General features: G+C 25.1%; 7 protein-coding genes across 8 annotated transcripts in view; 4 read left to right on the plus strand and 3 right to left on the minus strand.

Annotated features, from left to right (window-relative positions):
- LOC145832621 (putative charged multivesicular body protein 4B-like protein CHMP4BP1) overlaps positions 1-6540 on the plus strand; it is a 7496-nt gene extending 956 nt beyond the window's left edge. The window contains exons 2-6 of the mRNA XM_082939924.1: positions 2854-3031; positions 3450-3561; positions 4431-4517; positions 5404-5482; positions 6470-6540. Of these exons, the coding sequence (XP_082796050.1) occupies positions 2854-3031; positions 3450-3561; positions 4431-4517; positions 5404-5482; positions 6470-6540 (527 nt within the window). The remainder of the gene's footprint in view (positions 1-2853; positions 3032-3449; positions 3562-4430; positions 4518-5403; positions 5483-6469) is intronic.
- A 23598-nt stretch (positions 6541-30138) lies between these two features.
- Positions 30139-33378, plus strand: LOC145831666 (H/ACA ribonucleoprotein complex subunit 2-like protein). The gene is made up of 3 exons (XM_082938977.1): positions 30139-30333; positions 31725-31890; positions 33177-33378. The coding sequence occupies exons 1-3, from the start codon at positions 30165-30167 to the stop codon at positions 33307-33309; spliced, it is 468 nt and encodes a 155-aa protein (XP_082795103.1). The 5' UTR covers positions 30139-30164; the 3' UTR covers positions 33310-33378.
- A 20531-nt stretch (positions 33379-53909) lies between these two features.
- Positions 53910-66396, minus strand: LOC145831587 (protein FAM47E-like). The gene is made up of 12 exons (XM_082938888.1): positions 66260-66396; positions 64879-65038; positions 63373-63458; positions 62475-62631; positions 61222-61328; positions 60048-60089; positions 59065-59266; positions 57737-57841; positions 56409-56531; positions 55958-56085; positions 54790-54873; positions 53910-54089 (listed from the first exon to the last, which is right to left on the minus strand). The coding sequence occupies exons 1-12, from the start codon at positions 66331-66333 to the stop codon at positions 53990-53992; spliced, it is 1368 nt and encodes a 455-aa protein (XP_082795014.1). The 5' UTR covers positions 66334-66396; the 3' UTR covers positions 53910-53989.
- Positions 66397-73803: 7407 nt separating this feature from the next.
- On the plus strand, positions 73804-93421 carry LOC145831285 (ubiquitin-conjugating enzyme E2 W-like). 2 transcript variants are annotated; one of them, XM_082938474.1, is made up of 6 exons: positions 73804-73873; positions 79712-79834; positions 81434-81529; positions 84817-84972; positions 87676-87751; positions 93220-93421. In XM_082938474.1, the coding sequence occupies exons 1-6, from the start codon at positions 73850-73852 to the stop codon at positions 93228-93230; spliced, it is 486 nt and encodes a 161-aa protein (XP_082794600.1). In that variant the 5' UTR covers positions 73804-73849; the 3' UTR covers positions 93231-93421. The 2 variants fall into 2 exon arrangements, with proteins under 2 accessions (XP_082794600.1, XP_082794601.1); XM_082938475.1 differs by lacking the exon at positions 73804-73873 and adding an exon at positions 78379-78443.
- A 4139-nt stretch (positions 93422-97560) lies between these two features.
- Positions 97561-98807, minus strand: LOC145832622 (leukocyte elastase inhibitor-like). The gene is made up of 2 exons (XM_082939925.1): positions 98746-98807; positions 97561-98665 (listed from the first exon to the last, which is right to left on the minus strand). Exons 1-2 carry the CDS (start codon positions 98805-98807, stop codon positions 97561-97563), a joined length of 1167 nt encoding a protein of 388 aa, XP_082796051.1.
- A 3543-nt stretch (positions 98808-102350) lies between these two features.
- LOC145832623 (leukocyte elastase inhibitor-like) lies at positions 102351-103591 on the plus strand. The gene is made up of 2 exons (XM_082939926.1): positions 102351-103293; positions 103365-103591. Exons 1-2 carry the CDS (start codon positions 102351-102353, stop codon positions 103589-103591), a joined length of 1170 nt encoding a protein of 389 aa, XP_082796052.1.
- A 1985-nt stretch (positions 103592-105576) lies between these two features.
- LOC145831882 (chymotrypsinogen A-like) lies at positions 105577-113797 on the minus strand. Its single transcript, XM_082939233.1, has 11 exons — positions 113667-113797; positions 110718-110832; positions 110253-110326; positions 109473-109553; positions 108999-109088; positions 108592-108739; positions 107874-108009; positions 107318-107429; positions 106643-106797; positions 106094-106210; positions 105577-105712 (listed from the first exon to the last, which is right to left on the minus strand). The coding sequence occupies exons 1-11, from the start codon at positions 113692-113694 to the stop codon at positions 105668-105670; spliced, it is 1101 nt and encodes a 366-aa protein (XP_082795359.1). The 5' UTR covers positions 113695-113797; the 3' UTR covers positions 105577-105667.
- Between the last annotated feature and the right edge of the window lie 3227 nt (positions 113798-117024).

Genomic DNA, 117024 nt, shown 5'->3' on the forward strand with positions numbered 1-117024 from the left:
ATTTTCTAGCATTATTGTTTCTACAGGTAATATCTAAGTGTGTACAAACGCATTTAAATTAATATATATGACATAAAATAAAAAAGTTTTTGATAGACTTACTTTTTGATTTTTCAAACTATGTTTTTTGGCAAAATAAGAAAATTTTTATGCGTTGCATACTTATATAAAGAGTTGCTGTTTTTAAACTACCTATTTAATACAAACTAGATTAAGAAATGGTAATTTATTAAGTTTCTACATTTTTATAAAAATAGTTCAAATTCGATCAAAAATACAAATAAAAATTGCCACACACTCAGGCTATGACTATTTGAAGACTTCAAATTTCAGGCCAACTTAGTCATTTTTCAGTTTTTGGCTTGAATTGCTTTTTGTATGCTTAAATATCAGGCTAGTTTTTGTCACTCGGACTGACTTTTTTGCTTTAAAGAGTGGTTATTAAATTTATGATGTATGTTTTGTTCAATGCACAGTGTTGGTTTAAATTAATATATATCTTAAATTTTAAGTTATTCAGCTGATATAATTTGAACTATTATTTATACTAATTGTGTACATATAAGTTTGAACAATTAGTGTTGCCAAAAAATCCCGGAAAAGCTTGAAATTTTACAATTTATACTTAAAAAATCTGAAAAAGCCTTTGAGATTTATGAAAAAAACTGGAATTAAAAAACAAATTACATGTAAAGTAATGAAATTTCGATTTGACACAAAAATCTAACATATGAATATTTTTTATTAAAAATCACGTTTAAAGTATCTTAACATTTTTATAACTTTTAAATTTTTCTATATTACTTAAGACAATTTTATTTTACCTTTAACTTATTATATACTAAAAATAGAAGCAAAAAGTTGTACTTTAAAAAACTTTATATTGGAGCATTGCACATTTGCTTATAAAATGTCTTTACCTATTGTTGTGCTTTGTATTGGAATTCAACCTAGAAATTCTTCTAAAATTTTAAAATTAGTAAAACCACCTGAAATAAAAATTCTAAAATTAGCAATATCTGTTGTATCAGTTCTCGCATCTTAACAGATTGATTTAAATCCTAATTTAGTTTATGCGGCTTTATAATTTCCAGACATTTCCTAAACACGACTTTTTGTTGATATTGAAGAAATAAACAAAAATATTTTACTAACGCAAACACAAATTATTTAAATGAGTTTTCAACTCTCAACGGTGTCTTTTTTTAGTAATTACTTTTGCTACTTTATAACTTGCCTAAACAGTTTTTTTTCTGATCAGTCTGTAGTTACTGAAAATAATTATGTGCGTCGTTAAAACTGACTTAAGAGACTTGTTTTTTTTTCGTTTCCGCAATTAATCCAAACTAAGGTAACATAGTTCTTTTAGCTCGTCTTATTATTCACATTTAATCTTTTTAAATGCAGTATTTTATTGCAGGTATAGAATTGCTACAGTGCTCAAAAAAAAAGTTCTTATAATTCATTAATAGCTTAATAAATTTTTATAGATTTGTTAAAAATGTTTAAAAATTTAATTGTCTATTCAAGCTAAATTACAACAATTTATTTAGTTATATAACTAATTCAATGTTAATAAACTTCGGTATTTCTTTATTTGTGAACTTTATTTTGAACAGGGTTGCCAAACAAACAGGCTAGTTTGATATTTTTTTTAATTTAGGTGTATCTGAAACTTTTATTTCAAATATTTTGAATAAATCTTCAAACTCTCAGAATAGTTTTTATGACCGTAGTGTAGTCTCCTAGTTGTATTTTTTTGTCTATTTACATACTGTGCTTTTTTATAATAATGTTATTTTAGTTAGTATTTAAGCTTGATTAACAGAAAGTTTTCAGATATTTTAATTTTTTGTAAACGTTTGATATAATTTAGACATTTTTGTTTTTAAAGTGGCAACCTTGTTAAGGCTAATTAATTACTAATAAGGTATTTTATAAAGTATTCCAGCACTAATTATGCTAAAAAAAATTGATTTAGCTTATCTACAGTATAAATACGTTTTAATTTTATTTAATTAACTAATTACTGAATTTTCTAAAGAGTGCAAACTATTTATAACGCAAAAACTATTTTTTAAAGTCAAAATTTTTTAAAACATGAAAAAGTGGTTCATAATATAAAAAATGTATAAAGGTGACCAATAAATGTTTTTCAAGTTCGGTTTTTATAGAGAGTTAGGTTGTAAGTAAAATAATAAAAGTATTTTATTAAGTTAACTTATTAAGTATTTAAGAAAATACATATTTCATAAAGACTTTAGTATATTAAACAATGTAAATTCTATCACAATAAATATTTATGTATTAAATAGGCATTCTAAGTGTAGCTAAAAGTCATTTAAAGTAATTATTTGAATAAAAGTTAAACTATCTCTGGTGTGACCAAAACTAAAACCAAAAGGTTATTTAAATATCACCAAAACTAAAACTGTGGCCCGCGAAGATTTTGAAAACTTGAAATTTGGCCCGCGAGCACCAACTGCCTGCCGACCCCTGGTTTAATCAAACTACGTAAGCTAAATAAACAGTTTTTTGAACACTTATTGAAGTTATAAATGCTGAGAAAAATTTTTACAATAAACAGTGTCATCTAAAGTTTAGGAGAAACAATTTTAAATGTCACTAGTTTGTTTAGTAGTTTGCACTTTTTGTAATGATTATAATGAATAAATGCTTTTATAAAGCTGCTAATAAGAAAATAATAAATTTTCAAAAATTTTATTATGTTTTTTAAACTGGAGATAAAAAATAATAACCTAAATTTTAAAATAATTTTTAGGTAAATATGCAAAGTTCTTAAAACAGTTTTTTAATCGTTATCAACTTTTATACTGTTTTTATCATTTCCAGGGGCACAGTATGCATTGAAACGAAAAAAACGTTTCAAAAAGAATCTAACAGCAACCAGGGCTCAAAAAGACACGATAATTAACCAAATGGACGCAATAAGAGAAGCAACTAGTCAGCAAGAGCAACTTAAAGCGGAACAAATAGGAATGGCTCAACTGAAGAAACAACAGAAACTTTTGTTAGTGTTTAATGATTTTTAAAATTAATTTTAAGCTTACTTTTTTATGGTAAACGCTCGTAAACAACTTTTCAACATTTTTTTTTTAATTTAACTTTTTAAGTTTAAAAAGATGAAATTTAGAATACTGCTATCAAATTTTCAAGGTTTACTCTCTATTAAAAAAAAATCTTTTATAATACATTAATGTTAAGATTTAATTTTCTGATAATTCTTTATATGTTATTTAGCTAGTCTAGTACGAGTTTGTTTTATCACTATATTTATTTTAAATTTGTATTTTTTATCAGTTTTTGTTTTTAAAGTAAGTTTCAAAGTTTCAGCAACAGCAGCTTCTTTTAAATAAGCATTTTTAATGAATCTTGTTAAAAAAGAGCGTAATTAAAAACTTAAAGTTGTTTATTTTTATAACTTCAAGAGATGTGGATGAAATATACGAATTGAAAGACGAAATAAATGAACAAATATACAAAGCAGAAGAGATTCAAAATGCTCTTTCCAAAGAAATTGGAGAGCCTACACCCGATGAAGTTTGTTTTATGTAAAATACTGTACTTAATATTTGTTTGATATTTTTTGTCCAAATTAAAAATATTTTATTGTAAGAAAGATTTTCAAGTATACAAAAAAAAAGGAAAAGTTAGTTTTAGTAATAAAATAAAGTATCTTGAAACTTTTTTTACTGCACAATCTAGCAAAAACGAATGGTTAAATTCTTTTTTAAATAGTTCATTTGGCAAAATTTAAGTTAAACATAAAACAATTTTATCAAAAAATAAAGTGTTACATTAAATTGAAGATAAAAATGTATGCTTACTGTTTAAATTTAAAACTTATTTTTCTTACAAAAATTTTTTTAACCTTAATCTAATTTTTTTTTTTACACTTACTATAAAAATTTTAAACTTTTCTACATAAATACGATTCATAAAACATACTAAAATAACACTTTTTTCTTTTCTTTAAACTAGTTATATCTTAACAAGTATGCTAGTACTTAAAAATATATGTTTATTTTTCATCTTTTTAACTTTAAGATTTTAACTTATCCCTATTAACTTACTAAAACTACTTATAAATGTATATTGCAGTACCATAATTTTTATAAAATTCACAAATATCACAAGTCAATTTTTTTGATGTTGTTTATGTTCACTAACAAAGTTTAAAACAGTCTTTATTACAGAGTATTTTAAGAGCAATAAAAAAAACTTTTGTTAAAAACTAGTAAACCCACAGTATTAAGTTGCGATAAAAAGCAAATATTTATCAAGTGTTTCTAATTTAATTGCTTATTTGAAATCTAATTTTTACTTAAATTACACTATTTTCAACCCAACCCGTTTTTGAAAAGTACCTTAAAACTAAGATTTTTAATTAAATTGATTTGTTATTATAGGACGAATTGGAAGAATACTTGAAAGAAAGTTTGAAAGATAAACAACCAACACAAACTGCTCGTTCAACTAATGTTAAAGTTGAGAAAGTATGAATTTTATTCATAAAAATGTTTTAAACTATACTTTTCTGCTTATTTATGTAGTAAAATTAACAAACTTTAAAAATATAAAATGAAAGGTAGCTTTTACATTCATTGTTTTAATATAAAATAAGGAATATATAAAAAAATACATACTAATTTGTTTTACTTTTGTACAGTTTTAATGCAAAGCTTATTCTTAAAACATATTGAATTATAATACTATACTGTACAGTATAAGACTATTTGTTTAACATTTTAAAATTGTTTATTTAACCAATTAGATGTAGACTTTTTTTTAATTAGTTTTAAACGATGTAAAATATAAAAGTGAGAACACAACAGTTTCCATGAACTATACTACAAGTTTATAAACAAAGTTTTTAAAGTTTAAGTATTTTCAACAGCTTGATAAAAAGAATGATAAAATTGTAAGCATAAATATTTGTTTTTAAAACCTAACAAATCTTTTCAAGAACACATTTTTCAGAAAATATTACTTTTATATTTAGAAATTACGTTTATTCAAAATAAAAATTGCTGGTTTGAAAACTAAAAAGTTATGATTAAACGGTTCCAAACTTGAATGTGTTTGTATTTAAATGTGTCTGTATCTATCCATTTATAAAGTTGATAAAAGCTTTTGACAGTTTAGTGCTTAGTATTAAGCAAGCTACTTTTTGTTTTAATTTTTAATTAGAACCTTTTTAAAGCTAAACAAATTTAACTTTTTCAATTGTTTAAAACCATTTCTTTGCTTTATTTTAAAATTTTATTTTATTATAAATTGAAATATCTTTCTTAGTCTTTTTAATGTTCGGAAAAAATTCCAGTATTGGTTTAACTTTAAACTATAAAATATATAACACAATTAAAGGTGTTGTTTGAACAGGATGAACTAGAAGAATATATGGCAAATTTGGAAAATGAACAACCTGTTTTACCAAATCTACCAAACACTCCAATACCAAGTACATGTACAAACTTTTTATAGCTTTGAAAATATTATTAAACGAAAAACAAAAAGTATTCTGAAAAAGTTTTAAAAGTTCGATCTAATTGATCAAAATCTTTTAAAAATTGTAAAAAATCACAACAAAATGTAACAAAACAGCTAGTATATTAAACTATAATTAACTTTAAAAAATTTATTAAACTATTTTTGATTTTAGTTTTTAGTACAGTAATTTTTGTATAAAACAATTAAAAAAGCTTTTAAAAAGTTTGGTCTAAGGACCTAGTGTACGAAAAACCCTTTCTGTTATCAAGTCTTGCACCATAAGCTTTAATAATTTCTTACGAGCTAAAACGTTAAATATTTTTTATCTGAACTTTTTAACCTGAAAAGATATAACAATCAATAATAACTTTTTTTATACAAATGATATTTAATAAGTTTTAAAGATTCTTAAAAAACTGTTATAAACTAAGATAAAAGAAATTTGATTAGATTTAGAAAATTTCATATGAATTTGTACGTCTTTGCAGGCGTCAGAGGCTTTACTTTATACATACTGTTTATTTAAAAACTAAAAAGCTTCCAAAAAGTTTGGTCTGAGGACCTGGTGTACGAAAAACCCTTTCTGTTATCAAGTCTTACACGACAAGCTTTAATAATTTCTTACGAGCTACAATAACAATGATCTTTATAATCTAACCTTTTAAACCTTAACAATTACAAAAATCAAATAAATGAAAGTAAATAAATTAAAATTAACTAAGTTATGCGTTTACTATACATAGATTTATATTCATAATGAACTCAAAAACTTGATTAACAGCATAGAAGTTAAAGTACAGTAAATGTGCATTGTGCAGTTTGCTGAATATAAGCCTAACAGTTTTTGTGTACAAAACACCACAAGTCTGTTTTGTAAAAACTTAATCACTTTTTTCTTAGTTTTTTTTTCACTTAACTAGCTTATTATATTACTGTTTTTAGTCAATTGTTTTTACAGGTTCTAGTAAGAATAAAGTAGCGAACAGAGATGATGCTAATTTGCAAGAACTACAAGCGTGGGCGAACTAATAAATAAAATAAATAAAATTCTTACATAACCGCTAAAGTTTCTGTTTGACAACACGCTTACAATCACTTATAATCCATTGATGTATAGATTGTAATAATATTTTTTTTTTAAGAAATAAAGTTTTTTTTTTGCTATTTTTTGAACTGTTGTTCAACCTTTTTTTTCTATGATTTAACTATATCCCGTGTATGTAATGTGAAAGCACTTTAAAGTTCAACGTTTTAGTTTAACAAATTAATTTTTTTCTTGGTTTTAGTTACATGAATAAGAATACGCTAAATTTCACTATAAAACTTTTTTATTGGTTATTTTATGTTACCATAAAGGTTTAGACACAAAAATAGTGATACTTAATATGGTCTTTGTGTCGTATCAAATGTTTACATTTAATTTAAAAAGAATACAATAAACTAAATATTTGACTAAAATAACTATGTAAAAGTCTTAAACAACATTTAGTTAAATTCACAAAGCTTTTTGGTAATAAAAAGTTCTATAGCACTTTAAAAATTAGCTTTATAATAAATAATTTTAGTACATATTTGTTTTACTACTTTAGAAGTTGTTTACTTTTCTCTTTGGCGTAATAACAATAATCAAGTTATTTTGCCCAAGTATTTGTTTTTGTGCTCTATAAACAATTTATTACCTCTAGCCTTTAAACATCGTCTAAAATTTTTTATCAGTTTATAAAAAGTTTAGTCTTTTTCAGTCATTTATTTAAGAAAAACAATAAGTTATCAAAAGTATTTTCAAACCTGTAATTGATTTTTTTATGCTAATTTGTGCTAGATAAACAAACAACATTTAAATTTATGATTTAGTTTAATATTTTTTTAACTTTTTTTTAACATGTGCTACAAAACAGAAACGCATGTGTCAATAAAAATTTATACTGATTTTTGCTTTAAATTTGTTTTTCTGTATACTTTTCCATTATTAATTTTAAATAAAACTCTGTTATTTCAAAGCAACAAGTTAAGTGCAATTCTTTATTTAAATATCCACTTGTCATAAATATCGTGTTATTATTTGATAAACTTGGTTTTTTTAAGTTTTATTTCCATTTAAAACAATCACACTTTTGGCTTTTAGACTACCTTTAAAATATTTTCCACTAAAACATGTCTTATTTTATTGTCAAAAAACAAGTAATAACCTTTATTTCTCGTAAACTTGTTTTGAAAACGTTTTCAAAATCATATCACAACTCAGCAAAAATCTAAAAACTTCATAAAATAAAATCTTTGTGTTTTGACGCATAAAATTTTCGCTTAACCTATAAAGTATTTTAACAAAAATAAACTTATCAGTCCAAAAACTTTTCCACTATACTTTTGTCATACACCTCACAAAGACTAGACTGTTATTTAACAACTATTTAAAATTTTCAATACAAGTTTAAAATAACCATTTAAACATCAAATCAAAACTATGCTTGTTTTATTACACTGTTCACACTCAAAAACTTTTTAGTATTCCTTATCTTCACTTTCGACTTCCTCCTACCCCCGTGGTTGCCATGGCAACAGCAGCATAGCAACGACCTAACCCCCCTCCCCCTCCGGTACTCGTCACTAGGGGGCACATTCCTCCGGTAGTCAAGCAGTTCGCACACCCAATCCTCGTTGTCTTCGAAATACTCGTTTATCTGAAAGTTAAACGAAACTCTCGTTTTAGGGGTTTCCCTTTTTTGAGGGTTTATCGAGTGGTCGCTGACGTAGGAGCTGTCGTTTAGTTTTATTTTCGGTATTCGGAGATCGTTGGAGTTTTTCGACTCGATGCTGTTTGACTTTATGGTCTTTTTACTTTTTCTTGGGTTTTTGTTCTCTTTGTTGGTAATTTTATCATCTTTTTTAAATTCCTTCTTCGAGTTTGTACTTTCGACTTTTTTTAGTTCAGTATCATTATTTTCGAAGTCATTATTGTCGTTTGAGTCGGTAATGTTTATTTTTATAAAGCTTTTAACTTTTTTTGGTTCTTTTGAAACATTGTTTTCTGGTGTTTCTTTTAGTTTTTCTTGAGAGTTTTTGTTATTAGAGTCATCAACTTTCATTCCACATTTATTATAATTTGTAAACAAATACAATTTCACTTACAGATATATTCTCAACAACATGACTTGTACAAAAAACAAGTTTTGGTCTGTGTTTAAGCCATTTTCTACAAAAATTGAGTTCATATTTGTAGTAATTTCAAAATAATTGTTTCCATAGCAACTTTTTACCAATTAAATTTAGCTACTAAAATGACATATAACATCAAAGTATCTAAGAAAACAAATTGTATTATTAACCTCACCATACCAAAAGACTTTTGAATATTTAAATAAGCCGGATTTAAGTAATATTTTATCGGCTTTAGTTATCTTTGAAAAATAATGCAGTTGTTATAGTAACATAGAAAGAATAACCACAACACTCTGCCGGCGAGCATGTTAATCTGGCCAATAAAAATTATATCTTTAGTTGATTATTTTTTTGGTTGTGTTTTTTGACTAATTCCATTTTATGTCCATGGTAAAAAGTATTCGACTTACTTTACAGCTTTAACTTAAAAAGTTAAAAAAAACAGATTGTCTATTTATGAGTATATCTTCACAGTAGAAATATCAGGGTTTTTTTTCTACATCTTTAAATTAAAGTTAAAACTGTGAAATACTGTTCTATTTTGGGTTCTTCTTGGATTTGTAAGTTATTAAATTAATACCTATCGAATAATTATTATTTATTGCACATTTTAGTAGTTCCCAATGTAAACTAAACGTTTATAAAGTTAGTTCCAATCACATTAAAAATTTCGTTAAACAATTAATTTATGTGAAAATTTTAACCAATTTTATTTTCATTTGCATCTGATAATCGACTTTAAAGAAACATTTAAAACACCATAAAAATATTGCTAAGGTAAAATATTGTGTTGAAAAGAACACGTTTTCACCTCTTTTTAAATGTTTGAGCACAGAAAGTTGTTTTGTTTTCACCCAACATTTAGTTTAGCAACATTTATTAAATTAATTAAATGTTGCTAAGTGTTTTACTACCTTTTGAAGTAGTTTTATTTTTGGTTCTTTTTATACTAGGTTGTCAAGTACTAAGGTCAGTTTAACAAATTTAAAGAACTAGAATACTTTAACATATTTTTTGATTATTTTTGAAGTCTAGCCTAAAACTTTTATAATGCAATTGTAAAGCTTGTTTAGATAAATTCCTAATTTCTTAAAAGTTTTAGTTAGTTTCTAAAAGCCTTTTTAAAAGTTTTATAAGTTGTAATACCTTCTAGCCAAGTAGTTAAGAATTAATGTAAACACAATAATATTGTATTGGTATTAGTACTTGATTAGCATTATTCATTTCGATTATCCTTTATGATTTTCTTTTATTTTTAAAGTGTTCATGTTAGATTACTTAGGCTAACTGTCGTGTCTCAAAATGTTGCCTTGTATGAAAAATAAACAGCTTACTGAAAAGTAAAAACGTAAATTTTTGAAGTTAGCCTATTTTTTTTATAATACATGTATATATATTCATTATTTTTCTATCGTAGTTTATTAATTTAAAAGATTAAAATCTTATCAGATATTGAATGTTATTAAACATTAAGTAGGAAAGGATTATGTTCAAGTAATAAAAATTCTTATTAAAAAAAGAGTGATAAGGAAAATTACTTTTAAAATTACTTTTTAAGCTCGTTTGTTTCGGTGCTAGGTGATAGTTAAGTACTTAATTTATTAAGCATAAAAATATTAATTTATTAGACAGATAGTGAGTTTCTTAAGACAAAAATCGCAATTTTACCTTTTAATAATAAGCTACATATATATATTTATACTCAGACTGACTCATGTATCAGACTGGTTAAAATTAAAACTAAATAGTTTTAAATATGTGATTAAAAGTATTACTGAGGCCCGCAAAGATGCTTCAAATTCAAAATTTGGCCCGCGAGTACTTCAATCCTGCCGACCCCTGGTATGTAATTTCATAAAAGTAATACTTTTTAATGTTTAACTACTAAAAAAACTGCTTATATAAATGTAATTAGCACTTTAAAGCACTAACATCAATGGTTTTTGATTTATATCTTTCTAATTTTTAAGTAAAATTACAGTCCAATATAAATTTGGCTCAGTTGTTTTATCTAAGGAACAGTCATAAAAAGATATCCGCTATATAGCAAAGCTTGCATTTATTAAGTTATTACAAATATTCAATAGCTTAATGATTATTTTAACTCTAAATTTTTCGAGATAGTTAACTTGAGAAAAATTAAGACTTTTGCTCACAACAGAATTTTTAACATTGAAACAAATTCCTAAACAAAAAAAATTAAATACATATTTTAACTTTTAGTTTATCATTTATATAACTAAAAAAGTTAAAACAAAATAAATTATAAGCTTTTTTTTACACTTGCATTAAAAGCTACGAAAACAAAGCACACACTTTGGTCAATTAAGTTTAACTGTTTACGATCCGAACTATTTTACTAATAATGTTTCATAAATAGAGCGTGTGTGCTCATTAGTATAGTATGCAGAAAATAAAGTTAATTTCAAAAAAAAAATCTATCATAAATAAAGCTCAGCCATAATAACAGCTTTTTCAGTAACAATTATTTAAAACCTTTTTTGTGTTTAGATTTTCGTTTTCTTTGTATGGTTATTAAAAGTTCATGTACCATTGTTTTGTTTTAAAATTATGATAGTTTGAGTTTTAAAAAAACATCATAAGTGTTCATTCGCGCACAGATTTATAAACTATAAAACTATTTCATCAAATATGTTTCATAAATAAAGCATGTGTGCTCATTAGTATAGTATGCAGAAAAGAAAATTAATTTCAAAAAAAAATCTATCATAAATAAAGCTCTACCATAATGACAGCTTTTTCAGTAACAATTATTTAAAACCTTTTTTGTGTTTAGATTTTCGTTTTCTTTGTATGGTTATTAAAAGTTCATGTACCATTGTTTTGTTTCAAAATTATGATAGTTTGAGTTTTTAAAAAACATCATAAGTGTTCATTTGCGCACAGATTTATAAACTATAAAAACTACTTAACTATATATGAACAAGAAAAAGTTTCAACAAGTGTTTATTTAGATAAAATATCTAAACAAAAAAAATTCAAAAAATCTGCTTTGTAGTTTTTATATTTTTTACCAAATTATACTTTTATTAACTTTACCTATATTGATTTATTACTTTTAACTTTCTTATTAAAAAATAATATTTTTTATTTTAAATCTTATAACTTTAATTAACCAATGATCAATAAAGATTACTGAACTAAAACAAACTGTTAAAAAAATATCCATTAAAACTGAAATAGGTTTAAAGGTGAGTAAATAATATGTATGCTTATATAATAATAAATCTAGAAGGTCTTAAAACAGTTTTTAGCTTCTTAGTCGTTTAAAATAAATTCAAAAAGAACTAGTTTAGAGTCATGTTAATAATTAATCTTCACTTGTTAAAAACACTCGAATGAATATTTTTCATTAGTAATGATTGCTGTTAACTTCGCGAATTTCAGTACATTTGACATATAAGTAGTATTTTTTTAGGAAAATTTTGGTACATGAAATTTGAAAAATACTAATTATATACTAAAAATTGTTTAAACTTTTTTTCGATTAATAACATTGACACAACATATTTTTATATTCAATAACATATACAAATAAAGTTTTTGAAGCTTGTGTGTTTGCAAATTAATTTTCACTTGCAGTAAACAGCTTTCGTTGATTTTAATTTATGGTTTAAAAAAATGTAAATTAATCTTTGTTTAATCTTAAGCATAAACAAAACAAAGTCAAAACTCGAGTGTTAAGTTACAAATAACTCAAATATTTGTTTAAATATTTCAAAGGGTTCTGTTCCACACATAAAAGTAAAAAACAATTGTCATTTATCATTCTTTCAATTTACAAAAGCTTTACTTTTACTGAAACACTAAAAAACCGGTGTGAAAAAAAAAACACTTGTTTTAAAATTTTATCAATTTTGTCTTCTCACGACTTCTAATGATACTACCAACTGTTAATTTCTTCTTACAGTTTAATTAATCAACAACTTTAAACCTGAAAATAGAAACCATTTGCGTAGTTAACCTTTGAAAACTAGCTTTTATTAATTAGAACATAGATAATCAAGTTTTAAATTTTTATTTTTATTTTCAACGAACAAATTTGCATAGAAAAAAAACGATGAATCACAAACGAAAAAGATACTAGAGAACAGGCAGTTTTAAAATAATAAATAAATTAAAAAACATGAACTCTTAAACTGGGTAATTTTATTTACAGACTGGTTGATTCATTAAACCAATTGATTAGCTTATAAAACCTAATCAAGAATCAATGAAATAACTATTATGCTTTTTTTTGTGATAAACTGTTTTACGTCATTAAAACATATGCTTGAGAAATTTTACTTGTTCAATTTGGAAAATCAACAACAGATTATATAAAAATAGATATAAGATAAATTAAACAAGTCTATGAGAAACTGATAATTTTACATTAAAGTTAATGCAAACTTAAAAATAATGTTTTATTTAGGGCTAAAAAGCGATAATTTACAGAATTATAAGCTTTTTTTCAACTTGCAAGCATAAATAAAGCATGAGTAATAATATTTCAAAGACACGAAGAAAAACAAAATTCAGAGTTATTGAAATTTTAAAACAAAGTGTTATAAGTATAAATTTGCAAAAAAAATTAATTTTTTAACTTTTTCTTTAATTATAAGTATTTATTGAAAACCAAAGCTAGATGTTTTTTTGTAAAAATTCTAATTTACGTATTTAAAATCAATTAAAAGCATTTTAAAGAAAAAAATATAAGTTTAATTAAAGGTACAGAAACCTCAAATATTCAAACTGTAGTAAACAAGCTTTTTAGAATAAATTAAGTTGCTTTTTAAAACAAAAACAATAAATGAAAATTTTTGAATTTAAAAATTATTGATAATGTGAAAGAAAACCATAATAACACAATATAGTTTTTTTTAAGAAAACCGTAAATTTTTATTTCAATTATTTTTTGTTTTTAATACATGTCGCCGTGGAAGCTATTTTCCGGGTAATCCCCTACTCTGATCCTGATGGGGAGGAAGCGGAAGCTCCTCAGGTTTCCATGGGAGCGGCACCCTTTCCTCCCACCTAGCGACAAGTAGCACTTTCGTTTGAGGGGATTTTTCCTGATTGCGGAGAACAAGGAGTAACTTCCGTTTATTTCCTCCCTGAATTTTCCCATCACGGAGGGTGTTTTCTGTAAAAAAAAATTAATTACAAGATATTACTTATTTTTTAAATTTTAAAATTAAGCTATTAATTTTCTAATAACTTTACTAGTTTTATATATAACTTAACAATTTACAACAAAGTAGTTTATACTTTAGTCGACATAAATGCTAATTTATTCATAAATTGTAATTAATAACAAAAAATTAAATATATTTATTAACCTTTCCCCTCAGTCTTCCTCGGTTGTCCATGACAATAAACAGTCCGCTGTTCACCCCCCGAAAGTACAAACCTTTTGCTGTTGATATCACTTCGAGGATTGCTGTGAAAATAAAAAATATTTCAGTATGAGTTAAACAGCTTTCTTTTATCAATTACTAAAGCAACTAAAGTAGAAAACTGTAGTTTTTTGTCTGAATTTATTTTCTACTAAGTAAGATTTTGACAACTATATGTTTGAATACTAACTTTTTTACAACAAAACTTGAAAAAATAAACTTATAAGTTAAAATACCATTTTTTTATGGATTCTATGAATTATTTTTGAAAACAAATAAAAATAACTAACTGTCCATGTCACCCCTATCCCTGGTGCTGCCGACCCTCCCGTCTTTACTGACTCTCAAAAGAGTTCCGTCCCTCAAGCTCAACACTTTCCACTGGGGGGCGCCGCTCATGAACGGGTGCATTGTGACGTCGTCATTCGCTTTTCTTCTGTTTCGTGTTATGACGTCATCGTCATCAACGCTTCTCCTGTGTCTTTGCAGTTGGGGCGAGGTCGTTTTAGGGGTCAGAATGTTTTTCTGGGGCCCAAGGAGTTTTTGAAGGAAGAGAAAGAAGAAAAGAGTTGCTTGGCTCTGGTTTCCAGTAGCAACCAAGGGCGTTTCGTTGTCAGGCAGAAATGTTTGCTCGTTGCTAAGTGAGTTTGTAGGTGCCATTTGAAATGTTGATTTGTTTATACTTCTAGGATAAATTAAGGGTTATAAAGTATTGATGTTAAATGAGGAATAACGTTTTTAGTTTTTTCATTCATTAAACATTTTGTACACAGTTACTAACAACGTTTTGAGATTTGATAAATTTATTGACAAAAGGTTTTTAAACAAATTATTATAAACTAATAAAGACGGTATTGTTGCAAAATAAATCCTAAATAACTTTAAGTTTACATTAAAAACTTGGCAAGAATTTTTTTCAAACAAAAACACTGAAACTCAAAAAACTTTTTAAACGTAATATTTATTTTAAGTTTGAAACAATTTTAACAGTATTTAAGAACAGTTATGAAGTATTTTTTAAATACTAAGCAAATTACCTTGTTTTAAAGTAAGCTCGTTAAATTATAAACTAGTGCAAACTGTACTAAAAATGTTCAACAAATAATTGCTTAAGTGAAAAAAATTAATTAACTTTAAAGTATTATATCTCCTAGCTCAAATATTTTTTTAAGTAAAGTCTCATCAAAACAAACTTAATTTCAAGAGCAACAAATAATAAAACACTTTTACAGCCCAGGTTTTTAATTTAGATATATAAAATACATGAAAAACTAGTTTAAATTTTGAACATTTTTAACATATGTAAATGTTTAAAACTATATAAATTGTAAATTTTTAGGTCAAAAACAACAAACAAACGAAGTTATTCTGAAAAAGAATAAGAAAAAATATTTCTATTATGATCGTCTGCCAAAAAACTACAAATAAAAAAGTTAATTGTTTTTATAGCTAATAGCTTCAAAAACGTTAAAAAAGGACACTTAAGTCTTAAAAATAGTTATAAAATACTTGTGCATTTTATATTTACCCTAAAACTTCCAAACTTATCGATTAAAATTTCTAACTACAATGGCTTTTAAGCAATAAAACATTTCATTTTTGTAGGATGTTGACTAAATAACAACAAAACGATGCACAAACATATGCAATTTTTGAATGTTTTATACAAGCAAACCTCAGCAAAAACTAACGCTTCTTGTAAAGAAAATAAGTATTAAAGTACAGCAAAATGTTCAGTAATTAAATATTCTTAAAACTAAACTTTCCAGCGCTAATTGCACAAATGACTGTGAAAAATATCAGCAAAAAGCACCGAAATTAACGAAAAAAAGGCAACTCAATGAACCACACGCACCCACTAAGAGAAGAAAAGTTACAAACCCGACACTTCAAAGACCACATCGTGAGATAATCCCCTTTCACCACCTTCAAACAACAAACAACGTGCGAGGGGGGTTGTGGGTCTAAACCCCGTGAATTAACGGTTGAGTGAGCACAGCGCGCTATGATTCAGCTGCGTTGCTATGTGACGTAAGAAAAGTTGTAAGAGCGTAAAATAATCTGCTAATTAAAATTTTCAAGGGTATTTATTGTTTAATAGAAAAGTTTTATTTTTAAAAAAGAATCTGTTTCATTGCTAGCATAAATACTAAGTTAGAGCAGGGCTTTTTGAACTCGTTTTCATAATCAATAGAACTTTGGGAAATAATATTTTCCTTTTTTATATATTGCCCCTTTAATATTTAATTACTTTCTTGTCCCATTGCTGTCGCCCTGATAACCAAAATCGCCCAATTAAGGAACTTCATCCACTTCGGGAAACCCTGAATTAGATGAAGAAGTTAATTTGAATACTAGCTTATGACGTCATGATGCGTAACAGGTAAGCCGCTTACATATTGGAGGGAAAAGCGTTGAAATTTTATACCGCTTACCGAGGCACTAGTCACAAATTTTGCTTAAATCTCTTGTTTGAAACTTAAATGAAATAATTTTTGTAGTCAGTTTCTTCAAATCATGCAAACGAGTCATTGCCTGTTTATACTTATTAATTACAGCATCGATCAAAAACTGTCTGTTAATCTTAATAAACATCTTATTATGTTTTATTTTTAAGCTATATCTAATATTTGGTTTCATGCAGCTCTTCAACAGAAGCAATGTTTTTTTGACTTTTAGGAAATTTTTTTAGATTTTTAACTCATTCTTCTTTCCTTTTATGTACAATTTCCCAACTAAAACAGCTTCAGTTGTACTAGATTTGTTTTTATAAACCCGCGAATAGTTTGCTTATAACAGCGGTATTTATCGACAAAATTCAGGTTAAAAATTAAGCTAACTTAAAACTTTCGTTTTCGATTTTTGAGTAGAAATTGAAACTTCGAAACTACTTAGTTTCAAAAGTTCTCTAAAGACTACGAAAAGTTAACTAATAAACTCATCACAACACTAACATCTGAGCATGTTTTTAATTCGTGTGTAATTAGTCAAAAACGCGACAGAAGCCTAAAAATTTAAAATCAAAACAAACTGTTAAACTAGAAAAAGCTTTAGTTTCGCTCAACCTTAAATCTCAACTTTTCACCTTTTTGTATAATTCCCAAATCTTCTCAGACAAACTATGAACAAACTGACGAAACTCGCTTCTCTAATAACTGTCTTTTCAGGTGTATTAAACTCGCTTAAGGCCCGACAGACCTACAACGACTTCTAACAAACTTTCTCCGAGACCAACCTTTCTGATACTTCTCGTTCCCAGCTAATCTTGTTCGTGATCTGCAAGTGATCTCCGTGCAGCTGTATCCAAATCCCAGCTTTTAATATCCGCTCAAAACTTTTTTCTTTTCTCTTCTATAGCGCCAGCTAGCGACGAAAAGATTGTGTGTTGAGAAAATTAGTTAATTGTTTGTATGTAAGTGGTATCTGTTTTACATATGGTTTTAATGTAATGATACACAAATAGTTTTACAAGTTCTTGTAGTTTGTACCAGTTCTATATGCTGTTTTATTGTAGTACTTATTTTTTATATCTTTCTCCTAGTTTATAGCTTTAAACTCAATTTCAAACCGTTAAAAAGATAACTTTAATATAAATTTATACTAAAACTTAAAAGTATTATACTTTAGACGAAATTTTAATCATTTTAGTTTATATCAAGTTTATCTGATGAATGCTTTAAAAAAATATTTTTATTAAACTTTCTATATTTTTAAAGTTAGTTATTTAAATTTAATTTTTTAGTAAAAATTAGTACCAATACAAAGTTTTACAGTACTATTTTTTCAGAAATTCATATTTATAAAAATTATTTGTTGTAAACTATTTAAAGTGAAATTTAAATAGTGTTTGTAAATAAACTTAAACGTGTCCTGATGGTTTTAATTTGAAAATTATTTGATTTTCAAAAACTTGTGACGGAAACTAAGAACTTTTAATAAATCAATAAACACATATTTGTATAACAGTTTTAAATAAAACTTTGAAATTAAAACTTCTTTTTAAAACAGATAAATCAAAATTTACATACACTTTTAAATCGTTAAATTTTGATGAAACTAGAAGTTAACAAAAAACATGATAATTTTTATTAACTGAGACAATTAAAGGCCGAACATCAAAACCGATATAAGTGTTGCTAAAAAAAAGAAAATAGTCATTATTTTTGTGGTAAAATAAACAAATAGTAATCAATAATTAATAATTGAATAGACAATTTTGAGATAAAATAGAGCCTTTTAAATCAAGTGAAAAACGTAACGTCTAAAATAAAGTTTTCTATAGATAGTATTTGATTAAAAAACATAAAAACTTCAAATAAAGACCAATAGTAATTTATCAAAACTGGTTGCTTTTTATAAACTTGCCTTCAAAAACGATTTGAAAGTTTACGTACGCTTTTTAAATGTTCAAACAGATAATGGTTTCATTAAAATGCTGCTCATCAATCTTTAATTCAAAAGCACTTATTTTTTGATGTTACCAAAAACTTCTATAAATGTCATTTAAATAACAAGCACTTTAACTCAAGTAACGGTTAGTTTATTACCAAATAAAAGACCAATAAACAGTTTTAACGTAGAAACTGATATGTAACGCATTCACTTCCAATAGTGTGTAAAACGTTTACTATAAATAAAATGTGACAAAACAACGTGAAAACATCAAATAAAAAATTGTTAAAAGTGTTTCAATATCAACAAATGATTTAGGGATTTAAATTTATCGCATTATTTGATTTCCTTTAACTTTCGGTAATCGGTCTGTTAACAGTGACCAATAATAGAATTAAACAAACAAAAACAAAGTTTTTACTTTTTTTTTTCTATTCATCAAAACATTACGGCCAATTAAACCTCTTTATTACGTCACGGGGGCTCATAATTGTTTGCGGCACGTCCGATCGTTGCAGTGACGTAACAATCATCGCGTTTTTACGTCACGACAAAGTTTTGCCGGTCGGCTATGGGCACGTATGTTGTTTGAAGTTTTTATTTTTGGCAACATTGCTCTTTTGTGAGTCGAAAGTTTACGGAAAGTTGTTTTGTATGTTTAAATTTTTCAAACAAGTATTACAAAAATATTTCAAGATGAATGTGCAAAGTTTTTGTGTAATACGTAAAACGATTAGCAAAGAAAAAATTTTAAAGCGCAAGTTACAAAAAAGAATGCCTTAACCGTAAAAACATCTTTTTTTGGCTTAAAATTTAGTAATTTCTCCAAAATATTTGGATTTTTTTCTGTAATCATACTTGGTCGTTATTGAGAACTTTTCAACAACTTAAATTTAAATACGTTTTCTCAGGCACGCAATTATAAAACAATTACTTTAGGAAATTTGCTGCAGATAATTTTAAAGATTTTATAACGACTTGTTATTAGGAAACTACTAACGAATTAAAATAAACAGTTGAAAACATTTTCAGAATTTTTGTTGAATAAAACTTTATTATTTATATTTTGCAATACTTTAAATGCAAAACTAATAACAATTTAGTGAAACACTTTTATTAAAACTATTACATTTTCTGTAAAAGTAAATTTATAAATGATTTAAAGAAATGTACAGCATTTCTTACAGGACTTTAGATTATAGTCAAAAAGTTTTTTTTTCAAATACGTTTGTAAACTTGTTTAAAATCATTATTATTTTTAATGTTTTGCAGTTTTAAATGACATAAAGTGATACATTTAAATTTTGATATAAAACCTGAATAAAACATGTTTCATTTACACAAACACATTGAATTTATTAAAGTGTCAATATTTTGCCTATTACTGTTTACATTTTTAAAACTGAAGCTTCTTTGTTTCATTTCACACTAAATTGTTCTTTACTGAATAAAAATTAATTATTCAAAAATAAGAGTTTTTAAACAGTTATAACTGTTAAAGTTGCTCAACGCAATTTTTGTTGTAGTCATTTTATACTTAGGTAGAGCAAAACGTCAATGATAAATTTTTTTATTTGATTTTTTTAAATAAAATGAACTGCTTATGCACATACTATTAATTTAAAGCAATAGTCGACAGCTTTAAAATAAAAACAGGTCTACTGAAGAAATTATTTACCGTTCAAGTTAAAAGGAAAAATGCTTACGCGGACTACTAATATTTTAAAAATACTAATCTAAAACAAAACATTATATATGTTATTAAATTTCCAATAAATAGAAAATTAACTAAGTTCTATAGTTTACTTAGAAGCAAAAAAAAAGGTTCATTTTAAAATTTTCTAGTATAAACAGCTTAAACTTTTATTTACTGCATTAGTTTACTTTTGCTTAAAAATTTTCTTAACCAAAGACTTTTGCCTTTGATCTCTGGTTTAAACGGTGAACAATGAACAAGTTATTACTATTTTAACTACAAGTCTTAAACTTTAGCTGCAACAAATAAAACATTTTAGTTATTATCAATTAAATACAGATAATTACAACTTCAGTGTTAGAATTCTTATAACTTTCCTGTTTTGAGTTTTGACCGTCTTAAACTTTTTAGTGTTTATTTAGATTATTAAACGACATAAGAAACGCTTAGAAACAGCTTGGTCCAGGCACCAAACCTTTCGGCTATCGATTCATACACTACTTGGATACAGTTTAACAGCTTGTCCAGAAAAAAAGTTTACTAAACGTATTGTCGTATATATATCTATTGTAAAACATATTTAAAAAAATATAGATTAAACTATACTAGCTTTAATATACTTATAGATAAATGTTTTGCTATTCATGTTCTATATTTTTACTACAAAACCCAATCAGTATGCGTAGATTATTCAATTCAGTATGTGGTAACAAATCCTGAGAATAATAAATTTTGTGATTTGAAATAATAAGGTTTAATGTTTTTTATTGAAACCAATTGTTAAGAAACTTTAGATGTTTGCTAGTTAAAGAACCTTTTCATTTTTATTAGGGTTTCTCTTGTTTAAAAGGTTGTATAATTATCAGTTTGTTTTGTTCTATTAAAGCTACTTTTTGACCTATTTTTGCTTTATTTATTACAAAAATAGATAGTAAACCGACTTTACAATTTTTTTTACGTAATTTATATCAATAAACCATTGATAGCACGTACAACCACTTTATTGTGACGTAATAAGGAAATGGAGACGTAACAAGACAGGGGAAAAGTTTTATTTTACCGGCGAAGTTATCACGTTTGTTGTTATAAAGTTTATTTTTAGGACAAAGTTTTGTAACATTGTGCTTTTTACAGTTAACTTTTTGATTTAAAAGTTGTGTAAATAAATTTAATACTATTTTAAGAATACTTTTTCAGATTTCTTTTTTTTTCCTGCTTTTCATACAGTAATAAACACAAATCTAGATGCTTACAATTCTTTTAAATAGTTTTTCACTTCAGTCATATTTAAGAAAATAGTAAAGTTAAAATGTTTTTAAACTAAGTTTATTACGGTTAAAACTACAAAATTAATCGAACTGTTTGTTCGAAAAGGAAACTCATACAGTTTTGTGCTGGTTTACTCCGTGTACAATCTGATTGTTTTAAAATAATCATTCATAACTTGATAAAATTTACTTGGATAAACACTGGCCTGTGACTTTTTACTTTTTTCAAGGCTATATTACTTTTCCAATTATCCAATTAATGTAAATAATTTGCTTTATGTTTTAAAAACTTTTAAAGCGCAATAAAATATTTCAAAAAGCTAAGAAAATTCTGTACTTGAACTATTAAACCTAAATTGTCTTGTTAACACGTCAAGTTTAAATTATTTTACATGTAATATTAAAGGCGGCTTACGTCAACAAAGTTAAACAGTATATTAAATTTTTCTAAATTTTCTGCCCAAGGTGAAATATATTTCAGTATTAATTACTAAACATACTTAATAAAATGAAGACGTTGGCGCAAGTAATTTTAAAAATCAGTTCATTTAAAGTAGTCAGTGTTATTTTTAAATTTATAAAAATTAAGTATCCATGCTTTATTGCGTTTTAGTTTTATTTTAATGTAACTAGTTAGTATAGTTTAATATTTTATTTTCATAAATAATTTATGTTTAAAATTATTCACAGTTTGGCAGCCTCTTGTAAGTAAAAGGTCAAAATTTTTGAAAAGTGTGCATGCGGGCCGCATTTTGTATTTTTCTTTATTAATGTTCAAACTATCAGCCTAACTGTAAATTTATATCAAAAAAACTTTTTTTGTTAAATTCAGCTGAAACGCTTGTTGCAGGCCTCAGTTTGTCGACATCTGTTATGTTTTTTTTTATTATTGTTATTTATAACTTCTTTATGATGTAACTAGTTTAAAAAGACGCCACATAAAAACTGTTTTTTATTTTTTAGCACGTTTGTATGTATAAATTTTATATTTAGAAAGTTTTAAGTCTTTGTAACTGTGTTTTTCGTAAAACATTTATGTATTTTATGTTTTAATGCGTAAAGTTTAAACACTTTGAAGCTTGATCTCCAAAAATTAGTAAGGAATTTTTCGACAGCAAAGACGTAGGTCCATTTCTTCTAAAATGTTCGTTTGTCTTAAAAAGAGAAACTTCTTAATGATTTTAAACCAAAAAAAATTGTATCGACTTTTTTTTATAAAATTAAAATAGGTCAAAAGTTGTACAAGTTGCTTTTATTTATAGCTTTTTAATCAATTACTCCTAAAAATTTTATTACTACGGCTTTGTTATATCTTTACTATATGTTATAAAGTTAGTATTAATTGGATACTTTACCTTTTAGCTGGTATCAAATCTTATTATATATTTTAAAAGTATATCTGAATCGCAAGATATTTACGTTATTTTTATACTTCTAATAGTTTGAAACTCAAAAGGTTTTTCATTAATAATTTGATTTAAATTAAATGCAACAGTCGTTTTTAAGTAAGCAAACGACTTAACTATTTATAAATATTCAAATTTAATAACATAGAAAAGGTATACTCTATTTGCTTTGTTATTCTGATATTTGTTAGACTGATTTTGATAAGTTCAAAAGCTGCGTAAAATTACATTTGCAAGGGAATATCTGTTAACAAAAATTTACAAACTTTTTGATGTAGTAAAAGAGTGGGTAAATTTTTTAGTCGAAGTTTTAGAAGAAAAACTCTTTTGTGGGTCAGACTTGTTAAAAAAAACTTTTGGTGGCTTATGAAAACTATGCTACAAAACTTTACAAAACTCATTGAAAAAAAATATATTGAAGTAATTGTTTAATAGACATCTAAAAGTACTTAAAACCACAGTTAAAACTGTTTATTATAAAAAACCTCAATTTTTTTATTTTTGCTGAAGAATTTTGATAAAGGTAAACAAAAAGTTCGTGTACCAGACAGTGGCGTAACGTGGTATTTTTCTTAGGGGGTGAACTTTTGTTTTTATTGTCTTAACTCATAACTTTTGTAATTTATTACTTGAAAGTTCAATTTCTGACAATTTAAAATATTTTATAACTTCTAAGGGGTTACATTTGTATAAACTTATTAATATTTTAAGACATTCAAAATATTCATGTAAGTCTAAATCAGGGGTCGGCAACCTTATGTAACTCGCGGGCCAATTTTCTTAGGAAAAATTGCTCGCGGGCCGCACTATTTAAAAAAAACCATTAAGGGTCGTATTTATTTAAAAAAAGTTATAGTAACCAGTAGAAAAAAAAATTATTTAAGATCAAAAGTGTAATAAATTAACCAATATTAGGGCACTAATAAAAATTATTCATTGAATTAAGAGCCTAACTGTTTTTATTACAAAATCCTTAATCTTTATTGTTTTTAAAATGTATTGTGTTAATTGTGGTTTTAAGTACTTTTAGATGTCTATTAATTGTATAAAAAGGAGCTCGCGGGCCGCAGATTTTGACTTAAAGGGCCGCATTTGGCCTGAGGGCAGCAGTTTTCCGACCCTTGGTCTAACTCATTTTCATAATAATAACTATTTTTTTGTAAAATAAAAGTAACCATTTCCTGATATTTTGCATAGGTTGCTTAAAAATGAAGAAGACTGATTTTTAGTAAGCTTTTAAAACTTCTGCGAAAACTACAAAATAAATTTCTTTTAATAAACCTGTCTGAAATACAGCTTTTAAATAAGTATGTCAATATCTGTTTTTTTTAATAATAAAATGTAAACATTATCCCTTATAACTCAACCCACAGTATAGTTATATTTATAAAGCAAATTTAGTACAACTAATTCATGATTTTTTCTAAATAAAGAAGTTAGCAAATCAAATTACAAAATAAATAGTCAACTAATTATAAAAAATTATTTATTTAAACATTCTTCTCTACGCAATTTCTATATAATGTTCAATATCTATTTTATATCAGTAAAGTAGAATTGTATTAAACACAAAATAAATTATACTTTTAGAATATCGCAGCTTTATTTTCATCTTTATTGCAATTTTTTTAACCAAAAATGTAACATATATAGTATGGAATGCAATGCATATACACCATATATTAAAATTGAAATTTTTAAAAAGCTTTTAGAAAAAATCTAAAAAGCTAGTTCTTTTTTTTGGTAAAAAATTATACTTTTAGCTATATTACTTTTGAAATTAGTTTTAACAAATAAAGAAAATCTAAAATGTAAACAATATTGAAAATATAAATTTCATACCATTTAAACTGCAGTATTGATAATAGAAACATCTGGTGTTGGTAAGGGTAAATAATATACTTACTAAGTATAGTTTATTAAAAGGCAAAAAAAAGACGATCAAAATGTTCGGTCCTAGGACCTGGTGCACGAGGAACCTTTCGGTTATCTATCGCACGATACTTTTAAATATATTGTCAAGGACAGCAAAGGTAAGAGGTAACAATGATAGAAAAAAAAAGAATTATAGCTTAAAAAAAAAATAAAGCTACCAACAAAAGGTAAGTGTTAGGGGTATCTGTGCAAAAGTGTCTTCGTACAATTTAGTCCCATAATTCAATTTTGTCCGCCTAATGCAAATTTGACACCTACCCAAGAAGAATATAATGGTGACAAGAATGTTTTTTTTTCTTAAAAATGTAATTCATAATAACATAGAACGATTAGAACTTTAAATATAACATCAGAAATTTTCATAATCTGAAGTGTATATATCTAGCTTTATTAAACGTAAGATTACAACTAAAGTAAATATTGTGTGTAAAGTAGTTTTTTTAATTTTTTTTTCTTATTTTAATTGTAAGTTATAACAACAACTAACTAAAAATACAAAACATAGTATGTAAAAACTATTTTAATTAAAATATAAAATTTTACAACAAATAAATGTATATATTTAGTTTAAAGCATTTTAAGCTTAGAGTTTTCTTATTTTTCACTTTTATGCAAAAAAAATGTGATATAAATTAATCGGCTGCTGACCAGCCACAAATTTTTTTTTGTTTCTTTAAAGTCTTATTTACTGAAATTAAATGATGAGGTGCTTGATTTACAACCTTGTAAGTCATTGCAGACTCACACACAGTTGTCGGTGAACATTCTCTTTGTCATAAGGTTTGTTTTATCTTAATATTTGAAACATTTTCTATTGTTATAATGCCTTTGCACCTATATTTAAACAATTTTGTACAATAGCTCTTTGATTTGAGTTGTTCTTGATCTCAGCAAGCATACACTTGTTAGTTTTAAACTTAATCTCACTATACAAAATAATTAATAGAACTAATTGTTTATTGAGCGATAAAAACAAGCGCTTAAAAAATTTGCACACCAGGTGTTTGTCTAATTTTCGAGAGAAAAAAAAGTTACAAAATTTAAAAAGATAGCTCTATGTATTTTTGTTTCAGTCATAATCCTAACTATATAAATTATTATTATGTCTAACTTTAAAACTATTTTGATTTATTTTGTTTCAATATTTTGATTTTGTCACATGTTGTGTGAAATGTTTTTTTTTGTGTTTTTAGTTTACAAACAGTTTATATTATAGAAAAATTATTAATTGACTTGTGATATTATTAAGCTATTATACTAGTTTTATACAGAAAACTTTATTTATGTAGTAAACTTTTTATTTTTAAATAAGTTGTAGTAGAATATTTAGTATGGCTAATGCACATATGCGTCAAACCCCATAGGTCGGATCCAGCTGTTGTAGATTTCAAAAGTTTTTTTTTCACTTCGAAAAGAACAAACTTATAAAATTTGATAATATTATTTATGATGCATTTTCCCTTTTTTGACTAAAATCATTAAGATTACGAACATTGAAGTTTGCGCAAAGTTTAGAAAAGCCTTATTCGTAGCTCTAACCCAGTCCTGCCATTATACAAACATGTAAATTTGATTGTCTGTAATTCCAATTTGAACACATCAGAGAATTTGGAAGGTAACAAAAGTAACAAAAGTAAAAATTTTAAATATAAATTTTCTTGTATGCATAATTTTAATTAAAGAATATTATAGTTGTAAATAAAAGCTACATTAGTCTAAAGTGAGGCATTAGTTATTATTTTTTATTATATTGGACATAAGATTGTTTTTGAATTACAATTAAAATTTATTGAGCCAGTTATTACCTTGTACATGTTTTTTATCAGTTCACCAAAAATTCAGCATTAAAATAGCTACCAAGAACCTAAAATTTAGCATCAAAATTTACATAAATTACAAAAAATTAAAATTTTATGACTACTTAGACTGATTTCAAAAAATAAAATAATTTATCATGTTGTACCAGTTATTATTTTATAAACCTCAATGGGAAGTTTTTATTGAGTGATTTATCAAGTCTAAACTGAAATAAATTCAATCACTTGTAAATTTACATATAGTGTTGATTATAAATGTTTTATTTGAAGAAAAAGTTAATTTTTGATGCTTAGATTCTCCTGGTTTGCTTCTTTATAAGTAGTTGGAACTCTTTTTATATTAATAAAATGTTTTTGTAGTTATTATTAAAAAAATAAATATTAGTGCTAAATTTTAACTGATTTAAAGATTACTACCTAGTCTTTTTTAATCTTAAGAATCTCCATTATGGTTGCCTTTAAGCTTGGCTGGCCCTATAGTTAAATCAATTTATCAATTTTTAAGTTTTATTCATTAAACCTTAAATTAATATTTTGTTCTCCTAGGGTTCCACTACCACTAGTTAGAGAAAGTTTATAGCAACTTACAAGTTTACCTTTGACATAAATCAAATTCATGTCTTATTAACTAATAGTTTTTTATAAGTTGATAATATTTTATAGTTTTTAATTATTAAATAAAATCAGAAAATTTTGGTAAATGAAATGAAAGTTAAAAGGTTAATAGACTCATGTAGTTTGGATGTATATAAGCATAATGTGTTTTGGTAAAACTCTATTTTAAAGATTCAAGTAATACATTTTAAATATTTTTTCAAGGTTTTAGGGATTCCTACTTTTTTATATATGATAATAAAAGTGACTGTTGTTGTTAGCTCTGCAATAGAAAGTTTTCAAGTTGCTTGCATTGAGTTTAAATAATTTTCTACCATAGAAATATAGTCAACTTTATAAGTTTTTTACTCTATAAGCTTCCCATTAACTTTTTTAGTATTTTAAAAAATTGACTAAATTAATATTCTTTTTTGATTTTTAAAGCCAGGGATTAAAAATTGGACGATAATTTTTTAAAATATCTTAAAACAATTTCTCAACTCATTTAGTGAAATAAATAAGAATAAAAACTTAATTATTAAAAAACATAATGATGCATCACTCATGCTATTGAACAGGGGTGGTCATGTCTAATATGGAACAATTTTAATACATCAGGTTTGCCACCAAACCTTGAACCCTAGCACAACCTGGATTTTAACAATTTAGGCTAAAAAACCTGGATTTTGATATATTTTTCAAAAAGACCTAGAAAAACCCAAATATCACTAAAAACATGTAAAAACCAGGAATTTCAACAAATCAAATTTGTTCATGTTGAGTTGTAAGATTTTGATTTGTTGAAAAAATATATCATATAGATAAAAATATTATGATATTATTATTTTTTTTAACAACAGATTTTAAGTAGTCCCACAGCATCTTTTCAATGTTGTTGTACTTTTTAGCTTAGATTTTAGCCTTAAACTTAATTTTAAATTAGAAATAAACCCAAAAATGTGTACTTTGAAAAATTGGGAAGAAAATCAGAAAACCTGGAAGAAGTTTTAAAAAACCTGTTACATTGATAATCCTAGTTAAAACTTATGTGTGTGGCCATGGGCTTGCTGACCTCTGTTGTAAGTTTTTCTTAAAGTATAGTTTTTTCTTGTTTTAATTTTTGCCCTAATAAAGGAATGTTTTAAAATCTCCAATTTAGACCACTTATAACTCAAAATAACTTAAGTTAAGAAAGTTAAAAGGTTGAATATCTACAATATAAGACAAATATGTAAAAATATTTTTCACCTTGGTTTTTAAATCATATTTGGTTTTACAGTTCTATTGTTAATTAGTCCAGTGAAACAAACTTATTTTTTGCTTTATTTTTTATTTAAACTTAAATAGCTCAATATTTAATATGGTAGTATCTGGATCAAAAAGTGATTATAAAAAATAAATAAAGATAAGATTGTATTATTTTTTAACATCAAAATTTTGGATATTTTCAGGATAAATCCTGAAATTTTGAAAACTTTTAAAATCTCATAATGACTCTGGAAAGCTCTTTTTTTAAACTCATTATGACTCAAGCCAGTTTGTTTTCTATAAATAGCTATAGAAATTTTCAAGAATTTTTGAAAATCCCAGTCCAGTTTTTTTTCTAATTCTTGGATGAGACTTAATTGTTTCAGTATCAATATTTAATATTGATTGATATTGATCTTGAAAAGTTTAAGATATACTAAAGTGCCTCAAAGGGTCAACCTTGTTTTTATCACCATTCTATATTATTTGTTAGTTAAAATTTAAAATACCTTTGAGATATCTAAGTCAGTGAGTTAGATAGATTCCTACTAAGTAGAAAAAGAACAATTCACTAAAATTTTATTTTGTTCTCCATTTTTAAAGTATTAATATTTGCAAAATATAACAGAGAAAATTTGAGCTCTCATAATTATAAATTTTCAAATTCTGTAATATATATTTTTTTTAGTCTTAAAAATGTTGTTTTTTTATTTTTCTTAACTTTGTTTTTAAATTTTGAATTCTTCAAACCATAAAAATATTATACACTATAAGGAGTGTTTGCTGAAAATTTAAGGTCTCCAACTTAATACATTAGGTAGATAGTTTAAATAAAATATTATATTGTTGAGAAGTTGTGAAAAAACTTGGGTTCAATTATTTTTATTAGTAACTTTTTTCAAAAATGATAATATCTCAAATTAAAATAGAAATTATTTAAATTTTAAAAACTAAATTGTTTATACTAAAGCTTTTATGTAAGAACAAATTTAGCTTGAAAAAGCTGTTACACTTATGTCCTTTATATAATTTATTCTTTCTCTAAGCTTCCACAATTTTTATGTAAAAGTTAAAATCCTACTCCCGTATTAAAATTAGCATATGAAAATATGACCAAATTGTAAAAAACAAAAAGGACCCACTTATGACTTAAACATCTCACATATATTTGATATATAGAACAAAGTTGTAGAAAACAAAGATGAAAAAGAAAACTTGAATTTTAACATGGTAAAAAAATAAATCATAATGAAAATTTGTTCCAGGTAAAAATTTTATTTCCAGATAAGGTGTAAAGTATAATTTTAAAAATAAAGCTTGCTTAAATTTTGAAATTGGTATCAAATATGGTGCAAATTTATTATAAGAGTTTATAAGAAGTTTTTTAGACTCTTCATTAATTAATTGTAATTTTATTGGGTTATAAATCTTATTTGAAAAGGATGTGATTTTTTAATACTTAATTATTTCTAGTTGTCTACTTTTTTAAAACTTAGGTTATATCAAGTAAATGAAAATAATAGACCATAAATAAAGTTTTTGCATATTTACATTTCTTTTTTTAAATATTTTTATTTCTTGTATGCATTTGAGTAATTCTATATGAAAAATCTATAGATATTATTAATAGCCAATTGGAAATTTGCATATTAAAACTTAACACAAAAAAAAAATTTGTGAAAGAAAATAACCTAAGAAATCATTGCAGAAATATTTTAAGTAAATTTCAATCACACAAAATGGCTAAGGATATGAATCAGTCTGTAATGAGCACCACATCAGAAGCAGAACTCGAAGATGGTGGCAAATCATACAAGGAATTATTAAAGTTTGCCAACAAGATCTCTAAGCCCATGGCTGGCAAGAAGTTGACCTCTAGGATATACAAGTGTCTTAAGAAAGCAGCAGGTTTGTATTGTTATAAAGTGTTTGGTAGATGAAATTTTGTCATGTTAAATAACCTTTTCTTTTTGCTAAAATTATTTGTAAGTTATTTTAAAATGTTTTGTACATAAATAACTCTTTAAACGTAAAAATAGTTACATGTAATTGTTTATTTAATTAGCTTTTAGTTATATATGTGTGAAAAATACAGTGTTGTATTTAAAAGAAGTTAATGTTGTAATTTTTTTAAAGTTTATCTACAATTAGCATAGAATATGCAATGTTTAACAACTTTTTTTGAATTTATTTGTTAACAATTTTTTACAATGATAGCTTACAAAGCTTTATTTTATGAAATTAAAAAATTAAAAAAAAGTTGCACGCTTGTAAATACTGATGTTTCATATACTTCATTGTCTTTTATTATTTAAAAAATCATTGATAATAAAATGATAGCTTTTTTATTTCACTTCAAGTATTTGAAGTTTTGCTTTAATTAAATAAATTTTTATTATTCTATATAGTCATATCAATAATTTAGGTTGTTTAATTGAGTTGAGTCTTAATCAATTGCGAATTTTTATTAAAGGTTTATATTTTTTTATTAACTGCTAATAAATTAGTTTTTATTAAACCCTTTCTAAGTTTGTAATTTTTTGAAAATATCATTAAGAAGAATTGTATTTTTTTTACATGCTCTTTTAATGAAAAAATGCGTAGAAAAAAAGCTTATAGTAAATTTTATAAGATGCGGGATTTACCCTTAATATAAATGTATTACGCAATATTGATCATGGCAACGTTTTACGCGTCACTTGCGACTCCTAACGGATAAATTTTTATTAAAATTCAAACGCCAGAACTTAGCTGACGCAAGGGCCGCTTATTTATGAGAAACACGCGCATTTAGTATAGTGTAACATCTAAATGCTCTTTATTTTCTCTTCGTGATATTTACGCGCAATTATACCAACAATAACTTGTGTTAAACCAAGTTTAAACTCGCGTAGAGAGATAGTATGAGAGATTGTTCTACAGTTTAAATTAAAAGCTTTTTCAAATAAAATTTTTATTTTGAAGGGTTTCTCAGCTAAAGAGCTAGCCAAAGAGATAAATAGTACATGTAGTTTACTTGAATATTTTAGTTATAAGTAAAATACATGATAAGAAACGCTTTCAGCTCAAAACTTATATTCTGCTGTTGTAACTTTCTGCTGATGTACTTATTTTGAAAAAGAGCATGCATTGGATGTACTGTACTATTATATAATAACCATAAAAAATAATTAAAGTTTTATTTTTCTCGTAAATTTAAATTAATATTATAATAGCCGTCAAAGCATGGTCGGTTGAAAAATAGCTGAGATGTTATGTATTTGTTTCACACATAAATGAAATATGTAATATTCACACAGCTGACAAAAAAGTTGCCAGAGGAGTGAAGGAGGTCACCAAGAAATTGAAGAAGAACGGAAAAGGAATCGTAATCTTCGCCGGGGACGTGCAACCGATCGAAGTCATGTGTCATCTTCCCATCATGTGCGAAGACAGGAACATCCAATACTGCTATGTTCCTTCTAGGTGAGTGAATTTGAAATACCTCGCAGTGAAAAATTATCTCTGTTATGAGTTTAAATTCTTAAAGAACTACCTAACTAGTTATAATGGTTATAGTTTAGCTTGTACCATACTTTATTTACCAAGTAGTAATAAATTAAAAAAGTAAAAATGTTAAAACAATTAAATTATTTCAATTTTAATAAAAAATCTTTTGTCTTTAAACTATATAGAAAATAAGAGTGTTGTATAATACACTCTTATTTTCTATACAGTTTAAAGACAAAATATTTTTTATTAAAATTGAAATAATTTAATTGTTTTAACATTTTTACTTTTTTAATTTATTACTACTTGGTAAATAAAGTATGGTACTAGAATATAGAATTACACTTTCACTTCCGTCAGATAAAAAAAAAATAACTTAAATGACCATGGGTATAAGAAATAATTATAAATATTACCTTTTTATAAATTATTTTATTGATCTTTTAAACAGCACAGACATTTGAATTAAATTGTGTAATTGTTGTGTCTAGATTTATTTTTGTTTCTATTTTAGCATGGTAATGAATAGGTAAGATATAAACAATTTGTCCCTTTATTCAAATCATTTTAATATAAAGTTAATTTTCATGATTTATAATATTTCCTCATTTTGTTAGGTAGTAACAAATAAAATTTATGAATACTGTGTTCTGCCAAGCTGACCACAAAAATTTAAATATAAGGGTGTATTTTTTTAAACAGTTGACTATAAACTACTTAAGAGGCTTTAGATGGTTGTAAAACATTTATTACGTAATCTATTAAATACCGAAAACATGAAAGTTTAAGCGCAAGAAAGCGAGGCTGTTGCAACCGCTAGATTTAAAAAAACTCTAACCATAGCAAGTTATGGCAACCATGCTTTAAGCTACCTTATTTTAATATTTCAATAAAATTGTTTTTGATTGTAGTCATCTTTTGATTTGTTTACAGTTCAAGCCGCCATTGTAATATGGTTTTAAGTTTATAACTTTACCTTATTTTTATCCTTTTAACCTTTAATTTTATCTTGCTTATAGACCCTAGATTTAAATACATTTTACATGTGTTTTTTCTTTTTACTTTATAGCAGTGGGGATGTGTGATGAAGACATTGGGGGTTGTCACTATTTGAAAAAAATTGAGGCTAAACAAATTGTTGTATGATGCCTTAACTTCATACTTAGTTTTTTCACATTTATTTTTACCAAATTTGAGTATCAACTTGTATTACTACTAGTAAATATATAACTAGTTGTTAAACTACATATTTATTCAACCAGGTTAAAGTTGGGAGGAGCGATTGGATCTTCCAAACCCACATGCACGATCTTCATTGATGAGAGCGCTGACAAAAAATCTTACGACCGCGTAGTAGAAGGAATTAAGGAGCTACCGTCACCTTTCACTAAATGAATACTAATTGCCTGTGGTGTTTAGATGTTTGAACTAGTATATTTCGGATCGCCATTTTTAGTTGTACAAAATTACCATTTAGAAAATAAACTTAGAATGCATTACATTGGTTTTATTTTGCTAATTGTAAAAATTTATGTATCATGAGTACAAAGTGCTATACTTTTATTTTATACTGTATATTCAGCTTTTATAAAGCTTTCAGCTAATAGTTGTCATATTTCCCTTCTTAACATATACCATTAAATTTATAAGTTAGTCCAGGTTAATATAAGACACACAATAATTTCTATACACCATTTACAAACCCAGTTTTTTCACAGTACATTTGATAAAAGACTAGTAGGTTGTAAATGGCACATTTTCAAGTATAGAAATTACTTGTGTCTGAAGGTATTAAAGAAACCCTTATGTAACTTTAAATGTTAGGATAGTTCTAAAAATTGCATTTAGGTACAGCTTTATATTAAATTAATAGTTTTTTTTCAAAAATTACATGTAGGTGATAAAGTTAAAAGAATAAAAATACATATTAGTGAAAATTTTAATCATAGCAAAAGTATTTAAAATACTATTTGCAAATTAGATATTAAAGATTTAAAAAATTTCCTCTATGTATTACTTAGGAAATCGCTTCTACCCAAACTTGATAACAGACTACAAAGATATTACTTAAATATTACAAATTAATATTGTAATATTCATGTTGTCTGAGATAAATACCAACTAAGAATAGCGTAGTATTAGTTCAGTGGTTGGCGAAACTCCGGCCCCCGAGTTATTTTTCAGCTCCAAACATGCTTTTACAAAAGCAATAATAATATTTTTTGAGGTAACACCTTGAAATAAATCAGGCTATAAATTTAATAAACACTCGTTTGTTAATGCTATAATTTTCACATTTAAAGCTAATATAGTTTTTTTATGTTGATTACTAAACATATTTTGACATAATGCGGCCCGCGAGTATTTTTAATATAGGCCTATGACTTGAAAAAGTCTGGCTCTTACTGCACTAGTTGAAGTTTATTTTATAGTAGTTCACATTTTTAACTGATATTTTCTAAATTCACAAACCGACCTTTATTTTTTGATTAAGACTAGTGAAATTGATAATAGTTTTTATTCTTAATGGTATTATTTTGGCTAGTAATAAAAATTAAACGAATTAAGTATACTCTCAATCATGAATTGCTATCACAATTTGAACCATGCCAATAATAATGTCTCAAGTTTGGCCAGACTCAAGCTCTGTAATATATATTTTCAATGCAGAAATTAATTTGCCTAATTAAACGCAACGAAGAAAATTTTGCATGATAACTAGTCTGAGATCCTTTAAACTGAAAAAAAAAACAACAAGCTAAGTGTACATACATAGGCTTATTAACCTAAGTCTCTCAAAGCATTACAGACGCTTTGCTTTACTGATAAAAGCAGCACTTTTTAGGCGCATTGTTCTTGTTATGTACCTTTGTAAGGAGAACTTTTCAACTGAACCTGACTGGAAATATTTTGAACCAATAGTTGTGTTAAGACAACGATAGAACATATATGTTCTAAGGTTGCAGATATAAGGAAAACTACTGCTAAAAAGTATTAATTTTGTATTTTTTTTATAAGAGCGTTTTGCATTTAAAAAAACAGATATGAAAACTTTTGGATTGTCTCTAGTTTTTAAAACAAATACAAACCTAAAACCTTAACTATGTTAAAGTTGAAACTAACTCCATTAAACTAAGAAAAAAACGGCGGGTAGTTACAGTTTTTAAGGCCAGTATGTTAAAGCTTTTAAGCCTTTTACAAGACGGTTCAACTGGTTTAATAACCTAAAAGTTTTACTTAAAAATGAATATTTTGAAAAAAATAATTTAAGGCATTGTAACTTAATATATTTTGTTAGAACCTCTAGATAATGGTTTTGCATATATTAATTATCAAAAAACAAATTACTTCTTACCCAACCGTGATCAGATAGCAAAACTTGGTCTAGTTTAATTCGGAGGGAAAATAAGTTCAATTTAAAGCAATCTAAACGCATAACATCTGATACTTAGCAATGATTTTTCTATATAAGGATAAGTTTAAAAAGATTAATTAATAAAAACTTTTGCTAATAAAAAAACTTTTAAAGTTTAAATTATTAATGAATAAATTAAATATAATTGCAGTTGTTTTATTAAAAGCCACACCATTGAAGTTATACTAGTTTTTAAAACTTTGTTTATTCGCTTCTGTACACGTGATTTATAACAAAAATGTGATAGAAAACGAAAATTTAGTGCTTGAAATATATACTAAACAACATAAAACGAAAGCTTAATATACTTATCTGTTTTCAACTGGAAAAAAGTATACCTATAAGCTGGTAAAACAAAACTTGTAAATAATTTTCGTGTTCATTGTTTCCTAAACCAAAGAAGAAATGTAAGATACAGAAATATCCTAGCTGAAAAACTTACCTTTGTTTTTAATTTTAAAATTTAATTTTTCAAACCAAATTAGCTAGGATTTATTAACCAAATGAAAAAAAAATAATTAAAAACAAAGGTAAGGGTTTCAGGTAGGAAAAGTATCTTCATTGGTTTCATTAATATTAAATCCCTTAATGAAGTAGTAAGATATTAATAAAGTTTAAAAAACGATTTTTTTAATCACCCACTTTTATGTATTAAATGTTAGCTTTTTTCGATTGAAGAAATTTGCTTAATCTGTAATTTTTATATCTGAAAACAGATTGATTATTCGGTTTCAATGGTAATGCTAAGTTAAAAGCTGTTTAAATCTTCCAAATATTTAATACAACTTGTTTAAAAAACTTGTTTGTTCAAAAAATCCTTACTACCAGACAGCTTTTCATAATTAACAACAAAGTATATTTTGTAGTAAACGGTAAACTTTGTCTTGAAATAAACAACTTATAAAAGCTACTATACAGTTCTGGACAAGACGTTGAAAGGTATCCGTGGCGTACAACTCGATAACCGAAAGGTTTTTCGTGCACCAGGTCCTAGGACAAAATATTTTGAGCATTTTTTTGTTAAATGTAGTAATATAATAATAAAAAAAACTGCTACTTTAAGTTTTGTTACTTAAAACATTAATACTAGGTTAATACAGTATACTAGGGTAAAGTAGTAAAGTTTATTATTATTTAAATTTAAGTTAATAAATCTAATTTTTTTCTAAGCACTGTTACTACTATGTTTATCCATCGATTTATGATTAACTGTCTCTTTAATAGAAATATAAACTAGAAAGTTAAAGACAAGTTTATAACTTTAAGAGTATTTAGAAAAACAATCTTAAACAAATTTTAGACTAGCTGATCACTTTGTTAATCCTTCTACGCCAAAGGTTTGAAGCTTTCATAGTTTAGGCTGTTTACTGCATATGGTTTAGTTAAATCGAACGAGCTTTATTGTAACAAGTTTCAATTTCATATTTAATATTTTGAACAACTTACATAAAAAATTAAACTAGTTTTTTTTTAATAGTTGAACATTTTATACTGTATCAATTCTCATAGAAAAGAAGAAAAAATAGCATACTGAGAGTAGAACTATACTTTCTAATACTTGTGAGTTTTGACTAATCTAACTAGTAAAATATTAATCACCTCGTTAGTAAGGTATACATTTAGTAACTAGGATCAGTCAAAACATTTTTATAAGTAACCTGTAAATTGTCTAAATCAAGTCAATCTTTAAAATAGTTTACTAAAACCTCTACAATCTTCTACTTTGTACTAAAATTGAAAGCTAGTATGACTTTAGCTCATTATCGTTAAGGATAAAATTACAGAGACTAAATATCTTTATTAAATTTCTATTTATCTAAAGCTTTAGACCGAAAACTAAATGTTTGTTTTTAACTTTAATTTAAGCTTTAGCCCAACTTATGCTAAAAACTTTCGAATTAATCTCTAAAAAAGTATTTTGGTTTTTGTTGTGTTATATTTTTTTATTAAAACCACTTCAGCTCCTAACTAACTTTTGAATAAAAAGTAAAGTAATGTAATTTTGTCAATTTTTTTACTAGAGACTAAAAATGAGTTTCACTTGTTAACTTTTTGAGTCCGAATAGGATAAATTACAAAGTAAAACGGTCTGCAAAGTACAATTGTTTACTAAAGAAGTTCTTAACTTAACGTCACATGAAACTTAGTAAAAAAATAATAACTTTTTAATTAATTTTTGAAGCAATATAGCCCAAGAAATAAAGATCAAAGTCTTTTCTACTAAGGTGGCAACTTTAATAACACATCAAATAAATGTTAAGCTTTGAAAACTGAACTTGATAAAAAAAAACAAATACGTACTTAAGTTTTAAAGTGGCAAGGTAGTGTATATAAACTTAACTATTTTTAGTTCTTTAAATTTTATAAGTGCCACAACAGCTTAATATTAAAAGTGATTTGGTAGTAACTGTTTAAAATGTGCAAACAATTAAGAAAATTGTCGTTGAGAAAGCAATACTTTTTGTAAGGAACGATTTGTTGAAAAAATATCCCTTCAATGTTGTTAAAAATATCATGAAAAACATGTATATAAGAGCAAGTGTGTAGTAAAATAAGCATAAAGTAGGTAAAACATACAAACTAAGAGCATGTTACTTAAACTTACACTTTCTTTTTAGCTAAAGTTTCTGGCTATTTTAGTTTCTGTCTTTTTGCACAAAACAGTTATTTTTGTTGCAATTTTTATCAATTAGTTTAGGTCCAAAATAATTTTTTTATTTTAATTTATTTGTGACCACGTGATACGTCATAGATTTAAGCAAGAAAAATCATTTAAAGCCTTGGCCGAATAAATTTTTACTAATTTTCCGTTTTGTCCGTAAACTGTCTGTCTGTTCGTACCCACAAAAAAATCAAAATGCCTCAGCAAAACAACAACCAACCCATTGAGGAAAACCAATACTTCCAAGCATTCGTCAGAAACGCCAACCAGATGAGAACTGGTAAGATTTGAATTTTTAAATTACTTTAACTATATTTGATTTTTAGTTTAGCCGTTTTAAAACAAAATTTTTATATTGAATTTTTGCTTAAAAACCAAACAGATTAAAAATACAAGTAGTAGAAACTTAAAAAGAAGCTAAAAAAAAACTAAAACCCACAAAAAAAATCAACTCAATTATTTTTTCAGCGCTCAACCAAGTGATAAGCCCGTTCACGCAAGCAGTCAACCCCCCTCCTCCGAGGCCGGAGCCGGTGAGACAGGAGCCGCTACAGCAGGTCGTCGAAAGAAGGGCCGAGGTAGCGGTGTGGTTTCTGGCAATCGTGACAGCGGTTGGTCTGGTAGCCTACCAGGTCAAGACTGGACAGTTTGGACAATAGAAGAAGTAGAAGAAAGAACTTAAATTAAATATAGATTTAAATAATAAACTTATGTGCTGATTGAACATTTGTCTTGTTTGTTTTATTTTACTTTTAAAATTTAAACGTAAGATCTTTTTATTGTATATAAAAAGTCTGATTGTTACTTTTAACGGATACCACTAAACTTTATTAATTTTATATTAGTTTGTTTTATTTTAATTATCTAGCGTTGAGTTGAAAAATTATTTTCCAGGTGTGTTTGTGCTTTGAAAGTCACTGTCATTGACCATATACAACTATAACTCATACTCTTTAAACTTAATTAGAATAGTCTTTAACAAAAAGATAAATTTTTTAAACAAGTAAAATATAGTTTAAACTGGTTTAGAATATGTGCTTATTTTTTATTTGCAAAAGTTTGCAGTTTTCATAGTATTTCATTATTGAGTACAAACTAAATAAGATTAAGAAGTTTCTTCAGAAAAATGTTTGTTGCTGCTAGTGTTTTATTACAATCTTGTAAAAAAAAAACTTTTTTTTCTGTATTTATATAAGATAGTACAAAAGTTGCTTGTTAAATTTTTTTAAAATGACTATGTTAGGCATTTAAAGATGCATGTACAAATAATGTAGTATAAACTTAAACAACTTATTTTTGAAAATTTTCACTTTATAAAAGTATTTTGAAGTATTTTTGCACTAAAATACTGAAGATGTTGTAATTTTTTATTTTGGATGCTTGAAATTTTCTACAAAAGTTTATAAAATTATTTATTATGTCATAGTTTTTGTATTATAATATATTTTTACCCTATATAAACCTTTTTTTTAATTTTTTTTAGTTAAGTTTATGTTCGTTTGTGTTTTTGTACCCAATTCAAAAGATATACAATCAAAATGAGTGGAGCTGTTTTTCAAGTTTTCAATAAAGTCATAATGGGTAATTAAGCTTTAAAACTGTTTTTAATGAGTTTCTAAATAAGTTTAAAATCCCGTGAGAAAATAAATAACCAACTTATACTTGAAGTTTATAACATTCAAATTATTTTTACTTAAATAAGTAAGCATATAAAATGAAGTATTAAAAAAATAAAGTGAAATAATAAGTTGGAAAGTATGTAAATTATAAAAAAAAATTGATTTAGTCTAAATGTTTTGTTTTGACTATTAAATAATGTGTTAACAAATTAGCTATTTAACAAACTAGTAAGATTATTAATTCAGCTGTAAATCTTTAACTTAATTAACTACTTGTTATTTTTTTCCAGCTCTCAACAACATAGCCAGTCCGTTCGTGAACGCAGCTAACCCACCAAACCGTAACCAACAACAGCCACCCCAGGGAAACCCCCGAGAAAGATACGACCCGCAAACACACCCCCCGCCCCAAGCCACCAAATGGAAGACGTACGTCGCGTACGTGGCTCTGGTCCTAGCCTGCGGGTCGATATGCGGGGTGATTCACTACCAGGTCCAAACGGGAGAGTTCAGTTTAAGCCCGAGCTAGGCCCAGTACCAGACTTTCGGTCAATAGGGGACGTGAAAGACTGGTTTGTCCAGAAAAAGCAGGAGAAATCAACTTGATACAACATGATATAATTTTACAGCAATAAACTTGAATATGAACTGTTTTTTTTTTGTGTTTTGATGTAAAATTTTATTCTTTAAAACTTTTTTAACACGCAGAAATATATCTATTTTGGTATAACTATTTTCCATTATTGTTAAAAACTTTATTATAGTTCCATTATTAAAAACCAACAAAAGTTCTAACACAACAACTTTTTCAGCGCTCAACCAAGTGATAAGCCGTCCGAGAAGACCGGAGCCAGTCAGACAGGAACCGCTACAGCAGGTCGTCGACAGAAGGGCCGAGATGACGGTGTGGTTTGTGGCAATCGTGACAGCGGTTGGTCTGGTAGCCTACCAGGTCAAGACTGGACAGTTTGGGACAATAGAAGAAGTAGAAAGGATAACTTTGAATAGTTGAAAAATTGAGCAATGAATTTATGCATTGATTGAATTTTTGTCTTGTTTATTTAGTTTACTGTTAAAGTTTAAATGCTTATTGTTTATAAAAAGTCTGATTGTAACTTTTATGGATACATGAAACTGACTATGTTAGACATTTAAAGATGTATGTACTAAAAAGTTAAAACAACTCATTTTCAAACTTTTCATTTCTCAAAAGTATTTTAGAGTATTTTTGCACAAAAATACTGAAGATATTGTAATTTTTTATCTTGGAAGCTTAAAAATTTTTACAAAAGTTTATTAAATTATTTATTATGTCATAATCTTTGTCTTGTAATAAATTTTTAGTCTAAATAAAGAATTTTAATTTATTTATTTTAGTTAAGTTTATGTTCGTTTGTATTTTTATACCCAATCCAAAAGATATAAAATCAAAATGAATGGAGAATACTTAGGAGCAGTTTTTCAAGTTTTCAATAAAGTGACAATGGGTAAATTGAACTTTAAAACAGTTTTTAATGAGTTCCCAAATAAGTTTATAACTTGGTAAAAAAATAAATATTCCATTCATGCTTTAAAGTTTATAGAATTTCATTACTATTTTTTCTTAAGTAGTAGTAAGTATATAAAGTGAATTATTGTAAATATAAAGTAATAAGTCGCATTTACGTAAATTAACAATACAAATTAATTTAGTCCAAATGTTTTTTTTTAGAATTTTAAATGATGTGTTAACAAATTAGCTATTTAACAAACTAGTGATATTATTTATTTAACTGAAAATCTTCGACTTAACTCAAACTAACTACTTATACTTCATTCCAGCACTCAACAACATAGCCAGTCCATTCGTGAACGCAGCCAACCCACCAAACAGTCAACAACAACAGCCGCCCCAGGGAAATCCCCGCGAAAGATACGACCCGCAAACACACCCCCCGCCCCAAGCCACCAAATTGGAGACGTACATTGCGTACGTGGCCGTGGTCATAGCCTGCGGGGTGGTTTTCTACCAGGTCCAAACGGGACAGTTCAGTTTCACCCCGAGCCAGGCCCAGTACCAGACTTTCGGTCAATAGTGAAAAAACCGTGAAAGACTAATTTGTTTAAAAAAACAGAAAAAATCAGTTTGATATAATTTTACAGCAATAAACTTGAATATGAACTATTTTGTTGTCTTTTAATATGAAATTTTGATTTTTAAAAACTTTTTTAACACACAGAAGTATACCTATTTTGGTATAGTTATTACATTATGCACACAAACATAAGTTTTGAACTAGACTTTTTATAGTCTTGTTGTATGCAATAAACTTGATTATGAACTATTTTTATGTTTTTCATTATAAAGACTTGAATCTAGACACCTTATATATTCAGCATGCTTTAATTTAAGTGTTCTTTTTTCAAGTGTAATAGCAGTAAAAGCTAATTTTGATACTGAAATTTGTATCTGTTGATAATGTGGCACTTTATTATCTATACAAAGCTTAATTTATATTAAAATTGAAAGTTTGAAAACATGGTAGAAAGTTAAAAAAGACTCTTTATTCAATATTAGAAAGAGTTTTATTTCAAAACAGGAAAAGTATACTCAAGGTATAAATTACAAAGTATGAGTGTTAAAAGTATGGTACAATGGTATGAACTCAAGAAAGTTAGAAAAGTGTTAAGTATTTGATAGAAATGACTAAGGTTTTATAAAGCTGATTATTGAGTATAGACTAATTTGCAGCATAAAAAAAGATAAGTTATCTTTAAAACTTAATTAACTCACAAGTCTGATTTTAAATAAAATTAAGATTAAGTTTTTATTTAATAACCTTTGAACTAATTAAGAAAAACCAACTTATTTATTCAAAAAATCTAATACAGGGTCGGCAGCTTTTTATAAGTAATAGGCCAGCTTTTCAAAAACCTGGCCTTTTGCTTTCGGACCGCAGTTACTTAAAATAACAGTACTAATAAACATAAAACACTATAATAAACAGAAATGCTATGGTAAGCAATGACAAAGCACTAATATTACTAGTTATGAAATTAAGAGCTTAGTTGTAATATTTTACGACAAAGACTTTTTTAATGTTAAAAAAAGTATGTTTTTAGCTCAAAAGTATTTCGTGGTCCAAAGTTTGCCACCCCTGATATAACCAAACGTGTATTTTTTGCCACAATCTATAAAGACACTTTTTATTTTTAACTGCTTCAATTTGATAAAAAGTGTTAAAAATAGTATTATTTCTTTTTATATTACGTCATCTAATGTAAATTAATGGAAATTATCACTAAAAAGTTTGAGTATCTTTACTGCTTTTCGTATGTCTGTTTTGTGTTCAACTGAAAGTCAAAAAATATGGAAAAAATTTTCGAAGGCTATGCTCATGCTTTTAACAAACTTTGCGATGGTAAGTTGACTTTAAGTTGATCAGAGCTTTCTATAAAACTAAAACAATTTTAATAGACTAAAGTTTATAAAACTAATTAAACTAAGTTTATATCAGATACCCTAAGAGTAAGACTTTACCATTTTTTCGTACAGTTAGCTAAATGTTTTTTTTTCATAGGTGTCTCCAAGGTTTTAGGAGTTCATAAGAAAAAGAGCAAGAAAATTGTCAAGAACGTAGTCTTTTTATCACTCATAGTATTTGTTGGTTACCAAATTAAGATTGGAAATATTGACATAAACAGTCTAACAGCTGTGGCTGGCGTTCCAATAAAAGTAGCGTAAACAGCAGTCGAAAAAATGGTGTTTTTTGTAAGGAAATAACTGAAGAAATAAACAAAAAAATCTTACGAACAAGAGCTGTAGACGACTAAATATTTTTCTCTTAAGAGCTGGATAAATATATCTAACATCAATAAATTGTTTTATTTTGATCTGTTTCTTTTTGTTTCGTTTATGAAATTAGCACTTTCATTTTTATTTTTATGAGCAACTTTTGAATATTATTATATAGTGTTTGCTAAAGTAATCTAGTAAAACTATATCTAATCACTTACAGTTTTTTTAGTTATTAGTTTCATACTGCACTAAAAAAGTTGCATACTTTTGTTTAAGTTATCATTGTTATACATACTATATAAAAAACAAATTAAAGTTTCTGCTTAAGCTATATGAATTACAAAAGTAAACTATTTAATCTATTTTTTCTATTTCAAAGCTTTGAAAAATCTCACTAAATGAAAAATGTTTGAAAAAAATTACATAAAGTAAACTCTTTTTTATCTTTTTAACACCTACTTGTATTTGTACCTCAAATAAGTAACTCTGTATCAAGTTTATATTGTGTTTTTGAAACCTTTTGAATTCTACGAATTATACTAACAAATAAGTACTTTGTATTTTTCTTTACAAGTTGAACAGCTATGAACATTAGTTTTCTTGTAAGTAAATAAATAAACTAGACATATCCATATGAACTCTTTTAAAACCTGTTAAGGTCCCAATTTCAGTAAGAAACTGTTGATTAAAACTAATAGCTTGGCTGATTATCAAAAGTATGTAATCAGAAATATAATTCTAAATACAGCTTCAATGTTTAATATTTTTTTTGTCTATACAACTATCTATTTATAGAATCTAGAACTCTAACTTTTTAAAAAGTGGTTGAAAAGTTTATTCCACTTTCTTGATATTTGGACATTAGACATTGTATTACTTAGATAACTAACTTTATTTGAAATTTTTTATTCATTAGAAATGTTTATGCTTTACTTGTATCAAACAAATAAATAAAAATTACTTAAATTAAAAATATATTTAAAACTTTCATTGTCTGACCAATTTCAGTTGATTTACTCTATTCATTAATCATTTGATTTTAATCTGTACTAAAAGAAAAGATTAATAAAACAAAACTTATAATGTTTTGAATTAATTATTTTCAAAATATATAAAGTTTAGCTAAACTTCTATTTGTTTAACAGTTTTATAACTTATAACTACATGATTTTTGTATATATCAGTCGTGGCTTAAAAAATTCTATAAATTAAGTACTAAATAACCCATTGAAGGACATTTAAATTTTAATTTTGTCTTAACTTTTTAAAGGTCTTTAACCAAATCTTTGATTTATAACAATTAATAATCTTATACTATTTTACGCTTGTAAAAATGTAAGTACGCAAATCAAATCAACTAATCAAATCTTATTCAAGTCAAACAAACTCAAATAATACTATAAAACTTCTTTGCTTTATTTTAGTACAAGGCTTCATTATATCTACAATAACTGTCTAAACAGCAAAATCTTAATATTACGTCATAATCCATTTACGCTCAAAACTTAGTTCAATTACATTGCCATACAAACTAGTGTTCATTTACTGTTTGTCTTTGTTAAATTTAGTGTTTGTTTGTTTTGTGTTTGTCTTAAAAGAAAATCCAATCAAAATGGAAGCGATGTTCAATGCCCTACGAACTTCTTTCTACACACTTGCCGACGGTTAGCTAAACTTTTAAAGCTATGAAATACAGTAAAGTATTAACTATCTTACTTTTATCTATATTTAAATACAACTAATGTCTAAGTTTTGTTTTAAGTAAACTTTTTATAGCTTATTTAAATTTTATCTTTTGAAAATTTGTTTTTTAGATAAGCTGTTTTACTTGCAACTGAAACTAAAAAGGCATAAAAACTTATTTTCAAGTTAATAAAACTAGAAAATGTTCGAGCAAAAATATTTCTATAAGTAAAGTTTGAACACATAGTGTTCTACAATAACTGTAATACTTATTTTGTCAGATAACCAAATATTAATTTGTTAACACAAAGTGTGATTTCAAAGCAAATTTTAACATATACTTCTACTGTTTATAAGCTTTTCAATATTCTAGTAAGCAATTATAAAATAACTGTTTAAGTAATTCTTTAATGCATTCAACTTATGACCACAAATGTATAACTTTTTTGCTCTATAACTTGAACAAAAGCTCTTCATTTAAACTGAAGTAAGTACTTAAATATAGAAGGTTTAATTAAATGTATAAAAAGTTTTATAAGAATCTGTTTAGTCTTTCAGTAGTTTACAACTTCTTACACAGTCAAAAGATAAAAATACTAAAGCATTTGATAAAATGTCATAAACTGAATAAAACAAATTCAATTTAATCTAACTTAACTTCTTCTTTAATAAGGTTTCTATTTATCCTAAAATATCTGCACCAAAATAACTTTAAAACTATTTGTTTATATTAAAACAAGTTTAATTTATATTTTCCTCACAGGGATCTCCAGAATGGTAGGATTGTTTGTTCCCTTCAACCCTCACGACAACGCTGAGGTAAGGAACCAGAAAATCAAGTTTGCCGTGGGCATAGTGGCCTTCATAGTGGCCCTGGGTCTCGTAGGCTACCAGTACTACGACGGACAGTTTGATGGCTACATGGCAAGTTTTCCGAATGTCTACTATTAAGAGCTGTAAATGACAGGAGTGTTAACAGCTGTCCAGGCTACTGGTAGAGAACACTTGGAAAGAAGTAGATAAATTTGGGCTTTTTCCTCAACAAAGAGTATACGGATGTGTCTCTTTAGAAGGAATTGTTTACTACTAAGAGCTGTAAACGACAAAAATGTTTACAATAAGAGCTGTAAACGACAAAAATGTTTACAATAAGAGCTGTAAACGACTAACTTGTTTATTTTTAAGAGCTGAATAAACGTACATAACAGCAAAAAAATTGTCATGTTTTTAATAGTTTCTAAGTATAAGTTATATTATTTTTTAAACTACAAATGATAAGGCTATCAAAAAAATATTGTTTAAGTATCCTGTATTATCACAGATGTTCTTGTGCTAAAACTTTATTCCGACTAACGGCGTTTCACTAATAAAAAAGTGGAAGATTCGGAATAAAGTTTTAGCACAAGAACATCTGTGATATACATTCCGATAAGCTTAGCTTATCAGGATCTCCAGGATTTAACGCCTTATAACGTTACATCTTATGTATCCTGTATTATCACTTTAATGATATTTGTGTAATCTAAGGTCAAGTTTTTTTTATTATTTATGTCATCCAACACAAAATATACTACTTATTTAAACGTTTTTATGTTTAGTGCATGGTTCTGTTATAAACTAACAAAAGTTTTAGATTAAGATAGAAAATAGGTTCTTTAATTTAAATTAATTAAGAAAAAATCTATTAGTAGATCAAAATAACTTTTATAAGATAAGAAATACTACTTTTATTATTTGTAATCAGTGGCGACGTTCATTAAAATAAAAAGCAAAATCTAAATTACAATTATACTTGATTGGTTTAATTTTTTAAGAGACCTCGCAAGCAACTTTTTAATTTTCAAATAAATCTTATACTAACTAAAAAGTTTAAACATATCTCACTCATTTTCGAAAAAAGTTTATTAATTAATTTCGTTTAGCTCTCCTCAGAATAATATTGCTAAAAATTATTAATATTATAGAGTAATTTTAGTTATATACAGTGAATTTGAAAAGTCTAGCTGAACGTAACTATTTTTAGCTAGACATTTCAAATTCACTGTATATAACTAAAATTACTCTATAATATTAATAGTTTTTAGCAATATTGTTCTGAGGAGAGCTAGACGAAATTAATACAGTGATTAATAATTAATAAACTTTTATTGAAAATGAGTGAGATATGTTTAAACTTTTTAGTTAAAATCAGTACCAATACCAAACTATTCAAAATCTTATATTATGACTGCATAAAACTTTTATTGTAACTTTCAAGTTTTAACCACAATTAGCTTTCGACGAAAGTCTTAAAGAATGTAAGGTAATTTTAAAGAAAATAGCTCAATATCAGATCATTTATAAATATCAGATCAGTCTTTTCTAATATCTAATTAACAACTGAAGACTTCAAAAATACATAATGAAAAATTGTTTTCTTTATAAGTTTTTTTTACTACTTGCAATTAAAATTGTTATACATATAGGCCATACAGGGCCAATATTTAATCAATTACCATAGGCTTTTATATGTTAGCTTAAAATATTAGCTATAAATAGTTTTGTTTAAAATATAACAAAGTACCAAACAACATTTGTGATAGTTAAGTTTTCTAAACAGTTACCAATACAAACGCAAGGACCTCGACTATTCCTTTTATTTTCTTACAAAATAAAATTTTACTGAATTTTTCTACTTTTGTTTTTAAACTAGAGACTCAGAGAGTACTTCGCAAAATTTGTATGATAGCTTAGACAAAGTTCTACGAGATTGCCAGTTTGTGAAAAAAAAGTGGACCCCCTAAGACTTTAACATTTTATTTTTAAAAACTAGATAAATGTTTAAAAAAAATCCAACCATAATTGAACAACACTTTGACATTACATTTTCATAAACTCTATTAAGCTTAGCTAAAATCTTTCAAGTTTGTAGTTTGTATGGTTTGTAATTAGCTAACCTTTCTGTATATCTACAGTTTTTATATAAAACTAGACTCTAAAATTACACAAATAATAGGACGTTATGAGATATTTATCATTAGTTTAAGTTTAGTATCCTGCACAACAGTCAATTTTATCTTTTGTTAATGCAATGTTTTTATTTAAGCTAATTTATGTAAAACTATCTTATCGGTATACTTATAGATATACAAAAAATCTTAATTGAAATAAAACAGTCTTATAAAGCTTCTTTGCTTTACTTTGGTACAAAGAGTTCATATCTCTACAAAAACTGACTGAACAGCAAAATCTTTATATTACGTCATAATACATATACGCTCAAAACTTAGTTCAATTACATTGCCATACAAATTAGTGTACATTTAGTGTTTGTCTTTGTTAGTTTAGTGTTTGTTTGTTTTGTGTTTGTTCTTAAATAAAAAGCCAATAAAAATGGAAGGAATTTTTGATGTTACTTTCCATACTTTCAACAGACTTAACTCAAGTAAGCTAAACTTATAATTAATATTTTATACAGCTAATGATTTAATATTATTTAATTTAACTTTAATGTTGTGCATCTATTTTGTTAAAAATAAGTAACAAACTCTACAAAACTTAAAGTATCTTTAAGTCTTAAGTAAAGTGTTGTAGTTTTTTTAAATATATGCAATTTCTAAGTTGTATTAATAAATTATAACTTTAAAAAACAACATTTAAAGCATGCTTAAGATTCATCTTTTTAATAAACTATAATTAGTTCTTTCATATTTTACAGTCTTATTCATTTCCAAATGCTTTTATTTTTGAATTTAATCTAAATGTTATTAAGAAAATAATAACAAGGATAGGTAAACGTAGTTAAGTAATTATTGTTTACATGGTTATATATTAAAATATACCAGTTTTTGCTCTGTAATTAAAGTATAAATATGTTAATAAAACACTATACAATAATCAAGTGGAAATAAAAAGCCTCTCAAATGTAAAAGTATATAAAATAATCTTAAGAATAAACATGAAGTAAAAAATATAATAACATCTAGCTTGTTTTCAACTTAAAGTTTTTAAAACGTTTAAACTTTTCAACCTTGTTATATAGTTTTTGTATTTTAATTTTTTATACTAACTAATATTTCATTACCTTTTAAAACAGAAAGGTATACGATTAGTTTACTAACTTTTATTTGTCATCAGGTTTTCTTGCTATAACAGTTAGTAAATTATAGAAAACCTTATCCAATAAAGCCTATCCAAATTCGAATAAATCTCAGTATGATTATTCTTGTAGTTAAATCTTGGGACAAATAGAAGACACTAATTTATGCTAGTGAAAGTTTTTTAATCACTTCAAACTTTTTTATTTAACGAAAACAAACTAAATGAATCTCTTTACACTAGTATTTTATCTTAGCCAGTTTCAAATATAGTTTAAAAATTTCAATAGCTTAACTTAAATTAAGATTTTTGATAAATAGGTAAAAACTATAACTACTCCAAATTTTCCCAATAAAGTAATTGTTTTTTAAAGAATACTTTTCTAAATTAAAGTTTGTTTTTTCAGGGCTCAACGCGCTATTTGTCACTGAAAACCCGAGGGAATCCCAGCAGGAAACCAGAAACAACACCTATTTCGTCGCGCAAATTGTGGCCCTGCTTGGAGCGGTGGCTGTTGTTGGGTACCACGTCGCTAAGGGAGTAGACAGTACCCTCTGGGACGACCTTGCACAAGCTGGCTGGGTTTGAATTTTTCGATAGAGGGCGTTGAAGTCAGGAGCAGTTGAAGTTGGCATTTAAAAAGAGTGTACAGAAGTTACTCTTTGGAAGAAATTGTTTACTATTAAGAGCTGTAAACGACAAAAATGTTTACAATAAGAGCTGTAAACGACTTACTTGTTTATTTTTAAGAGCTGAATAAACGTACATAACAGCAATAAGTCGTATTATTTTACTTAATAAACTCTTAAGCTATGATTTGGGAAAATAAGAAAAATATTATAATTTAAGTTTTTTGCGTTGTATTATATATGATTATTTTTGTAGTCCGTTTAAAAAACCTTACTTATTATTATTATACTTAACTATGCCTTATGCATCATTTTATGTGTTTCAACTTTAATTTTCATTGGTAAAGAAATTGTTAAAGATGAAAACTTTCATTTTAGTTGAAGTTTTTGGCTGTTTAAATTTTTTCTAAAACTTTCAACCAAGTAATAATTAAATCAAACTTAATTTTTTTAATCAGTTTGTAGTTTATTTTTTTTTAAACTATGGTTTTTAGAATAACTCTTAAATCTAAGCTAACACTACAACTATAAACTAAGTTTTCTTGAACTTATTTCACTAATGGTTTTGTAGTAACTAAGTAAAATAATTAAGAAAATGTTGGCTCATAGAAAAAGTTTTAAGTAAATTAATTTAATAAACCCATCGCTAACTGTTTTCCATAGATTTTGCTAATGTGTGCAGTGAACAGTAATACAGTTATTTATCTATTCAAAGATAATGAAAAGTAGATATAGATTTAATAGAATATTAAAAACAGTAGGTGTTTTTATTTTTCTAAAGTTTTTTAAAGATTTCTACTTTTTAATATTTTTTATAGGTATTTGTATTGTAAACCATAACAACAGTGAATTTTATTTAAATGACAAATACTTTTTATAATTAAAGTTTAACAGAGTTTTTTAAAGTCTGATTGCAAGTGTCCTAAAGCACAACAATAAAGTATAAACTTCTCACCACATATGTACTGTATAAATATTTTGAAATTTATAGGTTTGAAACAATATTTAAAAAATAGTAATAGACATAATGTACCAATTTTAGTTAAGTGATTTTAAAACTTCATGTAAACGGTGCAGCCCATGTCATTAAACGAAAAGTATTGTGCAGACTAGATATTGGACATGTATTTTCTCATTAAAAAACTTCTGTTATAATGAAACTCTTGTTTGAATAAGTTTTACTTATTTTATTGCTGAATTCTGATACTATATATATTGTTTATTAAACGAAAGCGCTCAAAAAGTTTGGTCTAAGGACCTGGAGTACAAAGGAACCTTTCGGTTATCGAGTCGTACATCATCATGCTTATAAAATTTCTTACGAGGGAAAACATATAACTTTTTTTATCATTTAAGTATTTAAATCTTTAGTAATAAATCAATCAATTAAATGAAAAGAAAGAAAAGAAAACTAGTACATATACTAGTACAAAACTATTTCAAAAGCACAGTTTAATTTAGTTGAATAAAAACTTATAAAATTAAATAAATTGTATGTTCACAATAAGACTTTTAATGACCACACTATTAATAGTGCTTTCATTAACTATAAGATATAGCTTGAAGTGGTTCATACCAAGAGTAAAAGGTTTAAAACTAAATTGATTAACTTTATTTCATTTATAAAGTTTTTAATAGTAAAACAACAAGTACTTTAAAGTGATAGTTTAAGCTATTAGTTTTGAGATACTGGCTGCTATGATTGACATTTACAACTTTAAGAAGCATTAGAGTTTCAAATAAAATATAGACTTGTGTATTTAATTGCAACTAATACTTGACTGTTTACTATTTTCTAAATGTTTTCAGACTATGTAAAACTTGTAACAGTATTTTTTATTTTAAACTTTCTATTATATTAGTTACTATAAAAATTTTGCTTAAACATCGCAAGGAGCTAATCTTTTATAAACTTCATAAGCTTATATGCTAGCATTAAAGGTCAATTAGTTTACATAACTTACAGTTTGGACTTTAAATATTATCAAAAATTGTAAGATTCTAAATATTAGTTTTAAGAAACTTTGGTCATAACTGAAATTGCCAAAACAAAAATAATTTATTTATAAGTTGTAGCTGCAAAAGGTAAAATAAAAAATGCTCAAAATTTTGTAACTTTCCGTAGAGTTATATTTCAAAAAAAAATATACATATTAAGAGAGGCTCATTTTGATTGTAGTATAAGTATTTAATTTTGTCAAAAAATGCAGCTGTGAATACCCATTTTTAAATATTTTAGAATTATCAAAAATAACAACTTTTTTAAGTACATAGCTTTTACCTTTATAAATGTAAAACTACCTATATCTTTTTAATTTAAAAGACTCTAAGTTTCCTAGAATATAGTTCAAGACTTGTTTCTTTTTAATCCAAAATGCAAATGTTCATTATAAGTTTTATAAATTCAGCAGAAGATTATAAAATTTGTAAAGTAAAAGCAACTTTAGTTAGTTATCTACTTTAGGATTGGTTGAAAACTAGATGTATCTTATAAAAAAATACTTGTAACGAATTTACTATTTAAGTTTGTTAAACACCTACAGTAGGTGAAGTATCTAAATGATAGTATCTTAGATAGTATGTTGTAGATTGAGTAGCTTTGTCTAATATGTATTTTTACTGGCCATATTCAATGATGTTGCGGCCTTATTTACAAAATGCTGCAAAAACATGTTTGTATTAAACAAACATGTCTTAAAAGATTTAAGTTTAATAAAAAGAAAGCCAAATCAATAAACTAAAAATCCTTCTTTTTTTCTTTAAGGATGAATACAAGTACTAAAATAGTTAAATTTGTAAAAGATAATGATCAATTAAACTTTTTTATTTGAGTATTAAAACACTTAGGTTTTTTATTTTTGAACAGGCTTATTTATTCCAACTGCTGTAATAAAGTTGTAAACTTTTTTTTTTCAAAATTCAGTAGCTTTTATTCATAATAAAAACACAATTTATCAATCAAATAGTGTACCATGTATATTTTATTTAATAAACTTTTAACGTACACTTTTAATACATAATGTTATATATAACAAGTAGCAACTAGTATTTAAAGTAAGTATTAAAAAAGAAATCAACTAGTTAATAAGAATCTACTTATAAATTTTGTTGTAGTTTAGACCAAAAACTTAAAGTTTATATAGACTTAAACCACATTAAGTAGTTAATATAAGAGATCATAAAAAAATCACTACATGATTTATGGAAAAGACGTTAAACTGTATCCAAAAGGTGTACGACTTGATAATCAAAACGCTTTTTTTTGTACAATAGGTTCTAGGACCAAACACTTTGAGCGCTTTTTTTGTCGTTCAATAATAATTAAGTAAAAAATCATAAAACAGATTATTAACTAGATAATTATGTCCAAAGAATAGCTCTAGACCAGTTTTTCGGATGTTGGTACCGAAAATACTTTATAACTGAGTAATATAAAAAAAGCAAAGTTTAAATGTATCTTAATTAAAATTACTCAATTTTTTTCATGGAGTTGATCTAAATTTTAAGCCAACAAACCATGTTACAGTATTTTAAACTTTCTAAAATGTAAAATTTCTACAGTTTCATAGTTAGTTTTCCTTTAATTTACTAAACTTCTTATTATTTTAAACCTTATTAACTAATTCTGCTAAAATATATCTATAAATGTTTACCTAAATTGAAAAGCTAGGGTTAAGTTTTTAGTGTTAGCAAAACGAGAATATTATAAATTTTACACAACAAATCCATAACATACGCTTTTTATCTTACAACTAGATTACTTTAAACACATTAAGGTTAAAATTTTCATCAAAGTTTTAAAATTTTACACATTAGTTTCCTTATATATTACATTAATATTTTGTATGTACAATACTTTTTCACAGTAAGCGATAAAAAAATCACATTAAAAACTTACTTAAATTCATTTCAATGCTTCTTATTTATAAAGAATCTTATTTAACTTGGTAAGTAGCTTTTTAGACAATAACATGTAATAAAAATTAAAAACTTATGTTAAATCATTGATTAAAAAGAAATTTTTACACAGTATTTTAAGTCACAGTAAGAAATAAAAAGTACATTTAGTACAACAAGTACAAAAACCCAAATATTAATGTAATCTTTTAACGACATAAATAACTATGTATAAGACACAAACAGTTTTGGTTAAAAAATGACAGTATGCAATAATCACAGTAGTTATATATTCACAGTATTGAAATAAATAATTTATTTTTTCATGGATTTGTTTTTTTCGTCAGTATCTTGTATTTGGGCCACTTTGTTCATAAATTCTGGCATTCTTTTGCCCTTCTTTTCCAGAAAGTTTCTAAAATATTAGACACTTAATAATCTAGAACAAAAAAGTTAACAAATAATTTTTATGTATGTACTACTTTTTCTAAGTAAAATAGACATTTGAGAAATAACACTTTTTGTTAAACAAATTAAAGCAAATATCATTAAAGTTATTGATTACATAATTCAACAACTAAGTTAATAACTTTAAAAAAAAAATTAGAACTTATAAGGAATAGTTAAAAAATTTTAATCACATTTGTCAACAAAATAAAGAATTTTCGTACAAAATATTACTAATGCTTACTTAAAATCTTTATCATTAAAAGTAGCAAAAAACATTTAGAACTGTGGTTTAACTTGTTAAGTGAAAACAAACTATAATATATTTCCCATATTGAAAACTTAAGTATCTTATGACAAAAATTTCATCACAGATTTTATCAAAAAAAAACAAACTATTGTACTTTATGTATGAAGGTTTTAAATAAAACAATCATGTTATTATTAAAAGAATGTTAATAGCTACATATTTTACTTTTGTTAATTTCCTAACCAGTATTTTAATTCAGTGATTAAGTAACAAAAGTAGTAATATAAAAAACTACTTTAAGTCTTTAAATTTCATATAATCGTTTACTGCAGTATATTGGTTAATAGCAAGTAAGTGTATTATGTTAAATAAATGTATTATATTGTAAGGTGAATTATTTTAATAAATATATAATAACCTGAAAGCCCTGCTTCCATGGATACCAGCCAATTGTTGGTCCATTTCTCCACTCCTTTTCCAACCTTCGCTCTTTTCACGCCTCCTATTACGTCATATTGTCAAAGTGTTTAAATATAACAATAAACAAATTGGCTAATAATAAACTGAAAACTCATACTCCAGGTATAAACCTCCTTATAAATATCAACAACTCTTTATAACGATTGAGTATTAAACTTGAGGCAATAGGGAGCCCAAATTTTTTTTTAAGAAACTAACATTGGATCTTATATGAATGCATTAAGTATAAACTACAAAACATTTTTATAGATAAAAAAAACTATTTAACTTTTCAGATATTGCAATTTTATTAAAAAAGTTTCCGATATAAACGCATGGAATGCAAATCTATCTCCTTCATTTTTTGAGACCTAAAACTTTCAAGAAACATTCCTTTTATAATTCAAAAGACTTTGAATGATGGAATTTAAAAAATATTTCTTTAATTGAACATTTAGATAATAATAATGGACTTAATGTAAAGTTTCGAAGAAGATAAGTTGAAAAATAAAGGAGAAGATAGATTTATAGTGAAACAATTTTTTTTGTGTGTTTAGTTTGCTTCTTCTATTAGTAACACATTGAGCTCGCCGACTTTGATCTCAAAATATATCTCAAAAGTTACTTTGAGTTTTTTTAAGCTGTTAAAATTATCTGATAGCTAAAACAAAACTCTACAAAACAATATCAACTTGCAAAAACCAAGGTAAACATCCCGTGGTCTTAAATTGATTTTTTACTAAACTTTGTTGCTATTGTAAAAATGAAAGTCTAAGTTCTTGTACAACATCTCAGATCATAAAGTATAATTTTACTTTTAGTAAAACCCCCTTATTAAAACCAAACTAACAGCGACAGGGTCTTCATGGTTTTGGTGTTTCAATATCAACATATAATAACGCATTTATAAATTTTAACATGTATATATTAACTATTTTCCAACCTAACAGCGACGGGTCTTCCAACTGTTGGTTGGGTTTCAGAAATTTATTTTTTGCTAAACTTTGTTGCTCAAAACTTATTGTATATTAGAAAGTCAAAGCTGTTATAATACATCTAAAAAAAAAAAGTTAAAAAAGTACGATAAAAAGTTTTACTTTAGGTAAAACCCCCCTTGTTAAACCAACCTAACAGCGACAGGGTCTTCCAACTGTTGGTTGGGTTTCAGAGGCTTCCACTGGTTAACTTTCAGGTACCACTTTCCGTAGTTGATCCTTTGCTTTTTGTTGGAATCACCTTCAGTTGTTGGTTTGTTCTGGAAAGATCAAGTGGTTTGTTAGCCGAATTTAAACACTGAACCATAATCACCAGGTTTAGTATCTTTTAAAACCAAAAAAAAAATCTAGTATAACTTATATTATAACATTACAAAAATACATTTAAATAGTTTATCAAAACACATTTAAATTTGTCTAAAAAAATTAAATTTGTACTGATATATTTTTTGAATAAGTTGTGCATCGGAAAGAGTTGTTCAAAAATACATTTAAATAATTTTTTTATCTAAAAGCTTTCTTGAATAAACACAGATTAATTATTTATTCAAAATAAAACAATTAAACTAATGTATGTTCTCACATTATCGTTTCTGGTAGTAGCTGAAGATTGTCTCGACTTGAAGTTTGTCATTCCCGCGCTTTCTCTGAGTTCCATGGGTATGTAAGAAAGTTCTACTACGTGGATTGGAACTGACAATGCTGGCTAAAATTTATTGTTTTAATTTTAACTATTAAACATTTATAAAAAAGTTCAACTATGTTTGATACTACGGGTAAGATTAATTGAGTTGTGGTAGTATAATTTTAGTTATAGTATAAATATTTAAAATACAATTTATATTTAATAGAACGTTTAATCTCAAGTATTGATGAAAATTTTTTTTAAGAAACCAGTCAAAAATAAACTTAATTCACAAACAATAAAAACATATTTTAAAAATTTACTGATAGTTTTCTTTATTCTGTTTATATAAAAAATCTTATACTTACTTTTAAGCTTTAATATAGTAGTTAAATTTTTAAACATTATTGCATTTTTGTACAAAAATTCATTTAACTTAAACTGTATTACAAGTATCTATTTAGATATTACAACTTATCTACAAGCTTTCAAGTATTAAATCATGCAAAAACTAAACCAGGTATTCAAAAAAAAACTAAAAATATAAATAAACAAAAGTATGAAGCTAAATAACTGTAATACAACCTTAATTATACATACACACATTAAATTGAAGAAAAATAATTATTTACAGTATATCAAGTTTAAACAGTAAAATAAAATTCAAATGTTTTATTAGTCTAGCTCTTTTACATTTTAAAAATTTCAAAGAAAAATAATTGTTCCTTAAAATTTTTTACAGCAAATTTTTCTTCTTATAAGTAGAAAGAAGATTATATATGCTTTGTGTGCTGTTGAATAAACAAGTAAGATTATGCACTTATTGGTCTAGACATGCGAATTTAGTTTGCCATGTACCGCCTTTATATGAAACTAGTTTAAAAATTACTAGACTAGAGCATGCAGTAAAATATTCGTTTTTAGAACAACCTAAAATGTGTATAGTAAAAACATATCTATAGTCTTAATCAGACAAAACGTAACTTCATTATATCTACTTGAAAATTAAATAACATTAAAACTTTAAACTATTGCAAACTTATAAACTGTATGTACAGATTTTTAACATGTGTAAAATTTAACTATGATTTATTACACTACATGCTAAAGTAAAAAGTTATATCACAAATACCCGCTTAATCGACAGAAAAATTGCTATTTAATGCTAAATACAAAGCTTCATGCAAATACATTTTTATATCATGCACAATTACAACTTTATAAACACAGAAGAACAAGCAAGAAAATATGATTTTCATGCACCATTTCACTCATTCACAACCAACTTTAGTTTCGTAACCGGATGCGAACAAACTCATCATGGTCGACTCCTCAATGTTATTGTCTTCTCCCCCTAATTTTTCTACCCAATCACAAAACTGCCTTGTCACCTTTTAATTAGGTGACACGGTTATAAAATTACAATGTGACGTATTTTCATTTCTTCTTTTTTGTTTTTGTTCAAAAATGTCACTCTTTAAAGCGAAAATTTCAGCCTGGGTTACCCACAACTACCCTCTGTTCTTATAACCTGAGCAGCCCTGAGTTAATGGGTAATTAAAATTGCACTTTCTTTTCATCATACTTATATGAAAACTGCATCAAATTATAATTATAGATTAATTTTTTACAGGTATTTATAATTACTTTCTTATTTTATAATTGTGAATGAATACAAAACACTGTCATTCTAATTTGTGACAAATTTACTTTCTGAAATAAAATGTTTTTTAAATGTGAAATTCACAAAGTTAGTGGACTAAACAAATGCAGCTGTAAAGAATACCTACAATTTTTTCAATAGCAGAATTACTGACTTAAACAAAAAAAAAGATACTCATCCTTCTTTTTTAACTAAAAAACATTTCAGATGGCTAAAATTAGCACGAATTAGCTATATTCCTCATTACAATTTATAAAAATTGTAAAAAACGTTTAATAAATACCATTAATTGACAGAAAAGTGTTAAAAATAAGCTGATTAACTGTTGAAACTATCTTAACTAAATGATTTAAGTAACTTCTTAAAGTATTTATAATTTAAAATTAGCCTAAGTGTTTATAATTTTTCAAACTAGCCTAGTTTACCTGAAAGAGTGACAATAATGTAATTTTCGAAATAAAAACATACAATATCTGAAGATTTTTATTAAAACTTCTTCGAACTATAAAATTAGTTATCCTAAAACCATACTTTTTACAACTTAAATATGATTTCAATATTGTATAAAAAATACTTTATTTTAGAAAGACTTAGATTTTCATAAAATACAGACTTGTATATATTATTTTATAATGGTAAATACTTTAAAATATACAGTTATATACCTTAGACATTCATTTAAATTATACTGTTGACATATCTAAAAAACATAAAGAACTAACATAAAGTGTTTTAATATATTTTTCTTGACAATGTTGTTAAAACCTTTTGTTATAATAACTTCTATTATGCTGTTAAAAAAAAATTATAAACAAAAAGTACATTTTTTTTATATGTTTATACTGATGTAATGATTAACTAACTAATACAATAAGAATACTCTTGTAATAAGAAAATAGTAAAAATAACTAAATTCAACCTTTAAAAAAAAAAACTTTTAAAAATAAAAACCATTTTAATATGTTCTTCTTGGCGGGGTGGCGTGGTCGGCTGCTTTTTCTTCTTCATCTTTCCGGTCACCTCGTCTTCTTCGAACTCCACCATCCACTTGAACGGGTTGCTGCTGCTGTGGTGCCCGCCGCTGAAGTCGCCGTTCGATTCCATGTTCGAGCAGAATGTCGTCGTTTCGTCGCTCTGAGATATCAGGTATCCGCTTGAAGGCAGTAGAAAGTTGTAAGTTTCAATGTTAGGGATTTTATGATATTTTAAAGTATATAATGTACGTCATAAGTGCATAAAATTATAGTTTATTTTAATTGATAATAAGTAGAGTTTTTGGTTAAAAAATATTTTCTTGATTAGATTTTTCAAATAAATAAATGAAAATAAATTAATATATACGTTAAATGTTTTATACTTGAGTAATTTAAAAAACAAAAATATCTAAAACTGTTCTTTTACTACTATTTAAAACTATTTTTCGTTTAAAATATTAATAAAAAATTTTGAAAAGCATTAAATGTATGTAAGAAAAACAAAGATTCTTCATATTTTAAAATAAAACCTTACTCTGAACTAAGAACTAAAGCTAATACATTAACTAGTTACAGGTTTAAATTTAAATGATTTAGAAATGTAGCTATAGTTATGTTTTGTTTACGAAGATTATTTATAAAAGACATCAAAAAAATTAGTTTGCAGTAAATTGTTTAAAATTAAACTTTAAATACAGTTGTTTTATGTTTCTTTATTTTCAAAATAGTTGTTTATGACTAATGGCTAATTAAGTAAAATTTATGAGGACTGCTTTAGAATAATTAAGATTAAGTTTAATTTGATTTTAAAATTTATTTAAATAATGATAAAACTATCATAAATGTTGTTTAAATATAATAAAGTTATTAATACAAAATCTACCTGAAACGTATATAACTTTAAAGATATAAATGTTATATATAAGTTTTTACTTAAATTTTCTGATATAGAAAAAAAACCTGTATTTTTCTGTAGTACCTTCAGTTCCAATTGGTACCTCGCTGTAAAAATATTTAAAACATAATAAAATTAGTAAAAAAATCAAGTTAAGTAATATCAAAACATAATAAGTACACGAAAAATCAAAATAACTTAAAAAAAAAATTATAATTGCATGAGAAACAAAAAATAGCAAAAATTGTGAAAACCCAACTACATGAACAAATTTTTACAAATAAAGCTCTATATGCCGTAACTCAAATATTTTTATACCAAATCAATTATAAACAAGAACACAGTCCAGAATTCACAAAAGTTAAAACAAATCTGTTTAAAAACTTCGAGTTGAACAATTAAAAGAAGTCATGTAAATAAAACTTATTGAACAACACCTCATAAAAAACCACATTGTTTTTCTTATCAAAAGGTGATTTATAAGTAATTGTTTAAATATGAACAATAAGACAGTTTTATTATATTTTGGCTCAGTGTATTTGAACTTTCTTTCTTGTTTTACCTTTTGTTAATTTTTTTAACCAGCTTTATTGATTGCTATACTACTTTTAGTAACAAACTTTAGAGTTTTGTTTTCATAATATTTTAATCTAGTATTATAAACCTTTAGCTTTTATTTTCTTACTTGCTACTTTAACTTTTCTAATATGATTAACATAAAAAACTTTTTATGCGCAAAAAATGACTTTAACAATTTAAATCAAAATATATAAAGTTAAAAGAAATAGCTGATTGAGAATAAATGAACCGTGTTTTAAATAATGAACTATAATTTAATTAATGTTTTTGTTTGCGCCTCCCATAAGGATCCTACTGTAGTTTCGACCGCTATATCTCAAAAATTATTTTGAGTTTTAAAAATCTGTATAAAGCAACTTTTAGGTTAGTTAAAACTTAATAAAATATGACTAATTTCTAAAAAAAAGACCTACTACCCCCTGCCCCCTATGCCCTTATCTAAACTTTTGTTTAGTTTCGTGTTTACTGATGTTACTGATGCAACCTCTGTTTATGTATCTATTATCTATCTCTAAGTACACTACAATAGCAACGCACTAAAATTCATCATCAACACAAATGTATTATATCAATATAACTTTCATAGAGGTTGCTCGTTTTTAGTAACACTTCAATTAGTACTAAAATCAATATCTTTAATTAACATGTAACACAAACTACTTGTTAGAAGCAGAATCAGAATTTTCAGTTTCCGTTTCGTCTTCGGAATAATCTTCATCAATTGGATTTATATCCGGATCCAAAATTTCAACTAACTCGTCGAATAGCTGTTTTATATTAACTAGATAATAAAGCTGATTACATTTAACATAATATAGAAAACTAAAAACAAATCTTTTATTTTAGTTCACAAAATAAAATTGTTTCAAATACATAAAATTTAAAGTTTATAATTTTTAAATTAACATTTAAGTAACTTATCATTAAACTTTATTTTATAAAACAACAGTAAAAGCAAAAGTTTAATAACAATGAAGAATTCATATCTGAAATTGTTGAAACTTTAGATACCTTCAAGTCTAAAAAATACCTTATTTTTAGTTTAAAAATCAAAAATAAGATTTATATAAAACTAATAACATAATATAATACAAGTTTATAAATATCTTTAGTCTTCATAGGAGCAATTTAAGATATTAACTTGGTGAAACTTCATTTCATTATCAAAAAAGGTAAACATCTATAAAAAGGTAGCTAAATTTTAAAACTTTACTTTTAAACCTAATTTAAACAGTTCTTACGGCTGTTTCTATTATTTGATAATCACATACAACCGTTGTTTCCTTATTAAAAGCCAATTATAATTGTTTTTTTCTATTTTTCAATAAGAACTTTTTTCTAAGAGTAAAAATAAAGTATTTAGTTGGTATAAGAGAACAAGAAAAACAAAATATTGTACAAAAATACATAATACAGCCTTCATAATTCTAAAGAATAAAATTATTGGACCAACTCAGTAAGATTGCGAGACTCATAACTTTTAGAATTGTGTATTAAAGTTATTAAAAATAGGAAGTCAAGTATTTAGAGTAGTTTAAATGTTGTATATATATTCCAACACTTTTTAATATTTAATAATCAATTCATTATAAACCTTAATGTTAATAATCAAATATCAGTAATACACAATGGTTTTTCAGAATTAATTATTTCTAAAACGCCTCTGAAGGCATACCTTCCTCAAGGTAGGGATGCAATGCAAACAGGATGTAAAAGATAAATAACAAACGTATGAAGTTTACTTGAAAATTGTAATAAAACATTATGAAATACTTTTCACTAACTTCAGGTGGTATACCCTCTTCGAAGTGTGGATACAAAGCATGTTGATGACTATTTAAAATTACTAGAATAAATTTGTGCATCTCATACATATACAAATTAGTTAAAATATTGAATTAGTTTCCACTAACCTCAGGCGGCATTCCTTCTTCAAGATGTGGATAGAGCGCGAGTGGATGCTTCTTCAGTTGATTTTCAACGTCTTCAATGTGATCTTGTTGCATTTTAACCATCGGTAGCTTCAGGTCTGTTGTCATTTGCTCCTTTGATAAGAACGGGTGTTGTTTGCTGCACATGAAAAATATTTATTATAAATATTTTCATGAGTTTAAAATATAATTGTTTTAGCTAATACTTTAATAGTTAAAAATACTTAAATGTGTTGTAATGTTTTCCTTACTCAAAGGTATTGAAATGAAAGATTATTTAAAAACAATTCGGTGTTTGTTGTGTAAAAATAGGGAACAAATTAAAATTGCACGGGTGCCACTATTGAAAAAAAGCAGATAAAGTTTAGAAGCCCAAGGTCAAGGTAAGATAACAAAGTTATTGATTATACTTACTGTTTAAAGATTGAAAAGTCAGGCTAACAATTAGATTACATCGGTCATCAGTTAGATATTAATGTCTAAAAGTAGTAAAAAAATGGCCAAAACAATAGTTCAAAAGTTTAATATTTAAGGTTTAAGTATATAGTTTCTAAGACTTAAGATATAAATTGAAAATTAACGTAAATTTAGCATTTTACGTTTGAATTTAGAAATATATGAGCAAAAATTAAAACAAGTAGTTTTAAGTTGAATATATTTTATAAAATAAACTACTTTTGTATCAGATTTGCTTAAAAAATAGTTTCAATAATTTGATATTTTTCTGTGATTATTTAGTTTAAAGTAGTTTAATATTAATAAAAACTTAACATTATATGCTATTCAAAAAAGAAAAAGGTTATGTTTTTATGATCAAAAACTACACAATTTTAACGGAAAAACTTTTAAAGGTATCTAAATTAAAAAAAAAACAACTAACTTATTTTTGATGTTCTTGTCTTTCATTCTTTGTTTGAAGCTGTCTTTAGGTTTGTACAATAACGCAGGTGATAATCCTTTTCCGCCCTAGGATAAAAATTTTCACTAAAATTTTAGTAAATTATAATCATTACAAGTTAGTAGTAGGGTTTTATTTTAGGGCTTCAACTTACAATAATTTGAACTAGTACTTCAAAGAATTTAAATAAGTACACCTTTAATATTGTTGTTTAGTTTAAAAAGAGATTACTTTAAAGTTTGTGCATTTATTGATCACAAATAGATTTTTAAAACATTTAATTTTTATTGAACAACAATTTTTACATTTTTTATGCAATAACAGCATTTTTTGCTACACTTACTCTTATAATTCGATATTTTTTATGCAAATAAGGTTTCAGCAAGGTTTAACTTGTTAAATTTTAAACTAGAGACCAAGTTTTTAGACATTTTCATAGTTCAAAATAATTTTAATTAAAATCTAACACTAATAATAACAATTAGTCATCTACTTACAAGAGAGCTTATAAGATAAAGCAGCACTAATAAATATAGCACAAATTATTGTTATTTTTTAATAAAAATAGTTTTTGACTACATTACTGAAGTAAACTAGTTTAAATTATTAAGTTTTATCTCACATATATTTTATATAAGGAATTTATTAAAAAAAATTAACAACAGATCTTTTTAAAGTTTAGTCATCAAACCCGTGTTTTTTGAATTTTACAATTAATAAACCATTTATTGAAAATTTGGTGTCCATAAAGAAAAAAAGCTAGGGTAAATACATTGAAAAAAGTTGAAAATTAGTTATACAAGAATAACTAAACAAAAAAATGTAAGGTTTGTAAAATTGTAATTGTAAAGAATTGTAAAGAAAAAATTGTCAAGAATTGTAAAAAAATTGTTGAAAAAATTGTAAAGATAAAATCTTTTGATAAAAAGATGTTTTACTTTTTATCAAAAGTTTAAAAAATTTTTTAGCAAACAAAAAGCTAAAAATAATTTGAAAAAAGTATTGGACCCAAGTATAACAATTTATCAATTATTTAAACAACATTATTTAATTAAAATTTTGAACAAAAAATATCAAAATTAAAATAAGTTAGTAGTCTGGGTTAAGCTCAATTAAGGTAAACAAATATAAATAAGTTTACAGAAGTTCTTAGTTTCATAAACAAAAAAAAGTAAAAAAAGGCCTTACTTGTGAAAATATTTTTTTGTTTTAAAAGTTGTTTAAAGTTTTCATAATTTGAAGTGGTAAAAGATAAAGCTTAAGTAGGATAAGGTAATAAATCAAAGCATTACTACAAGCCAGTACTATAATATTCTTTTGTTTTAGCAGTATGTTTTCCAGAAACTAGGTAAAACACTTAGATCGAATTCAAAATTAGTATATTATTTATCAATATTGTTTTAAATTTTTCTAGTTTTGAATCAAACATAATATTAAAGTTTTTTCTGGATTATTTTATTATTAAAACATCTACTAATCATAACTTACAGAAAGGAAGTATACCCCATCAAAATCTGGTGGATACCCGTCTCTGAAATCGTCCATTTTGGGCCTTAAAAGCACCCAGTTTCTGGTGTTCAGGGACTTCTGAGCGGGTTCCCCTTTCTTGGTCTTCTTCAGATATTTCAGCTTTAGTCTTTCTCTGTACCTGAAAAAAGCAGTAATGTTAAACGAGAGTACTCCTGTAAATTATGAAATAGGTTCATTTATATCTGTGGTATAAGTATATTAACATAAAGTTTAGAAATGAATGAAAAGTTATTTGTAATTAATTAATATAAACAAGTCTTAAATGAGTGAATTTTTTTTTATGTATTTACTAATATCAATTAATTTAAGTTTTTTATAATTTATTTTATCTTAATTAAATTTTAAATTAGTACTTGCTCAAAAGAATACTAAAAAAAATACTAAATTTTGTTTGAAAATACCTAATTTGTCAGATACCTATATGTAAACTTAAAGAAAGTAAATTTTGTGAAAATTTGCTATGAAATACTTTTAGACAAATTTATTTGAAATTTAAAAATTGATATATTTCAATTTTTGTCTGAATTTTTGTTAACTAAGTTTACATAAAACATAAATATTTTAAATGACTAAAACTTATAAAACATTGAAAACAAAAGAAATACTTTAATAAAAAGAAAAAATTTCAACTTCTTAATTCCTTATACATACTAACATTTAATGTCAATACATATTTAAAAATATCAATACGAAGTAAAAACAAAGAATAAAAGTTAACATTAAACTGTTCAACGTGATACAAGAAAAAAACTAGAAGTTAAGGTGGACATGATGAGAAAATTTTTCCACTCTTTAGAAGTATTAACAAATTATTTAATGATAAACTCAATATATACACACAGGATCAATCACAAAATAAAATCTGTGGTGTACAAGCAAAAACTACAACTGTTAATGTGTAGAATTGTAAAAATATATATTATTTTAAAGTGAAATTCTAATATAATACTTTATTATCAAATTTTGTAAAGATTTCAAAACTAAAATATATATTTTTTTTTAATGTAAAATTTGTTATAAGTTTATTTTAACCAGGTATTAAGTATAATCAATAGTTCTCAAAACTTGAAAGTATAAATTAAAACTTTTGTAAAAATTAAAGTATTAACTTTTAAATTAAAAAACTTAAACTTTGCTGAGTAGTTGCATTTAAATAATTTTATTCAAAAAGTAAACTTTATGTTTATCAATTTACTGGTGGTCAAAAACATAAAAATGTGTTTTATAAAACCAACATTAAATGTGAATTATAGAAATAAAAAAATCTATTAACAAATTAGAGTTGATCTATTTTCGAATAACTATTATTTTTACATTTATGTTTATTAAAAAAATTTACCATGGTTGTTGTTTAATTTTCTTATGTTCTTCATATTTTGTTTCAGATGCCAAAGATTTTGATTCAGTAGCCATTGGTGAAGTTTGAATGGTGAAATTTAGTTAAGTTTTATACTACATTTAAGTTTCTTGCAAGCTGTAAAATTGTATTTGTTTATATTCAGTTTTTTCTAAGCTATGAATTCTTAAAATTTAATAACAAGAATGACATAAAAGTTTGTATAAAAACTGCAAACTAAATGATTGTTACAGACTCTAAAACAATTAAAAAAATGAGATCAAATATATAGTTTTTGTTGTTAATGCATATAAATCTTTTTGTTTTAACTTGTTCTAAAAAATCTTTATCATATTAAGCTTAAAAAAATTGTACTCAAATACATTACTTTGTTTTATTCTTTTTTAAATGATTAATAACTAATTTAACTTTTGTTGCTTAGTTTGTATATAAGCTTTTTTGGTATATAAAAATTAACAAAGTTTGTTAAAAAGCTTTTACTAACAAAATGACATTAACTTAACTTTTATTTAATTATTAATTTCAATAGAGACAACTTATGCAAACAAGAAAATGATGTTTAATTATAAAAAACAAAAGTTTTACTCATTAAATTAACTTTTCCATCCTCAAGTTATTTGTAAACTTATCATTCAGATAAAAAAATGGTTTTGAATTTTTATGTTTGTAGTTCTGCACAATATAAATACTTTCACTATTAAAAAGTTATATATAAAAAGAAAAACTAAATGCTTTAAGTTTTCTTGACTTTGTAAATCTAACTATGTCAAAAAAGAAACCCCATATTTTTAACTTAAGTTTTTAAAACTTGGTTAAAAGTGAAAATGGAAAACTATTAAAATACTTATTTTACAAAGCATATCAAATGACTAATTAACAAAAAAAGAAATGTTTACAAAAATTTTCAAGTTGTGTAACAATAAAATTAAAACAATTTGATCATAAATTGGTCTTTGTGCTTATATAAAACATCATGCTAACACTATTATAATATCACTATTTTAAGGGTAAATTACTTATATATGGTAACTTTCACTGTTCTTTAAAAAAATATTTTATTAAGCCAAAGTTTTATGAAATATTGGCGAAACATAGTTTAAACTTTTTTGTTACTAGAATAAATCAGAAAAGTTCTATAGGAGAAAGTAGATAAATTATAGCTTTTTATAATTTTGTGTAAACTTGTTGAAGACTCAAGTTTAAAGTTTTCTTTAAACTTAAAAGAAAGCTTTGTTATCTTCTGAATTGAAAGTTAAATTCCTGAAAAGACTTTACGAATAAAAATGTGTTTTATGAAACACCACAAATATTTTATTCAAAATTAGTTGTTAAATTGTCTAAAATTACAACTTATAAAGCAATTTTGATTATAAATTATAACATTTGATCATATATTATAATATACATGTTATTAGAAATTCAGAACATTTTCACTGTCAAGCTATTTTTTTTATTGAATTCTACCTTTGTTTTAAATGTTATGTTAAATCATTTTGACAATCTACTTAATTTTTTTTTATACTTTTGTCAAAAAAAAATTATAGACAAACTAATCTCTTTTTCTAACTTAAAAGTTAATGCAACAGTTATAGTAGATTCTCCTCTTTTCTAACACATAAAGAGTTTTGGAAATTGTTTTTTATTAACTTTGCATTAACCTATAACTTTGACAATAAATCACACAACTAGTTTAATTATTAAACTTTGCGGGTTTTTCAACTTTTTTAGTTTTAAAATGACAAGTCTAAGTGAATGTTTGCTAAAAACATGCCAGTTAATCTAATCAAATTATTTTTTCAAATAAACAGGGTTGCTAAAGGTTTTCTGTAAATTTATTCCAGGTGTCTTAACTTCCTCAAGGATTTAAAAAATTAAGTTGTTTTTTGTTTATCTTAGTATAAAACTATAGCTAATTAAAATAAACTGACTTAAATATTATAAGAAAAATGAATAGATACTGTAGAACTACTTAAAATGTGATTTTAATGAAAAAAATTAAATGACTGAAAAATATTTTTATCCTTATGATTCTTTATTCTTTATAATAGATTCTTTGTATCTATTCAAAATTTTGTTGTTTCACATGTAAAAACAGTTAAATCGCCTAGTTTTTTTAATGATATCTGTTTGAAGTTCCTTTTTGTTTTCTTTTCAAATTCCATGTTATTTTGCCTAAACTGTCAAATTCCAGGTTTTTTTAGTTTTACAAGATTCCAGATTTTTTGACATAACATAAATTATGAATTTGAAATGGCAAAATAAAATTTAGAGTAAACTTTCAGAGTTGACACACACAGAAAAAAGTAAAAGTTGTAAGATTTACATTGTGGAAAACATCAGTACAAATACTTTCCTACCTTATAAAACACTGAAAAACATACGGAGGGTTGATCTAGTTTTCTACTAAACAGTATTAAAAAATTAAAGATACTTTAGATTTTTTTAATTGTGGTAAAAATATCAAAGTAACTTTTGGACACTTTCACAATTTCAGCATCTTTTAGTCTATTTTTCTATTGTCTTCAAAAAAGTAAAACTAGGAGTAAGAAAACAAAGAATTTACTACCAAATTTCTGAAGGCAAAAAAACATTAGTCTAAAAATTGTTTTCTTTATTTTTTTAATGGTGGAAGTTGAGTGCCTTATACCATGTGTTTTACAAGCTAATTTTGAAAAATGAATTCAAAAACTAATAAAAATCATGATTTTTTATTTTATTTTTCTGTTTTTTTCTACACTATGTACTTAAAAAATATCAAACAAGCAATTAATTTCGAAAAGTTGTTCAAAAAGTTTATTTAATTTATTTTTGTATTTGTAAGTAACCATGAGGCTTTTGAAAAAATGCTCACAAAAGTTCTAGTGGATATAATTTACTTGAACAGAATTTAGTGAGAAAAATCATTTTTACGATTTACAAAAATATCACTTAGAAAATAAATTTAAAGAAAAGAAAATGTCAAATTTATCAAAAGTATAAAAACAAAAAATAATATTTACACGTATAAAATAATGTTTTCAGTTGATCAACAACAAAGTATTCAGAAGAAAAATTGCTACGTTTTGAACTAAGGTAAACAATTTTTAAAACTGTCTAATTCTTATTTTGCTTAAAAAACTAAAAACATATCTGTCGTAACCTTTCTGCTCTTTAAAAAATTCATACTTTGTTAATACAAAAATCAACATTTTCTGTATCTTTTTAAAGTTTTTTAGTAAGTAGTTTAGTAAAAGACAGTTTAAATACTTTTGATAAGTTTATTTATTCTTTTGTTAACAAATTTAACAAATAGAAATATTTCGTAGTTAGTTAGAATTTTAATCAAAAATAGTTTTTATGTTGTAAATAACACCTAGTTTTGTACCTAAAATATGGTTTAGTAAGTGAGTAAGTTTATAACACGAGAAAATCAAAGTTTAAAAAATAACCTAATGGTAGAAAAAGAGTTTTTGGAATTAGGACATAAATAAGATAGAATAAAAATAATTATAAAACAACAGTTTGAGACAAAATATAACACAACAATAATGAGTTCTAAAAAATCCCTAATTTATTTCAAAAACTTGTAGATACAAAATAGTACAAACAAAAAGATATAATGCACTTGCAATACAACGGTTTTGGTCTAAAAATTAAAAAACTGCATGAAACCTAAGTAAGATCGTTTAATAAGTTACTACATACTTCAAAATATTTTTTTACAGTTGTAGTAGAGTAAATAATATTTCTTTGATTTTCAAATCATTAAAAAAACTAATTATTGCGAAACATTGAAAAACGAAAAATTAAAAGTTTACCGCAAAGAGTTTTTGCCAAAGACTGTATTTAAGATTTTAAAGGTAACAAAATGTTAAGGCACTCTTAAATTAGGGAATGTTTTTTGGTCATAAAACAAACTTTTAAAGCAACAAAACTACAAATTAATAAAAACTTTAAAGTAGTCATGAACTCATAATCATACAAAGACAGGATTTTAACTTAATATAAGATTATTTTACACAAGATAGTGATCAGAAACTTAAATTCTATCGCTTCAGAAATTTATTTCACCTTTTTTGATTTTTTCTTTTACAGAAAATTATAATAACACAATTATTTAAATCAAATAGCTGGAAATTTTCTCTAATGCACTGTTGCTGTCACGTGTTTTTATTTACTATTAATATGCTTTTTGAAAGTTAACAATTTAAAAAAAAATTAATATTGTTTGCAGCTTATTTATTAGTGTTTTAATTTTAATATCAAAACTGAATAACATATTTATTATACTTGATTACTAACAAGAGACTGTTTTGAGGTTAAGCTTTAGATAAACGTTATCTTGAGGTTGTTGTCAATAAAATGTTAATGTAATTAGGTTGCTGTTAAAATATATATAAGCCTAGTTTAATTTTTGTCATATTTACATATTCTTACTTTTAAAATGTATCTCTTTATCATCAACTGTAGCAACTTTTAATTATTCGTTTTTAACAAATATTACAACTTAAAAAAAAGACCTTTTGAATTTGTTTTTATTGCTTAAAAAAAGCTATTTTTGTCTGAGCAAGGGTTTCTCAAAATAGGCTAGACAATGCAAAACAAAATAAGTTGATAAAACATGTTAGATATAAACTATTATCTTTTATTTAGTAATACTACTTACAAGTACAAATAGTTGTAATGTTTATAAAAAATAGCTTGTAACTAATCATTATAAAGTGAATAAACAGCTAAGGGTTTATTTTTGAAGTAGTAGCGTAATATAAAAGCAAAGTTTTATGATTTTAGTTTTCAGTTTGAATGTATTCTAATGTGTTAAGCATTTTCATCACAATAAGCAATAAAAACCTAATCACTATAAGCGTTTTAATTCTCATTCAAATTAAAAGCTTACATTAATTAGTTGCCTATCGCTTATTTTTAAAAAATATTAAACATAAGGCAATTATAAACCCATATAATGCATTTATATTATGTAAATACATTTTTTTAGATCTAATATGTAACAACGTTCAACTTAAAGCTGAAACTAATATGAATATACAAACATAAATTGAAGTTCCATGTATCTTACCAATTAAAAGAATTAAGCAATATAAATACAAGCTTTCAATTTTTTTCTAAACTTTTTAATTTATATTAGAAAAATATATTTTTTGGAACATATATTTTTTTTAGTTTTTTCTGTATTTTTTACTTTAAAGAATGAATTATGAACATTTTTAAATACTGATATGCATGGTTACACTCAAAAACTATTTCCTTGAAATATTTGAACTGATAACAATAACAAGCTAAGTCATCTATAGTGTTTAAAAAAAGTCATAAACATTCTTTTAGCTGTCGATTTAATGAAAATTAAGAAAATAATCACTTGACAAGTTATTGATTAGTTCATTATAAATACAAGTATTTAACTGTAAATAAAACCTTCAGTAAATAGAAATTTCTGGTGCTTAAAAAGTGCATTTAACATTTATATGAAAAATGTTCTTGTGTTAACATCTTGTCATAATATTTATATAACAACAGTGGTATATATAAATCAGCAAAAAGTGGAATTTTTCTTATTAATTAAAGAAGAATAAAGATAAAGTTTTTAAGTAATACTTTATTCAACCCCAAAAACAATAATATTTATCTTATATTATTAAGATTTTTAAACAAGGTAAATAAAAATTATCTTTTGAAATAGGTATTTTTGGTTATCTTTTTAAAATGAATATGTAAAGTTTAAGTCATTGTTAAAGTAAATGGTTATTTTACCTAAGTTCCTGTACACTTTAACTTAAAATATGGCAACATAATCTGCACAAATATACAGGGTTGCCACTTTACCTGGAAACCTAGAAAAACCTGGAATTTGTCATTTTAAGCAAAACAACCTGGAATTTTAACAATTTTCACATGTTCAGTAATAAAATTTTGATTTGACACCAAAAATCTATCATATAATCAAAAAAATTATCATCATTAATTTTTTTTAATAAAAAACATATTTAAAGTAGCTTTATAGTATATTTTAATTTTTTTTATACTAATCAGGGTTGCCACTTTACCTGGAAATCTGGAAAAACCTTGAAGAACCTGGAATTTGAAAATATAGACAAAAAACTGGAAAAACCTGGAACTTGAAATTTTGAAGAAAACTTGAAAAACATATAATAATAAAAAGTTCATAATAAATTTCAACCACTGCAAGTAAACTATAATTATAATGCTTTTTTAATTTTTTATAAAATAGACCTTATTTGAAGGAAAACCAAATTCTAATTTTGAGTTAAATGGTATTTAAAAATTCACATGAAAGTTATAAATCTTAATGATTTAAAAAATTCTTACCAGGTAAATTTGTTCAACTAAAATAAAATAGTAACTGTTAGGTAAATGTAACATATTTTGAATGAAATATTTATAAGCAGTTTTATATATTACTTTTACAAAACAAAATATAGCTAAATTGCACTAATTTTTGAGTGCTTTGATAAAAATATAAGAGTTAGATTGTGATGAGTATCAGAGTTCCAAACTATTGGTAATAAGTAGTTTTAAAGAAAAACTAAGGTAAAAATTAAAAGTTTGGTTATTATTTAGTTAAAGTGAACATGTTTTTTTTTGATTGTTATCAGAAATATTTTATAACTTATATTTAGTTTGTCAATGCTTAAACTAGTCAGTGCTCAAAATTTTTGTATAACTGACAGCATTAATTTCAGAACTACATTTATACAATAAAAGAAGATATTTTTTTCTAGTGTTAAAATTGTTAAGGGCATAGGGGGGTTTGACACTTTTTTCACCTTTTGGTCTTATTATATATAGTTTTTACTAAGCTACAACATGCTTTTTACAGATTTAAAAAATTCAAAATAATTTTTGAGATATAGCTGGTCAATGTCAGAGGCAACAATAGGTTCCTTATGAGAGACACAAACTAAAACGGCAAATAACTAGACATCACTAAAATTATATCTCCTCCTATGCATTTTGATAACTACGTCAAAGTTTAGGAAATGCTCCTTGCAATATTTAGAAAATTCTGTCAGAACAAAAAAATTCCTTGCAACAGAGTTTTCTAAATATTGCAAGGAACATTTCCTAAAAATTTGAGGTAGTTATCTCAAAAAACCTAAGAGAAGATAGATTTTTAGTGAAATAGTCTATTTAGTTTGAGCCTCCCATAAAAACATATTATTCCTCCAACTTTGACCTGCTATATCTAAAAAAATATTTTAATTTTTCAAAATTTGTAAAAAGCATATTGTAGCTTAGTAAAAACTATATAAAATAAGATAAAATTGTTAAAAGTGTGTCTACCCCCCAGCCCCCCTATGCCCTTAACAGTTTGTTTTACTAAGATTTAGATAGAATTTTTACCATAGATTGTTTATACTATCTCTAATTTCAAAAAACTTCATAAAATGTAACAAACTGGTATTAATTATATTGAAATAGAAAACAGTGTAGAGTTAAATATCTTTATTAGTTTAGTTTTAGTGTAGACAGAAAAAAAAAAGTATTAACGCTAAGATTTGTACAGATACTGCAGAACTTTTTGTAAATAGTTGTATTGTACGTTTAAGAAGCAGAATGGATCTTAGCAGTTTATCAGCAGTGAGTTTACAGATTTATTTTACTGTTATTTGTTGCATGCAATTTATGTTTGCTGTTATTGTTGTTGTAAATATATTCTAACAAACTAACATGCTTGTAAAAATATTGTTAATTTGTTTTTTGCCTAGCTAAAGCAGGGTTGCCACACACTCAGGGAACTCAGGGAGCTCAGGGAATCTCAGGGAATTTTCAAACTGTAGAAAATCTCAGGGAAACTCAGGGAATTTTGGCATTTTTCTTTTAACTCACGGAAACTCAGGGAGTTTTGATTTTTTCTCTAAATTTCGGAGAAGTTTTTGAAAATCTCAGGGAAATTTTTTTCTAGACCTAGAATGAGGTTTAGTTAATCCAGTTTCAATATTTTGTTCAAAAGTAGTAATTTTTATTATTTAAGTGGTTATTTAGAATTTTTTTAGCCTTGCGGCTAGTTCTTCAATATTCTTAGTATTAACATTGTAGTTTTTTTAAGTTTTAAATTTATATTTACTTAAGTAAAATCAAACAGTTTAGGGAAATGAAAATTGTTGTTAACTATTCATTGAAAAGTTCTAATAAACTTTTTATTTTTAGTTACTTATGTAGTTTAAAAAACACTATTGTATAAACACTTATGTATTAATAGTTGTGAAATTGAATTTTTTTAGCTTTGTTGCCTCAATTTTGGTTCCATATTTAACAAGGTATCAGGAAAACAGCTCAAGCATTCCTTTCATGTATGATGATATACAGAAGTTAGTATACAAGTTAATGAATATTGTTTTTACTACTTCTTTCATGGAAGCCCATTCAAATGGAAAAAAGCTACTTGAACTAAATAATGAGCATTTTCAAAATAAAAAGTTTTCACAAAAAAGATGTAGAGTTAGGATGTGCTGCTTCTACTTTAATTCAAGATTTGCTAAATCAAGGTAAAGTTTCAAACATTTTGTTCAAGTCATTTCACAATGAATGTAAAGTTTTTATAATTGCTCTAATAAAAAAAATTAAAACAAGAATGACTGTTGGTTTGAACTTTTTAAGAAGGGCTGCTGTTTTAAATCCGGCATGACTAATGGGAATGGGTAAAGACCGTTGTGTCAGAAACTTTACAAGGTTGGTCCAACAACTTGTCAGCATGAAGATACTAAAAGCAAAAGAGGGTGATGACAGCATTAATCAATACATTGATTTGTTAAGTTCTTCTAACACTCAAATACTTTTTGAAAATTTTCTTGAAAAAAGTCACAGTTTAGACACCTTTTATTTTGACACACTCGATATCCCAAGCAAGTATAAAGATTTAACAAGAGTCCTTGAGGCTGTTTTTGTGCTTCACAATGGCCAGGCAAGTGTTGAACGGGGCTTTAGCTTAAATAAGGAAATAATATCAACTAATATGGGAGAGATGACAATAAGGTCCCGAAATATGATCAAAGATCATCTATATGCAAACAGTCTAGAACCAAGCACAGTTGAACTAAGTTCTGAATTGTTAAAATTTGTAAAATCTTTTAGGGCCTAATATTTGGCATATCTTGAGCAACAGCGCTTTGCTAAAAATGTTCCAAATAAAGGTGTTGCTTTGAGCAAGTTAGGAGAACAAAAAAGTAAACTTACAAAGCAACTTAAATGTTTGAATGAAGACTATGACAAATATACTGCAGATGCCAACAAACAGTCTGATTTAGAAGCAATGAAAGAATTATTAGCAAGAGGAATAGCTGCTAAGGACAACGCAAATAAACTTGAAAATAAAATTAAAACTATTGATTTAGAAATTGCATACTTAAAAAAACAGTATTAAGATATTTTTATTAGGTAATGTGAAATTGTTTTAAAATCAAAATTATGTTTTCAGTTATTTAAAATAGATTGTGTATGAACATCTAAAAGACATAAAAAAAAATAATTTTAGATTATTTTGTATCAGTTATTAGGTATTAAGTTGTACTTTGATATGAGATATTTCTTTAGCTATTTCTTTAAACTTTCTTTTTGCAGGTTTTTTTTACAATAGTGTTAAGCTCTCAAGTTTTATTTACTGCATTCATAACAGTTGCTAGGAACGACATACAAGTCATAATGAAGTTATTATGTATGCATTAAAGTGAGTTCTTCATGTGAAATTGTAATTATAGTATAATTAAATTTTGTCAATTAAAATGTCAAACAAATTAAACTTTATTCTTTTATGTAGAAAGTTAACTAACAAGTTTACACAAAGTTGTGCAAAAATTTAGTTATTAATTTTTAATTGGTTTAAACCTTTTAAGATTGAGTTTTTGAAAACAGTTTTTTTCATAAATTTAATGCAGAAGCATACACATACCTTCCTTTTAATATTAAAGAAGAAAAATGAGAACGAGGTATTAATAATTTGTGTTAGAAGAGAAAATTTTTTTTTTAAGATTTGAAAAATACTCAGGGAAACTCAGGGAAATTTAAGGTTACTCAGGGAAATTTTTGGTCACTCAGGGAAGATTTTTTGGCTCAAAGAGTGGCAACCCTGTAAAGAAAAGAGTTGGTAAAGATTAAGTTAAGTGTTTTTGTGTATGATTTTTCCTTTTTTTAAATAAATATTAAGAATATATAAAACTATAGAAAATTTATTTCAATACTTACACAAATAAAACCTTGAAATAGCTAAAAGAGAATTTCATTGAAATTTTTGCAGTTTATGATATACTTGGATTTTTAGTAGCCTACCAAAAGAAATTAGATAGTTTTTTACTTATTCTTTAATACCAAACTTCTTTAATTAAGAATGCCTTATGTATTGTGTAACAAAAGTTAAACTACATAAAGTAAGTTTCTTAATGTTGTTGCTGAGTCTAAAACTAAATAGTTTTTTTAAGAATGTTGACTGTTGATAAACCTTCAATAAGTAAAGTGTGTTAACAAAAGGGTTGATCATACCAATTTGATCATCAGACCACAAGCTTTAGGTAGACTTGATTGTAAAGTGTGTTAATTAATATAAAGTATATATAGTTTAAAGAAATACTGTATATAAAGGTTGTGTTATGAATTTTTATGTTTTAATTAGTTAAATACATCAAAATACTATTAGTAGCAAACCACATTTAAAAAATATTGTGCTTAAGTTAAAACAGATAAAAATATTTTTTGTTTAACCAAAATGTATAAACTTAGATTTTCAAAAAAAGTTGTCATTGTTAATCAAATGCAAGTTGTAAATAGTATATTTTGAAATTATGCCGTTATTATATTTTGTTTTAACTGTATATAGCCATAAGCCACAAGCAGAAATCCCAGGCCTGGGTGAATTTTTAAATTTATTAACAATTTGTACAAAACATAAAAGATTCACCTTTCTAAAAAAAATTCTGAAATGTGCTCTCAACTTGTTTTTTATTGCAAAGTTGTTCTAAAATAATAAAAAAATTGATAAAATTTGACATTTTTTTAGAATTGCAGAGTAACTAAAAAGTTTCTCACATTGTATAAAAAATAAATATATCAAGGTTGCTTGACCCTCAGGTTATTTTAATTTTTTTGAGGTTCTTTAAAAATTTCATGCTGACTTAGGATTGCTTTAAATTTTTGCAAAACTCAATTTAGTTCAGATTTTTATTAATAAGTCTCATACTAGTTTTTATGTTTTAAGTATCAACCTTTGTTTAAATTTTTTTTTGTTCTTATTACATTATTAAAATGAAGTATACAGTTTTAATTATTTTATTTTTCAGTTTTTAGCTTTTTTACTTTTTTCTCAACTAGATTTTAATTTAAGCTGACTTAGAATAGTTTTTTGTTGCTTGACTTTTTTGTTTCAACTAGTGCTAATCCTGAAACTTTTGGGTGTTGAAAGTTTTTCTTAAAAACAAGGTAATTTAAAAATGAGCTGAAAAATCTGATCATTTAAACTTCCGTCCTTGCTACAATTTTGTATATCTAAAATCAATAAAATAATTTGTATTCTTAATGGAACGATGACCTACACTCAGGCTAGTTTTTATGACTTCAAAATCTTTTGTCTTCTTAAAGTTATGTTTTTTTTCTAGATACTTATAGACTTTATTTTATTAAAAAATGTTTAGAAATTCGACCTTGGTTAAAAAAAAAGATTCAGTTTTTTGCTTCTACTTAATAAAGAAAACATAAATTTAGGCTTCTCTGATTAGATTTTTCAAAGAGTGGCAAACCTGTAAAATGTCTATCACTCAAAATTAAAGATTGAAAGCTTCTTATTATATATAATATTTCATACATATAATTTTTTGTTTCAAGCAAAACTATTAGTTTAATAATCGTTTTTATGTTGCAATTTAAAAGTTTAAATGATATTTCAAGTAAAATTATTAATTTGCATAGCTTAAATTTATTTTAATTTTTTTATTAAATTTTTATGTTATTTTTTTTTGTTTTTTTAATTGGAAATGTTGTTGCTTAGTTTAATATATGTAACACAAAGAGAAATAAAAAACTTAATTTTATCAGTGTTTTTGTTTGTTTTTGATTTGCATGGCTATTTGTACCTGTGAAAAACTTACATTTTATGTTTCAGGAATTAAAAAACAATTTTATTAGTTGTTATTAATATTGTATGGCTTCTAGTGTCATGGCATCAGTAAGTTTAAGCTTTTAATTTATATATATGTATATTATATTTTAAACTCTTTATGTTTTAGTTATTTATAAATAATAAAATAAATATTTTTAGAATTTAACTTATAATCTTAAATATATAAAATTGACTTAGCCAGAAAAAAAACACAGTAATAATGTCAAGGGCATAGGAGGTGGGGTAAAACAATTTTTTCACAGTTTGATCTTATATTAAATAGTTTTCACTAAGCTACAAGTTGCTTTTTACAGGTTTAAAAAATTTAAAATGATTTTTGATTTATAGCGGGCCAAAGTCGGAGGCAACAATAGGTTCCATATAGGAGGGGTAAATTAAAACAGCAAATAACTAAAAATCACTAAAAATCTATCTCTTCCTACGCTTTTTAAGATAACTACCTAACATTTTCAGGGAATATTTCTTGCAATTTTTAGAAAATTCTGACGGAACAAAATAAAGAAAACATTTTTTTAAAACAGACAAAAAACTGTTGTTTTTTTATATATTGTATAAAATTTTTATTTTTTAAAAATTCCTTGCCACAGTATTTCCTAAATTTTGCAAGGAATATTTCCTAAAAATTTGAGGTAGTTATCTCAGAAAACGTAGGAGAAGGTAGAATTTTAGTGAAATAGTCTATTTTTGCTGTTTTAATTTGGGACTCCCATAGGAAACTTATTGTTGCCTCCAACTTTAACTGGCTATATCTCAAGATTATTTTTAATTTTTAGTATCTGTAAAAAGCATCTTGTATCTTAGTAAAAACAATATAAAATAAGATCAAGTTGTGAAAAAGTGTTTTACCCCCTATGCCCTTTTTTATTAATTAAAATCAGTATCAATAATCAGTGTCAATAATTGTAATCAGTATCAATAATCAGTATTTAAAAAATATTTAAGTAAAATTAAAGATTTCTTTTAATCTGAGACTTTCAATTGATAAATAAATGAAAATAAGTATTTTTTTTTCATGAAAAAGTAAAACTACTCAAAGTTAGCATGCTTGCATGAGTTATGATTGTTAGTTTATTCAACTTTTACTAAAACTTTTGGTCAAGTTTATAACTAACATAAGCTAACAAATTAAAAGCGTTTAAATATGATTTATTTTGAAATAATTTAAAGCAGAAAATGAATAATAATAACAAAGAAACATAAAATTTTCAAACTTAGTTTTTTTCATTATACTTTTTCTACCTAATACTATTTGAAAATAACTACATTTACATACAAAAACAATTAGAAATATAATTTAATATAATTACCCACAGAAAAGAGTGCACAAGGAAATATATAATTTGAAGAAGTCTCCTCCTCAGGGAATAAAATTAAAAGATGACGGAGATATGAACATGGGAAGCTACAAGTCCAAAAATGACATGCACATGTTCAAAGTGAGTGTAAATAGCTTTTATTTTTTATGATATGTATAAATTAAGAAGTTACAAGTTTAAAACAGGATTGCCACAGAGTTATGAAAATCAGGAAAAGTCAGGAAATTTGATACAGAAATACTCTTAATAAGAAAGTTAATGATCACTAAAAACTGCATTTTGCCAATATTTATTTCTGAAAAGTTTTAGCTTTTCCAATTCATCTTTTTTCATGGTCTAAATCAATTTTTTTGAACAAATTAAAGTGTTTTATTATTTTTTTTTGATTTTTAGTCTTTGGTTATGTAATTTTGAATTGTTATTAATTTAGAATTTGATTCAGAAAAGTCAGAATTTTTTTCAGCTTAATCTGTGGCAATCCTCCTAAACATGATAAGCATATTTAGTTCAAAGTAAGTTAAACGTTTGTTTATAAATTAACATCAAGGGTTACATGACAATTCAAGTTCGGACAACTCAAATTCCAACAATTTAAATTCTTAAAAAAATATTAAAAAGACTATGTCTCATAAAGTAAAATAAATTTGAAAAAAAAATATATATGTAGATCTTACTCATATCTACAAGCCACTTTTTTCTTTTTTGCAAAGTCTAAAATATTTTCAAAGATACCTTAAAATTACTAAAAATAACTATGTTTTTTGATTTATTTAAGCCATATCTCAAAAAATATTTAGTTTTTTGCAGAATAAAAAATGGCTTGTAGATATTTATATGACCTAAATATATATTTTTATTTTTGACAAATATATCTTATTTTTTTACTTGTAGCCCTTACAATTTTTTATTAAGAATTTGAATAGTCGTGCACCCAACATTATGGTGCTTATAAAAAATAAGATTTTGGAGTTTTCAGCTCAAAAACTTTTTATGTTCATGAAATATCATAAAAACACCTTGTACAAAGTTTGAGGTGATTGGAAGTAACTTTTAGAGAGGCTTGGCTTGAAAACAGACTTAATATAAACTGTATGAGACCTAAAAAATGAAACCCTAAGTTTTTAGTTAAAAATTGTTTTACATGTGTCTGGCTCGTTTTTTAAATATCATATAAAATCTTATTATGTATAACGGTATTATCATGAAAACAAGTTAATAAATTTTAGGACGTTTGAAAAGTTTTACAAATGAATTTTTTATTTCGTGTTTTTTTTTTGTTAGTTTTAAGTTTTAAAGAACAAGAAGTGCCTCTGTAAAACTTTCTTTAAAAAACAAGCTATAAATTACTAAGAGTTTGAAAAATAAGTCATCAGCTACAATAAAATTTGTTTAAATTTATAACTAGTTATGGATAGGTTTTTAAGGAAATGTAATTGTTATGTTCAGTTAATAAATGTTTAGTTACTGACGAAACCTTTGTAGAAATTGCATTTTAATAAAACATTTTCAACGTTGAGAAATCTTCATAAAAGTATATATATTTCTTTTCAAGAGGTATCAATCTGTTAAACAAATATTAAGTTATTTCAAATAAAATAAGTACTTATAAAATTTATGTCATTATGTTCCAACAAAAATGTTTTGATTAGATCATTGGTTGGAACACTATATTATTAGTATTTTAAACATTTGACATTTTATAAATTTATAACTTCACAGATAGAACTTACCGGAGCAAATGGCACCTTGTTTGCAGACCAAATTTACGAACTAACCTTCACCTTTGGACCAAAATACCCTTTCGAATGCCCTAAAGTGAGTTTTTTTAGTGGAAAATTATGTAATCAATAAAAAATAACTGAAGTAGTATAATAAATTATATATTCAAAGATGTTAGTTTGAAAAAAGAATTGAAAAAAAGAGGTAAATAACTTATTTCATTTTGTTTCATTTTATTTGGTTCATTTTGTTTTAAAATTAAACAACATTTATGTGAAAAACTAAAAGAAAGCTTGTGGTTTTGTGATCATAGTGATATGATTTTTATGTTGACTGTTGTTTAATGGCACTTGAAGTCCAGGCTTAGGTTCTGATGCTTTTTGGAGCTATATTTTTGCTAATGTTTTGTTTGAAAAGTTAGAGTATAAGTGGAAGAAGTTAACACCTTTAAATAATTTGTATGCTGATAGAAAAAACACATGACATAAAGCCATGTGGTTTTCATAAACTTCGAAAGTAAAATAAATAATGATTATAGTAAAATCTTTTTGGTGAAAAAAAAAAGTCGTTTGTGTTGTTTTGATATTTGTTATTTAATTAAATTTAAAACATTTTATAAACCTATAGCCTTTAGCTATTTGTTTTCATAATCTATATTACTTTGTACTGTGGAAAAAATGTCAAATTTATATTTTAAATTTTTAATAAATAATTTTTAAATTGTTTGAAGACATATTTTTTTAAATTAATATAGTTTAAGTTTATTTCAAGTTAACTTGGCTGCATACATTTCAAGTTCTATTAGTTTAAACAAATATAAACTTATAAAAACTTCAATATATATAAAAGTTGCTTTGTAAGTTTATATTTTAGAATATTGTATAATACAGAAACTTATAATTCTTCATTGGTGTATAGTTTTTAAAAACACTTTGAAATAATTTTTCTGGATGTGTGATACAATAAGATTTTAAAAATATTTTCGAGATAGCATTAAAAATATTAAAAAGAACTACACTTAACTGTATACTTTTTAGACAACTTTTTTGTAAACTAAGTGTTTTTTATAAAACATCTGTAGACTCTACAATTTCATAAGTTAACTTAATGAATATTTAAAAGCTATAAAATCTATATTCTTAAATGCATATTTTATTTTAAATAAAGACAAATTTTTATAAACTTACTTTTTCACAAGAAATGTTGCAGAAACAATAGAGTGTATCAACACCACTTAGCTCTTTATAATAAGTTTTTCTCCCAAATGATAGTCTTTTGTGTTTTGTTTTTTCAATTGTCTTCAATATATAAAGCACTCAAGTGACATTTATAAAATCTTTATAAAAAGATTTCATTTCAAAAAAATTTAGTAAATTTAATTCGTATTTTAAAATGAAGTTTTTAGTAATTTTGAAACCATTATTTTGAATACTTTACAAAAAATATTTATCATAAAAATATTTGTGTAAAAAATATATCTATTATACTTAAAAATTCACTTATGTCCTTTGAAACTTGTATAGTAACTTAAATTAAGTTTTTCTTTTAGTTAAATCAATTTTTTAGATTTTTTTAATGAAAATAGTTAAATTTAAATAAAATATCATATATTATTTGGTCAAAATTGAAGATATTGTTTGTTTTAACTTTATCAAACTTTCTCAACTTTAGGAAATATTTAAATTAATTAGGAAAAAACACTTATAAAACAACATACTTAAAATTCCCAGGCTAACCAACTATTTCATAATTCAAGGGGAACTTTTAAACACGCGAAATAAGCAATGTAATTTAACATTTAAAAGTATGATATGGCTAAAATAGTATTTTGATTTTTTTTTTTCAACAATATTATAAAAAATAAAATTTTATTTTATGTTTTTGCAGATTTTTACACATTATTACTAGTTCAAATCGATCATTCACAATAATTTACTGTTTCTCTTTGACATACTCTTTGATATTCACAAGAAAAAGCATTTAAATTTTTGTTAAAACATTTATATTTAAAAAAAAGTTTTATTAAATTGTTTTATTTTCTCTACTTGAAACTTAATTTTCAAAGTAACATTTAACAACTTTTTATACCTTGCGAGTTTGTTCACAAGTATTGTAGTATATATATATATTGTTGTTTTGAACTAAACAGTTTTTTTTAAATTGTTGTTGAATGGTTTTCAAATAATAATTATTATTTTAAATGAATACTTTTCTTTTATTACCAACTACAGCTGAACCAATTAGATTTACAAATTTAATTATAAATAGTTTCCGATATACAATTCAAGTATGTGTAATTTTTGTTTGACATAGTAAACGAAAACATTTTTGTATACAATCATTTGTATGCTTTAACAAGTTTTTCAGATAATGTTAACTTTTGTAGTCATATCATTTATAAATTAAGTTTATTAAAGCATAAATGTTGTTTATAATTGAATACATTTAGTTAAATATTTTAGTTTGTTTAAAACAAAAAAGTTTAATTTAAACATAATTTTTAATTTATGTTAAAGAAAAGTTGAGGTTTCTACATAATAAAAACGTATGCACATATAAACTGACGAAGAGAAAAAAAGGTATAATCAATAGTACTGTATGTTTAAAAAGTCAGGTGTATAAAAAACTTAATTTATTTAAGTAATAATGACGACAAAAGCCGATAAAAAATGTTAAAAGTTACATCTTTTAGTTTATAAGTTTATATAATAATAAATGTTTAATCTCTTCCAGGCATAGTTTTGCCCGGGCGTAAATTATCGGTAAAAATTTATTGTTTGTGGATGACATCTTTAGCACACTTGAAATTTAGATTTTATAAAAACGTGTTTGATAACATTTTCAACCAAAAATACTAGTTGAGTCCTTTTAAAAATATTTCAAAAAAACTTTTAAATAGTTTTTTCTTTAAATTTGTTTAATCTATAAACTTATTTTTATATATAAAAAGAACTTGTGTACTAACATATAGCTTCAATTAGTAACTTTACCTATAGGCTTAAAATGTATATGTTTATATTTATAACAAATTTTTATATTGTTTAAAAAATCTAAAAAAAATTACATATGTATAAATTAAAATTTATTTTCAGTCTTCAACTAGTAGATTTTAATTGTACAGACATACCAGTATACCCCTTTTTACTAAAGTTTTTACAAATTAAAAATTCATTTATATTTACTTGCATTTAGATATCAAGTTCGACTTTTTAAATCCTCTTTTAAAAATAGTATTTTTTTGCAACAATTAGTTTTAACTGGTGCTGACATTCCACTCACACATTTCCTACAGTATTTTTAAACATACTATTGAAAAATATATTATGAAAAAGTAGAAAAACTTTCTAGGTAATTTTTATAATTAATATCTTCAATCTTTTCAGGTAATTTTCACGGGTTCAGACATTCCAGTCCACCCCCACATTTATTCGAACGGTCACATCTGCCTGTCCATATTGAGCGAGGACTGGTCCCCCGCCTTTACCGTACAATCTGTGTGCTTGTCCATACAATCCATGCTGTCAAGTTGTAATGAAAAGGTAAATTTTAATTTAATATATTTATAAATATTTTTACCGTACAATCTGTGTGCTTGTCCATACAATCCATGCTGTCAAGTTGTAATGAAAAGGTAAATTTTAATTTAATATATTTATAAATATTTTTACCGTACAATCAGTTTGCTTGTCCATACAATCCATGCTGTCAAGTTGTAATGAGAAGGTTAATTTTAGTTTAATATATTTATAAAAATTTTACCGTACAATCTGTATGCTTGTCCATACAATCCATGCTGTCAAGTTGTAATGAGAAGGTAAATTTATTTGTAATATGTAATTTAATTTTTAAAAATTTTACCGTACAATCTGTATGCTTGTCCATACAATCAATGCTGTCAAGTTGTAATGAGAAGGTAAACTTATTTGTAATGTCTAATTTAATTTATTTTTACTGTTTGTTTTTCAATACATACTATCAAGTTGTATAGAGAAATTAAATTTGTTTGTAGTATTTAATTTCTTCTAAATATTTTATTTCACTGTCTAGATTATTTGGCAACACTATGATAAGCAAATTTTTTGTGAAATCTTACTTTTCATTTGTTGCTTTGAATTTGGTAAAAAAATTAACATATGGTCTTTTAAAAAAAAGTTAAACTTACCAACTTGAACTTAGAATCCAAAATTAAACTGTTAACCTAAGATAAGTTATGTAAGTGTATAAGAAACCCTCACTTTGATGGGTCTAGGTGTCCAACAATGTATATTTGCAAATTATGTAATTTTATAAAAACAATCCTTTTGAAGAACATTATTTAAGTTTAAAAAACAATTTTATTAAATTTGAAGTATGAGCAATGAGCATTTATGTCATAAAGTTACTATAAGTTGTTATAAGTTGTTTATTGATTGTAAAAAGAAATTACAATCATCATTTCAAACGGAGTTCTTTCTTAAAGTTATATTCATAGTTTATTTAGTTTAAAAAAAGTAAACTAAAGGTCAATTAAGTTAAAAAGGTGGTTACTTTATACATAACAAAATTTTAAAAAGTGAAAACTAGTAAAAATTTGTTTATGCAAAAATGTTTTACTTTTTATTTAAAATCATGTTCCAGTCGTTCTATTTATCACGCAATACAAAATAAAAATTGTTTAACAAGGAAATTTCTAATTTAATATGCAAATCAAATATTTTACAAACAATATTTTGAAGTTAAATAATGCTTTTAATTTTGATTTTACCTTAAAGTTTAAAAAAGTCGATACTTTCAAAATTCGTTTGACAATTACTTTTACACATATTTTGTATAATAAATTATAAAATGTTTAATGTTTGTATTGGTTGTAGTGTATGAAAGAAAATTGCACATATGCTAATCTATCATATGGTGTTTTATTGACTTGTTTTGTATTAATAATTACATACTAATCAATCAATTTGTAGTTGATAAATAAATATGCATCTTTCTTTAAACTATATTTATGCAACAGTAATCCAAAGTTGTAATATATTTGTAGTTGTTTTTGTTAAAGAGCACAAATGCAATAAATAAATTTACTCTTTATAAGTTGATTGATGTTAAGTTTTCGAAACAAAATTCTAGTGAGTTTAGTCCAACAAAATGATTGTATGAAATATTTTATTACATACCAAGTTTTTGTTTTATTGCATTTCATTGGGCAAACATCTTTGAATTTTATGAAAATATAAACAGAACAACTTTATGGTTTGTTTACTTTATTTACTTACATTTTTATTGGCTTTATGTTTAGTTGAATGTAAGCAACACACTATATGTAGAAAAAATACGTTTAAATTAATACAATGTAAAAAAAATTTGTAATATAATTTTAATTTCTAAATAATTTATTAAAAAAATAACTTATTATGTAACAAATAAAGAAAGGTTTAATCACTATTTTTTCAAAAGAAAATTCACCAATTTAAAAACTCACAATCATTAGTGCTACTTTGTTTGCAGTTATCATACAATAAATCATCACAAAACTTGGCGTTTGAAAATGACTCATTCAACATTGTTAATAATTTTTTTTTTTCAAGGGATAAGTTAAACGGTATACTATAAAAATCAACTCGTGTTTAAAATCCGCCCGATTTATTTTATTTGTTAATTTGTTTTATATATATTTTGCATTTTTCGAACTTTTTTTGATTTACTTTTCACTATCACTGTTACCCCTAACCCTTACCCTCGGTTGGTAAGCGGTTGTCGAATTCGACTGGATGGATTTTGAACGGGTTGATTTTGAACGCGGATGGATTTTGAACGTGTCTCAGTTAAAAAACTTTTATTACATTTTATAAAACATATCAAATGTTGTAAATTTTAGACAAAACTGTTGATATATAGACTAATAAAACTTTATCATTTTTTTGAGTATGTGAATTAATTTTTTGACTATTGAAACTTGCAGTAATAATTAACGTTAATTATATTTAATAGAAAAGACCACTAGATGATATAATGTATGTCAAAACTTGCAGTAATAATTAATATTAATTATATTTTTATAGAAAAGACCACGATGATATAATGTATGTCAAAACTTGCAGTAATAATTAATATTAATTATCTTTAATAGAAAAGGCCACTAGATGATATTATGTATGTTAAAACTTGCAGTTATAATTAATTATATTTTATATAAAAGGCCACCAGATGATATAATGTATGTTAAAACCTGTAATGATAATTATTAATTTATTAAATTTTTATAGAAAAGGCCCCCAGATGATATTATGTATGTTAAAACTTGCAGTAACGACCCAAGAAAAACCAATTGGTGGTTCCATGGTTAGTTTTTTTTGTATTAAGTTTTAATAATATATAATTTACATATAAAAAAGTATTGTTTTAAAGTATATCTGTAAACTTTCAAACACCTGTGTAAAAAATTACAATTAATATTTTTAATAGATGACTTATTTCAAATTGCTTTTATAAGTATGTCTATTAAGACAGTATTAGTACTTTGTGTTACATTATTTATACTATTAAAATATATAACAAATTTATTATAATAAGTTGGTCTCTTTATACTTTTTTTAGAAACCATAAATTGTACGCAGATAACAACTAAAAAAAAATAAAATCTAAACTAAAAATTCTGTTGAATATTTAAAACAAATTTTTTTTTCGGTAGACGCTTTTTTTTAACTAGTTGAATTTTGGTGAACTTGTATATAAAATAGTACAGTAATCATTTGCATTTTTGTTTAGTAACTTATGCCATGAAATACCTAGACTTAATAAAACAAATGTGTCATTAAAAAGTTAGTATTAGTTAAAAGCTATTTTAAATGTATGTAAATGAGATAGCTTATGTGCATTATATATACTCTTTAATATTTTTCGTACATTTGTTTGTTGTGTAAATTCATTAATTTTTACAATTTTGCATTTTTAAAGTATTTTACGTTGATTTTTTAACGCTAATTTTGCGCAAATTAACTTCAATAGCAATACAGGTTAGTTACAAACACAGTCAAAACTTATTATTTTATTTTTGTAAAAAATATTAAAGGGCTTTTGTTTTTTATTAATTGTGCAAAATCTACAAAATAATTCGTTGAAATTTAATAAAACGTCTTTCAAGATGCTTCAAAAATTTGGTTTTATTATTTTTAGTCATTAATATTTTAACCTAAACAGCCAGGAAAAATACTTTATGATTTTAGAGATCATAACATTTAAAAAACTTATGATAAAAACTAACAAAATAGTTTAAGTTTCAAGGTATTTTTCAACAATTAAGATAATGTTGAAAATAGGTATTTTAAAATGTACAAGTATGTTTTTTTGCATAATGTTATTTAAGCCTGAAAAGAAGTCTTCAAAATTTGTAATCAAATTTTATAGTTACTTCAAAATTTGAAATGTTTAAATTAAAAAATAAATGTTAGTAAAAGTTTTTCCATCATAAAAAACTTTTAAACTAAAAAGTAATTTAAACACTAAAAGGAAAAGTGTTTGTTACCTACAATTTATATCTAATTTATGTTTAAGTTATAGGCTAAGTTAATTGTTTGTTTAACAATTCTATAAATATAAAAGATAAAGTTAAAATTGTATTAAAAAGTATAATAACTTTTAATAAGTTTTGTAGCTTATGTGAATGAGCATCCCTGAAATATCTATTACAAGCATTATTAAATAAATTAAACAAGTTGTCTTAATTAAAAAAATTGTAATTACAGGGTTGCCAAAAAACAACTTTCACATGTTACGTAGTAAAATTTCAATTTGACACATAAAATCTATCATTAGATATAATTTTTTTGTCATCATCAAAAATTCAAAAAAAAACACTTGAAGAAGCTTTAAGATATGTTTTCAATGTCGTTATACTGTTTACTACAGTTAAATTAATTAAATGGGTAGAGTTAAGTTAAAAAAAGCTTTTTTTGTAAGTAAGCCAACGAAAAAGTTAAAAAGAAGTATTTTGGGGAAACTAATTCAATTTATTGTTTACAAAATGACATAACTTAACTTTTGTCTCAACGAAGCAGCTGTTATACTAAAACCATTAGTTTATTTATTTAATTTACAGCGATTTAATTATTTTGTTTACAGATTTTTATTTAATAATGTTGTACTTACCAGCCTGTTGTAAGTTAAATTTACATTTTTTTAATAAAATTTTAATGTAAATTTAAAAAATGATTTTCATACCAAACGCTAGTTGTCAATTGTTTTTACTTTTTTGTTTTAGTTTTTATATTATTTATTTTTTGTGCCAGTTTTAATATACATCAACGTCTTACCTAATTAATTTAAAAACCATAAAAAAAAGTTTAGTTTTGCTTTATAGTTATCCTTAATCAACCGATTGTAAAACCAATAGTGAAACTAAAAACTATTTTCCTAGAAATACTAGTTTTGTTATTTTAATTTGTAGAAATTATTTCTATAACTTAGTGTTTTTTTATTATTTTGTTATTGTTTTTTGTTTTCTAATATAAAAGTTTTTTATTTTCTTTAAACTTTTTTAAGTAGTTCACACAAAACTCACTTTCAATAAAAGAACTAATATATTTAATATTAAAAGTATTATAATGTTGTGTTTATTTAAAATGGAAAATTAATCTTTGTGTTTCTTAAAGTTCAATTATTAAGTAATTTATAAATAATATCAGTAATTCGAAAAATTGATAAATTATTTTTGTAAAGAATTTTTTTTTTCATTTTAATCAGTTTAAAAAAATTACAATAAGTGTTTTTAAACCTTGTAACTTTTTTATTTTTTTAAATGCTAAGCTAATTTAATAAGCTATGAGTTAAATGTTTTTTAAACTTTTAATATGTTTTAACTTAATTGACACAAATTTAAAAGTTGAATTAAAGTTTTGTAACACTGACGCACTTTTGTGATTCATATTCTTTTTTTTGTCTAAGTTAAGCGTACTTGATTTTTTAAAGTAATTTATACTTAAAAAGTAAACTTTTTATTGTAATTTGTAAGTAGTTTAAGGTCTGTAATAATATTTACCTATCTTTGATAGAAAATACATTTATTGTAGAGCTGTATAGCTAATGGAGTTGTTTGAAGCTAAAATAGTTTATGAACTATTTAAGAAATGTTATTTGTTTTAACTTTGTTTTTAGTATGTATATTTAATAATGTTAAATTAAGTTTTTAATTTAAAATGTTGACTACTTTTAATAAGAAATAATTTTCACCTATAATATTCATACATTTACAAATTAGATTATTACTCATAAACTATAAATTTATTCATCATGTATTAAGTTACTACTTTATTTAATAGTGGTTAAAGATTTTTTTTTTACTATTTATTGAAAAAACAAAAATTTAAGTAATTCTATACCCCAAATCTAGCATTCGGTATACATACTTGAATAATCTATGTTGTTTTGGTGTTTTTATCAAAGTAAATTATGTAGTAAAGATTAACACAATATCTCATAACTTTAAGATATTTATTTGTTTTTTATTATTTTTTTAATGTATTAGTTTTTTGTAAATTTATAAAAGTTATTTAACTCTTTTTTCAAAAATAGTTATTTTTTTTACAATCTATACATTATTTTAAAATATTACCTTAATCATAGATTTATGATATTATCATGACTTTATTTCATTATAATATAATACAACAAATTGACTTGAGAAAATAATTAACAAGCTTTATTAGTCATTAAGAATCAGTATGCTATTTACGCTAAACATCGATAGTAATTTTATTTAAACTTATTGTGTTATTTTATGAACAACTTTCATTTGAATTTTTTTTTCTAAAGCATTTTAAAAATTATAAACGCATTTTGCTTAAAGTTGGTACTAAAAATTGTTTTAAACTTTTATAAGCACATTAAAAAACAAGTTCTTTGAGTAATAACCTATAAAATAAAAGAAAGCAAAAATTGTTTTTAGTTTTAACATAAAATATTCATAGATAAACTTCTGTCATTAAGCAAATTCAAGTTTAATTTTTCCCTACGTATTTCTGATACGTAGATTGTTTTAGTGTTGTCATATTTACATGAAGTTTAAATTTACAATTGTTTTTTTGATTATTATATTTTGTTTTTAATTTGTACCCTTAGCAAATATTTAGACTTTTTTATGTTAAGAAAGCATGTTTAATACAATATGATTTAGTGTATTTTAAAACACTTAGGAAATAGTTATTTACTTTTAAGTATAAACTATTAAATTGAAAAGTTAATTATTATGTTATTAAGTTATTATTATGGTATTTAATCTAAATTAAGGTTTATTTTTGGGTTTTTTACAAATAACTGTATACAAAACAACTGTTACATGTATAATAAAATAGTTTTAGTCCCAATCTACTACTGTTGTATACAGACAGTGCAAATTCAACATTATTGATTGCCATTTAAAAGCCGATTGCTAGTTGGCGATTGAATTTATTCACTCTTTGTTTTTATTTACATCCCTAGCGATTTTTCTGGTAAAAATAATTTAGATCAGTTTCAGTTCTAATCAATATTTCACTTTGTTTTACTAAAACTTTTGTTAATTTGACTTGTTGTAAAGTTTGTATTGCATATTCAAATTTGTATAGTAATTATAAAAGGTATTCTTTCAATAGAAATATATATATGTATATATAGTTTTTTAATCAAAGTAATTAGCTAAATTTTACTTATGGTTGAGTAATTTTATTTTAAATGTCTTTTACACGTATTATGTCATGTAAAGTTACACATACATGTAAATTAGTTGTAGTAAAATACTTATTAAAAATATGTATTACCAGTTCTTAAAAAGTTAGTGACTTCCTATTTAACATAAATATTCATTTTATTAATCATATTGCTTAAACTTAAAAAGTAATTTAAGTATTATGTAGAAAAAAATCTGATTAATTGGTGAATTTGTGTTTAGTGTTTGATACTTATTTTTTTTATTCAATGTTTTATATTTATTGTATATTATTTAGATGCTAAATTTTAAAGTACTTCAACTTATTCTTTCAAGCATAATAACTTAAGTTAATATTTTCAGATGTAATATTTCTAAATGATTTTAATATACCTTAATTAATTAAAAGTCAAAATAATGCATTTTAATACTAAATTGTTTGTAGTTATTAGGGTTTTAGTAACTATTAGAAGTAAAACTTCTATGCAAATACAAAATATACCAGTTCTTGTACTTAAACAAAAGTTTATTCTTAGTTTTTATTTGCTAACTATTTTTATTCTAATGATTTTTACTTAATTTATATGTTACTATTAATTTTTATTGCTTTTAATATCAGTAAGAACTTAAGTTAAAGATAAATTTCTGAATTTGTTTAATTAAAAAAAGCTAAAAATACTCTATTTATATGAATATGTCAAATAAGCTAATAACTGGTACAAAAGTGTAGCGCTATCTTAATGCGTTTAGTAGAATTTAGTAAGCAATAGTTTAAACGTATATTTGTATGAATAATATTTACTATGCACAAGATACTATCAATCAAAGTAACTACATTCTAAACTAATATTTTTAATCCTAATATAGTTAACACCCATTTCTATAAAGCTAACTTTTAATTTTACACCAAACTGCTAAACATTATTTAAAAGTTATTTAAAAGTGTCATTTGTACAATACTGACCTGTTTCATTTATGAACATATGAATTAACATGTTGTTAGTAATATTTTGATAAAACAAATAGATTGTGTGTTTTTATAAATTTATTCTTATTCAATAGTTTTTTAAATTTTAAGTTTTAAGGTTGTAAACTTCAAATGTACTAAAAATCTAATTTATCTCGACAGATGACTGCTAGTTATGATGATTTGTGTTCTTAAGTATTTTCTTGTTCCCGGGACTTTTTGCGTAGTGACATTCTGTCGGAAAACAATTTTGTGAGATTTCAGTTCGCATAGCAGGGTGGGTTTTACTGCCTGATATTTTCTACTTGTGTTTTTTTAGTTCGTTTCCCACCATAAGATCGCCTAATAAACTATTTTTTTACTATTTTGAGATAATTTTTAAACTGAAGATTTTTTTGGTTAACTCACTTTTAAAAAGTATTTTTTGTCGTAAATTACAATACTTATTAAAAAAAAATTAGGTAAGTATATTTTGAAAAATACTTGAAAGTTGATTTTCAATTTAGTATCTGTTTTAACTTTAGTGAGGTATTTTTCAGGTAAACTTAAATTGTTAGGAATATACTACGATAAGGTTTAAAAAATTTTGGTTGTTTTTCTATAAAAATTCCTATTCAACCTTTATAAGCTTAAGTAAAAAATAAAAATTATCACTATCAAATTACTAATACATTTAAATACTAATCATAGCACCAAACATACTTTTTGACCCATCTACTTTGAAGTTAGTTTAATTTTTTAAATAAATTTATGTTTGTAGTTTGGTGTCTTTAAGCACAGTGGCTCCAAAAAAAAACATTTTCTTAGTTATTTCTTATGCAAAGACTTTTGTAAACTAGATTTGTATCACAATTCTAATTTATCATGGTTTCGTTGAAACATGTTTTTATATAAAATCATTACTTTAATATGAAATCTGATAAAATTTGTTTAATTCGATTTAAAATAGAGTTAAAACAAACCTGAAATTTTATTTTAATATAGTTTTTGGATAACTTTTTGCACAATCTTATTTCAACCTGGTAATTAAAAAATACTTTTCTCTTACCTATATGTATAGCTCCATAATTGTAGGTTTTTAAGAGCTTGCAGCTATGAAAAGTGACTGAAGATTTATTCTTGATATAAAATCATTTTTACTTTAAACATCATTTTTTAATAAAAATTACCAAAAGAACAATTCTGCTCCATGAATATAAAAAAGCTTTTCGATAGAAATAAACTAAATTTCTAATTAAGTTAATACAAGATTTAAGCCTTTTTTCTATTCTATTTGAAACGAAAGTGTTTTATTAACTCTTTTTTTAATTGTGCATTTGTTTGATCAATTCTATATAAAATTAAGTTTCCAGACTTTCTTAGCAAAAAGCTTTAACTAATTTTAAAGCAAGCAAAGCTTTAAACTCTTTTGATATGGTCTTAATGAAAAAGTTCTTTGATATGAAAATATTAAGAGGTCAACGTACAACCATATACAACCACGCGACGTATTTTTAGCTAGAATATAAATAAAATTGAACATTTTAGTATAAAGGTTTTTAGATGTGCTCTTAATTTTAGTAAAGAATATTGCTTATTGAATAATAATTTTTACTCTTGAAAAGTTTTTTTTATAATGATTATTTTTTCTAAAACAACTTTATTTTTGTGAATTTGGCCTGCCGATTAGAAAACTGCCTACCCTAAATCTAATTTTGTACCCCTAAATAATTTTGAAAAAGTATATACTTATTTAAATTTTTGTAGCACTATTTAAAATGACTGAAATCTTCAAGTGTCATACGACACTTTTAAAATTTTTTACATAAATTTATTTTCACATTGCAAAGTAAAAACTTACGAAGTCACATAAAAAAATATTTTCACATACTTTCGCGCACAAACCTCAAGATTTTTTAAACTTGCAAAATGTGTTTTCTTATAATTTTAGAACACACCAGTACACTGTCAAATATATCGTGTAACTCATATTTTTCTTATTTAAGAATATTGGTTATTGATGATATTATCTTCTTACTTAATCCTACTCAGAATTGTTGAAAATTTGCTGCAAACTTGTCATTGAAACCTTGCCATTACTTATTTCAACAATATATTCTTAGTTTGTCATAAATTTTCAGCAAATCAGTCTCGACCAAAAATTTTCATAACAAGGCATATAGCAACTGCTGAAAAAAAAGTACCTTGACAATTTATCACACTAAGTTATCATAATAAAGTTTATAATTAAAATATTTATTTTTAAATAAACTTTAAAAAATAAAATACCAGTACATGGTACAAAAGCTCATTGTACTCGTAGTAACGTCTTGTGTAAAGAATAAGGATTTTAACTAAATACTTTTTAAACAATATACTTTCTTGTTTGTCACAATTTAGTTTAAAAAAAATACTGTCCACTAAATAGCTCAACAACTTCTCTAACAATACTGAAATTTATTCAAAAAAATTTTTGTGCACAGGTGCACGCACGCTTTAGGAAACAGTTTAGTTTACAGAGTAATATTGAGTTATATAACAAATTATTAGTTTAGTTTTTTAACTAGTTTAACCTGGTAATTCTTAGAAGAAATCATAAAAATTAAGTTATATAAATTTTAAAAAGCTTTAGTTTTGAGAATATAACATGCAAGTATAAGACGTTATAAACTAACATAACTCAGATTAGATGTACTAACTTAAAAAAACATTGAATTTTACTTTTTATACTAAAAAAACATGCTTCAAAATTATTAAACTATTTTCAGTTACTGTCATTATTTTTTAATTTTCCTGTTTACTAGGAGGATAATAGCGTTTATAATGTTCTGTGCATTATTATTTAACAGTAAAATGCATTTTGATAGTTTAACTCTATCCTGGTTTTAATGATAGTATTTCAAAAATGACTGATGACAAACTATCAAGTAAACTTTCAGTTATTTAAAAATTTTAAGTTTGAAACAAAAATATTGTGTAACTTTTTTTTTTTGATGTTTTGTAGACTAATTACAAAAAAAACATGTCAAGCAACTTTCAAAGTTTACATCTTTTCAAACTACAAATGTTTATTGTATAAACGTTCGTTTTTATTTACAAAACTTTTATGAGAACACTTATGTAAATAATAATAATTAATACTTATTTTAAGTCGGTTAAAAATGAAAATTTAAAAACTTTTAAGTTGTTAAGTCAAGAAATAGCATTAAGAATCTAAAAAGTTCCTAATACAAAACTATTGCTTTATATATATATAAAATTTCCAGTTTTAATTAAAAATCAGTTAATTATATATGAAAATGATCATTTATACTAAACTAATACATTTTTTGAGTTCATTATTAAAGAATTTATTAAAACCAAATTAAAAATTGTTTTAAATCTGCAGATGCTCTGTTATGAACTGTCTTTCAGCTTAATTAGTATTTATTAAAATCAAACAACTTCAACTAAATGTCTTGCATAGATAACTTAAAAAAAAATTTTTTTTTTTTTAATTTATTGTAAGACTTTAAACTTAATGTGTGTTCCTAAAATTATTTAGTATTTTCTGAATATAAGTTAGTACGTGCACATAAAAAAGTTTAACTACTCAGTTCAAAATATTAGTAAATGAGATCTATAGCTTTTTTTACTTCTTTCAAGATACTAGTAGTATTAGGTACCTTCTATTTTTTGTATTTAAATGAGTCTTAGTTAACTGTTCTGATATAGAACTAAATGTACAGTGACTCAAATAATGTACAACAGATTTTTCAAAATGATGTTTTTTAATAAGCGTTGGGAATTACACTAGAAAGCGATTTAAAAATGTTGGGCAGTTGTAGAAGTTTTGATATCTAGCTTATTAATTTACTTATTTTAGTTTAATTTCTTATTTGATGCTAAAAGAGTAAGACAGCAAAAAAGTAAACGGGTAATTAACTTTCACTTAATATTCTGAGGTTTGTATGCGAGTAAAAGGTCATAGCTATAATTGATGGTAGGTTTGAAACTTACAAAAAAAGTTCTGAAGATAACTAGTAAAACAGCAATAACTAACTAAAATATATAATTTTGCAGAATTTTTCGTGTTTAAAATAACCTGAATAGTCGCATATTTAAATTATTTCCTCTTACAAATGAAAAACCTTTCATTTTACAGGTTTCTTTTAAATATTTTAAATTTTAGTTTAAGTAACAAGCGTTTAATACAAACATTTTTTTTTGCTTCAATCTACTTATACAGCTTAAATTTCTATTTATGGCTTCAGATGTTTTTGTTTTGCCATATTAATATAATAAACCAACTCCAATTGAAGTATTTTCACAACTCTCATCCAGTAAATATTATTATCAATTAAACTTTGTTGAACACTTTAACACTTCACAATTATTTTTCTAATTTCTAAATTTTAATTATTTTGAAACACATCATATTTTACTATATTTAGTTTATTAACACAAAACCACAAAATTTAAACAAAACTTACATATTAACAAAACATCATTTAAGAGAGAGCACTTGAAGACATGCAATTGTCACTACAACGAAGTAACTTTTCCCATGAACAAAGTCAGATTTTTGTACAAAATCAAAAACACAAACGGATGGTTAACTTCAAAAGGAATCGGCTGATGTTTGGGGCGCATTGGTGCTCTTGTAGGCACTAAACGAACATGCACTACTGTTGCCGCAGCAGCTTCAGTTCCTTCTTCACTTGTTTCAATAAAAGCTTTGTGAACAACTTCATCAACGTAAAGATTGCGGTCTGGTAGCCGAGCTTCAAGATACATGGCGGTTAAATTTGCTTTACATTTTTCAAAAACGTCTTCTACTTCCAATGAACGCAGAGTTTTCTTTAAGTCAGCTTTATATTCGATTTTGAACTTTGGCATTGTCAATATTACATCCTCTTTGCTAAACTTTGCATCTTCTTTCAGGCTTTCTATGGTTTTGTCATCTAGTTTGTTAAGAACTTCATTTAATCCAAAGCGTTTATTCGGTAGAATTATGAGCATTCTGAAGTTAGGTTCCTTGTATGGTATTTTCAAACACCTAACATCGCTTTCACTAACAGATCTGTACAAGTAGCGATTTCTCTGATACATCATCTTAACAAGAGATGTTTTCTTTTCCGTACAATAGAAAAGATTGACTCTGGTGCTACTTTTTTTGAACTTGTCATACCAATCACCTTTGAAGTAGATACAACTAACTAGAACGCATGCAGTATCAGATTTTAACTCCCCTAATATATTTTTTATCTTCCCATTAGTACAACTTGCAACCCAATCATTGATTGTTTTTGTGCACTTTGGTGCATTTTTCTTGTAGTCTAAAGTTTTTATCTGGCATTTAAAAGCATTTTTAACTTCATTTTTGTACTTGGTTATCATATCGAAGGTTTTTGAAGGAAAGATAGAATTGGCAAGTTTGATTTGTAAACTGCTGGAGTTAGAACGGAGTACATTGTTCAGCGACGTTAGCTGAGAAATCAGATTTTCATCTACTTGAACTCCCAGTGCATTTTTAATTTGCTGCTTGGTTGATCCGTTAGCGCCTAGTAGTAGCATAGAGAGAGCAAGCGAAATGCTCAGTGGAGAAATGAACATGTTACTATTTTCATCAGAGCTTTCACAAAGCTTTCTAAAGAGTTTACATCGAACGAATTGAAATTGTTCTCACCAAAGTTTTCACAAGTATTGCTAGAGGGATCGCGTTCAAACAGGCTGGATACAGTTTCACCGAAGCTTCTAAAAAAGTCGTTGATGGAATCTAACAAACTCATACCGATAAAACAAATTCTACGCTGAAACAGTTTTCAATATTTAATATTATGTAATATGCAAAAGTTTATTAATTCAAAGCGAGCACTGTATTATACTTATACACTATATAAAATTTTCACTTTTTTTTTATTAACTTATAACTAAAGAGGAGTCTTAAAAGTAGACTGAGCCAACAGGCGCAATAAAAGTTTTTTAAAGTTCATCACAAATGGTAATATTATTTTTTAAACTGACTTTGTGTTGTAAACTATCAAAAAATTTGTGTTCAAAAAGAAACTAACAAGTAGAATATAAGTTTAAGCTCAGTCTTATACAAAACCAGCATATTATTTTATTAAAGATAGATGTTAAAACTTTAGTATTTGGCTTAAAATGTCTTGAAAGAAGATTTAGTTATGTGATAATAAAACCTTAAAAAAACGTTTTGAAGACATATAAAAATTTTTTAATTATGTTGGTCTTGTCAAAAAATTATTTAGCTGTTAATAAACTTTAAGTCCTACAGTAAAAATCATCTTAAAAGGTAATATTACCCTTATTTCAAATAAAAAATCATCTTACTTAACCAAGTTTAAGACTGCATTGTAATTTACATGTTTTGTTTAGATGAATATCAAGATTTTAATGACTCTAAACTAACTTATTACATATCAAAAAATTTCAAATGAGATTACCCGTAAATTACTAAATACAAAACAACTTTATCAATCATATTTAGTCTAAGCTTAATTTAAACCTTCAATAGTTTAACTATATTTATAGATTTAACAGTAAAAAATCAAAGTGTTTTACAAAATTTTTAAGTAACTGTTGATGAATAAAAAATACTTCCGTGTAATCTAAAAACAGCTGAAAACATTTCAGTAGATATAGATATTTATGTAGTATGAAGTAGTTTGTTTATTTATAGTTTTATATAAACACACTACCAAAAGTAGATATCATAAAAATATAATTTTATTAATTATACGACTATATAAAAATAGCTTCAAAAGTTTAGTACTAAATAGTTTTTTGTAGAGTTGTTTCTAATTTAAATTTATTTAATTAAAAGAGTTTAATACTTACAACTTTTTTTCTAATTTCAATAATCAGTTTTTACTAATTTGACGAACTATTAACAATAATTAAGCAGTTTTTTGTTAGTAATAAAAACCGAAGCCTATTAATTGATTCAGTATATATACATTAGTATTTTTGCTAGTCAGGACATACTTAACAAAAAATAGTCTTTTTCTGTAAGAGTATGTAAGTCAGTTGCTGCTGCCCTTTCAGTTAACTCCAGAACTTCTTCTGCAAGTTTCAAACCTGCCATAAATTATTGGTACAACCTTTTACTTGTCATTACAAACCTCATAATATTAAGTGTAAGTTAGTTATTTACTCATTTAAAGTATATAAGTCTTACATTAGCTTTAAAAAAATTGATACCTATTTTAGAATTGGTTTTTGCAAAAAAAAAAGTTTAAGTTTTTGTTTTAATAAACACTAAATAAGCTAAAGGACAGTAAATAATCTGTTTGAGCTTCTGCAGGTTCAAAACAATTCTTACTTTTGATTTTAATAACACCCTTTAATAATGAATTCAAAAATGTAGTAGTTAAGTATAAATGATAAGTTTTAATAGTCTTTTTTTTATATTAAATTATTATGACTAAGTTTTATATATAAAAAAGTTATAGTTTTTTGTTAGGAATTTCCCTTTCTTAGATTCTAGATGCTATTTGTTAGCTTTTCAACTTAAAAAGTTTAAGTTTTCCTTTTAAAAACGACCTTGTGGCTTATAATAACTAAAACTTGTTACAATTGTCTCATTAAAGTTTTGTAAAAAAATAAACGGAGATTTATCCAATAAATGTTTCAAATATACTTATTTGAATTTGTTTCAGTACAGCACAGTTAGCGGTAAGATTTTTTACTTAATTAAATTTAGGAGTAGATTATTATGTTAAACTTCTTTAATTTTAACTAAACGTTATTAAGAACTTTCAAAAAAGGTTTTAGTTCTATAAATTTACATAAACCACTTAAATAGGACAACTTATTTTTTTAAATTCAAATAAGAAAGCTAAAAATACAACCCAAAAATAACTATTGTTTTAGAAATTTTATAAAAATCATATAAACCATCAACAACATAATAATTAAAAGAGTCCTGCACACTTCGCTGTAATGGGGAGTATAATGAAGAATAAAAAGTTTCAGAGATAACTTAAAAAATTTTTAAAACATACACTAGATATTCTGGGGTTCCTAAAAAAATGTGGTTATACAAACTCATTGGGGCGATAAAAAGTAAGGCAGCAACAACTAACTTGCAACAGTATATCCTCTTACAGAAAAAAGTAAGCAAAAAAGAGGTTCTGTCCTTTGATTATTTATAAAAACTGCTTAGTTTATTATTTATCGTACTTAAAATAAGTTAAAAATTATAATTGAAGTTATATAAAAATTTAAGTATTAAACATTAATAGCTCATTCATTTAATTTGAAATGAAGTTCAAAGAAAGACAACAAAAATACTTCTTTATTACTAAACTTTTAAAGTTCTTTAAAAGTCCAACAACTGATAAAAAATAGTTTTTATAATATATAATTTTAGTTGTGTGTTCAAATATGTATATACATGTATAAATAAAACAACTTAAAACTACTAAACTTTTACACAAGTATAAAACTTTCCGCTGAACTTAGATAAAATGGAATTACTTTTAATATATTTTTTAATCTAGTATTTAAACTTACTTAATAATTTTGTAAAACTTTTTCTGTTTATAACAATGGTAAACAGTTGAACTAGGTCAAAAACAGAATTGTTTAGAGTTTTGAATACTGATGATAAGCTTGAAACAAATATAACTTGATTAAATTGTTTATAGTATTGTCTTTAATAATTTACTTGTAGTCTTATTATAAATTGTACTAAATGGAGTATTTAGTGTCATAAGATTTTATTGTTCATCTAACAATAAAAAATGAAACCTTTTTATATATACATTTTTTTAAGTTTTCTTAAGATTCATGTATTTTTTATTCAAAGAAATGTAATCTAAGCTAAATTAATTAAGTGTTATAAGATATGGCGACAATGTTTACACTTGAGATAAATTAAATTATTTGGTTTCCTTTAAGACTGAAGCTTTATAAAATGTTTTACTTGTTAGTTGCCTATTCTAACATGAACTACCTAATAATTTATAATATAATAGTATTATGAAAAATGGTGTTTTCAACTGTGTAATTTTAGTAATAAATACTTATATCAGCTGTTTTAAGTTTTTTTTTATCAAACAAATTTTTTAAGTCTTTTATCATTTTCTAATATTAAAACTAGTTTTTTATTTATTTACTTGCGTAGATTAAAAAAAAAGTACAAGTTATGTATAAAATTAATAGTCGAACCAAAAAATATATATAATGAAGTTTAACTGGGATTACAATGTTATGTCATCAAAAGTTTTTGTTCTGGTGCGATACTTTTCTGCCTATAATCGGTTAGTAATAATTAAGTACTATTTCAGCGTCATTTTTATTTTATTAGTATGAGTTTGTTGGATTCCATCAACGACTTATTTAGAGGCTTCGGTGAAACTGTATCCAGCTTGTTTGAACGCAATCCCTCCAGCAATATTTTTGAAAACTTTGATGAGAACAATTTCAATTCGTTTGATGTAAACCTCTTCAAAAAGCTTTGCGAAAGCCCCGATGAAAATAGTAACATGTTCATTTCTCCACTGAGCATTTCGCTTGCTCTTTCTATGCTACTACTAGGCGCTAACGGATCAACCAAGCAGCAAATTGAAAATGCACTGGGAGTTCAAGTAGATGAAAATCTGGTTTCTCAGCTAAAGTCAATGAACAATGTACTCCGTTCTAACTCCAGCAGTTTACAAATCAAACTTGCCAATTCTGTCTTTCCTTCAAAGACATTCAACATGATAACCAAGTACAAAATCGAAGTAAAAAATGCTTTTAAATGCCATATACAAACTTTAGACTACAAGAAAAATGCACCAAAGTGCACAAAAACAATCAATGATTGGGTTGCAGATTGTACTAATGGGAAGATAAAAAATATATTAGGTGAGTTAAAATCTGATACTGCATGTGTTCTAGTCAGTTGTATCTACTTCAAAGGTGATTGGTATGACAAGTTCAAAAAAAGTAGCACCAAAGACAATTTTTTCTATTGTACGGGAAAGAAAACATCTCTTGTTAAGATGATGTATCAGAGAAATCACTACTTGTACAGATCTGTTAGTGAAAGCGATGTTAGGTGTTTGAAAATACCATACAAGGAACCTAACTTCAGAATGCTCATTATTCTACCGAATAAACGCTTTGGATTAAACGAAGTTATCAACAAACTAGATGACAAAACCATAGAAAGCCTGAAAGACGATGCAACGTTTAGCAAAGAGGATGTTGTATTGACAATGCCAAAGTTCAAAATCGAATATAAAGCTGACTTAAAGAAAACTCTGCGTTCATTGGAAGTAGATGAAGTTTTTTTGAAGCAAATTTGACCGCCATGTCTCTATAAGCTCGGCTACCAGACCGCAATCTTTACGTGGATGAAGTTGTTCACAAAGCTTTTATTGAAACAAGTGAAGAAGGAACTGAAGCTGCTGCAGCAACAGTAGTTTACAATCGTTGTGTGCCTATAAAAGCAAGAAGGCGCTACAAACCTCAGCCGATTCCTTTCGAAGTTAACCATCCGTTTGTGTTTTTGATTTTGTACAAAAATCTGACTTTGTTCATTGGAGAAGTTACTTCGTTGTAGTGATACTTGCACTTAAAGTGCGCTCTCTAAAATGATTTATGTTACGTTTTCGATGGTTGATTTTTTGTTATGATGTAAGTTTTGTTTAAAATTTTTTTGGTTTTGTGTTAGTTGCAAATAAACTAAATATAGTAAAGAATGTGGTCTTGATTATATAACTAAAGTTTGGAAACTAAATAGACATGTTTTTTAATTAATGATCAATGAAGTTCAATTGAAAATAATATATACTAGATGAGAGTTATAAAATACGTCTTAACAAAATTTAAGTTATTATAAAATTGTGGCATAAAAAAAAACCATTGATGTAGCCATAAATATAATCGTTAGTTGTATAAGTATGATGAAGCAAAAAAAAAACAACTTTCATAACAATATGTTCAATAAAAGAACGCTCAAATTTTAAAATAGTTGAAATTAACCGGACAAATAAAAGCTTGTAATTATGTTCAGTTATGTTATTGCTGTAAATTAAATTGTTCAACACAAATTTTTGTCAAACCAATTTATTCTCTTTTTCATTCCTATAAAAAATAAGCAAAAGTTTTTATTTAATAGAAATTAAAAAATTAAAGACATTAATACACTTAGTGCATAATAACATTTAATATTTATTCTTTAATTACTTAATTAAATACTTAACATCTTAATATACTGGCATTAATAACTTTTTAATTTATGAAAGTTTAATCTATTCAGACTACTTACTAAGTTTACAATAGTTATTTACAGCATCATAAAATTTTTTGTTAGTACTTAAAATTTAGCATTTGTTTTAATTCCAAAGCGCTTTTTGCAAAAAAAAAAGTTAATGGTTGCGTTACTGATAAAATGTTGATCTATACAAGCCCTTAATAAATAACTTTTCTCCATTATTCAATAAACACTAGATTGCAACGCACGAACGTCAACACCAAAAATTGACAACGTCTTGGAAGTTGAGTTGTCAGCATTTGGCTGCTTAAACTTTTTATCTGTAGTTAAATCTTAGTGTTTTGGTGAACCTACAAAATCCAACAGAAGCTGAAGAGGACTTCGACCTTTTTCTTTAAGGCCCTTTTTAGCAAATCCTAGTTGTTTCTTAAGCTAATGAATTTTTTTCTAAGTTTTGTTTTTGCCTATACCTCGTTTTATAACAGCAAGTATAAAAAGTACAGGAAGTAAAACGCTTTACTAAATTAACCCAAGATCCAACTGGTTAGGCGGCAACAGCTAATTTATACTAGATATTCAGGGGCTTGTAGTGAAGAGTATAAGAGCCTAACATTGTAACTAAAACTACAGCTTCTACCCAATAAGGTTTTTGTTTTGTATTTTTCCTGCGAACATTAAAACCTGTCAGTTCCTGAGTAAAGGGGGGATAATGGAAATGAATTTAGGGAATCATTATGTTAAAGAAATTTATCTAGCTTATATTCTATGCATAAATATAAAAAAAACAAGTATATTTAATCCATGTTCAGAATTAGTTTAGATATGTTTGTAAAGTATGGCTAAATAAGTTTAAAAATCTTGAGTTATATAAAGCGTTTTTTAAATTATATGTTTAATCAATTTCAATGCTAATTATTTTTTGTATAATCTTTGATTTTTTTAAACTCTACAAACTTTGGTATAATTTTTGTTAAGTAAAAAGACTCAGCTTAAGGCCGATTTTGGTTGCACTTATAAAACAATTTTTTTTTTATCTTTTTACTTAAAAATGTAAAGTTTAGTAAAAAAGCTTTAAAAGTGTTACAAAGTTTAATAAATAAAAAGAAAGCGACAAAGAAATACTGTCAATGTTAAGATATACGAAAGAAATACTGTCATTGTTAAGTCCGTTAAAAATTATTTGTAAAATTAAAGAAATAGAACCCAGTAATTGATATAAGTATTAAAAAATGAAATACTTTTGTTATTAAAAATTTTTGATTTAATTTATTTTTGTTGCTTGAAGTTACTTTAAACATCGAGAGTTGATTTTTTTACAAATTTGGTAGCTTGGTTAAAGTTAGCTCTTTGACGAATTAGTAGTTATGAAATTTTACACAAAACTGGTAAAAAACTTAATAGTTAAAATTTTATTTCTCAACCTTAAGCCCCAATGTTTGCCAAGATCCAATCTTTAAATGCACTGACCTGAAAAATATTTAAAACTCTTAAAAAGCTCACTTAAGCACATTCTAATTTAAAAAAAAAAGTTCGACTCGTTTAGTAGATTCATTGTTTTGCAACTTAAAATGAATTACTCGAATTATTTATAAAATTGTTTATAAAGCTATGTCAATTAGATAAACAATGTTTTAAGTGAAGTAAAGTAATTTTAAAGACATCTTTTAAACTAATCATGTGTGAACAATAACGCTTGCCAACTAAAACTTTTTAGTAAAGCTTAAATATCAAAAAAAAAAAGTTATAAACAACTTCAAGCTTAAGGTAAACTTTTTAAATCTAAAATATACAAAATTTTTCATAGGAATTGTTATTAAAAACTTAAGTACAAAACAATTATTCACGAACTTTAGTGTATACACCTGGCGTTCCAGAATTGCAGTTCGTATTGTCGCTGTATGACGTCAGACCGACCAGATAGAACTTTTCGTTGATGAGGGCAGTGGCCGGACCGCCGGAATCACCCTGCAGAAACAGTATAAAACATTAAGAGGTTAACAGGGAATAAATCATCTTGCAAGCCAGTATAAAATATAATTTATTAAGTAGTCAGTGAACCTGCAGAAACCGTGCAAAACAACTGTTATTTACCAGGGATTGAGTTTGTAGAAACAGTACAAAACAATAAACATAGAGCAGGGAATAAACCAACAGAATATTGTAAAACATTAATTTGTGTGCAGGGTTTGAACATGTAGCTACAACACAAGATTTTCTATGTTAAACCGATTTGGAATATGTATAACGGAAATGTACGTATAAAAAGCATGAAACTTTAAATATTGAGCTGGAATTGAATCTACAGAAGCAGAAGAAAAAGAAATCAAATACCAGGGTCTTAGTACAAGAAAATTATTTTTATTTAATTTTTTTTACAAACTTTTAGATGAAACTAACGTTGCAAGCATCTGATAATCCACTTCCGGTCGTGAGGCACAACTTGGCCTCACCGGGCAGCTTTGTCGGGACAACGACCTCGCAAACGGAGTCCAAGATGGACTTTCCTCCTCCGACGTTGAGGGTGTTTGACACGCTGGTCGGGTCGTTCGGTACTGTGGAGGGGGGTTTTTGGATTAGAAACAGCATACAACATAAGTTTGTGAGCAGAGCAGAATAAATAAAACTTTTTTTTTATTAATAGTAAAAGTGAAATTATTAATAAAATTTTAACTAGTGGAATTAGCTTTATGATACTTCAACTAAGCTTAGAACTTTGATCTTAGTTAATTATAATATTTTAAAGTTATAAAGGTTAAATTTTCTATAGCAAGCGTATTGCCATTTTATATAGAACTAGTAAAAAATATTTTTTACGGTACAAAAAAAGTTTTTCAGTTAGTTTATTGAATATAAAGAATGGTTATAATTTTAAATTTATTCTTAGGTTTTACTGTAACTCAAGTTGGCTTAAAATAAAACAGTTAATTTAGCAAACAGCAAAGAATTTAAAATGTTTTTGTAGTCTTTTTCAAAACAACAAAAGACCAAGTTCTTTCTTAATCAGGCTAGTTTTTTCTGCGTTTCAAATTAAGATAAGTACAACAAACATTTTTAAGTTACCAAGCAACTAACCGGTGTAACCCCACCCGGCGAAATACACGTCATAATCGCTGGCGAGTTCGAGACCCTGAGAGGGGAGGCAGATGGGTATGACGTAATCACTGTACGTCATCTTCCGGTTGAGCTGTTGGAAAGAAAATGTTGTTAAGAGAGAAAAGTCGTGAAAAAGATTATACTTTTTTACAAAGTAGTTAGAAAGAATAATAGTTGCTAAAAAAAATAATGATTGTAAAAAGTAAAGATTGTTAACAAGAAAAAATAATTTTTATCAGAAAAAAGATGCATATCATTTTGATTTCAAAACTTTTTTTACTTTATTTAGCTAATAAAATGTTAGTAAACTTTTTTAGAAGTTTTGTCAAAATACACAACTTAGATAATATTAAAAATATTGAATATTCAGTTTTAGAATTTTAAAGGTAAGTTTTAAAGTATTTTAATAATTTACTTATGAAACGAAGTACTTCTATGTTTTTAGTAGCAAAATAAAAATATGCAGTTAAGAAGCATTTGATACTCATTTTTAGTGTTAAAAATGCTGTAATAATTATAGAAACTAATTTTTCACCTTGATTAAAGCGATATCGTTGACATATCTTAGTGACTGGTAACCCGGATGCCTTATCAGGAGTTGGGCATCGAAATTTTGCTGTTCAGGTTCAGTGATCGACGAATCTGTATCTCCAACGTTGACTCCGTATATACTGGTTGGATAGATAACAGTTTATTTGCAGAAAAGTAAATATGTTATTAAAAAAATTATAAACTATGAATAAATAGTATTCAGCATGTTTAGTAAAGTTTTAAAGATACATAAAGTAAAAACAATACGTATTCTTAAGAAAAATATTTCAACTCTGTTTATAAATTGATCATCATTGAAGATATTAATTATGCATCAGTTTAAAAAATATATTTTAGAGAACTTAAAAAAAAAAATACACTAAGTAAAAATTAAATTAAGTAAACAAAAAACCAACTAAGTCCTTTTTTATCTACATTATGATGACAATAGTTGTTTAAGTTAAAAAGCAGACCAATAAAATGGTAGATAAAATTAACTCTTTTGTTTAAATATAGGAAAAATTTACATGTACAATTTTCTAAAATCAAAACGTAACGAAACGTATCTTCATTATTAGTTAGGTATATCAAGAAACATACTTGTAACTAATAAAAACTATGCAGTAGGTATATGTTAATGTATTCGACCTTTATTAATTTTAACAAGTATGGTTTTACTCTTTTATACCTGAAACATACTTAAATAATTTTTAACAAGTAACCTCGGGTCCAGGGTTGTCAAGCAATGGGCGGCGGTCAGTATCCACTGGGTGGCGATGATGGCTCCACCGCAAATAGTGGTGGACGGGTCGTTTCTCTCGTACAATCTGGCAATCCACGGCCAGTCCTTGGTGGTGGTTGGAAGCCCGTCTGTTTTAGTTTGGGGGATTTTATAAAGTATTAGCTGTTTAATGTTGTTTAAGTACTAATGTAATATTTTATGTAAGATGTAGAGAATGAAGAATTTTTAGTAAATCTTTCCTAAAAACATTAAAAATTACGTTTATTTGTATAAAATCAATACAGTTTTTGAATCAAACAGTATTTAACTTATACTTACTTATGATTCTGAAAACTGTTTGTTGGTTTCTACTTACGGTTCTATTAAATATTTCTAATTTTTACTTACTTACGATTCTGCTGATTATTTGCTGATTAGTTGCCCCGGCCACTTTCATTATTATTATTTCGAGAAAATTGTTCTCCAAGTCGTACATAGCTGTAGAGTGTTATTTTGTTAAGTTTTACTTAGTTAAGTAAAGTTGTACTAAAAATCATGATTTGCGTTTCATTACTTTTAAATTAAATTTATAGTTGAAAGCAAAAAACACAACATGACCAAGTAAATTTAACACAGGATATTTGAAAAAATTTATTACAGTAAAATTTAAAACTCATCAGGGTTAATAAAAGCTAAAGTTCAAAAAAAGTTTTTTTTAATAAACACAAACTTTTATTAGTTTCAAAACACCCTTGACTAGTTTGACAAAAAACAGTGTAGTTTGGTGTCATAAAAATACTTTACACCAAACTACACTAAATACCATGGACAAAACTATTATAATTTACTTCTCTCTTACATCAACTAGCGGTAAAAACTAACGTCTTGGTCTTTCAGCAATTTCGTTGGAAGTTCCTGGGAAAAGAGGCCCCTCTGCTCTGCCACAAACCCTCGGATCCGTAACTGTGGGAAATAATTTGAATCAAAAAATTAAAATTAATATATTTTGGTTGAAGTAAATTTTTCTAGATGAAAATAAAAGCAGTTACATTTAAAACTAGAAGCCTTGAGTCGAAGTAGTAAAAATAAAAGAGTTTTTAACTAAATTGTTATATAGACTTTTGATCCAGATAATGTAAAACAAAACAAGCTTGAATTAAAATATAAAACCAAACTAATAAAACAAGTTTTTAACATCTACCTTCTGCATTACTAAAACAAAAACAAGCTTTGAAATAAGCTTTTAGCATTAAACTATAAAACTCAAACCAAAAACAAACTTATAAGTAACAGATATACAGATAGAGTTACAGTTATACTTTTTTAAGTTTTTAAACATTTAAATTTTGCATTGTATTTCCCTGGACATGAAATTGAACTGTTCTGGTGTGCGGCTCGATAACCGAAATGTTTTTTTGTACACCAGGTCCTTGGACCAAACATTTTGAGCGTATTTTTAGTCGTTCAACAAACAATACTATTACTATTAATAAAGTAAAAGCAAAAACATGAACTAAGATTTTGAAAATTTAAGTTTTTGATATAAAAATAAAAACACTCATGAAGTAATCTATTGAACGTTAAATTTATAAACAGGAAAAACAACAACAAACTTATAAGTTAAGCTATACTAACATTCACTTTATCAAAATGAAAACAAACTTATGAAGTAAGATTTGGAACATTTGATTCTCGCATTCGGATCCCAGCAGCACTTCCATCTGTGACAGTCCCTCCTGTTTCAAGTTTAAATTGATTTGAAGTGTTAAAAATAAAAGAAAAAACTATAGTTGTGATTACAACAGCTAGATTTATACCGATTAAAATTATGGCAACTATGAGACCAGGCAGGCACAAAGTTACATTTTTATTTTCTGTTTACAACCTGAAAAGTTTAGTAAACATTATTTTGATTTAACTACCAGATAGCACTTTATCATGTTTGGTTTTACTATAAAAAAGTCTAACGTTTTTGTTTTCTAGTAAACACAAAAATTTTGTACTCTTTGGCGGGAAAATAAAGATAAATAAAATAATAAATTGTTTTGATTAGAAGTTACTCGTTTATATCTAAAACTGTTTAACATATAATTAAAAAAATTTTGGCGGGAAAATGTTTAGACTAACTCGTTATCTGTACCACACGGCTTCCTCAACCCGACATTGCAGTTCATTATGATGTCACTATCCGTCATTCTGAACGATTTCATATCCAAAGACGCTCCCGAGTCTTTCATGAAAACTGGAAAATAAAACAATAATTAAATTTTTGAACAATAGTTTAGATTTACTTTATATATAAATTTCATTTTAAAACGGTCTTAGAATAAAGTTTACTTTTTGTTTCAAAACGTTTTAGAGCGAATATTTGAAAAATGTGAAAAAATTATTTTGTAAACAAAAATAAAGTTAATAAACAAAAGATTTTCTGAACAGTTCAGATAAAGCAAAAGTGAAGAATATTTAAAAAATAAGAAAATTATTTTTTTTTTAATTTATAACTAGTTTTGTTGTTCTTAACTTTTTAGAACTAAATGAAAAAATAAAACTTTTTTTATTTTTTTTATATGTGTTAACGATTAATGATTTGAAAATATTTTCGTTTTTCAATTAGAAAATACTTGCATCTCAATAGCACTATCGTGAAAAAAACTTGAGTAGTTTGTCAACTAGACTAACCAATTACTTAACTATTGTAATTCAATAGAATTTTAATTTATTTTGAGTTTGTCAAATTACATTATAAGGTTATATTACAATAATTTTCGTGACTTTAAAGCAGTTTTGTAACATTTTTGTTTAAAACTGGTATTTCAAGTTATTTTTCTAAATAAATGAAATCTTTGAATTATGTCTACAAATAAAGGCCGAAGTTAACATGTTTTTGACGCTATTACATTTTGTTTTCATAAAACGCCCTTGGGTAGTAGAAACCTTATTCTTACCTTTAGTAATGTTTACAATAAAGTTGATTTTTAAACAAGTATAAATCATGTGCTTTTTTATCTTAATTCTTTGATTTTATATTTTAAAAAATTCATGATGGCTGTTTAAGAGATGGCTTTGATGCCTAAGTTCAAATAGAAAATGACTAACGTTAACCAAAAGTGTATTCAAAAAACACTTATCATTAACTTAAAGGTCTTAAACTACAAAAAAAAAACCACCACTTATTTCATCTTTATGGAACGTGATATAAAAGATTAAAGTGCGGTTTTGAAGACCTCGTTAAATGAACAAGTTTCTCACGATTGGTGTTTTCCCATGTAGTTTGATAAACACATTTGGGTAAAGAGTATAGAACTTTCACGTTTCTGTTTTGTTTACTGTACTTAAGAAGTTCGTGTACAAACTGTTTTGCGATAACGTAATAGCTTTAATGTCATTAGCACATACAATGATGTTAAGTTACAAAGTATTATGGTTGAACATACTTCAAACTTTAGTTTATAACTGGAATAATTTTATGAAAATAAATGTAGGTTTTCAAAAACAATATTGTTTTTTTAAATTACTAAATGACAAAAGCAAAATTTTGGTGTGTTTTTTATATTAAAAATTAGGTAGTTTTAAGTGTCATTTTGATGAAAAAAAACTGCTAAAGGTAACAAAGTCAGTTTCTTAATTTCAATAGCACACGTATGTAAAGACAATACTATTAAAAACAAAGAACTAAACTTCCTAAAATACACTAAAACTTTAATAAAATTATATTTTAAAACTTGTTTTTCTAATAAAAGTTTAAACTTTTAAACCTCAACAATTGTAAATATTAAATGAGCAATGCATTTAAGCACAGAACTGATCGGCAATTAAAGTTTTAATCGATCATGAAATTTACAACTTGTGGTTTTTATTTGACTATGTTGTGTGTGTTTTGACTATAAATACTAAACAAAGTTCTATATATATGCTTTTTATCGAAACTTCTCCTTTTGCTTTTTTATTTTTCCGTTACAGCTAGAAAGGGCTTGTAAATAAGTATTTACGTAAATACTTTTGATGAAGTTGTATAAATAAATATGATAAAGTATAATTTCATCAGGAACTTTATATGGTAAATCCGGTAAGTTATTTGTGAAATTTTATGCTGTTAGTAGTTTTGTATAGACTACAAACATTCAACGTCGATGAGTGACCTTTTTAAAATGTCTGAAAATTTGAAATTCTTCGAATAGTTACGAGACGATCAATTAATTATTGAAACGAATGTAAAAATAAAGTTTAGTTTTATGCTAGCAGCAAACAGTTTGTAATTATATATATTATTTATATATTTCTAATTATGTAAAGAGATTAAAAACTGACGATACTATAAAAACATATCATAAGTAATTGAAACAATTCTTTCTATACGTAAAAACATTATTTAAAAAGAATTAAACCTAAAAATAAACTTATCAGGTTTTATGGTTTAAGTTTGTGAAAAACACAAATGATAATGAGATATAATAGAATAATAAACAGTAAATTGACCTAATGGTCTTGTTTAAGGATGTAATATTACCTAAAATAAGATCTCCAATAAGATCAAGGTTTTATAACTGTGCCATAATTTCCATAGTTTGAATTAAATAAATTTTGGTCAAGTATTTACAATATGTCTATTGTTGAGAGACAAAACTTATGTGTTTATATTTCAATAAATTCAAAAAAACACTTTACATGATTAAAGTATAAACGATGCTATTGCATAAAGAGCTTTTTACTGAATAATCGCTTTAATATCCTACACAATACTCAAAGTAGCAAACTAGTTATTAAACGACATTTAGCTCACTATCTTTAGTAAAAATATCTAGTGCATAATTTAATCTATTGATAAGTTCGAAAAAAATTGAAACTCAGATACAAGATAACATTCGAAACAAATTTTACAGTGAAATGATAGATTTCAAAAGTTCAATATATCACATTCTTAAAGTTTATCTTTTTTATATTCACTTGTTACTTATAAAAGCCTAGAGCTTTATAAGTTTCAAAGTTATTCAGTAGTATTTATATTTATTATTTACTATTTTTTAAGCTGAATTTTGAGTATTATTTCTTTACAAATTGTAAACTGTTTATACTAACATGGAGACTTTGTAGCTGTGAATTCCATGCTTAATATTTTCTTGGGTTTGGGGGCTGGAGTATTTGTCCGGTATTTTCCATAAAGCCAGTGGGACCGACCTAACGGCAGTAGTAAGGACAGGAGTAAAAATAGTTTGTGCATATTTGCTAAGAAAACTAAAATTTAAAACATTGTGAAAATAAAAGTAATTATACAATTACTGTTTAATATATCGAATTAAATAACATATTTATTTGTAAAAAAAACAAAAATGGTTTTGGTAATTAAACTTATATAAAACAATTTTTTACTTAGGAAGATAGAAAATTAAAAGTTCGAAAGATTTTTCATAATCAAGTACTTTAAAAAATTTAAGCTACACCTATTAACACATTGTTCATACTTATATGATAAAATAAAATACAATTAAATAACTTTAACGATTTAGTATGATTGCAATGGTTCATACATAACATTAAAAAAAAATTGAACAGTAGTGTATCATTTAAAAAAAATCTTACGATTTACTGTTTATTAATGTAACTATAGATACTTTAATATTAAACCCTTTTTATGCTTGTGTTTTCCATATATAGAAATACTCTAAAAACATAAGAAAATAATGTTTTATAATTAGTAAAATTTTGTTTTTTATTTTTTTACATTAATGTTACCTTGAACAAACAACTAAACTTTTCAAAACCGGACATAAAAAATAAACTATCAAATTGAAAAAAGCACTTGTAAATTTGATGACGCCAGAAATAATTAAATTGTCCTGGGGCAATTATAAAACTGTACAAATTGTCTTTTTATGTAAACAGTTTGTTAAATTGTGAATGAGTAATTACATTAAAAGTTAAATAACTATAATGTGTATGAAATTATTTCAAGCTTAAAAGTTAGTTTATGAAGCATATTTTTTAGCTTAAAACTCTTATATGATTTAGAGTCGTACTACTTTTTAGATGAACTTAAAAAAAAAAACAGCTTTACTTTTACTAAAAAACTTTTTTTTTTAATCCAAAAGTTCAATAAATTTAGGCTTGAAAAAATTTATTGAAAATTAAAAAAAAACTTTTCTTTTTAATTTATGAGTTTCATTTCAGTTTTACTAATCCTAACATATTTCTTAACTTTTTCAACTAAAACTAGCTTTTAATGAACATTGTTTATATAACTGTTGAAATATATCTTGAAAACTAAGTATGTACTTTCTAACTAATGTACAATGTACATGTTTGTTCTTACATGTTTTGTGAGTTTAAAATGTCAGAACATTTTTGTCTTGCAAAATATAGCTATAATCAAACAATATACATCTTAATTGATAATAAAATTCAAAAAAGCTCTAATTTATCTAAACTATACTAAAGCTGTACTTGTACTGTTTAACACTTTTTTCTGAAGAACTTAAAACATCTCGATATAAGCGAAATTGCTTTCTAACTTTCCCAAGTAGCTAGTAACGTTAGTAACTGAGGAAAAAGTAAATCACTATCACTAAATTCTCCTTAAAACTTTGAAATAGCCCGGGGCCGAAATCTATTTCTGGTGAGCCTCGGAATTTTCAGCTCGAGTTTTGTAAAAGGGGGAGTTATTTGAGCTGAATTTGATTGAGCGGTGCTAAACTTTGAAGTTTGTACAGCTGTGTTGATCATAAACAAAAGTGAGTTAGTTTTGAATGAAATAAAGCACACATGGTTAAATGGCAACTTATAAGAAATATTGTTAAAACAATTCTTATTTTATAGTTTAACCAGTTAGTTAGTATATAAAATACGACTAAGTTTTATATAAAAAACAATATTCAGCAGTTGTTAGGTTCTTATTATTTTTTAAATATCACACGGCGCAAAACTTTTTAAGAAGATAAAAATACTTTTATAATGTTTTTTTTTCCTATATTTTAAACAAAATCTACTTATTTGAAACTTAATTAATTTAAAAACATAGTGTTTTTTCTTAAATTTATTGTACACGAATAAAGTCTTTGAATTTGATACAAATCAAACTGATCTTAATACTAAAGCCATACAGTATGATAATTTATAAAAAGTATAAAAAGTACATATCTAACTCATTAATCAATTTTTTGTCTTGTTTTTAGTAAACTTCCTTGCTACGTAAGGATTTCTAATTCTGATAACATCTACTTTTATTTAAGTACCATTTCCTTTGTAAGATATATAGACATGTAAAATTTTAATCTCTAGATAAAGTAATCAAGTTTGCTTAGCTACTTAGATTCTAAAATCTGTTTAAACTAGTAAAACTTTTACAACTTTTTAATAATCTTTAAACTTTATTCAATTTTTAATTTATGACTTACATTTATAAAAAACAATCTATACTTAAACTTTAATTTGTAAAGTCACATGTTTAAATGTTAAATAAAACAAAAAGTTCAAGTTCAACTAATATAATGTTAAGCATTATCTTCTCAACCAATAACGTAAATAGCTATGAATAGTTAAAATTGATTCATTCTTATACAGTTTACATTAAAAATTTCATCGAAACAATAAAAATTTTAGGCTGTAAGCAAGCGTTATCGTTAACATATAACGATTGTTACGGCTGCAACATTTACAACTTTTTGTTGACCTTTTTATGAATGAAAATTTGCATACTTTTTGAAATTGCGATTAATCAATTGAAGTTATTTTTATTCGTGGTTATAATTGTGTCTACAAAGTTTTAATGAAAATATTCCGTCAAAAATTTGTTGACATACATTTAACATAATTTTAAAAGTATAACTTGATATCAAACAAAGAGCTATTAGTATAAATTTAAACACTTTATAAACTACGGTTAGCTAAAAGTACAAAATTATTAAAATTAATTTTGTTATTTTATGTTTAATATAATATCAAAACCACTTAAATTTGTTTTTTTATTATACTTTTAATATTATATATTAAAATTTTTAGGTATTTCAAGCCTTTTTAAAACATTAATATGATATTTTAAACTTAATAGATGTTTTCCTTTATTATCTACAAATAAAAACAAGAATTTGAACTGTATACTTGTACTTAACAATAAAGTAATACTTTTAAAACTCAAGCTAATATTGTTTATAAATAAAAATCCAAAGTTTAGATTATTGTAGAACAATGTTTTTAGTTAGTCTTGTATTTGAGTTTAGTATAAATTTTTATTCTTTCAAAACTTTCGTAATATAATTTTGTCTTAAAATGTAATAAAAACGTTATAAAAAAATCAAAAAATTATTATTTTCTCATATCAAACCAGTTTAAGTTTATCACATAAACGTAGTTATAAACGATCGAATTCCTTTAAAAATATTGAATATTTTAATGTTATGTTTTAAGTTAAAAAGTAATATAAAACTAAAAAATGAAAACTCTT

The sequence above is a fragment of the Thalia democratica genome, chromosome 3 (genome assembly GCF_965202585.1).
Source record: "Thalia democratica chromosome 3, ktThaDemo2.hap1.1, whole genome shotgun sequence".
NCBI classification, from domain to species: Eukaryota; Metazoa; Chordata; class Thaliacea; order Salpida; family Salpidae; genus Thalia; species Thalia democratica.

Excerpts from the sequence above, each read along its gene's own strand:
- LOC145831587 (XM_082938888.1), bottom strand. The coding sequence starts at position 66,333 with ATGGCTACTGAATCAAAATCTTTGGCATCTGAAACAAAATATGAAGAA. Across the intron at positions 59,267-60,047 it reads GGTACTACAGAAAAATACAG|CGGATACCTGATATCTCAGA; the intron begins GTTTTTTTTCTA and ends ACTGCCTTCAAG. Across the intron at positions 56,532-57,736 it reads CATCCGGTTACGAAACTAAA|CCAGCATTGTCAGTTCCAAT; the intron begins GTTGGTTGTGAA and ends AATAAATTTTAG.
- LOC145832622 (XM_082939925.1), bottom strand. The coding sequence starts at position 98,807 with ATGAGTTTGTTAGATTCCATCAACGACTTTTTTAGAAGCTTCGGTGAA. Across the intron at positions 98,666-98,745 it reads GGTGAAACTGTATCCAGCCT|AAAGCTTTGTGAAAGCTCTG; the intron begins GTTTGAACGCGA and ends TAAACTCTTTAG.
- LOC145831285 (XM_082938474.1), top strand. The coding sequence starts at position 73,850 with ATGGATCTTAGCAGTTTATCAGCA. Across the intron at positions 73,874-79,711 it reads ATCTTAGCAGTTTATCAGCA|AAAAGAGTGCACAAGGAAAT; the intron begins GTGAGTTTACAG and ends AATTACCCACAG. Across the intron at positions 84,973-87,675 it reads TGTCAAGTTGTAATGAAAAG|AAAAGGCCCCCAGATGATAT; the intron begins GTAAATTTTAAT and ends AAATTTTTATAG.
- LOC145831882 (XM_082939233.1), bottom strand. The coding sequence starts at position 113,694 with ATGGAATTCACAGCTACAAAGTCTCCAT. Across the intron at positions 110,327-110,717 it reads CCGTGTGGTACAGATAACGA|GAGGGACTGTCACAGATGGA; the intron begins GTTAGTCTAAAC and ends AACTTGAAACAG. Across the intron at positions 107,430-107,873 it reads ACGATATCGCTTTAATCAAG|CTCAACCGGAAGATGACGTA; the intron begins GTGAAAAATTAG and ends TCTTTCCAACAG.
- LOC145832623 (XM_082939926.1), top strand. The coding sequence starts at position 102,351 with ATGAGTTTGTTGGATTCCATCAACGACTTATTTAGAGGCTTCGGTGAA. Across the intron at positions 103,294-103,364 it reads TGACTTAAAGAAAACTCTGC|ACCGCAATCTTTACGTGGAT; the intron begins GTTCATTGGAAG and ends CTCGGCTACCAG.
- LOC145831666 (XM_082938977.1), top strand. The coding sequence starts at position 30,165 with ATGGCTAAGGATATGAATCAGTCTGTAATGAGCACCACATCAGAAGCA. Across the intron at positions 30,334-31,724 it reads GTGTCTTAAGAAAGCAGCAG|CTGACAAAAAAGTTGCCAGA; the intron begins GTTTGTATTGTT and ends ATATTCACACAG. Across the intron at positions 31,891-33,176 it reads TACTGCTATGTTCCTTCTAG|GTTAAAGTTGGGAGGAGCGA; the intron begins GTGAGTGAATTT and ends TTATTCAACCAG.